This window comes from Ammospiza caudacuta, chromosome 18, assembly GCF_027887145.1.
Source record: "Ammospiza caudacuta isolate bAmmCau1 chromosome 18, bAmmCau1.pri, whole genome shotgun sequence".
Taxonomy (NCBI): Eukaryota; Metazoa; Chordata; class Aves; order Passeriformes; family Passerellidae; genus Ammospiza; species Ammospiza caudacuta.
The window spans coordinates 8,319,274-8,457,140 of record NC_080610.1 but is presented as its reverse complement, the minus strand read 5'-3'; the positions used below and the strand labels follow the sequence as shown (position 1 = coordinate 8,457,140).

The window sequence follows — 137,867 nt, the reverse complement described above, 5'->3', positions numbered from 1 at the left end:
CAATCATCTTGCCATGAAAAACATGCATATTACAAAGGCTTTGGCAACACTGCATCTGATTTCAGTCTTTAATCTTATATGTACCTTAAGAAAACATCATTCCAACTACTGACATTCTGTTTGGGACATGAATGGGATCCTATTTGCTGTGGGAAACAAAAGAAAATCATCTCATCTTTAATGGATATAATGGAACTCTTTGGCCATCACAGTGTAAACCACAGATCTAGGAAGAAAACAATTCTGATGAAGAAATTAGGCAGAATATCTCAGGTGAATAAGTAAAAACATGCACATTTATTTATTCATATTGCAATTGTAAAATATCTTGCTTCAGGCACTGTTGGACTGAGGAGTGTCTTTTTTTGGAACCCCTAGAATTTCTGTGCAAGGAATGCTGTTCACTGTAGTCCATTTCTTAGCATGGTACTGTGTGTGCCACTTTTTTTGTTATTCCTTATAGACAAGATCTAGCAGATCTAAAATCTTCTGGTCCTACAATGGAAAATTAACATCATTCCCTAAGAAGCTGGAATATAAACTAATAAGGCAGGTTTCCAGAATCTGATTGCATCAGTCATAAAGATATAGTCTGAAGACAAAAATGGATATTCCCTGGGGGGGAGTGTGAAATGAAGACCAGTCTTGTTTGAACAAGGTGCTGTGCATTGTTAGCTGGGTAGAGATATTGGCAGTTGCAGCCTGTCAGAACCAGCATCTCCAAGGAGGGGGTGGGTGAAAATTTTTCCAGGTAGAAGTCTCAGCAGTTTGTAATAGCATATGTCCAATATATTAATACATTTATTTAAGGAAAGCCTTTATACTCCATGAAAGATGAACTGTACCCCTACTGCACCTCCTGCCCTGCTTTCTTCCAGATCATACAAACACCAGAAAGACTGTTGGGGTTTTTCTGTCCTCCTTTCATTTACTTTAAAGCAATATGGGAATCTGGCTTTTATTCCTTGTTTCAGCATAAAGCCAAGGACCAGGATCCCTCTACTTATATCTTTCACAAGGAGACTCTTTTTCCCAAGGAATTACCTAGGTGGTAACATTACTCAAACGAATCTAAGCTATAGATACCTTTTCAGTCCTCGTCTATTAAAATATTATGTAGCTCCAGTATAATAAAATATCAAGGGAAAGAAAACAGTGAAAAAAGACAGGCTTTAGATTTTAAACAAAAATTGAGAAAATAAATAAATGTTCCCTTCTTTGTTGGCTCCCTGTGAGAAAAGGCCCAAATGCATTTTTTCCATGGTGTACTCCCAACAAAGCAGTTAAAATTGAAAGCTTGTTTTACTTTTATCTTTTTCTAATATGTGAATGAACTGTAATGCAGCCAACCAGTATTCTGTTCACACTGTGTCAGAGCAACAGGTTAGAAAGCAGCTTTAAGCTTTATGCAGGAGGTTGAGCTCAGCAATCTTTCTTTAAACACCTTTGTTCAATGGAGACAAAGGATTGAGCTTTGGCATTTTTATTTAATCTTGGTAATCTTCCTTTTTTCCCTCTCTCTCAAAGGATCAAGAGGAAATGCATTAATTTTCAACTTCACACGAAGGCAAGTTGTGCAAACACAGCTGAAAACATCAGGAAATGCAATCATTTTCCTTAGAGAAATGGAGTCAAGTAATGTCCTGCTGGCAGTGCACTCCTGGATAATTGGGAAGATGTTGTTAAGCACAGCAATTCAGGCAGCAGGGTGTGCACACTGATAGCACCGTTCAGTTTGGCTGTCCCAGGTGAATGACTCCTGTAATGTAGAAAGCAGAAATTATTAACCATATGACAGGAAGTAATTTAAAGTCTCTCTTTGGAGACTTAAGAAATGGCTCTTAGATTGTCAAAGGATATTTTTAAAATTCGTTTAATTTACATCAGACCGAGATATAATTAAATCATGGCAGCAACTTTTGATTTTTACCTCTTTACTTTTCACTGAGTTTATTTCTTAGACATATTTCAAACACAGGAGAATAAGGAGAGTTCTCTTGACACTTCAGACTTTGCTTGCATTTCTGTCCTTGTTCATTCTATGTATATCCAGAGTTTCTAAGAGTTTCAGGTCAGGATTTTGGTTCTCTTTCTTAATTAAGGATTTATTTGTTACCCTTGAATTTTTCTTGTTCCGCCTTTTTGCAAGAGGCTCATTCTCTTTTACTAAGCTACTTGTAGCTCTATTTAACTGTTAATAAGTGAAGTCCCTTTTGATGGGGTAAGAATCCAATGTGTTCATAAGAGAGCATTTTGGGATTTTCTGCTTGCATCGGCCTTTAACTCTCTTGTACTTTCCAAATCTGGAAAGGCCATAGCAATTCTAAAGAAGTCCTGTCCATAGCTGTGGTATTGTTCCCCTGGAAGAATGAGAGACCAACCATTTGTGAGGGTTTACAGCTGGACCTTCTGAAGGGCCTCATCTTTCCTTAATGACAAAATGCATCAGATTCAATATTCACAGCAGTGAATCAGATTCAATATTCACAGCAGTGCCTCAGGGTTCCCATGACAGTGGAAAAGTGGAACATCTGATGAAATTTGGTTGTGAATGCAAGGCTGCCTTTTTTGTCACTGAGGTTGCTGAGAGAGAACTCTGAGGTGTTGCAGTTTTCGCATTGAGTAGCAAATTCTCAAAATGCAAAAAGGTACCCTGCAGTGATGAGATTGTTCATGTGTGGGCTTAAACATCCTTGTGAGGCCACTTCATTGTCTTATGTCTAATTCTGGGAGTCCTGATATTTCCCAAGTTCACAAGTTGGGTGAACATTTGCTTTAAGCCATTGTGTTGATCCCTAGGAGCAGCAGAGGGGGGTGCCCCCTTGGATCTGCATTATTGATTGAAGCACTCTCCCTCACTGTACTTCAGTGAAGTGTAGCCAAGTACAACAAGATAAGAATTAATGTAAGTGACAAGGGAGTTCCTCAGACCCTGCCAGTGCACATTAGCCTGGCTGAAGAGAAAAAGAAGCTGATACTTGAGTCTTTTGAGTTGTGAAGGGTCTGGTCAGTCCTTGAAGGGGAAGCACATGAATGGCCCAGTTGTCATCGCATTTTATTTTTCCTCCAACTTTGACTAATGGTGCATTTCCTCTGGCCTCCCACGGGCCATCCGTGGCTGACTTGCTTTGTCACTCCTCACATCCAGTCACTGCCTTTACTGTCCACGCTGTTCCCATGGTGGGAACCCGGTGTCCTCTAAAGAAATGCACAGGCACAAACCATCTGTCATTCTTCCACTCCTCTTTCAAGCCACCACTTCCCATACTGTGTGGCCTTGCAGGCTGAAAGCAATCTGCCTCCCCCTGCATGCCTGCAGTACATGCCAGCTCTCACCCCACTCGATAAGGGACCTCCCAACACTCTGCCTGTAAAAATACTCATGGGCATCTCCCAGCTGATAACCAGCTCTGCCTTTTTATTGTGCTCATGGGATGATAAGTTGTCTGGATCAACAAGGAATTGTCCCCTTTTCAAGCAAAAGGTCAAATTAGTTGTGAGTTGTGAAGTTAATCATTGTGACCACAAATAATTTGTAGCGTGCTATGGACAAAGGAGAGAAAAAGAGAGACTAGAAGGGAAATTATTGTAGGGCACAAAGAAGCAAAGTGATTGGGAAGGAGGGAGGAGAGAATGGCTGCCAGTGCTGTACAGGATGTTGAGCTAGGCATGTAGGCTCTGCTGGATTTGGTCTCATGCACCTGTGGACTGTGCAATAATAGAACAAGGTTCTTTAATGTCATTTGAGAGTCTGAATTAATCCACACACAAGATGTCTTAGAGAGAGGAAGATACCTGACTTTGCACCAGAAACACTCTTTTTATGCATATGCAAGTTGATTATATTCCTTGCACATCTCCAGACAATCTGAATCATGTGAATCTAGTCTCTGCTGGAAATGAATAATGCATCATCTACTGAAAAGCCTCAGTTTTGTTTTCTGGGGTGAGAAGCCTGAGTTTTTTGCCGAAAATACAAATCCGAAGGTGTGCTGAATTTGCTTGGAAATGCTGCAAAGCTATTCTCATTTCCTGTAACTCTTGCAAGGTTGGCCCTTTTCCATGGCTAAGCCCCAATTCTTAGCCAGCCAGAATGAAGTGGCAGGGGAAATTCACTCTCTCTTTCATCTTCTAGTGTATCTAGGAAAGCAAGAACCAAGACTTTGAGCCATTAATTCCTGAGTCTGTGACTTGATTTGCTGCAGCAGAAACTGTGTTTTAAGGGTTTTGTCTTCTCTTACCAAAGCTAATTGTTAATTGCATCTTCTTTTATCCAGCCACTGCCACAAGGAATCAGCCTTCTGTGCTGATGACAGATCTGCCTCTCTGCTATCAGACTCTGTGCTTCTGCCATCTCAGTTTCCTAAGAATTGCCTCTGCCTGGGAGCCAGTGCAGCAGCCCTGTTGGGGGAAAAGCATTTCTCTGGGGAGGATGATGATGGATGACAGAGTGATACCCTTCCATGTGGCTAGGACATTGAGGCTGTGTTAATTTTTTATCCCCTCCCCAATAACCTCTTTTTCCTGCTCTGAATTCCTAAAACAAATCTTGGCTTTGCTGTATGGACAACACACAGATGCTATAGTGACTTGAAAGAACATATTTTATGGCACAAGATGCAATGCATCCCTTGGTGAAAATGGTAGAAAGAGATAATTGCTACAGGTGGCAGAGGCTGCTGGATGGCCATCAGAGGGTACACAAGGTATACATTTGAATGCTTCTGCCAAATTTTTAGTGTTTACACCAGTACAACGTCTTCTTTTTCTCTTACTACTGTCATGTATGTGATTTTGCTCCAGTTCTCAGACTGGCTTCCCTCCTGTGCTTAGGGAAGAAGCAGGTCTGGCATTGCTACTGCACTGAGGTTCTCTTGGGCCTTAGGGAATGGGTTTGTAATGATGTAGCTACACTGGCACAAAACCCTGGCCATGTACCAGCACAAAACAAAGCTTGTCTGGAAGCAACTTGCTCTGAAAAATATCTGCAAGCAGTACAGATGCCTTCATGGAGATGGGTTCTCAGGACTGGATCTCAGCCATGTTGAGAATCAGCTTTGTGTTGATGTACTTCCCTGAAATATTCTTTAATAGTTGAACAGCCTTGAGCAGAGATCATATTTCCAGTTTGGGATTCCCTTTATACATCTTTCATTAATACAGGGATTCTCTGCAATCAGAGACCAGCACCACAGAACAGCTGGATCCATTTTGGCTTGACAAGGGGCATGGGCATTTTTTATATATATTTATGGCTTTTGTGAACATTCAAAATGCTTTCTATAAATATTAAAAATAATCAAGGGTTCTGGAAAGAATTCATCCTGCATTACCATCATCTGCAGGAGTTCTTCCATCTTCCTCTAGAATATGTATTGCTAGCTGACACTGTGAACTAACTGGTCCAGTCTGGGAATTCCTAGCTACAGCTTGAGGAAAAGGGAGGCTGTGAAGGGAATTGGTATCTCTTGATCATCAGAGAGAGCAAATACAATGCAGGCGGCAGTCTGGCTGCCCCTGGAGCAAGTCAGAAGCAAGAAACTTGCAAGCAGGCACCTCAGAGAGCTCCCCAGAGCTTTGCTTTGCCTGCTGCACCCGCTGTGGTTACTTGGTAGGTTACTTGCCCTGCTTGTCTTGAGGTAGCTGCAGTTGAGGCATCTGTTTTCCATTTAGAGCTTGGAGAATGCCCAGGTCTGACTTGGCATGCAGTCTGCACTGGGCATCAGCAGTACAGATGTGGAAACCACAAACCCGATTAATATGAGCCTAGAGTAAAAACTCAAATAAGCTTATAAATAAAACCAGACTTGCAGATTATTTGTTTCCATATTAGTCTATAATAGACCCTACTCAATATGTTTGTTTTATTTGGTTTGGTGACCGACATAGGTATTTATATTTCCAATAAAAATTTAAATCAGAATACAACAGATGAAGTAAGCTTAAATTATTTCTGCAGAAGATGATTGCAACTGTCTGAAGCATGTAATTCCTTACATGAAATGTTAGCCTGCTTTGAACAGAGATGTGGCAGACTTCTCAGTATTTAATTTACCATTCCATCATAGCTCCATATCCTACATTTTTATATTAAAACAGACTCCTAAATGGACTCTAATCCTCAATGAATAATCCAGAGGTGTTGGATAGCTTGGTGGGTCTAATTCTTGGTATAAGCACCATCTGTGTGATCTTGGGTGAGTCACTAAATGAGCCCCATGTCCTAGTTTAAAGTGGTGACTGTCTTTTTATCCCTGCCAGGCTCCTGCTGAACTCTTGAGTTTGATGACCTCAGGTGCTCCTTCCCAGTGCAACTTCAGCTGCTCCACTGCAGGTAATGAAACCATTTAGAGAAGAGAGTTCCAAAGAACTATCTGAGAAGATTCTTCAGCATTGCTGACAGACATTTTACTCAGTGGAGCAGATCTCTTCCTGGGAACTGATGGCTCTTATTCCAATGGTGAGATTACCTTGATTCAGCTCCATTTAAACACAGCTGCACCAGAAAAATTCTGTGGTTCAGGAGCAGTAGGACATGTAGTTTATTCTGCCTGCGTTGTGACACTCATGATGGGACACCTGCATGCACAAAGCCTGACTAATCTCTGAGGTGAGGCCTTGTACACAACCTGTGCTGAGCAGTATCTCCAGGTGACCAGTGAGGGCTACCTGGCTTTCAGACCATACCATGTGACATAACAGGAATTATGCCTCACCCCCCCTAAACCTCCTAAATAGAGAACAGAGGGAACTAAGCACTTCCATGTGCTGGTTTGGATCTCACATGGGCTATAAAGGGAGCAGAAAATTCCCAGTGGGATGAACCTGAGCCTTGGGTAAGTACTGGCAACTGTCAAGTGACTTCTTTGTGCTCAGGGAGCTCTAAGGCAAATGAATAAACAAACAATGCTCTCTTCCCATCTCTGCCTTGCACAAACATAAGGAAAATAACTTTTATACCCTTTGTTAGGATGTCAGTGCCATAGTAAAGACACCAGCACTTTGTCCATTCAAATGTCCGGTTTTCATTTCCCATTGTTTCTCTGGAATCCCTTGTTTTCCCTTCTCTTCAGCTGGTTGAGCAATGGCCTGTTCTTATAAAACAAGTTGTCAGCTTTGTAACAGTCCTGACTTCTCATTGTTTGAAAGGCAAGAGGGTCACTCAAAGTAAACTCTCGTGTGCAAGATAGTGTTTTTCCACATGGAAATGTTGGAGGGCCACTCTGTGCTGTCAGCCCAGAAAGGCCAGAAGATGCCTTCAGACTCCCCAGGTGCCTCTGTGTTTGTTTTCTAATGTTATTGCACACACAATATCATTAATATTATGTCCAAAGCTTGTCTTTATAAACAGAGTCAACACATCTAACTTATTAGTCAGCCACTGGGAAAAAGGAAAGGATTAAGTCAACACTGTGAGGAATTAACCCTTTTCATTGCCCAGAGAAGAAATCAAAGGTGATACAATCTCTTGAAACTGCAAAAGAGACTTGATTATTTTCTCTCACAAATTAGTGGAAGTATTTCCTCTCACTTTGGCACTCAAATGTAAGAGGTGTCCTGCAGGACTCGGAAAAGACTGGTGAACTTTCAAGAGATTTTACAATATGATTTTCTTTCCCATGGCATATACCATTGAAGGGCAGGAAATTTTCCTCCTACCCACCTTCTTCTTTTTTCAGTCTCCATTTCCCTGCAGGCTGCCTCAGGTACTGGGCTAGGCTTGGCATGTAGACACAATTAGAAATAGAGGCGAGACTGCATGGAGCAAAGTGTCCAAGTGCTGAGTGAGCGCCCAATGGGCCGTAGCAAAATGCACAACCAAGTCAAAGAAAAATGGAAAATATTCCATAAAATTCATCTTTGCATCCCTTTTTCCTCTCTTGATATATGGCCCCTTATTCACAGCTGCCCGGGCCCCGGCCTGGTGTAAATATGTCAGTGCAGCAATGAGACGGAACACGGGCGCGGGAGCGCCGGCGGCTGCTCCCAGATAAAACACTGAGCTGAAGCCCAGCAGTTTATTGTAAATAAAGATCAAGGCAGAGCAGCAACATTTCTGTTCAGCTCCAGCCTGCCAAGGTTGCTAGTCCAGCTCCTTTCACAACTACCATATGTCCACCTGGATTTCCCCTTGCAGAAAGGGACATGTCCCTCTTGTCACAGCTCTGTGGCCTTTGCAAGTTCCCCAGTTCTTTCCCTGGGTGGCTTTACAGTGACCTGAAGCACTGATGGCAGATGGAACAAGGGCTGGGCATGGAGGTGAACTTCCAACTGTTCTGCTCCACAGTGCTGTACCTGAACAGTCTCTTTGTGGGCCTGGGACACGTTAATGCTTAGTTTGGCTCTCCTCAGCAGAGGGCACTGGATCCTGTAAATGGGAATTGATGCCGGGAAGCACAGGGGTCTGATCACTTTTGCAGATGGACTGATTTTCTGATTTTTTTCCTTCTGGATACTGGTGGTGTAGAAGAGAAGTCTGCAGCTCTGTCTGCTGCATGCTGATTGACTGAGAGACAGCCATGGCATGTGATAGCAGATGATAAACTTGTCCTTTACATATATTTTTTATTTCAATTAAGAGGTATCTACAAAAACCAATTATCTGGAAATCAGGTAGGCTAAAGTACCAGCCATCTGGCATCCTTCTGAAAAGTAGCACCAGCCAGCTGACACAATGGATGGAGATGCAAACACCCACAAACTAGAGCCTGAACAGCCAGGCTGGGGTGGAAACTGGTTGAATTGTTCAGGCTTGTTGCTGCAGCCCACAGAGAAAATATAGCAGTGGTCTGAGGAGAGCTGCCTGGATCAGGGAGTTTAGCCTTCTTTGTAGCCCTTGATCCAAAGTCCTCACAATTTCAATATAAAGTTATAATTTGTTCAGTGGGTTCATCTTGTTCTCAGCAATACCCACAAACAATGCACTGTCAATCCACTCCACTCTCCCTCTTTCATCACAGCCCTTTGCTGTGTGCTGGGATTTGAGTTTTCCTCACTCATGGCTCTGATGAGCTGTATGCTAGAGGTATTAACCAAAAAAATTAGAAATGCATTTTTTAAAAATTATTTTTTAAGTTTAGATGGATCTCATGCATGTATGTTGTAACATAACTCTTTTAATAATAGAAGTTTAAATGCTAATAAATAACATATATCTAAAAAACTTGCTAGGTCTTCATCTGACACTAATATGTTGAAGATTTGGCACAATTTATTCATGAAATCAAGAATAAGAATTCATTCTCCACACTGACAGCTACTGACCTAAGTTCTTGAGCTGACCTAGGATGCTTCTTCCTAGCTGACAGCTCCAAATGCAAGAGAACTGAATACTACCACAAATATGTGCTTTAGTTCTGCTGAAGAAAACTACAAGGCCATGCTGTCTCCCAAAAGCAGCCAGTAGTTAATAGGGTTTTATACTCCTATAGCAACACATCTCACCACACCCTAGCAATTGCCAGACCCAAACTAGAGGTTAAATGTGCTGGAAAATGTGGCACAAGCTTCCAGCATTAGCTGATTCCTGAGCTTATTAGGACTCAGGCATGCCTTGCAGAGCAGCAAGATCAGTTTCAGAGCTGCAAGAGAGGAGCAGCTTTTCTTTCACACACCCTCTCTCCACAAGTCTGAGCCTTTGCCTTGGCAATCCAACATATGGTTCAAGGGCTGCCCGTGGCCTGTGGTGCTGTGCCACCGTTCCCATTTACATCAGATAAAAGCCATTATTGCTAAGGGTTGTGGGTTTGATCTTTTTTATTAAATAGGTCAGCAGGCCCTCACAGCTGGCAGCCATCTCCAGTGCCAGAGCTGGGTGATGAAAGGCCATATCATGGCAGGCTCCAGAGTATCTTTTTATCTGTCCTGCCGGGTACAGCATGTTCCAGGTGGAGACTGGCAGGTGCTGGTGCTAAACCCTGCCCTGCTGCTGTTCCTGGTGACAACAGCACTATCCCAGCTCCCTCTGACTGCCATGGAAACTGTTGCTTTAAAACATTGCAACTTTCTGACCCAGGCATGTTATTTTAGGAAGGGAGAAGCTCCTTTGCAAACAGATGTGCTCTAGAAGTGCTTCCTGTAGTCTTCATTAAGCTAAACCAAGCCTACATTTTGCAACTTCACTTTCCATTGCAGAAGTCTGATCCTGTACCTTCATTTTTGGTACTGTACATCATTATTCCTTAACACCACTCAGTAGAGAAGTAGGTAAATTATAAACTTGGCTGTAAGTTTTGTTCAGTAGCAATTTCCCTTAGCAGTTTTCGAGTGTGATTTTTTTATCAGTTCCTTGACAGGTTAATGGGGTACATGGACAGGAGACTTCTGCTTTATCCCCTGCAGCCCTGATAATTTGGGGTGTTGCCTGGCTCAGCTCCTAGATGTCAGAGGAAGGAATAACTTGCATTTCTCCCCAGTGATTTGTTGATGCTACTGGTGGATTACAGATGTGATTCACTGCAGAAGGCACTGCTGAGTGCCCCCAGGTATCTGATCTGCCAAGCAAAGCTGGTAGCATCAGGTCCATGAGGAGAGGCCAGTGTCACCCTGGGACCTGACATGGAACAGTGCAGAGTTTTGTTAGAAGCCAACTGAAAACGTGGTGCTGTTATTATCTGACACCAGCTGAAACAAAAGCCAAACGTTGATGAATGTCTGATCCTAAAAGTAAACAGTTTGATTTTTTTTTTCCCCTTTGCAAGTCAGGGGCCCTCTAGGGTTTTATCTGATTTTGGCAATCTCCTGCACATTTTGGGGCCTGGAGCATGGTTTTAATTGTTACATCACAAAAGTTGCCAAATAATGTTGGATGCTTCTTAAAAACTCTCTCAATTTTATGGAACTTCTCAACGGCTTGACTAATACAATAATTACTGGAACTCGGCTATGTTGCCTAGTGGCAAATGGAATTTTTTCATAATGATCCTGTCTGTCGTTAATAGCAGGATTTGTTCTTTCTCTCAGTGGAAGAGAGGCCAGAAAGCCATGGTATCTGTCTTTTTTAATGACAGCCAACAGCAAACGGATAAAATAATCAATTATATCCACAGATAGGTAGATAAAGTATAATTTATCATGTCAAAAACAAAAATGTTTTTAATTGGGCTGTTAATCATTTTGTAATTTTAACTAAAGAAATGGGGACTCTGCTTTGTGCTCAGACATCACTAATATTTCATACAACATTTGCTGATCTTATTATAGCTTTAATAATAGTGTTTACCATTAACTGCCAAAAAAATAAAATACGATTTCTACTCTCATTAGCTGGAGCCTTTGCAGTTAGAAAAAGATGCCCTTCCCTTTTATTTTTCTTCCTCTAGAAAGATCTAGGAGATAAAAAAGGGGGACCAGTGTACTAATCAGCTGTAACAGTTTCTAAAATATGCTAATCTTTTAGTTTGATTAGAAGTGCCCATATTTCAACCAACAAACATGTTACAGAAATGTGTTGGGTATTTTGGTTTTTTTTTTTTTTTCCAGCAAAGCATACAAAAAGATTAGTATAACACAGCAAAAATTAGAAGCTTGGAGTTTTGATTTCTAGCCACACCTATGTTGTCTTGTGGGAAGCTGGGCAGATAATTTAATCCCTCCTAACTTGTTCTTCATGTCTATAATGTAGGTATTAGATAGCTGCATCATCTGTCTGCTGTACAGTATGTAGGTGTTGTAAGATACATGAAAATTTGTAATAAAGATGGCAAACATCTGGCTGGCTGCAACAGCAGTCTCTCTGATAGGAACCTCTTTGAGGAAGGAAATGGGAAGTTTATGGTTGGATCTAAATCTTCCCCATATTATAGCTGAAAATGTCATCTTAATGCTGCCTGATTTCAGGATCAGTGAAGAATCATCTAGCAGAAAAATCTCTCAGCACTGGGTACTTTGGCTGTCTACTCTTGTTATTACTCCTGTATGCTATGAGCAGATGCCCTGTGTGGGACAAGAGCTGTATTTTACCCATAAATTCCATATTAAAAAAATACTAGCCATCTAAGAAAAGAAATGTGACTCTTAATCATCCCTTTGCCTCAAATAGACTGAAATTACTTCACTGCTTCAGAAGTGTTTCACAGAAGAAAATTAATCTCCATTCCTGTAAACTTGGTTTCCTTCTGAACTTTCCTTAAATCCAGATCCAGCCTCTGGAGTACTTGCTTGGGGGCAGAACGTGCATTTTGGGTAGTTTGGCAAGAGCAGATTTCACTTCCAGTGTCATGGTGAATGTTTTTGGCTATGAGTTTAATTTTATGTTCATAGCATCTCCCAGAGATGTGTGTAACACAGAGTGGGGCAGAACTGCTCTGCTGTAACTGGATCTGTCTTGGGTGTGGGGCAAATTTAATGGATAGAGTGGGTTTTTTACAGGCCTAATGGCAGGATTGAGGCTGTATTTATACTGAGAAGCAACGAGGAGAAGCTCTGGTGCTGGCTTGCCCAAACATAAATAAATTGGAGGTACATGAACATTCAAAAAGTTCCCAGAGAGTCACATTCCACAACTTAAGGGGCCTGGTGCCTTCACCTGTGCCAATTTTATGTGACTCTTAACTCTGGTCTTAAGTAAAAATGAGACTTGCTCTAATGACATCAACAGCCTTCAGTGAAGAAAATATGCTGCTACTTTGATACAGATCCCCTCATAAGGAGGACACTGTAGACAGCCTAGGCTCTTTTTCCCATCTGGTGAGTGAATGTTACGATTCCCTGCTCAGAACTGTGGCCTCAACAACAATTCTCTGCTTTCAGCGTTACATTAGATGATTTTATTAAGAATATGGTTATCTGCTGCCCTTGCTTTTGCCACTTGATTTTACTGTCCCTCTCCATTACATGGAAAAGGGGGATGTGAGTTGACTGGGGGAGGGGAGACAATAGCATGAGCAGCGGGTTAAATGAACCAGCTGTTATGTGTGAAGTATCTGCTTTCTAATTGCTTCTGTTGGAATTCAGGGGGAAAAGGCACTGGCTTCAGTTAATTAATAAGGCAGGACTCACATAAACTCCAGCTGTGAGCACAGGACTGGTCTTTAAAGGATAAGCTCAGGAGGTGGAGCAGAGAGTTTGATTTCCTTGCACTAAATCCTATCACATGCTGCTGGTTCTGTGTGTGTCCACTTAAGCCTTTGGTTGGCCTGTCTGGACCAGACATGAGGGATCTGTTGCTGTCCACGTGCCTCACCCCAGGAAAAATGATCTCTCCTCAGAAATCAAAGGTATGAAGCTGTGTTTCAAGCTAGAGTGAAACTGCTGTGTTTTCACTTGAGTTTGGAAACCCTAAAAAGTGGGAATGTTTGGATCAAAGGTTTTTTTCAGACTTAACAGAAGCTTGGGCTTTTGCAGCTGGACATAGATACAGGTTTGCCATTTGGTTCTCTTTTCTGTCTCGTTCCAGAGGGTTAGGATTTGGCATCCTGTCAACATCTCTCTCATCTGAGCCCTGCCTCAGAAGCTTTGCTGGAAGGGTAGCACTGATGGGGAGGTTGTGCAGCTGATGCCTCCAGACCATGTCCAAAGGCCATTTTACAGTGATCTCTTTGAGGAGAACAATGCCCAGTTCATTTCCTTCTTTTTCTGAAAGAGGCTCAAAAATATCAGAATTTTTCTGAGTTATAGACAGTGCCCCTAAAACCCACATGAAAGTGCAAATGTCACAGTGTTTCCTCATTTGATCCTGCTCCAAGTCTTGCTGCCATAGGATGTCCCCCACCACCAGTGCAAGGTCCTTCTAGTCAGAGAACAGCTGGGGGGCTGTGCTGAGACAAAAGTCTTCTCCCACTTCCCATGGGATGACATTTCTGGATTTCAAAGCTTGTGTTGGAGTGTGTGATGTTAGGAAACAGTGGAATAAGAAAAAAAGGATGTTCCTATGTGTTAATAGCCTGCTTTTCCTCACTGACTGTGGAGGGAAATGAGCTTCCTGCTTAAGGTGAGATGTCATTTTCTGGATGGAAACCTTTGTGTCCCAGCTGGCCTGCTCCTTTTGGTGCCACTGCTCAGGGCAGGTCTCTTCCAGTGTGACCGCTCTCCCTTCCAGGCCCTCTCCTTTCCTGGCACCTTGCTCCTGCCTTCATCAGCCCTGATGCTGCTCAGATGAGTGCTGGGGTCAGCACAAGGGAGGGGACATCACCTTGTGGCTGCAAATTGGGAAAGGAGGAGAGCTCCTTGTCACAGAGAGCCCAGCTATTTGTTCTCACCATACCCTTCCACACACACCTCAAGGCTCAAGCATGCAAGAGGACTTTGATATTTCACTGCTGCAGGTTTCAGTGACAGCTCAGCCTGGTGCAGGACCAAACTCAGAGATACATCAATAGCCCCAGTCCCCTGGGCTGGCTGTGCTGAGCTGGACTTTCCACCAAAGAGAAACAATTCTCAGGTGTTACAGCACGTTCCCAAGCAAGCCAGGTGGGGCCTCACTTGGCAAAGATCTATAAACAGCAGCTCTTTGTCTCCTCAGTTCTCTTCACCCTGAACGTGTTGCTGTTTTCAGAGGTTGGTTTCAAAGTGCTCATTCACAGCCACCAGCCGTATTGTTTTATCTGAGGAGATTAGGGCTGAGAATGTTGTGGTTTTGTAGTGAAAAGACTCCATTGGAAATAGCAGCATATTTGACATGAGACTGTTATTTATGCTCAAATAACCATCTTGTTTAAAGATGAGGAGTCTTTTATTTTTTTCCTTTTCAAGTTTAGATCAATCATGTATGAAGACAAACTCCCACTCAGCCTCCCCTGGCCCCTAATACTTTCATTTCATTCTTCTTCTGCTCATTATTTTATGATTTTGTCCTTGACTGGAACATTTCTCTCTTGCTCTTCCTTACATGCACCATTAAAGAAGGAAAGAACTTACATTTAAAGCTCAAGACTTGTGTAGCTCTTAAGCCATAAATAATGTTTTCTACAGATTCTAAGATTATTAAATCCTTTTAGTTAGCCTCCCTCTTATTTTACAGCTCATCTGATTGGAGGAGACATACTCTTGTTAAACTTGATTTAACTGTTTCTGTTTTGCTTTTGCAAGCAGACATGAGAAAACAGGACCTGGCTGTATGCACTGCTGATCAGAACACTTGGAACATAGGAATGCAAAAAAAAGCTTGCAGCAAGAGAGCTCATTGTTGGTATGGCAGAAACCTGCAGAGAAGCCCTGCAATTCTTGAGATCTAGTTAACTTTCTAAATACAGGCAAGTCTACAAGTGAAGTTAAAATCTGTTTCTGGGCAGATAAATGCAGTCAAACTATCCTTTTCAAAAAAAGGGCTGGCAGGCACAAAATCTGTGAAGGGAATACTTTAGTGTGAGGAGATAGTTATGCTCAGATAAGGGCTGATTTAGGGCAGCTGTAGGAGCTGAACTACTGGGCACTGTGCTTTGCCTCCCCATCCCTGGCTTCTGTTGATGCCAGGCTCGGGCTTTGCGGAGCCAGGCATCAGCTTTTCCCTACAAATGCAGCCAAACCAGCTGCTGCAGCTTGCAGAGATCCTGCAGCAATGAGTTGCACTTCTGCTTGATGCAACCTGCTTAGCTCACACAGTACCCCAGGGGATGGCCAGGAGGTCAGGCCTTGCCTGTGTTACAAACTACAGAACTGAGCACATAGAGGAGAAATTGCCCTACCAGAGACAAAGGGAGTGAAAAGTGCTGAAAAGCCTCACAGTAGACAGCCTAAACAATGAAATTAATTCCTCCAGTTAGCCCACGGTCATCAGTGAGGCAAATGCCTCTGCCTCCTGGGCCAGACAGGCCAGTGTTTTAATGGTAGGCATAAATCTATTGCATTTTTCTCCTCGTGACCTAGCATATTCTGTCAGGCCAATGCATGCTCCAGAGGAGGAGTAGAATTTATGTGTACAATAAAACAATAGAGTTTCAGTGATATCAGCTGTTTGACAAACTTTAATATACATTTGCTATAAAACAGGCAGAAATTACCAGAATGTAATACCCAAATAAAATCCACGATCCATTTGCACGACAGATCTTCAATTTACTCGCATTCATGTGAAAGAGACACATAAAAATTATATCCATGCTTAAAATCACTTAAAAGCAGTCTGAAAGACCCCACAGTTGCAAGTGATACCTCAGTACTTAGCTAATACTCATGTTTCCATGGCTTTGCCTTCATGATTCTTCCAGTGGTTTCTTTATGTTTTCTGGTATTTTGCCAAACACCTGTGAATCAGTGCACAACAAATACTCCTGCCATTTAATTTAGCCTTGCACAGAAAGGCTATATTAGGCCTGATGCAGACCTAATCCCAAACCTCTAAAGAGGTTTAAGGCACTCTGGTTTCACCTAATCCCGAAACCTAAACCAGAATCATTGAAAACCTCCATAACACCACAGGAATGGGCAAATAGTGAGTTTCCACTATGAATTTATTAAAAGGACACAGCGTATCTTTTGGATTTGAGACCTAAAGCTTTGCCTAAGGAGCTTGGACTGTCCACAATAAAAGTGTTTATTTTGAAGTTAGGAGGTTGAAAGGTTTATTTGACTAGAGGGCTGATTTCACCCCTCCCACCCAAAAAACAAAGAGGGGTGATCACTCAGAAGACTGGAAAATAGGAAAAGGGATGAACAAGTAACAAGGGAAGGGCTGCCCAACAAAGCAGTCAAAGACGAAACCTAGGTTTCTCTTTAAGCTCAGTCCCTTGTGAGAAAGAGCAAGAGCACAGCCCCTTGTGCACAACTGGGCTCTTGGGACCTGAAGTTCCTCACAGCAAACCTGTAAGGAAAGAGTTATTTATGATATTTTAAACACATTGCTGCGGTTCAAAATAGAGGATTTGCTCTTTTGAGATCTCTTCTGATAGGAGATAACATGTAAAAACATGCTGTAATGGAACTTTCAATTACAAACTGCATCCAACTGTAGTAAATTTGATCTTGCATTAACTCATGTTAAATTAATTGGATTCTGTCATTCCTGAATTCTGGTAACCACCTTATCTTACAGTACAGCTCATTATCTTTGCATTGTTAAAGGGGTATTTCATTTTCAAGGCGACTGTAGGGAATAGTAACTGTGCCATAGTCTAGTAAACATTTAGCCCCTAACAAATTAAAGACCTGAAGTATACTGCACATGTGGTTCCATTATACATAACAATTTATAGCAATGATCTGCTGCTCTAAATCTCTTAATTCCAATAATTTCAGCAAAACATATTGGGAAATATGGGGCTGTATTTGTGCATTATACAGTACAGAATGTACTTATCTGTGCTCAGGACATTCCTCCTAATGAGAGGCATAACCTCCTCAGTGCACTGTGTTCTCATAACCACCAAATGCCATTTAAAGCCCTTTAGAGCAAGGATTTAGGAATCAGTGTTCCTACTGATGAGAAATTTGATATGGGTAGAAAAGCAAGCTCCAGATTTACCTTCCCAAACTCACAAGAAGTCTCCATGCCTTTGTTTGCATCAATAGAAGTGGAACAGAATAGAACAGCACTCATTTAACAGCACTAGATTTAATTTACTTTGAAAGACTCTGGCTCCATAGGCAAAAACGGTAGGAAAACTGAAAAGCATGTTTTATGAGCTACCAAGCTTTCTAGCTGGAACTAGAGCAGGACAGCTTCCTGAAAAACTACATAAATGATACAGCTTTTAACTCCTAGGCAGGTGACACAAACAAGTGATAGTTTATTTGCTTTCCTTGAGCAGGTCTCAGTGTGGCTGGAGAGTAACAGGGGCCTGTGAAAGGGGGACGAGTCCATCTCTCTGCAGTGCTGCCACTGCACACTCTGCACTGCGCTTCCCAACGTCCTGCTGGGGTGCATGGCTACAGGAGCCGGGTACAATTCCAACCCCACAGCAGTTCTGTTCCAACAGTACACACTGGTTATTTAACTGCTGCCTGATTCAGTTCAGTTGTGACACCTAACTAGTAACTTCCATTGGGAACCATTTCAGGAGGCAACTTTTTTTCTCCAAGGAAGCTCTCCTGCGGGACCTGGCAAACTTTGTATGGCTGTGTTGAACTGAAAGAACAGGGTTTTATCCCCCAACAAATCCAAGTTCACAGTGGCTCCTGGAGGACACAAATGACTTCAGGAACGCGCTAACCGCAAGCACGGCAGAGCACCTGATAAATGGATGCTGTGCCAGCAGAGAGCCCGAACCACAGCCACTGATCCGCCTTCCCAGCCAGCTGGGGGCAATCGCCCGAGCCACACACGGGCTGGTGGCAGCGACAGCCCGGCCCCACCGCGCGGGGTGGCCCTTCCCGGGCTCCACGGGGCAGTGACACGCTCGGGCTCCCGGTGAAGGCCGGGTCCTTCCGGTTACGGAGCGTGAGGAAGCGGGCAGGCGCCAGGCCCCTCGCAGGACCCTCGGAGCGGGGCAGGGCTGCGCTGCCGGCCGGTGCCGGCGCTGGGGGAGCCCCTGACCGAGCCTCCCGAGCTGAGCCGCGCTCGGTCCCGGCCCGCCGGGGCCAGCGGCCACCAGACCGACAGCGCGTGCGCGCCTCCCGCCGGCCCGTGACGTCACGCGCGGGGCTCGGCATTCCTCCGTATCCGCCTGGTTCCCGCGGGGATCGCCGAATAATCGCTACCACGCACCCGCCCCGCCGGGCGGAAGAGTTCTCGGTGAGCGAGGGAAGGGAGGATGGGGGAACCCCGCGCTCGGCCGCGGGGGTGGCGGTGGGGTCGGATCAGGCCAAGAGGGCTGCGCTGTCACCGGCGCGGCGCCGCCTCACGGGCCGGAGAAGGCGGCGGTGCTGTGCGCACGCGTGGGGCGTCGCCAGGGCAACGAGCTCCTGGAGGCTCGGCCGCCGCGTGCGGGGCGCGCGACGGAGACAACGTCACCGCCGCCCGCGGCGCGCGGCACCTGAGGGCTCCTCACAGCTCCGCACGGCCCCGCAGAGCCCCACACGGCCCCTCAGAGGCACTTGGGGCCCCGCACGGCCCCTCAGAGCCCCGCACGGCCCCTCATACCCACTCATGGCCTCTCAGAGCCGCTCACGGCCCCTCAGAGCCTTGCACGGCCCTGCTGAGCCTCACACAGCCCCGCTCCATCAGGGGTGGGAAGAGGCCAGCACGGTGAGGGAGGTGTTGTATCTGTGGCTGACGTGAGGCACCTGTTAGAAAAAAGTGATATTTGATTACGGCCTGCATCTCCTTGATGCTCCGCAGCAGTTTGCCTGGACAGGCCGCGCAGGAGCTCCTCTGGCAGCGGTGATACAGTGTGTGTGTGCCTTGAGGTCAGGATACACCCCATCAGACATCAATATCAGCGGCAATGGAGCTCACAGTTCTACTTTACTGAATTTTACAACTCCCTATAATAATTCCAGTATTTTTGTGACCGACAGAAATAGGTATTTTAGGTATTTAAGCGACACTACACTGCTTGAGCAGACGGAGGTAAGGCAGGAACAGCATTGGCTGAGTACTGAAGGCGGTTCTGTCGAAGGAAGGCTCAGCCTCAGGTGGGTCTCTCCCCACCATTTGCAAAAGAGTAGTGGCAGTCCTCCGTAACACCTAAAAGTGCTTTAGTACCTTTCAGTTGGAAGCATTTACAAGAGAAAACATACTGTTGTTAAGTACAGTATGGTAATGTGAAAAATAATGTTGTATTTATCAACTGGTCAGAGCTCTGGCTCTGATGGGCCGGGTCTGGGCTCGCTCCCTGGCTCCCTCTGGCGGCAGCGCGGGCCCGCGTTGGGCAGCGCCCGTCCCCGGCGGCCGCGGTGTGCCCAGCGCGTCCCGCAGCGCCCGAGGGACACTGCGGGGGACCGACCTCCGGCATGGGCTTCTTTTGCTGTGTTTCTCTCCTCAGTAGTGCTGGTTGTTTAAAATAGCGAAACTGCCTTCTACAACTCCTTTAAATGCCAGTTTAGAGTAGGAAACAATCCCGGTTCCAGATTCAGCGGCTTTATTTTGTAATGAAAAAGGTGAAAAGCAAGCATGGTGTGTACTCTGGAAAATACAGACCACACGGGATGGAAATATGTATGTAACTTTTTCCTCTGGGAATTGTTTTGAGGAGCATTTTGCCACAGTTTTTAGTACAGTCTCATCCTTCTGAAGCTCCTTCCAGAAACCCCCAATTTTAGCAGCATTTCTGTGAGGCTTTTAGAGAGGGCTCTGTGACTGGGAAATGTCATTAAAAATGTGTCCTGTCAGCCTAAGTGACAGGAAGTGTAAGGAATCCTTAAAAATTTATTTGTAACTAAATTACTAGATTTTTTAAAAGCTACTGGAGCAACTTCTTGTTTTTTAATGAAACCTATTAATGTTTCCATTGATTTACAGGTAAACTAGTTTTTTCTTGTTTTAAAAATATCCTGTGATCAGCAAGTCTAACTCTGTTTATTCTGGCTTGGATGTGTGATATCAGTTATAAAGATTCTGCAGATGGAAATTATGTTGGTGCATGCACTGGAATAGATGCCTGTTTCTAATATCAGATAGATTGTCTGATTTTGGTTAATTGGTGTGGAGACTTATTTTTAAGCACTGGAATTATGATGTTGGAATTGTAAGGTATTTAAGGAGCAGATGTGTTGACTAAGTACGTTTATGCCTTTTCTGAACATTTTAGAATACTGTGAGTTTCTTTTTGCAAAGAACTGCTGAATTACTGACCCGTATATGTTATTACATTCTAAAGAGACACAGTTTTTTGGCTCTCTACCACGAAGTACATCAGGCTGTATTATGCTTTGTGTTTGTATAGGTCTTATTTTTAATTTGAGTACTATTTCTCTACAAGCTCAGCCATAACAATGTACTGTTTCATTGGATCAGTAGTAACTGTAAACCAGACATTGCTAATTAGCTTAGATGGGAAATTTAACCCTGAAGATTCTGATTTTTTAAAATGATATTCTATGAAGCACTGTCTTCATTGGGAAAAAATAGCTACTATAACTGCTCTTCTGTAATAAATTGTCTTGTTGCAGCTGGATTATAGATGCATACTAGTGCTATTTCTGGCTTTATGGAGACAAACTTGATTAAAAAAAGATTGAACTTTGCTTTTTGGATACCCTTTTTGAGTTGTAGAGCTGATACTTCTGTACAAACTTGGAATCTCAACACAGTATTACGTTTGTTGTGTTTGTATGTTTTTATAAAGGAAAAAGGTGTCTAATGGCAATAATAGTGTTTTCCCTCCCAGAATGTCTGTGGGGATGCATTTATGCTCTTTGTTAGAATGCAGTTTGACTGCACTAAAATATACTTGGTGGTACAAATGAAGGATTTCAAATTAGTAATAGGTTGAAAACTCTTCAGCTACTGGAGTTTTAGTTTCCAGATTACTGGTCTCTGTGGAGCAGTGTAAGTGATCACAAAACCATGAGAATTGAACAAATCTTCAATAAAAACCTGCACAATTTTTTGCCTAAGCAAGCCAGCTTCTTTTGAGCTCTGTGCTGGCACAGTCATCTCATTAAAAGTGCATTTTTTTTTTAAATTTTCATAAGCAATAAATAATTTCACAACTGTAATGAATGCACTTCCTATGGTACATTTTAATTATATGCAGCTAATGCTCATAATTTCAAAAATTGTCTCAGTGGCATTTATGACTTGGTGTAAACGCTCATAGATCATGGGATTATTTGAAAGAACTGAAACTTTGAGATGTCGGGTTGGCCGTGCTGAGGAAAGTGACTCATGAAACAAGAGGTGCTGGTTAGCCCTGGGAGACTGCAGAACACATTTAGGCTACAAATACCAGAGTCAACAGATTTACTTCAAAAAGCCATGTTACTGGATGTCATTTGAAAAAGGGACATCTTAGCTTGAAAGTTGCCAGAGCTCTAAACTGGAGGATCCAGGCTATATCATGATTCAGGAGTGTTTGAAATAGGAATCATCTCTTCTGCATCTCAAAGCGAAAGCTGCAGAGGAAGTCACCTTTTCTGTGAATGGATTTACCAGCACACGTCTTTAGAACCGTAACATGATACTGGGAGCAAATTAAGAGTTTTAGGAGAAAAAAAAATCTTTTAGTCAGCAAATCTTCTTTCTCATGATTTATTTTTAAAGGTCATAAGGTGACCATTACAGTAAAAAAATAGTTGTTTGTACAGGATAACCTTCCCAGATGAGATGCAACCCTGTCCTAAACCTCTGGGTCTGCAGCCTGAGTTTCCCAGAGCCGCTGGGTGACAGCTGAGTGTAAGGTAAAGTGGAGCAAGAACTATTTGAAAAAGAAACTAATGTTTCAGACTAATGAAACAGACTAATGTTTAGCTTTTCTTTTTTTCTTTGTTTTAGTTATTCCATAGGTTTTCAGTAGATGCTAAATTTCTTTGATGTAGGGGAGGGAAGGATTTTGCTCTAAAACACCAGATAGGATTCTTAGGGCAGACTTTTCACACTCAAACAGCTGGAGCAGCTGTAGATTCCCCACTGAAATGAAAATGCAACAATTCAAGATTTAGGAAGGCAAAAAGTGTGACCAGAGCATTAAATAGAAGGGCCATATGATACCAAAATTAAGCTCTGTGTTTATTATAAAGAAAATCCTTGTTTTAGAAGGGAAAAAAATGAACTTGTTCCACCACTTTCTTTTTTCCTCAGGAGAAAACACAGAATATATCCTAGGTAATAAATCTGTTTTATGGCTCACATGAGAAAGGGTGGAGAAACTCCCATTATTTTCTTCCCAGAAATTGAAATACACATGAGCTAACATGGGAGACACTGGGATTTTCATCCAGCAAATGCACAGCTGGCTTCTGCTTTTATTATTTTTCTAAGCCTAATAATTTTTCATTTGATTAGCTGGTGGCTGACAAAACTATCACTTGCACAGTGTTTTGTATATTTAGTAGAGTAGGTGTGATGCGAAAAAGACACTGTCATGTGTGCCCAGAAGCAGAGCACAACGTGTTCACTTGATGAGAAATTTCTGCTTGCCTCTTGTTAAAATGCAAGTTTCTATCACTGACAGAGTTTGAATATCAAAAAAGGAACTTCTTGACCTCTAGAAAAATGAGAATTATCTAAGATTTGAGGATTATTTTTTTCTTAATTCACGTTGTAGAATTATATGATGCTGTGCACAGAAATAGAAATAAAGTATTAGGAGTCAGTTGGCAGTCCACAGTGCCAGTTTTGCTGTGAGAAAGCAGTGAGACTATTTAAGAGAAGAACTGTCCTAGTCAGTGTTAGAAGGTGGGAAAAATAGAGCTGCCAACAAGATTTATCAGGGACTTTAAGTGTACACAGTGTGAGCTGTGGAAAGACCCATGGACACACTTAATGTGAAAAAAACAACAGCAGCAAACCACAAACACACCCAGACAATGAGATAAAGTGAGCACAGACATAAAGGTGGGAGAACAGGAGCCATGCAGGAATGAGGTTCCTCAGAGCCATGTCTGAGCAGAGCTCTGTAAAGCCATGGATTCTCACTTTGAAATCAGGGGGAGAATGGCCTATCAGAACTCCTTCATGTGCCTTCTGCAGAATTAAGAAAACATGTTCAAGAGTCCAGATTCCTGTTTGGCATTGACCATTAATGCCAGGGACAAAGCAGGCTGGTTTCTCCTGTGTTGGCTCTCTGGTGTTTGAAGTGCTAAGCTGTGCTGCTGTCCGTGTGTTCTGGGCACAGCAATGATAACACCTTCCCTAAGTAAGCAGCAGGGGAAGAAGACTGCAGTTCTGTCCCAGATTGGTAGGTCTGTGTTGTCCAAGTGTTTAGTGTGTTTCTTGTTATTTTCAAAAATTCCAAAACAATTTGTGTTCTGGGGGCAGGAGAGAATGTTGTCTATCTGCTTCCACTTGAATATTGTGTGATGGCATCTCTGGTTTTGATTTGTAGTCATTTACAAGTGGTACATACCCAAACCACATAAGAAATTTCTAAGTGAAATCAGTTTGAAGCTACAGGTTCATTGCACACCCAAACCTCGACCTTTAATGTCCTTTCACACAGTGGCTGCTGGGGAAGGAATGCTTTGTAAGGACTGGTAGAATCACTGGATTGGGTGTCTGCGTTCTGACCTAGCTCCATTACACTCACTAAATAATTGTTGACAAGTTCAAGCTCTGTAACTAGAGGGTTCTGACTTTGCTAAATACCATGAGTCAATATATGTTCATGGACAAGGGAAATGACCTTAATGGAAAAATAGGAGACCACTGAAGTGGCAGTAGATCATTGTGGGAGCTCTCTTTCGGTTGTACCTCTCAGAGGCTTTATGCTGCCAGGGATCAGAATACTGTGTATGGGACTGTTTCTTTGGGCATGGAAGTGCATGAGCCTGTACTGGGGATGGCTGTTCCAAATGAGTGTTGCCCAGTGCAGAGGGCCAGGAAGGAATCTCTCCAAAGGATTTAAAGTCAGTGTGGCCAACTTCACTGTTGTCCACCTCCTTTTTGCTCAGTCTGCCTTGTTAGAATTTGCATCTCTGTCCTGCCAGTATTTAGCTCTTTGTTCTAATAAATCTGCTTTTCTGTAATGAGCCTCTTTCACCTTCTGAAGCTGTACCTGGAATTCTTGCTCTGGTTCTGAGCTGGGTGAACCACGCTCCTGTGGTGACTGGAGGGGACGTGTTCCTGAGATGCAGCTGGGGGTGCTGCTGGTTAGGGAAGGCCCTTGGAGCAGAAGTGTTGCCCTGGTGGCACCACCTTTCCTGCAGTGCAGCTCTGTAGCCTGGTTTTGCACTCTGATCCTTTGTTGCAGGGGCAGAGGGCTCCTCACCCAACTTGCAGTAGGTTGCAGAGAGGGAGAGAGTCCACGGTGCTGTGCCAAAAAACCAAGGTACAGCGTGAGCAGGGTCTCCAGCCTGCCCCAGCTCCACAGCATTTGTGCTCTTTTGCTCTTGGTAGCAGTCGGACCTTATCGACCCAGGCTCTCAAATCCGAGAGTAATTGGGAATATGTGACACACTGCAGAACTTTTTTAATTTAATTTTTTTCTAGTAGTGTGTTTAGGCCTCCCTGCTTTCACTTCAACAATTGAGGGTGTTGGTTGCTTCCTCATGTTTGTGTAAGAAAAGCTTTTTATAGTCCATTTTTCCAGCTGGCATGTGTACTTCCTCCACTGTAGTGTAACACATCATTCTTCCCACTCCTTCCCAGCCTCTGAAGCTAATGGAAGACCTTCAGGGTTGTTTTATTTGCAATAAAAATGGAACTGTGGGGTTGGGATTGCTTATTGTTCTTGCCTTAAAATGTGTTCTTCAAGTTCTGTTCTTGGTAAACAAGAAGGATGTAAGGAAGCAAGGAATAATTAGCTGTATTTAGTTTATAGGACATTTCGGTTGAACTGGAAATCTCTAACTCAGTATTTGCTTTAGCTGAAAATCTATCAAGAAAAGCAAAAGTTTGTCAGAAACATGAATGGAAGTGGGCTGCTTTTTTTTTTTTTTTTTTTTTTTTTTTTTGACAGAAGAATGCTCAGTGTAATACCAAATGTGAAGAATTTTTGAGTATCATCTATCCCAACTTCTGCAAGGTAACAGCTGGAGTGAAGGCAGTCTAGAAGCTCCACATCCATCCATTATTTTGCCCTGTAATGGTGAATCTGGCACATGACAGCACTTGAGTCTTGCAAATTTGGAGATGTGCTGGAGTTCTTTCCTTGATGTAACATCAGTTACACCAAAAAGAAAGGAAGGTGGCACAGCCCCTTTGATATCACTGACTGACCGAGTCCTGTCCCTGGTCAGGACAGCACAGCACCTGGTTTGCCACAGCTTCACTCCTGCTTGCTGGTTGTTTTTATCACCAATTATTCAGGAGTCTTACTTAGCCCCAGAACAGAATTAATAATATTTAATGTGGAAGCCTTTTTTCTGCTGTCTATGACAGGTAGATTATTTAGACTATCTACTGGGAATGCCCTTGATTTCTAGTGATTGAATGCTATTTCTCAAGAAACATTATGTTTTGGAACTATTTTTTTCAATTTTAAATATATTTTTAATATAATCTTCCAAGGTTTTCCAACACTAATGAACACAGCCTAGGTCCTTCAGTGGAGGGACATGTGCAGACATGGCTCCTGTGGATTGAACTGCCTCACTGCTTCAGATCTTCACTAATTTTAGCCACTATATATGCCTTTGTTTTTCCTAAGTGTCTAGTTCTAAGGTGATATGGTAAGTAACCCAGTCAGGGCAGGAATTCACTCTTTTCTCATGTACTAGCTTCATTGTAAGCTTGCACAGAAAAATGGATCTGAGAATCCTTGCAGCCTAAATCTTACTATGGGATGTCTAAGGTCCTAAAAGGTAATCTTTTAGCTACTTTTGTATTCTGCTTTTTGTCTATGAAAATAACATTTTAAAGGTATTTGCTTATTTTATTGCTCCACTGCTAAATAATTGAAATCAGCACTTAGCATTTAATTATAGTGATTTTTAATCATAAATATTGTATTGTGCCTGATGGTGTAATTGGGCATTTTTATAATAAGCCCCTACTTTTTAAAACAAGGGGGAAATCTCTGAAATTCATGCCTTCATGCTTGTGCCCATTAAATGTGGTTATCATTATCTAGTGACAACATATGTTCTTCCTAACTAGGATTCTCTTCTCTTCCATGCTGATGCTATCTCCATTGCTGGATTGTTCCTGTTTCTAGTAGCACCCCAGGGCAGCAGTGAGAAGTAAATGTGTCCCATATGGCCGCTTCAGACAGCAGCTTTGGGTGTGGGGAGATGGGACAGGAGAGACACTGGGATGAAGAGCCAGTGGGGTCTGTGTGCCCTGACTGTCCCAGCAGCAGGGCAGGCAGAGGGGAGCAGGGCCGTCTGTCTGTCTGTCTGTGCTGTCAGGCTGCTCCCGGTGGCAGCGCTGCGGTGGGACAGGCTGCAGTTGTTTGTGGTGCATGCGGAGGAAGGAGCCAGGGAGGAACTGCGCCTGAGTCACCCGTTCTTCCTGGAGCGCCTCCTGGGGTGCTGCTGCTACAGGCAGCCCAGTGCAAGACTGAGCCTGAAGGCTCCAGCGAGCTGATTGCAAATATTTTGCAGAAGTCTTATTTTCTGGTAATTACTTTAACATGATTCAGTGTTTTCTCTTTTGTCTGATCTTGTTATGAGCCTTCGTGCCTGATCCTTCGCCGGCTGTCGTGGGAGCAGGGCAAGTGTTCCCACAGCACGTTCCGTTCCTGCTGGCTTTGGCCTCAGCTTCGGTGGCTGGGAGTGGGTGCTGTTCACTACAACTGACCAGTGATGGGTCCTTTGGGAACAATGACTGATCCTGGACCTGTTCCTATGACACCATTGAAACTACTAAGCTGTTTCAGATAGTGGGGTTAGAGCAGTTTGTAGAATTGGGGTCTAGGTACTGTTTGCCAGTTCATGTTTCTAGTGATTTGTGAAATTAGAGCTCCTGTGGAAACCTGGAACCTTGCTTCTGAGGCAAATGTTGTGTGTGAACTGAGTCCAAAGCCCCCAGTCTTCAACAGATATATGAAGAATGGCTAGGATTTAGATTCCAGTGGGTCACCAACAGTGTTTCTTAGAGACTTATAATAACAGTGAACAGACTCTTCCATTCCCAGTTCTCTAGGGTTTTAGAAATCCAGCAGAACCAGCAAAATACCTAAAGCCCAGCCACTGAAACCCTGCCAAGTTTTGTAAAAATTACAGTGGTAACTTGAAATAAATATAAATTGTCCTTTTTAAATGTACAGTTTATTTAAAAACAGTTATTTTGCCAAACCATAAATGTCCCCAATAACTAAACCAAGAAATAACCAAGGTTAAGAAACCTAAGATTATATAGGAAAAACCTTTCTGATATATTTAGTGCTTTTGTTTAACCATGTGATTTGCATTTAATCCTAGTTAGACTAACTAATACATACATATCTTTATACCATACCAAACACTTCTCATAAGCAACTGACTGGTTTGTGTTATCACATTTGTTCAGTGAGGGTGGAGGGAGAGAGGTGTACAGTATAACTCACTTGCATAATGTTTTGCAACTAGTAGAAAAAATATGTCTCACAATATACCTACAAGAAATACATGGGTGCTCATAATTCATATTATCCCATAAAATTTAGAAGAGCATTCAGAGACTGCAAATGAAGGTAATTTATGTGTAAAACCTCATCCATGAAGAATTTATTGCCATAGTAGGTATAATATACTTTGGCACAGACTTCTTCCGTGAAACTAGTACTTGCAGATTTGAGAAAGGAACATACCAGAGCCTTTGCAGGTTAAACTGTAGCCTGGTTTTATACAAAACACATTCTAATGAAGACTTTTCTCTTCTGAGAGAGCTGAAGTCAGTTGGTGAGTTAATATGCCACAGCCATTGACGATGTGTTTGAACATCTTCACTGTGCGAGGAATCTCTTTAAAATCAGTGTTAGTTTAGTGTACTACCTTTGTGTAAATAGTGATGTTTGTAAGTATTTTGAACCTTAGAGGCAACTGAGGAAACTGCAGAAGTGCATTCCTATAAAACATTTTAATTTGCAGTATCTAAAAATGAGTATATGCTTTGCAGAAGTTGTTTGCTAAGCATGTCGTGAAGCCCAGACCTCGTTCTTCTTGTGAGGACCGCACTGGGACATGGGGCCTCATCTTTCTCTCTGCTCTTGAGCAAAACTGCCAGGAAAATGCCCTGGGATCCATCCAGCTCATTGCCAGTTTGACTTGGGCACGTGGTGGCCAAAGTGAGGCCGAGGCAGGGTTGTGGTTCTGTTGCAGTGGTGTCACACACAGTCTCAGGGACATGTCAGCACTGTTCTCCTCAGTGCTTGGGTGGCTCATGCAGCTGGAACAAAGATATATTTCCTTTTGTTCCTGCTGCTGGACTCTGATTTCTGTTTTCATTTGAGATTACATTGTGCACAAATGCACATATGCTTTTATAGTTGCTGCCTCTCTTTGAGCCAAACATTTCCATGGAAGTTAATGACATTAAATGAAAACCAATGCAACCCATTGCCACTTCAAGATTTCTGCTTAATACAAAGTAAACTTAGAATAGGGAAGGATTTGTTGTACTGTAGAATATACCATTTAAATGGATGTAGCTGAGAATGGAGAGAAGCAGCTCCTAGCATGATTGATAAGAGGGATTTTGGCCCACATCAGCAAGGGAAGCTACAGGGCATATAGGTATAAAAATGGACCAGAGTTCTCAAGCATTTATGTAGAGCAGATAAGACTTTTAAAATTCTTCCCTGAAAGGCACACAGTGGTGTTGGACAGCAGTCTGCTAGGCTTGGGTTGTCAGAGAACGTTATCAATTCCTCTGGGATTTTAACTGGTAATTCCAGGAAGTCTAGGTGTTTCAGGAAGTGCTATTCACATATTATGCTATTTCTTCCGGATGTAGCTCCTTGGACAGTACACTTACACTTAGCCTTTTCTCTGTTGGCTTGCTCTGCAGGAGAAATCCCAAACTATTGAGAACAAAGATAACTTCCTGTGCAGGTGTATTAGCTGGAATTACCTCTGTTGTACAAAGTAATAACTTTTCTTTTGAAAGTGACTTGGGATTTTTGACATGAGTCAAGATTTATCTCATCAAGGATGTCACTGTGCTACTAAGAAAAGCTCATTGGCCTCATATCAGAAGTACTGTGTTCAGTTCTCTGCTTTTCCAGATGGATTTACTGGTGTTACAGATGGTCCAGAAAATGGCAACTGAAACAATTTGGGGAACTGCAACTGTCATATGAGACATTGAGAAGTCTGGTATTCTTCAGTTTAGAGAAAGACAGATATTTATTGTTGAGATTTACAAAATCATGAAAGTGATGAGAAAGCCAGATGTGAAACTGCTGCCCTCCAAATTCTGCAATGTAAGAACTTGAGGGCACTCAGTGAAGGTAGGAGATCAGGTTTAAAACGAAGAAAAGAAGGCAGTCCTTCATTTTTTGGAACTCCAGGTAGTGAATTTTTTTGCCATGGTAGGTAGCAAAGGCAAGGATATCAGCAGGTTCAGAAGAGGTCAGATAATTTCGTAGATAAAACAGAACTGCAAATGGACAGTGAAGTTGTGTACCCTGTAACATCATTGTGGATGGGGGGTGTGGGGGGCAGGAGGAATGGACCCCTAAAGCATCCAGGCTTCTTCTTTTCCCTAAGCAGTACCTCTAAGTAGCATGGCACTGGTGGAAGTCAGGTACTAGGCCTGATGGGACCAGTCATCTGACCTTGCAGGGCATTTTTTTCTGCCATACAGTACCACACTATGTTCTGCTTTGAAAGAGTTTTATTGTTAGTGCATTGAATTCTCATAAGAATAATCAAGAAAAAAATGGTAGCATGTTAATTCTCCATTGTTGATACCCAAAATATTAATGTGTTTTTAAGTCTGATCCATTGATAGTCAAATGCCTGCCTGTTACTGTGCATGTCACTAACATGGCATTTGTTTGGAAAATGTACAACTTGGAGAATGAATTTTAAGTTTGTGTGTTTATTTTTGTTGGCAGTGAGTTTTGGTTGTCTCAGAAGGGAAAAGCTATCCAGGTGCAGTGAGGCTGTGTGGTGCCATGAGTGCTCTGGCAGGAAGGTTTGCAGGACAAGTATGCAGGGAGCTGCATCTGAGTAGTTTCTTCATGCTCCAGTACTGTGTGCTATTGAGATGGCTTTGTGCTAGTTCCAGGTAGGCCCAACTGAACCAATGAATCAACAGGGACTTGGGGACAACCACATCCACAGCTCAGGGACCCAGAATTTGGGTCATGGTCCCTGTTCCAGGCACTGGGCTTTAGTGACACTCAGAGCTGGTATGGCATCCCTGCCCTTTGGAGCATCCTCCCCAAGCACTCAGTTCTGTGCCTGCCCAACTCCCCCATGGGCTTCAGGCTACTGCTTCTTGCATAGCAGCTCACTCTTTTATTTCATCTGTAGCATTTGGAGGGGACCTGCAAAGTAAAAATCGGAAATCAGTATTTTACTTTAATATAGGACACAGAAAAGTTCTTTAACATGTGTTTGGGTGGAGGTTTTTTGTAAAAGATATCTGTAGAAAGTCTTCTGTATGCTTTTTTTTTCAGATAACATTAAGCATATTAACAAAAACATTCTTTGCTTTAATCAGACAATATGGGCTTTGTTCATAGGGAGACTTTTGAATATTATGTGTAGCTCCTGTACTCTGGGCACAAGCTTTTAGCAGGGATACTTGGATGAGCCATAAACTGAGTGCAGCTCAGGTCGGCTCATTGTGTCTGTGGAAACTGGTGGTACTCTGCTGTTGATGAGAAATCCACCATGAACAACTCCTCACTCCTGGTCTCAGGTGTGTAATTGGGAAACATGTTTGGCTTTTGATCAAAAGAAATGGAGTGTTTGGTTCTTAGGAATATCTTTTCTCTTGTTTCAATGAAGTAAATGTTAATGCAAATAAAGAGCTTAAAGTAGTCTGACTAAAGCCTCAGCTAATTGAGCTTTGGTTCTGTGAGAATTTGGATGTCATCATCCTTTTGTTTTCCACTTCTCTGGGGAAGTACTTCAGCTATATGGCAAAAATAAACAAAAGAAGCCTTTTAAATGTTCACACTTAAATACATTTATGAATATTTTTAGTTACTGTTTACTCCTTGCAAATTTATCTTGGTCTGAAAAAAAGTCTCAGATGCATTGTTTTCCTAACAAAGATTTGACCTTCATCTTTATACACGGTTTCACTATTCTTCCTATCAGCATTTAGTTCAAAGGAGCACTTCGAAGCACGCAGGCAAAAACCAGTTCCATTGTGTAAAACAGAAATGTGTGTTTTATATCACAGGAGTTTAGAGAACAATGCAAAGGTCAATTGTGTTGCTTGCTCTCCTGTCACATGATGTGGGTGTGTATATGAATGCATCCCTGGAATTCCACTGTGGGATCTGCATCTTTGAAGCTGATGCTAAAATTACTGCGGAGGCTCTTCCAAAGGCGGATACTGATAGAAGATTCAATGAAATCGAAGGTCGCCAGTCTGGGAGGCGTTGAAAGATACCTGGCTATGATACTATTTCTGATTTAATAATGCGAATGGGAGGCTAGCCCTTTGTAATAATTAGGACTAATTACTGAAGAGGTGTTGACAGATGGGCTAAGAGGAAACAAACTGCCTTTATCCAGTGGCTTAGAGTCAGATTACTAGTCTTGTGTTATCTGTTTCTCAGAAAGTAGAAGCTTCAATCATTCACTAAGTCTTCAAAGGGGAAAGGGATCCTAACAATATACAGGATTTGGGATGAAGCTATGAAATAAGTCTTTGACTCAAAATGGCTAAATTAATCTCCTTTCCGTAAATTATCATACTTTTAAAGTTTGAGTTACAGATGGAGAATCTGATTGTAGTACTGAAAAATATGCAAAATCAGTGTTGATGACTGTCCTGTCACTGCTTCTGCTCATGGATTAGTCTAAGATTGGTTCCTTGCTGTTAATTATATTAATATGAATTCCTTGATTCCTTCTTATGCCATGCTTGCTATCCAGCTGAAACTGGGACGAGGGAAAGTAGTAAGTACTCTTTCATTCAGTGTTTGGTTTATGCAGATGTCATATCTGATCAACAAGCAGAAAATACATCTGCTGAAGTTAATTACAGTTATTTACCTTTTTAGGAGACAAGATCATGCATATTCCAGGAAGAAAACAAAATATTACAATACAATTGCATTTACTGAGTATTATGGATTTTCTTAAAGAGGATTTCTCCTCTCCTTTTGAATGTAGTGTCCATCCAGCACATTTGCATGAAGTAGATAAAATTGTCCAATGTGAATGGAGTTAACAAAGACATTCAGGGATTAGTGCTTTATCACCAAATTGAGCATTCAGTGTGACTTTCTTTAGGCAAATGATTTAAAACTCTAGCCACCCTCCATCTTCTCAAATGACTTTTAAGTGCTTTTTTCCCCACTCTCCACCATATATAGAACCTGATTTCCTTAGAAATGTGATAAATGCGGTTGTATTCGATAGCACTTACAAGCAAAGGTAGCTTTCAATTATTTATTTACTTTTAACAAAAGGAGCCATTTAATTAATGTTTAAATATTTATAACAGTTTTATTGTGCTGTAAAATCGGTTATACTTTGATCTAGATTTTCTGGTTTGAGATAATAGGGTTGGTAAAAGTTTTCCTAATGAATTTGGTCAGAACATGACATAATCTGATTATCTGACGAAAGATTGACACTTCAGTTCCTGCCAGCATAAAAGCACGGTACAATGGGGGCTGTTCAGCACAAATTCAAAGGCTGGGAGTTCAAGTTCAGGTATGGCAGAATTGTTCAAAGTTTCAAACTAATGTGCTGAAACAGTGTTGCATTTTTCACTGTATTTTTGGTCAGGAGTAATTTATGGTGGATGAGAGGAGTGAAGCTTGAAGTTAAATGTGTAAACTGCAATTCCAGTCTGTAACTTTGGGTTAATTTCCCTCCGTTTGCTAAATAGTAGTTAGTGTTACTTGTTAGAACATAGAGAAACTAACTGGTGAGAACATCACAGACACAGGAAACAGTACCAGAAACTGGGAATTAAACATCATTAGTATTCAACCTGTTAAATGTGGAATCAGTTTTTTATCAATATCCCTCACATTTTAACAGTTGAACTGTTTAACATATGAGGAAATGCTCATATGCTTGGAGATGAGCATATTTAACTAATGCATCCTACACGCTTGTGGAAAACAGGTGTAGATTCATGTGATCAAACTGACATGAAAGAACAGTTATGTCTAAAGTGTAAGCTTAGTCTAAAATGTTAAAATAAACATTTTTTTTCATTTGATATTGAGATAATATTTGCTTTGTAAATGTTGTTCCTGTTTGCAGTGGAGTTATAGTGATCCCTACTAGAGTTCTTGGACTAAGTTGCTGTCCAGTAACTTGGCTTATCCAAATACTTAGGCTGTATGGAATAGGAACCCTAGTAGACAAATGATACATACTATTAGTATGTACATACTAATGATACATACTATTAGTAATTGAGCTTGAATTTTGGAGGACATTTCATAACATAAAAATAGTTAATGATCTTCTATTTTGAGTCATATATTTAAAAGTGGTGCACACCACACTAAGTCTTTTCTTTCTTTTCAGTGCTGAAGGGGTTCTTGGAGAAAGTAAAATGTTAACTACCAAATGTGATGATCTTTACCGAAATGCAGTTTGTTTCTAACCGTGAGAAGATTTTTTTCTGACCTGAATAAGGATTTAAAGCTTTAATCTAATGAATTGATACAGAATGTCCTCTTGCTTTTTCTTAAAATACCACATGGCACGTGAATCTCGGTGTCCCTGGGAAGGGACAGTCTGTGCCTGGAGTCAGTGAGTGGAGTTCCAATCCCAGTTCTAGGGACTGTTGGGAGGTCACTCACCATCCCTGCCACAGCTTCCCCATCTCCAGAGAAGGAAGAACACTGGTCTCGGAGACGTGCTGTAGTTTATACAGAAACAGAAAGCTCCCAAGGAGAAAATGCTTTATGGAATACTGGGATAATGAACAGGCCCTGCAAACAAACCGTCCCTTGTCTGAGCAGTCTCACCAATATCATCTGGTAGTTTGGACAGGCATAGATCAGATCCAAAATTTGGATTTCAAAATACAAGCTGGCCACAAATAGAAATTGGTTATTGGTTATTTAATATTTCTTCTGTATTTATTTCAATTTATCTTGTTTGCTATTTGCAGTTTAAAGTATATTTTTAAACTGTTGTGAAACAAATGACAATATAAACATTGAGTAGGAAATAGGTAAAATCTGATATAAATGCATCTCCTACCATATGCTGATGAAGTACGTAGCCCGTTCAGCTCATTGCAGTCTTTTTTTTCCTTTAATGAATATGTATTTTGTGAATGTATTTTGTACTTGTATTTTTAATTCTATGAAATGTAAACTGTGTCATTAAAGTAAAAGAAATATTTTGGGAAGCACTGTCAGAGCTCAGCTTGCAGTGCAGTTTAATTTCATTGCCCACCTCTGCCCAGCATCTCTGCCATGGTGAGGTGACAGCACGGGCGGATTTCACAAGCAGAGGGAAGCGTGCAGCCAGGAACACAAGCTGAAGTTTTAAAAGTAGAAAAGCAGATTGCTTCATTGTGTCTTCATAAAGTGTCACTTCTCACTGTCTCCTCCCAGCAAATGAGTGAGAACTGGCAACTTCAGGAATGTTCATATTAAAAAAAAAAATGCAGACTTTTGACTGTAAACAACAGTCACTTTTACCTGACGTATGGCCAAAGCAAAATAAAATACAACACAACTAATTCAATGTGTAATACAATACTTGTATATATTTATTTTATTGCAGCTTAATGCAAAAGAATTTATATACTTTTAGTTAAATCAAAGGTGACTTGATGCAAAATTAAAATGCAGTGGCTTTTAAACTTAGGAAGATACTGAATTAATTTAATTTTAGGATTGGTATGAAAATGGGATTTGGTCACTTTTTCCCTTTTTGTTGAGTGTATCAAGCCAGATCCCAAGCAGACCTTAATGTTCATGGAAGCAACTCCATTTCTAGCAGCTCTGGACATAGTCCTGTACATCAGAAATCAGTTAATAAGTCATTAATAAGAGGCATATTTTAAAAGTATAAATTCATTTACGTTTGGTTGTATTTTATTATGTAATATCATGTCACATATACTTTTCCTTAATTCTGAAAATTCTTGTTATATTTCACACTTCTAAGAAGAAAGTATAGAAGACAAAATGTCATCTGATCTGTGCTGTGTTTCATGTTCCTATGCCCTGTGGGAGGAAAGGAAAAGTAATAGAACAGACAAATAAATAAACGTGGTGTTGAAACTGGCATGACAGTTTCTGCTCTTGCACAAAGGAACTGCAATCAATTTATTGTCTTCATTGGTCAAATGCCAGAATAACAGTATAATATTATACAAGAGTAGATTAATTAAAGTGTAATTAGAATGGAATAAATTAAACAATCATAAAAGTTTGTCATGGGAAAAATATGTGTTTAGAATTAATTAGTTTTCAAATAAAGTGATATTTTAATTGCTCAGAGTTACAGAATCCTTAATTGCAGACATATAATTCTGGCCTAAATAACCTCAGTTGCTGTAACAACTTGATATATTTCTTCTCTGTCAATTCTTTTTAATAGTTTGTTACAAAACAAGATTATTGCCGGAATGTCTGCAAAAATGTCTGGAAGAGGTTTAATTAAGCCCATGCTATCTGAGGACATTATTAGCTCTTGGAACCAAAAGATTTGTGGCTGATGCTGCACGATGCAGCACCCCTAATTAAGGAGGATGGGCAGACAGAGCCCCGTGGCTGACAGATTGCTATGCATGGCTGAACTGGAGGCCACTCAAAACAGTCTTTTGATGGTCCTTGGCTCATCAATTTTCTGCTAGATTTCAATGATTTATCACATGTACAAACTTAAATTCATTCTAGGGCTGATGTTATGGTCAAGAGAGACTTATATAAATCCTTTGTAAAAAACTTCTTTGGTGTGTATATAAATGCTTATTCATATTCCTCAAGTTTTCAAAGTGATTAATCATTTATTATCTTTTGTGTCCCCAGTAATTTTACGCAGGGTGTGTTGTAGAGCTGAACTCCTGTGGGCTTTTATGCTTTCTTTCTCCAAACAAGGCTGGCTGTAGTTACATCATTGCACTTTTCCAAGCAATTAATGGTTTCAGAAAGTAAAACAGATGGGTGTCTTTTCCCTCATCTGCAAATTGAACCTGTTTATGAAACACTAGAATTTCATCTGTTTCAGCTGTATTTCATGCTGCATTTTAGGCTCCTTATTAAAAGCTAGTGCAATAACATGAGAGGCAGGGGCTGTCACGTTTTCAGATCCCATATTTTTGGCATGAATGTGTCCATGACATTTGTCTGTCTCCATAATGTTTACTTCAGTAAGATTTGCAATGCCCAAAATGTTTAATTGTGTTAAAAAAGGTCAAACAGCTGATAGCTGAAGGCACATATGTCAGAATGAAAAACTGAAAAAAAATTATCAATCTGACACAGGGGGAGTATTAGAATGATTAATGTTTATGTTAATTTATGGCTTTTACATATTGATTAATAGCTTTTTGTTCCAGTGACCAAAATGTGTAAGTGGCAATGAGATCCATATGCTAACTCAGTGTCTTTCAAATGATTATAATCATTCTTAGTTTTGTTCCCATGCTGAAGCTGTGTTTTCATATAGAAACTAATTGTTGTACAGTGACTTTTTTAAAAATTGCAGATGGAAATATTTGAAATTGAACCTCAAGACACAAGCTTGGGTTTCAGTATTCTTGAAGGTTACACACTGACCTTTATATACATTTTTCTTGCAAACTTCATTACTTAAAATCTTAATATATTGTGGTTTAGCTTTTTTCAGGTAAGGAATGCTTACAGACAGAAAGGGTGCTAATGCTGGGAGGAGCCATTATCTGAGCTGAAATCATTAAAAATGCGTTGCGGTGCATGATGGTTATTAGTCATTTTCTTCCCTGCTCCCTTAAGATTTCTTGGCATATCACCAGTTGCTGATAAGCAGTTTTGTTTGCTATCTGTCCATTGACTAATACAATTAAAATGTGGAAACCTCCATCATTCATTGTCTAAATATCAAGAGAGAAGGTAATTTTGGGGATCTCCTGAGAAAGGATGAACTCCTAACTTTCCTAGGAGTCAGTGGGAAATGGAGGTTCTCAGCACTTCTCAAACAGAGACTTTTGAAGTGTTTTTCTGAGCAGGCAGTGGTTGTTACTCATTAGAAATGATTTGGTGGCTATTTAGAATGAAAGCTCTGACAGTATTTGGTGTTCCCAACCTGTAAGAGGAAGGACTCTTGTCAGCTGTAATGTTGGCTGTGTGGCAACAGCTTTATATCAGCAAATGAAGGATTCTGTAACTGGGTCGTATAAATCACTGCGTTCCCTTTGACATTGATGTGGCGCTAACTAGCAAGTTTTGCAAGCAAGATAGAAATCTGTCTACACTATCTGGATATGGTATTTTCTAGTGCAAGCACAAAGTAATGAATGTTCTCAGTCCACTGTTGTGGGTTTTTTTAATTAAATGTTGTTATTTATCATAATTAATTTGGTTTTGAAGTCACAAATATACATCACTGCGCTTAATCACTAGTTTAGCAGAATAAGTAAATAGTAATATGAAAAAGAAGCAATTCAAAAGAAAGCATTTTGTTATCTTACCTCTGAAGATTAAGAGTGCTTTATTAGTACATTTACTGGTTAAATCAAAAATGTCCACTAATTCTCATTTCTGCTTGACATCAATTTATTGGTTTAAAAATTTTTACTGTTTTCTAATTTCCACTTGAAGTAAATTATTATTTAAATTTGGTTTAAAGAAACCCTAGAAGTATAATACAGTTTCTATCTGAATTTGGCACTGAAGATAGAGAGTTTTAAACTGAAAGCTGCATTGTTGTGTGACTGACAAATGAATTTTCATATCTTCTGGGGCTCTGACCTTTACAACTGTTTGTGTAGCACTCCCTCATCTCTTGATCAAGCTTCTGCTGCTTTTATTTTTGCCAGTGCACATTTCTGTCTTTTCACACAACAGACATATCCTGTGTTTTGGGCAGCTGGGGTAAGAATTGGAAAAGCAGGGTTGCCTGGGTTTTAGTTTGGGATTTTCACTGTTCTCCAAGTGTTTTGTGTGTGTTGCCTTGCTGCAGGACCCAGGAAGGCATTTCTTTGTATCGCTGAGTTACTTTTCACCTCGGGTGCAAAGAGGTTTCTTCAGTTTCACAACATCTCTTTGTATTGCTGACTTTCCTGTTTCAGTGTGTTCTGATATTTTTTGGTTTGTACATGCAAAATGAAAACCTGGGCTTGAAAATCTGTCACAACATGTCTGAAGCATTGTTTACCAAACCATATACCTTCTCTCAGACAATTTGTAGTCAATAACCTATAAAAATTTCACTTTTGCAGTCAGATGAGGTGAACTTCAGCTCGTTCAACTTGCATGGATTTGTCTGGCATCTCTTTCACTGATGTATGAAAATGTTACTGATCAAATGGGTTCTTGTAGTGCTAAATTCCCATTCTCTGCTTCTGAGAAGTGCCATAGAACCAGGCAGCATTTAGTGACAGCCAGGGCTGTGTCAGGTATTTCGAGGTGCTGCTGTGTTCTAGCACAATTCAGTGAAATCCAGTGAGGGGAACTGAGGGCTTAGGGACCCTTAGGGTGAGGCTGTTGAGCCCCAAGGAAAGGCCACAGCACTCCCAGAGCCCTGGCATGGGGCATTGCTTGGGCTGAGAGTGGTTTGTGCTTTCAGCACTGAAAACCTCGTTGTGTGCAGTGGTTGGAGGCTGGAAACGTGGGAACATTGCTTTTGGAAAGCTCATACTGCAAGGGCTGCCCTCTGGATTTTAATGGTGGAGATTGCAAATGTAATGGAACAAACAGAACTGTTTGCATTGCACCGTTAACTTCAAGCAGTGTTATTTGCACTGGCTGCCTCTGCAGCTGCAGCTCAGGACCAATTCCTAAACACTCTTGCACCAGAGCACAGGCTGCTGTGACACAGGGCAGGGTTTGTCAGGGGCTGCAGGTAGGCACGGAACTGCAGGCTAAAAAAGAGCTTTTGTATGAATGAAAAAGCCTGGAAAGGGGGAAGAACAATTTATTCAAATCTTTCTCAACTCATTCTTTGCTCTGATTTTTCCTTTGGGAGGGTGGCACCTGGTTGAGTGGGAATTGTCAAAAAATAACAGGGATTTCATGTATCTGTTTGTGAGCACACCTGGATGTGTTGGATATTTTGCAGTAGTAATTATGTCTGCACACCTGCTGGTTTCAGTCCCAAATCAGTTTGCCAGACATGCCTAGGGAGATTTATTTCTCCTATACCTGAAAAAGCTCTTTTACCACTGAGGTTTTACTACTCTAAATAAGCCTAAAGAAAAATAGAAGAGGATTTTTTCCTGTCTTTGCTTGAGCTGTTGGTATCTCAAAGTGAACTGTGGGGTTTGTTAGGGGGAGGAGGGTGTTTGGATGATATTTTAATAGCAATTTGTTTTTGCTTCAATGTGTGATAGAAATATAAGTGACAGGAGTGGGAACAAGAGAATTGCTGAATTCTGCTGGAATTTTTCCTGTGGGAATCTGTTAATGTTTTTAATTCTCTGGGAGATTTTTCTAAGGTAATCCTTTTGACATTTACATATTTTAAAGTACTCTCATTAAATAAAAGCTTAACTTTTTTATATCAAATGCTGAAGTGATGATACTGAAATACCACTGCATAGAAATTCAAATGGTTTGAGGATTATTCTAATTGCAACCTAAGCAAAGTAAGATTTGTGAGGGATATTAATAGTGAATTGTTCTTTAAAATAATGTAATTTTGAAGGAAATTTAATTGTTCAGGCATTTAGCAGATGCATTTTCTTAGACAAAACCCTTTTTGGTACCTCATGTGCAGTGCACTCAGCCATTCTCTAATTGAAACTCTGATTTGAGCAGCTGGGTTTCCACTCCCCACTTGTGTAGCAGCCCAAGGGTTTGCAGTGCACTCTGTGAAAAATCCTTCTCATTGTCTGTGCCATGTCAGTGCAGCTCAGCTCCTGAAGGACCATGCTGTTACCAGTGCAGGGAAGGCTGGAGAAATAAGTGGAACATCTTTTTTAAAAAGTCCAAAGAGCCTGATGGTGAGGTGTTGCCTCTTACAGGTGATGCTGTATTGCAAGCAAATACTGCCATGAGCAAAATGATTCATGTATTCATGTTTTTTCACTCCTTCCACAGGAGGCAAGAGGATAACAACTCAGGGATAAACATACAGTGCAGCCCAGAAATGCCTTTAAATGAACTTTATTCTGTAGGCTGCATTTTGTTTGTTCAAGCCCTTGAGCCAGAATTTGCTCTCAGACCAGACTAAATACCAAGCAAATTCATTTAATTAAATTTGTTGCAGATATCCCCAGTTAACAAGAACAGATTGGTCTCCCTGAGGCTAGATAGAGTTAACAAGAAAATAAATGTTGTGCTAATTAGAGAACTCATTTTTAGGCACCTGGGGTGAAACTTTAAAAAGTCCTAGAGATGTAGGATTGAAAATTCATTTGGAAATGAGTCTTAGGCTTCAAAATCACTTAGGTACTTTTGAAAAATTTCCCCAGAGGCTTTAACCATCTTACAATCATCAAATTTAGCAAGTTTGTAGCTGTCTGCTTAGCACAGCACTGTAGAACTATTATCTGTTTGAATCAGTACACCACAATGTACTTCATTATCCCTGTAAGGAGAGACACTGAGCTACCTGGTGAGTTGAAGGTAGGCTAAGTGTCATTTTTTTGAGCATGCTTGTATGTCAACAGGAACAGATTGATGCTTTCTTGGAAGTATTAAACTGCCTGTACCCCAAATTTCCATCTCCTTGCAACCTCATGGGACTTTCTGTAGGTACCTAACAACTTTTTATTAAATCTTGTCTTAAGTGACTTGTCCAAGCTCATGGATAAAAAAAGGCAGCAAAGATGAAATTTTATAGTTCAGCACCTGCTGGAAGAAAAATGAGACACTAAATACTGTCATACTGCCATTCACCTGCCAAATCACGATAGGAAGTAAGAAGGACTCAATAAACATTAGATTCAATATTAAGCCAAATTTCCAGATTCACATATAGGATTAGCAGAAAAGCAAGGAAAGAACCAGACTCTGAGGAGCAAAAAGTGCCTTCAATAGCTTGCAGCTCAGAAGTATGGTTTCAGTAGGTTGTTTTTTTCCTGTAACTGGTGTGAGGATTTTTCTGAAATATCATCCTTGTAAAGACATGCATTAGTAGTGTCTGTTCCATGCCAGGTAAAACCCTTCCCACAGCCACGCACACACTTGCTGTCTGTCAGCAAAAACCTCTGTGTCAGTAATTAGAAAAATGCCATTAAAAACCTGCCTTGTAATCCCAGGTAGCCTCTGGCTTGCCTCAGTTCTATTTCCTCGCTCAGTGCAGTGAGCCAGAATTGCTTCACTGTGAAGTGGGACCCTCTGACAAGCTCTTAGGTACTCTTTTATTTATCAGGTTCTACAAAGTGTTGTTTTGAGGGCACCAGCACTCAGCTGTAGTGCCCCGAAGAGGTTTCACTTGGTGACAAAGTCCTTGCTCTGACAAGTTTATAACTCAGGTGGAGCGTGTTGCAGATGGGCACTTGGGAGCTGCATCTCACCATGGGGGCCAGTGTGCCCATCATGTACATCTGAACATGTGCTCCAGCCTGCCTTGAGTCTGGATCATCCAACAGCTTCATAAAAGCGATGAGTCAGGGCCCTAAAACAGAGGGTATCCACTGAGCTCATTATTTTCATACCTAATTACACAGTGCTATTGAGAGAGAACTGCACATTACACTGAAGAATCCTGTTTCATCACTAGCCCTAAAAGATAATTGCATTTAATTAAAACCTATAGATACCTTGGTGATAACTGATCTATACACACTCAATGTAGACCTGCAAATGAGGTGCATTAGCAAGTGCATCCCTTAAGCACAGTTTGAAAGTTGGTACTGAGGTGAGATGGCAATGAAAAGTTGGGCTGTTTTGCCATGGAACGTGTAGGTCTTGCACTCCATTCTGATTCTGTGCAGTTCCCTGCTGTGAGCCAGTAGGCAAACACCTGCTGATCATCCCTTACTGAATTTTGAACACCTTTTGTTTAATCTGGGGTAATATACACATGAGTGGGAAAAAGTGATGGCAGGTGGCACTTGCAGTGGCAGAAGCTGCCCTTTTCTTTGTGAGGTTAGGTCAGGAAGCAGCAGATACACAAGTGCGGCTAGTAATGCCACAGAACAGGGAGGAAACACTTCTTATGGTGAAAATATTTATTGTAATGGACATTGTAATGCATTTTCCAATTGACTGCAAATTATATTTCCAGTTGAATTAGCTGCTGGTTGCCTTGTCTCAGCACAGGTCTGGAGGGTCATTTGCAACAAGAACAGAAAATTTGTCCTCATCCTTCTCCAGTGTTTGTGCACAGCTGCCTGCAAAGCTGTTAATGAAGGGAAGTACCTGGTGAGGGGCCAGAGCAGTGAGTGCCTGTGGGGATCACACAGGCTGTCCCTGTGAGCTCATCAGGAATTGTCCTCTGCCAGGCAGACTGTGCCCAGGCAGAAAGGGACCTGGGGGTACTGGTCAACAACAGACTTAGCATGAGCCAGCAAAGTGCCCTGGTAGCCAAGAAGGCCAATGGGCCTGGCCTGGATCAGGAAAGGTGTGGCCAGCAGGAGCAGGGAGGTCATTCTGCCCCTGTACTCGGCACTGGTGAGGCCACACCTCAAGTGCTGTGTCCAGTTCTGGCCCCTCAGTTTAGGAAGGACATTGAGATGCTGGAGTGCACACAGAGAAGGGCAACAAGGCTGGTGAGGGGCTTGGAACACAAACCCTGTGAGGAACGACTGAGGGAGCTGAGCCTGTTTAGCCTGGAGAAAAGGAGATTCAGAGGTGACCTTATCACTCTCTACAACTTCCTGAAAGGTGCCTGTACTCAGGTGGGGTTGGTCTCTTTCTCCTGGCAGCAGCTGACAGAGCAAGAGGACACAGTCTTAAGCTGAGCCAAGGCAAATACAGGCTGGATGTTGCAGGGGCAATGATTCTGACTACCTGGAGTTCTCTGCATCGGCCTCTGGTCACCCTTCCAGTGTCTCATGCTTGTGGCCACCAATGGCAGCCTCCTGGTCAAGTACTTCACCCACTTCATCAAAGAGGGATTTTCCTCCCTGATCATCTTCATTTATGACGCTTTCAGGAAGGTGATCAAGCTGGCAGATCATTATCCCATCAACTCCCAGTTCAAGGTGGACTATATTACAAATTACTCTTGTGCCCATAAACCACTAGATCCAGGTAAGGGAGTGTTCATTACCTCTCCAGTCTGTAGGTAGGAGGTGGGTGGCCTTTGCTCTCCTTTTCCCTTGTGCTGCAGCCCAGATAATAGGTAGATTACTCCTTCTTTATTGGTGCCTTCAGATATCCTATTTTAGTCTCAGGTGTTGCAGCAGAGCTCTCATTACGGGTAGAGATGAGCCAACACACAGATTCTCATTTAACAACATGAAAATGGTCCTGGTTTATTCTTTACAGCTTAGCCACCCTGACTCTGACTACAGCAAGTTCCTACTGTTGGCTTCTCTGACAGACTGACTGCTGGCTGTTTCCTACTGGAATAGGACCACAAGTACTTCCTTGCTGCCTCTTACCACAGGTTTTTTACCCAGCTCAACTATGACTGCAGGTTCCAACAAGAGGCTCTAACTCTGTCAGACCCAGACTGACGTCACAGCAGATCTTTTGCAGCAGCAAGTCTCTTCCTTGTTTCATTCTTCCGTGTGTCTCTCTGAATCGTTCCTTCTTCCTCAGGGCTCCTTTACCTCCTCAAGGTGATCTTTCTTCCTCCAAGGCTCTCCCTGACCAGCCAACCCACCCCTTTTATCACACATATCTTTATTAGTCAATAGCTATGACCCATTAATGACAAGACTGTTCTTCTTTGGTAATTAGTACAACTGTGACTTATCAGGGGCAAGGTCATTTGTAATCCCTTCTTCTACACCTACAGTTTGGATATTAGGACAAATTTTTTTACAGAAAGAGTGATAAACTATTGGAATGGTCTGCCCAAGGAGGTGGTGGAGTCACCATCCCTGCATGTGTTTAAGAAAGACTGGATGTGGCACTGGGTGCCATTGTTTAGTTGAGGTGTGAGGGCATGGGCTGGACTCAGTGATCTTGAAGGTCTCTTCCAACATAGTGATTCTGTGCTTCTGTGATCTGAAATTCTTTTCAGTTGATATGTTCACTGCAATGCTTTTCTGAAAAAACACAAAAGTAGTATTTTTGTGGAGAGGAAGGGGAGAGACTTAGCCAGGGGGCTAAAGCAGAGTGATGAATTGCTTGCCCACTCAAATTATGGGTGTCAGGTTTCTTGTATTTATCTCCCTTGAGCACAGGGGGAGCAGCTGACCGATTTGGGATTTACAAGTGCGAGAGGTGCCTGCGCGTGGCCAGCTCAGCACCTTGCTGAGAGAGGAATGCAGCAAAGAGCAGGTTGGACACCTGCTCCGTCAGCCCATGCTAGGAGCAAATACTTCACCCTCAGCTGGCTGGCAAATAGAAAGAACATTCAACAAAGAAAATTCAGAGAGGAAAGAGCAGTAGCAAGTGTTCTGCTCAGAATATATTTAAAGGCTGCTTTACCCTCTGTGATATCTGTGTCTGCTTCTCACCCCCCAGTTCACTGCTCCGATGGCTCTGCCACCTCCGGATCCACAGTTTGTGCTCAGAGGTACCGGTGCTGCAATCCACACTCTGCATTTTTCCTGTGGAGGCCCAGAACCTGATATCCCCCTTCTTTTCTCTGGGTAAATACACCAGGATTCCTGGCTCTGCTGAATGTCATATGGTTGTTTCTTTTTTAATTGAAGTGTATTATTTTGACAAAGTGCTTCTGGGGAAAACAGCAGCATTTATGTTTTTGCATGATGGGTGTGTAACTTGTGCATACAGCTTCAGTTTTGGAAACAAAACAAACAAACAAACAAAATGAAAATCATCAGACTGATCACCTCCATGCAGTGCTCACACTAAAAGCATCTCTTCCTACTGCCAGGTCTGAGAATGGGTTTATCCATGTCTGGAACCTGAAAACACGCAGAGTGGACACAGCATTGGATGGCCACGGAAGAAAATCTGTCTGCTGTGTGAAGACAATGGGTGGTAAAGACAGGCTTCTCAGGTTAGCAAAGCAGTCAAAAACCTGTGAATTTTTCTTGTCTCTTGTCTGTGATTGAAGAGGAAAAAAGAGGGGCAGGGACACAAAGGATTCTCTTAATTCTGGAGTCAGTTAAAGTTTCTCCAACACATATGGAAATGTACTGAAGTAAAAAAAGACAGAAAAACTCTAGAATAAAAAGTGTGGGGGTTGGAGGGGGAATGATGCAATTAATTTATTTATGATGTGTGTTATGATACCATAATAACTTGGGACTTGTAGTGTCTTTGCTAAGAACAGGTGAGGTCTTTGGGTCAAGGAAATATACTTGGATTTGAAGTTGATTTGAAGTGGTTCCTGGGGAAGATTGAAAAAAAGAATTTATAAATAGAAGGGAGATGGAGAAAAGGGAAGGAAGAAAGAGAAGAATCAGTGATGGAGAGTGGAAGACTGAAAATGAGCAAGAATGCTGAGTTTCATGCTTTTGCTTTGTTGCAAAATACTTTCTGTTCTTGTTTAGCAAAGGAAGGTCAGGAAGATTTGTGTACTTTGGATTAGACAGGTGATCTAGAGTAGATGCCAAAGTGTCTGTATGATTAGGAGGTGTTCTGACATGTTTATCTAGAGAAGACATCTCATAATATACAGTGGAACTCATTAGCATTTATATTTCTTATCTGCTTAAGTACAATTATCAACTCTCCCCCATAAAATCATACTGAATGAGCATTGTTTGTGTAATTACAGAGTTTTTCTGTACCTCTGTTTTTACTGAATAGTTCTAACACTTCACATAGCAGTGCAGTTTTAGGACAGCATTTATCTGTACTTTAATTTTTCTCTTGTAAAGCTAAATCACAACAATTTCTTGCAGTATCACACTGTTTGTATCCACAGTGCTATAAATGTTGTGTCAGTTTGTCACTCAGCTGAACAGCACTGATGCTGAAGAAGTCCCAACAGCCTGTAGATTTACATCTCCTTTGTTTTGGTTTCATGCTTCTTCGGGTGATACTGCTAATTAAAGTAAGACATGGGTAAGGGATTTTTGATGACCAGGTGATAACATGAGGACATATATCCTGTGCTAAGGTAGTTTATGGATTGGAAGCTTCTGCACAGTGCTACTTTGTTCCAGAGCCAGTGGGATCCCAGAAATCTGCAACAATTCCTGCTGTGCCCTTTGTGTGGCCTCCTTGCTCTGCCTGCCTGGGAGCAGCACAGGCCTCTGGGACGGGGCTGTGCTGAGCAGTCCCCGGGCTCCTACCTCGGATGCAGCTGCTGCTCTCTGGCCCTGGGTGTTGCAGCCCTTGGGCAATCCCTGCCAGTCTCTCACCATCCTAGGAGCCCTCTGTGCCCTGCCTGTGGCTGTGGGAAGTCGACCACTGAATAACTGTCACTTTTTATTTACCTCTGATGAGGTCTTGTCTTGCTGTTTGTCTTTCAGCTGTCGACACATGACTTTTCCATTTCATTGCTAGTGTGAATGAGTGTTACGTGTGTAAATCTTGGAATACTTTTGTTTCCTTTTAAATTAGATCTAATAAATTATAAAATGTAGGTATTTTTTTACTGTGTATATATTCAACTCATGAGACTTTATAAGTGTATTCTCACATATAAATAGCACAACTCATCCTGATCAAGTCTCTCTGCACAAGGAAACAGAAACTGGGAATGCAGTGTATCTGACTGGCTCCCAAGGCTCCCCCCTTGCAGGGACAGTTGAACCTCTTGGCCAGTTCCACAGCTGGCAGAAGGGTGGTGGTCTCAGGGACACTGAACTCCCCCACATTTCATGAAACACCCAATTAACGCCCCCACAGAAGCTGTTCAAAGCTTGGTCCTCTACTGTCTGTTGAAGACCCAGTTCAGTTTACTGGCCTGCAGGCAGCCAGGCTTCCTCAGACTGCAGCTCATGGATAACTTGTTTTACTGTAACAGTCAGGGGCGCGACCAGAGGATCTGCTTGTGGGATTTAGCAGAGGGACGGACTTCAGTGACGGATTCTGTCTTCACGGAGCATGTGGGATTCTGCAGATGCTCTCTGTTACAGGTGGCACAGGGACGCTGGCTAATGGCCATGGCAGCCAGAAGCCTGGAGGAGGTAGGAAGTGTCTCTTTCTCTGTGCTTGAGAAGTTGCTTTTGGTACTGAAATGACATCGTTCAGAAGGGGAAATATCTGTGCCATTGAATTCTCTGCTCAGGAGCAAGCAGCACAATAAACCTTTGGGGGTGTTAATCGTTAATTTTACTGCCACAAGGATGACTGAATTATGTAACTCATGCTTTAATAACAAGGATACCACCCCAAGATTTGTCTGGCATTTAAGTATTTGCAGCTGCTGCTGATGTTTACATGCAGGAGTTTTGAAAACCCTTCTGGTGCTGCTGAATATTGGGAACAAGAATCCTTCTGGGGAAGTAATGGTCAGCAGGTCTGTCCTCAGATGGAGGAGCTTGTATTGCATCTGAAGCTGAATCGGGTTTGGTGAGAAGAGGGGAGGTGCAGGGGATTTGCAGTGCAATACGTGGTCTTTCACCCCAGGCTAATTCCTTACCTGGAACTGGGAAATAGTTGAATTACTGTTACTGGCCAGAGGTTTGCTCTGTGTGAGACAATTGCAGGGTCCATTTCAGTTCCTGCTGGGTAAGTCCACATCTAATGCCACTATCACAGCACTCACTGACTGACAGCTTTGCTGGCAATGTCCACTTCTGCTTTGTAGAAATTACAGTTTTGTTTTCTACAATGGACTGTTTGAGGACATCACACAAAAATAGTACCAAATACTTAACATCAAAATACCAAAATTATGAAAGAAGAAAAAAGTGGCAGAAATATGAAATGGAATATAGTAGCTAAATGCAAATTGCTGATAAGCATAAAAGTTCACTTGCTTTTCTGGACTATAGGTTGTGTATCTTGAAACTGAAATTTGCCTATTTTATACATGAAGTAATAAGTGCCTGTATTGCAAGAAAATGTGATCTTTTTATTATACACAAATTAAGCACATATTTAAGTACTTTGTTGACTCACAGCCAGAACGTTCACCCTTTTACAGAACTAGATATTCCTGCAGACACAGACAGTGCATCAGTAAATACAACCATTCTAAGTCCCATACCTTGTTCTGATCAAAGAACTCCCTCCATTTTAAAGCAGTGCTCAATAATACTTAAGTTAAACAAAATTGACAAGTGCATTCTGGTGTCAGCCAGAGAAGTCCCACTAATGAAGAATTAAATAATCAACTGACCAAATAGAAGACATTTACCCCGGTGTCGCTTACAACTCATCTCTGTTTTATTCTCAATTGTTTGCTTGGACCCTGCAAGAGGAGAATGATTTGCAATCTCCTGAGGTAGAAGAGTTCCACTCTGTGTGTGAACCTTTGCATTAGAACTGTGTCGTTTCAATAAATTCACATAAGCTCCCATAATATATAGTGCTTCCAAACAGGCAGCACTGTGTGAGACACAGTACATTTGCAGCTTATGATTAAAATTAAGACTTAATAAGTGTTTATGCTTGGCTGGTGTCCAAAAAAAGACTAATTTTGTCTTGAAGGAGGTTCAGTCCATAAATAATGAGATCTGAACAGGCATTTATTTGTTCATGATTGCATTTAAATCACCAATTATGAGTTACATGCACTTTTCTTGCAAATTTGCCAGAAACATGTTAAAAGCTTTATTAATGTGAAAAAGAGAAAGGGTGTGTTTCCTTGTGGCCAGTTTTAGCCACCCAGGAACACTATTAACCTCAGGCAAAGGCAAATCTTTCTCCTATTAAGCAAAACCAGTATAAACACGGAACTTCAAGTTTTAGGTTACAGTTGTCAAAATATGTGAAATAGTATTTATTTCTAAGGCTCAGTTGCCTTTAACACAGACAGTCTCTGGAACTGTCAATCCAGCTCAGGCAGCAGGTCATGCCTGCCTGCCTTCTGCACAAAGCTTTTCCCATTGTTTGTCTTTGGTCTTTGCAAGCCCAACTGTAGCCCTTGTACCAGTTCATCTGTTTTTAGTCAAGGTAAAGCAAAGAAGGTTTGTTTTTTTCTTTTAACCTGCAGAAGTGAATTTATCACAGCACACTTACCCTTCTTTATTACATAAAAGTTGTAGTTTTGGTCTTGCCTAAGAGACAATGCCCTTTGGAGAGACAGTGATGAAAGAGGCAAGATGAGGGCAGGTCATCTCCATATTTATAGCCTGTTTCCTGCCACAGCTAACTTGGTCATTATGTTGATAGCAAGAAAGTTGACAAGAGAAAAGCATTTTTTGTTAAGAGTGAAGCTCCAAAGAACCAGAATTCCCAGATGATCAGACTTTGGTCTGTTCCCAGGTTTGGTCTGCAGACTCGATGGCTCTTGGCTGTAGTCACTGTTCCTCAAATCTGGAAAACAGTTTCCTGCTCTATTGCTCAGTGGCTTTTGAAAGTGTTCTGTTTGTTATGTGCAATACACTCTGCTCACAGCCTTAGAGTGCAGCTGCTTTTGGCAGGCTGGCTGACGGCCTCTAGAATAGGAAGATGTTCTGGCAAGCTTTGAACTAAAGGTATGGGATTAGAAAGCCGTCGCAGCTGCCGTGGCCTTGATGGATGGTTCCCAGAGGAGCCATATTTGTGCAATACCTCATCTCAGATGCTTAAGGAAATTCACACAACTGGGGCTGTCCAACAGCGCTGTTGGGTTCTTGCACATTCTGGAAGAGCCTAGAGTGGCTGGTCATGCTGGATTTATCAAATGTTTCAAGTAGTTTAATTTTACCACATAATGCAGACCATTGTTTATTTAATTAGAAGAAAAGATCACCTTGTTGATTAAGTATGAATGTGAGAAACAGCAACGTTCCTGGCAGCAGGTTTTTGGTACCCAAGAGCTTCTGTTTCTCCAGAGTTCCAGGCTGGACAAGCAGCCCAGAGCTGAGGCACTGCTGTGTCAATCAAGAGTCTCCAAATCTTCCAGTACCAAACTAAAAAGTCAAACTCCCCTGATCTTGCCTGCCATCATCCTGAGGTGGAAATGAGCTACTTCCTTGGCAGAGAAACAACTTGCCCAAAGTTCAGAAAAAAATAAAATAAAAATCAAAACCACACAAACCAGGTCCATGATTCATTTCCATTGGAGCAAGCAACAATGGAAGCTGCTCTGTAGAGAGGGCAGGTGTTTAACAGAGCATTTTCTGACCCTGCTTTAGACAATGCTGTGTTAGGAATACCTGTGTGCAGAGGCTGCTGCAGCTGCCTTAGCTGGTAATTGTGGGGTTACGATTTGTTAGTGCAGTCAGCAGTAAATAAAAAATCCCCTTTGCATGTACACACTGTCTGTATTTCCATGCAAGCTCTGTGTTACCACAGCAGCACAGAGGAGAGAATGCAAGTGTTCACAGGTGAATGCAGCCAAAAAATTAGCAACAGAGCTGGAAAAAGGTGAAAGAAAGCAGGGGGGGTGGGTTCAGATAAAGCAGTCCGCAGCATTATCTGCTGTGTGTACAATGTCATCCACTGTTTGAAAAGAAGGCTGTAATTAAACACAAGAGTGGAAGAAGAGGATGTGTTCACTCTAGGAGTTTTGTCTGGTCTTTCCTAAAACAATGCACTTCTTTAGCTAGCTGTAGATTCCCCTTACAGTTCCAACTTAGCATGCATTCCTCCATTTCCTCCAGACAGTTTTTACTGGAAGAGCTTATACTAACCTTAATCACCTTAAAAGACTTGTGTTTTTAACAGCAGAATTTTGACCTGGAGCCTGACCAACTCCTCTTGTTTTCCTGATGTCAGGTTCAGATTTTGGAGCTGCCATCCAAGACGTCAGTCTGTACCTTGAAACCAGAGGTGGGTGCCAAGCTGGGCATGCCCATGTGTCTGAAGTTATGGCAGGTAAGGCAAGAGCGCCTGCTAATTGTGAAATGTTTTCCCTGTGATTCATTTTATATGAAGCACATGAATCTTTCTTCACTTGGATTTTGATTTATAATCAAACCAATCAAGTAATTATACTATTAAAGGGGGGAAAGATTTGTGAACATCCTTAATGTAACTTTCAGAGCTTTCCAAGCTTTAATGGAAGATTTGCAAATGCTCAAGGAAAGCTTTGTATCCTTAGGATAGATACAGTTTTTGCATCAATCAAGAGGAAAATGAGTGACTTACCAAAGCCAGTTGTTTGATATGGTTTCTCACTGCATTAAGACTGATGAGAAATGTTTGGGTTGCTTAAAACCAGTGGTTTTAATGGCAGATTCTATTCACTTCAGTGCCCTCGGGATGAGGAAACACTCTATGAACATTTCTATTCCAGACATACAATAGGAATAAAATATTTATGGTGGTACTGACTACAGACAAAAAGGTAAATAATAGTAGTTAGTGAAAAAAACATACATTTGCAAAATATTTAGCAAATAATGTTTATGGGCTGCCAACAGTGAACAGAAGTAATACAAAAAGGTGGCAGTAGAGCAAGAAAGGAGTTCAGGTGATTGACTTGAAATCTCCAGAGAATTAGTGGCAAAGCTGATTCCCATGTGACTCCCTGACTGCTACAGGTCTACAGGACCAACTGAGCAAATGCCAGGGGTGTAATTCCTGCAGGCTCATTGGAACATTTGTGTTGGTTTTGGTTGAAAATATTATCAATCAGAGTGAGGCCTCAGTGTCTTCACCCAAGATCCTGAACTGACTGAAATCTAGATAAATTCAGTTACTGACATCAGACAAAAGCCAAGAGAGGCCACAGTTGAAGTTCCATGCTGTAATTAAAAACTAGGGAAAAAAATAAGAGGAAATTAAATAGACTGATTAGGCTTTTGTTAAACAAAGTTCCTCCTAAAAATGCAATCAGCTTTCAGTGCCTGACTAAATGAATGGGTCTCTCTGTCTCCTCGACGTTTTTTAATAAGATGGTGATAACTCTGGAAATGTTCAGTGTTGAAAATTTTTCTTGCCTGTATAAGAAGTCCTCTGTCTTGCCATATTTTCTACATGCATTAATATTGATATTCCTCTAGGAAGCAGAGCAGGTGCAGAGTCTTAATTTTATATAGTTTTTTATTTTGTTTGCCAGTGGGGATAAAGCAGAGGACTGGGAACTGGGAGAGCTAAATTATTCCATTCAAATTCTGACTTTGAGAACTCACCATAACTTCCTAGACTGCACCAGGCAAGTATAGATAATCTCTTAGAGTCTCACAGCTGTATTTGCTCTTTTACAAATATGCACAACTTGGTTTAAAGGCACGAGGAAGAGAATACCCTTAGGGAAATAATTGCATGTGGTGCACCAAAGTGATGCTCTGCATTCTGTTCTGTGGTTGCCCTGGAAGTGGCTCTGTGAGTAACCCTGTAACCATAAACCAGGAGAGCACGAGCTCACCCAGCTGCAGCCCTTCCTGAACAGAGCCCTGCAGGATCTCTGTGCACAGGCCCTGTTGGGCAATGCAGACATACCCAGGAGATGAGCACTCCCAGCCCAGCACTCAGGGGTTGCCTAAGAGACTTTTTGATGTTGCTTATGGCACAGTAAATTAACAAGTTGGAACAGAAGCTGACAAGGAGAGCCCCATAAAGGTCTGAAGGAAGAGTGCTTGGGGTGGTTGGCCAATGAGAGTTTGGGGGCTGCAGCCAGGTACCATCAGATTTTTCTGCAATTCAGTAAACAACAAACCTTCCCAGCAGCAGTGTGAAAGAGAAACTTTACTACAGAGCAGAAGGCAACTGAGGTTAGGCTTAAAGATTAAGCCTCATTGGCTTCTCCTAAGCAGTCAAAAAGCTTGCAGTTATTTATTTTGTTCGTTTGAGCACTTTCCCCCCCTTATTTTTCTAGGTTTGTCCTTAAAGATATTAGTTCTTTCACTTTCTTTTGAAGATTCATGTTCTTGAATATACTGTCCCTTTGGTTTCACACCTTCCTGCTATTACTAATTGGGTGGAGTAGGATTTGTAAGAGTAAGGAGAGTCTTCCCTTAAAGTTTTTGCACTCCTTGGGGAAGGCATCATATTGCATAATGGTGCAAACAAAATAATTCAACAAGAATAATACATGTCGAAACTGGAAATGCCAAGTTATTACTTTATATAAACTATTGCAATTATTCCTGTTGAGCTGACAGCAGATCACCTTTTCTTCCTTCCTTGACAATTATCCAAATGCAACAACAAAATGTTCTGCTTAGGAAGAGCAATGATTTATCATTTAATTTTTCTACTGAAACAGAACATGAATGGTGAGACTTCTCTCCAGCAGTGTCTGTGATTGGGAATTGAAATAAATAGGCCCTTGTGAAGCACTGCTTGGTGAGCCCAGGCTCAGAGCAAGAGCTCTGCTGATCTTTCAATAACTTTTATTGTTTTAGTTCATGTACCCATTGAAATATTACACTTCATATGGCTAGGAAAGTACGAAGAAGTAGTGTGGGAGACCTACATTTCATAGGAAACAGGACTTGGGTTTTAAAACACACCAAATGTAGATCTCACTTGCAAATTACTGTTTTTCACATCTAAAGTGCAATCCCCACAGCACAAGAAAAGAAAGGGTTTTGCTTGGCATTCCCGAAATGCTGAGCACTCACCTGTCTCTGCCATGTGCACGAGGGTGAGGAGCTCCTATGGGAGCAGGGACAGGAGCTGCTGTGTTCACTGCCTGATGACAGCCACGACTTGTGACAGCCCAGCTCTGAGGGAGTCTTGTGCTCACAGAAGAGCAGCACAAATAATTGCGGGGGATTTTTATGCTTAAACTGGGGGCTTTTCTTTAAACTTAAAAGTACCTATTAAATACTTTGTTTTGATTTGAAGATTTTACCCTTTTTTAAATACAAATAAAATCTGGAATGCTCATTCAGATTTTTTAAAAACATTTTTGCTGTCTGGTATCCAAAACCAGATATTCTTCATCCAAAATACCTGATGAGTTAACATTAATTCACATGTATCTGATGCAATGTATGAATCAAGGTATTCATTGCTCTGATGTTACATTATTTCAGCAAATCAAAATTTTGACAGAAAAATTGTTCATAATTCTGGGCACTGTGAGAAACCTGCCTTATGGCCTTTCTAGCCAGAGCATGCTCCCTGCCTTTTCAAAGGAAAAAGGATCTCAAAGGAAGGAAGGAGGCTCCTCCAAGATCCCAGGTGTGGACAGACCCGTTCAGAAGGGAGATATAGGGGATTTCCTAAATTTACAAGGATTTCCCCTTGGTTTCCTTCTTTTAAGGAACAATGTTGTTCCCTGCTCATTGAGCTCTATTCTTCAAACACTTTTCTAGGCTGAGTAAGGCCCAGGAAGCACATGAGGCTGGTTCTCAGAAGTTGTGTTACTCAGGCCACCCATCTCTTGTTAGTTTAACTTTCCCCAGAGCACAGAATAACCAGTGGGAGAACAGTCTGCACCATTGTAGAGGCAGTGAGCCTTTGGCCACTACAGGTTTGTATCACTGACAGCCAGTGAGTTTGACCTCATTCAATAATGTGATACTGGTAAAAATTAATTCTTAATGCCCTTTATCTTAATTGAATACTGAGCAAACAAATCCTGTAGGAGCAGACAATGTTTGGAAATATCTGAATATCCTGCTGGATACATTTCTTAGATGTGCCTACATGAGGTGGTAATAATCCCAATGTCTATTCTGATATTTCTTCTCCTATTAAAGAAACAACTGGCATTAACAGATTGTTGTTTTAGTTGCTTTCCATTGGGGATTTGCATCTTCACTCTCATACAGGTACTGCTTACAGATCATTAGTCTTTGGGCTGGAGCAATGATGAATATTTTTCTTAAGTGTGACATGTAATCCAGTAATGTTCCCTTCTTTGAGTTATTTCAGAGGCTTAAATAAATTAGGTGTCTGCCCAGGGTGCCCTGCCCTTTGGCCTGTGACATCATTAATCAAAATAGCTTTCAGTTGGTTACAGTGGGACTCGGGCGCCATTAACCCCTTGGTGACTGACCCAGCGGTTCCTGCTGGGGGGTTCAGTGTTTGCCCTCAAGCACTGTGGGGTGTTTGGGCAGGCAATCCCTCTGGGCAGCCCTGCACTGGCAGTGTGGAACTGGGATCCCTGGGCATGGCACTTCTCAATGCCCACACAGGCTTGTATTGCTTGGGACTACTCAGCTGCTCTGTGGAACTTTTTCTATGAAGTGCAAACAAAGTTCAGACCTTGAAGTAAAGCTCCTGAAAATTTCATTCAGGCTCTTTTCAGTTGTTATAGAGGGCAATAATTTGGATTTTCAGAGAGAAATTTTCTCCCCCTATATGTATATATATGTATATGTATGTTAAATATGTATAATATCTATAACATTTAGAATTTGATATGTAGATATAAAACATGTAAGTGCATATTACCTAGTAATGCTTTCTGTAAATGGATGGAATATCAAAATTTTATATTCAGATATCTAAACTTCTTTTCACTTCTACATCAGTCAGCATTTTAATTTATTCTCTTGGCGCTTGGACTAAAACCTACACAGGGATGGTAACTTCCTTAACAGACTGTTTACTTCTCAAACAATTTTATTTTTCCTTAATCAGCCCAGCTGTGGTTCACAACCTATGCTTCTGGCTGGCTATGAAGATGGATCAGTTGTCCTCTGGAATGTGTCAATGGGAAAAGCGTTGAGCCGACTCCTTTGCCACCAGGAGCCAGTGATGAGCCTTGACTTTGACTCGGAGAAGGCCAAGGGGATCTCAGGCTCATCTGAAAAGGTGCTTAGCATCTGGAGCCTCAATGAGCAACAGAACCTCCAGGTCAGGATCACTGGCCCTCTAGTGTCATTTATCCCACTTTGCACTAACAGTTTGATAGACTAAAAAAATATTTAGTCATGAAGAGGAGTTGTTGCAGATCTCTAGCTAATTAATCACAGACTGGTTAGAATGTCTGTGCTATGTGACCAGACTTAGCAAAAGATGGTGAGGATTTAAAAAAAAGGAAAAAACCCTCTCTCACATGTTTCTGGTTTTACCAAAGTTGCAACAGTCACACAGGCCCAGCATTACTCAAGCCATTGCCTCTGTATCTTCATTTATCACATTGGTAGTATCCAGCTCTCGTAATGTCCTAAACATTATAAATGAGTTATAAAAATGAGAAACAAAGGATTGCTTTTCCAAAGGTTCTGCTTGAATGGCTATAATGAGCTTTCCACTGTGGGAAAGACAGAAGTATTCCATTAAATACTTCTCAACCAGAAGAGTAGGAGTAGCCCAGCTAGCACCAAGAGGGCATGAGGTTTAGGCACCCAGCTTTGTTTGGCACCTACAGGGCCCAGCCAGAGACACAAAATCAGGCAGTTGGCTGCCCCAGTTCATGTCTGAGCTGTAGCACTGTGAATGGCTGGGTTAGAAGGAGGTTGTGTAATCCCCAGCTCAGGCTGTGCTAGGGAATGGCCATAAATACTGCTTTCATCTAGACAACTTTAGCAAGTGTTCCAACAGTGCCAAGGCATTAAGCACGATCTGGAAGTGTAGGTGTGGAAATAAAGTGCAAAAAGGCTCATGAAAATTAAAACGGCCCATGCACAGCTTCTCCACTGCTGGGTGCTTTGACCTTTTAAAAAGTGGCAGCTGTCCCATGAACAATGGAGAGGGCCTGAATCAGCCCGTGTGCCCATGTCATCCTGGAGAAGAATCTCCTGGATGCACCAGTTCAAGGGAGAACAATAATTGCTGTTCCACCTTGCAGCTTTTATGGAGTTTTGTTTAAGTAGTACAGCCAGTCGATGCTGTTTTCTGAATGGTGCTAAGGAAGAAAAGCACAGGCTGGGGCATCCTGTGCTAACTCATCACCTGGGGGGCACTAAAGGTGTGGAATCTGTGAGGCATCACCACAGCACCTGCATTTCTGGGGTGACAGTGCAAACACATCCAATCCCAGTGAAGTCTGGAGGACATGGCAGTCACTGAGGAGGCAGCTGAACCTTAATACACAATACAACACAACATGAAAGAGGCACTCTGCACTCTGATTGAGTAGTGAAGGTGTCTGATACACAACTGTCTTGGTTTGGGTTTGCTGTTTTTTGGTCCTGTTTGCCCTGCCCTTGCCCGGCCTCCACCTCTGCACCAGGTGTCCTTAACTCAGACAAGAGGAGGGAAGGGGAGGGAAGGTGAGCAATCCCAGTAAGAAACGTGGTACTGAGATTCATTCTCTAAGGTAAAGTGACAGAAATCTTACATCATGATAGGCTTCTTAAATTTTCAAATACTCTGGTGGTGGAGAGAAAGCTGTCCTTTCATATTAATTATAGCAAAACTTTTTTCCTAAAATAAAAGAAAATACTGTTCTTTACAGCACATTTCACTTAGGAGTTAATAGTATGCAGGGCTACAGGTACAACTCACAGGAGAAACAGTTGTTCACCTGAAATATTGCAAGTATTGTTTTTCACAAGGTATTCCCATTCCCAGGGGATGTAAGATTAGCTACACCTTCAGCACCTCACACTGAGAGATAGGAGATGCCTCAGAAGAAATTTAAAATCCAAGTATTATAAGCTACAAGCAATGTTCCTGTGCTTCATGGGAGGATGAACGCCCTAAAAAAATGCATCTTTCATATGAGCACTAGAGATTGTCAAAGACATAGATTAAGTTTTTTTCCACTATTGCATTAATAATATAAACCAGATGGGGATTTTTTTTTCCCTGACATTCCAGGTACCTGAGGTAATGGTAGATGTTGGAAAGCCACTCAGTGGCACATTATTTTTATTCTAAAAGGTTTTAATAAGTAACTGTGGTGCACAGATATCTGCCGTTGGAGAGGGAATGATGCAATGATGGTACTGAGCTCTGTTTTAAGTGGCAGAGTTCCAGTGTGGCAATGAATAGATGATGAAGGGAACTGCAGAGTTTATTGCTATGAGGAAAGTTTGTATTGTCTCCTACAGGAAAGTTGCTGAATTCATCACTGTCAGCAAATGATAGGATTGGTTACGAGCCTTCTGATTTGGATGAGATAGTGTAATTATGTGACGATGTTTGTGGTAGAATGTAGGAGGTAAACAGCTTCTGCAGGTGAATAAACAAAGCAGGACTAAGAAATCTGATAACCACAGAATCTTCTATATGACAAGAGAAAAAGTCCTGTAAGCTGTACTGTAAGTTTTGTTGGTTTGGTTGCTGAGGCTTTTCCCCCAAATGCTGAAACTTAGTCTGCTGCTATTTTGGTTATTTTCCTAATAAGCAGAGGGCTTAAAGACAGGCTTTGGCTGTAGATGCAAGTGTCCTTGATTGTGACTGGCTGAAAGCAGCTCACCTGTTTTTACCTCTTTGTTTTCTTAATTACAAGCTGGTTTTCTGGTTAGGAAATTGTGTTGGTATTGGACTGGTGTAGTTAGTGACTTAGTGTAGCAGGTCCTGGGATGGCACAAATCCTGGCAGTAGGATTACACCTGACTGCATATACCTTGAGCAAGTTTTCTCCTTTGTTTTTTCTGTCTCACTCTTGTATTTGCACATCATGCACAAATGCCCACTGTTCCCTCATGTTCCATAGCCAACAGGCATCCCCATGACAGGCTTCCTTTTCAAGTTGGAGCTTGCTGAGGACATGCCATTTCTCCAGCTGCCCTGATTGTGCTGTATGGATCTTGCCCACATGATTGACATTAATGATGGGAGCACCACGCCTGGCATTGGTTACAGCCATCAGCCAATAGTCTAATGGGGAGTAAGAGCCATCCTCCATGTGCCAGGCTGGTGATGTAAGGAATAAATCTTTCCCTTGCCAGGACATTTACACCAACAAAAATTCCACTGAGGCCATGCTGCATTAGGCCTACCCTGGGGAGTTTGGAGCACATGGACTAACAAAAAGCACAGCCCCACCAAGAGGCCCCCATACAGCCTGCTATTTCTCATTAGGCTTGAGCAGAACTTGCTGTCCTCTGCTCTGAATTCGCTGCAGACACATTCTTCAGGTCGTCTTTGAAAAAGGAATGTACAGAGCATGTTAAAAGCATGTCAAGTTTCATTCAGCCTTTTGTCTTACTGAAATGCACAGCTCTTGCTATTTGAGTAGGTAGCTGGGTACTTCTTATATAGTTGAAAAATAATTGCTTATGGCTTTGTGCCTGTAAGGTTCCAAGATGTGTTCAGCTGCATCTGAAACCAACTCTAACCAACATTTCTGGAGTTTTCCACGTCCAGTATAAAGGTTAAAATTATCTGCAATAATATGTCTTTATAACCCTGTACTAGATATGCATCATGGAATGTTCTTCAAGGAGGAAACCTCCTCAGGTGTGATGTACTTGCCAGTCCCTTCCTGCCTCAGACAAACAGTAAACACCACACAGTGAAATAAACAGGCACAGGACGATATTGAGCTTTGGTACAGGATAGCTACAGACTCAGGCTTAAGGAGAGTGGCATTAACGGGTTGTTTCCAATGGTAGTTATAAATAACAGCAGTTCAGGGCCAGCTTTTTAAGCTAAAGGTGTTTTTGCCATTTTGACAGAAGTTGAGCTGTTCCAGTACACACACACACTCTCTTGTGTGCATATTTCACAGCTGTTTCAGAGCAGATTGCTCACTCAGACAAGTTACTTGAGGTGAGAACAGCAAAGGTTACTTTGAGCTTTGTGCCTCAAGAAACTCGTGTCAGTGAAGCAAAAGCTTTTCTTTCCAGGGGCTAAGTCCTGTGCAGCCCCAGTGCCTTCTGAAGGAAGCCAAGTGCCTCCCAATTGAATTGTGCCCCTCTGTGCCCCAGTAGTCTCCAAACAGTAACAAAAGGCTTCCAAGACTGAAATCAATAACTTGGCCATAATCCTCTCCTTGGATTTGGTGTAAATAGAAGTCTCTTGGGAAGGAGTACTAGAAATACAGATTTCCTGACACTGTAACCCAATTCCTGGAAGCATTCCTTTCTCAAGACTGAGGTAAATGCTACAACAGCTTATGGGGGGTTTTGTGAGGGGCCACAGTAGTAGAAATGAGTAGCAGGTTGCTTAAGCATCAGCTCAGAAGGCTCTCAGCCTGGGAATTCTGCAAAAAGCAGGGAAAATATATGGCCTTAGCTCTGAACATTGGAGCTCATACAAGAATAGCTGGAAGGGCAAAGCTGTACTCAAAATCTCAATTCAGAGCTTCACTTGTGACAGAATATATATAGCTTTAAATGCAAAATAAACTAAAAGCATACAAGAGTTTGGTTTATTTTATGAAAATTGCTGTGGAAATGGGAGGCTCACGTTAAGGTGTTTTCTGTCTCTGTCTATTGTTGGTCTCACCAAGCACCATCCACCACATGTGAAAAGCTCCACGCTCCCTGTGTGACACTGGTGTGTTGGGTGGCCACAACACCTGCTGAAGTACTGAAAGATTCTTTTTTCTTCTGTTTTGAACAACTTGAGCTCATTTGTAACTTTTTCCCAAAGGTTTACAAAACACACGAACTCATCAACGCCGGCATATCTGATATCACCATCCGGCCAGACAAGAAGATTTTGGCAACAGCAGGGTGGGACCATCGCATCAGGATCTTTGGGTGGAAGAAGCTGAAGCCCTTGGCAGTGCTGGACTATCACACAGCAACCGCCCACTGCGTGTCCTTCTCTGAGCACAGCAGCCCCCAGGACAGGCTGCTGGCAGCCGGCTCCAGAGATCAGCGCATCAGCGTCTGGTCCATCTATGCCCAGACATGACACATCCCGCACTGCCATGCACTAGGGAAACACGACTGCTGAAGCAACTCCAGCACTGTAATTCAAACATGCCTGTGGGGAAGTGGTAGAATCTGTCTCCAGGCTGAAGTGAGAGTCCTAGGTTAATTCTTATGCTGCTTGTTTAAGCTATAAAATTTTTCTTCCATAGAAGAAAGTGGATTTTTAAAATTCATAACAAGCAGAACAAGGCCAGTCACAAAGACCAAAGTTGCTTTGGGTTCTGCTACAGGTTTTGCAACACCTTTCCTTTGGCAGGTTGCTGACATAACTTGTGCCAATATCTTTTGTAAAAATGGACTAGAATCCCTCAAACTGCAGTGGGGGCAGAATATGTCTGTTTGTAAGTCATTTATGTATCCAAGAATCTGAATCGGTGTAAAACATCACTCTTCCTTGGAAATTTATACCCATTAAACCACCTCCAGTGGTTTCTCATTGTCAGTTACTTTTTCTTCCCCCAAACTGAAAGGCTATCAGAACACCCTTGATTTGTTCACACTTCTGTCAGTTTCTAACTTAAACCAACAGCCAGGAATGTGACTAGGGATGGCCTTCGGCATTTATGAATTTCATTATGTCTCCTGTCACCTCAAGCCTCACAATTAATCACAAGAAAGAAAGGAAAAAAATCTTCCCCAACATTGCACTGCAAAGCTGTGTAAAGCCTTTTACAGAGCCAGTGCTAAATCCTTTCCATAGACTGATGAGCTGAAGGATTTAAACTCGACAATCCAATTAGCGCCCTGCTCCTTGGAGAGTCAGGGCTGAGTTTCAGCGTGGAAAGTGGGGGATTCAGCTGCACAGCTCCCATGAACATGTAGGGGAATCACATGGGTAAATCCTTACCCACACAGTGCAAATGGTTCCATTAACTTGTCATCTCTACAGTCATGGAAACTGAAATTCATTCATGAAAGTTTTGTTGTTTGCCTCACAAAGCAGCATTTGCATTCCTGTAAAGCGTATTAGACACACACCAGTGTGCTGAGAGCCAGGCTACTGCTGGATTCTGTCACAAAGCTGCAGTGACAACTGTGTCCAGGCTGTACACTGTCGATACTTGATTGGAAATAGAGAGGTGGAAATCAAAGAAAAAGTGACCAAAAGTGAACAGCAACATCAAAGACTTTGAAAATTATTTCAGGAAAAACACACATGCAAATTAAGGTTTGGGTCTGTTATCCAGCTGTGCCTTGCAGACAGAGAATATTGCTGGACTGAAGGCCTTAAGCACCCAGCCTGATGTTCTTTACATTAAAACACAGAACCAGGATACTGTTAGCAGGCTTTTCTAAGTAAAATGTGGCCTTACACATTTTAGAGTGTGGTGACACTTTAAATAATGCATTTCTTTGATTATTTCTTTACTATTCAGTAGCTGCATGGAGGATCACATTGCAGTTGACAGTTAAAGCCTAATTTTGAGTGATCCCGAGTCAAGGGGAGGTGATGGTGTTCATTACAGCTACCAGACAGAGTTGCACTTCTCCACCATCATCCACCTCCCACACAGAAGAGGAGCTGCCCCCACTGCACAAGCAGCTCCAGCCTCAGCCTTGTGGAACGAGATGCAGTCACCCTCCACAAACCTGCTGCTGGAAGAAACCTTCTCTTTTGCTTTTTCCCCTTTCTCAAAGGAGGTCAGAATTGACACAAAGAAACAATGCAATAAACAAATGGAGAATGTGTTGCTGCATGTGGTTTGGGGGCCTGTCCAGGGAGTGTGCACAGAGATTTCCTTTTGCCTGTGCTGTGTGGTACGACACACATGGCCCAGAGGGTGCCAGCATTCCTCCTCCATGGCAGCAAAAGCAGCCTGCACTGCTGGGCACTTTCCACAGAAGTGAGCTGTCGGTTTAATGCTCATCCAGCAGGGAAAGAAATCCAGGGCCCACCCATCTTGGGCAAATGCTTGATATAAGAAACAATTTTTGATGCAAATATTCTGGCATTGGCACGGTGGCACCCCTCTGGAAAGAAGGATTCATACCCCTTGCCTTACTGAGAGCATTATTAGATCAGAGGCTGAAAGTTAGGAGTTATTGAGTATATTTTCTCTGAAAATTGCCCTTTACTGTCAACATCTGTATCTAAAGTAATTAGGGAGACCAATAATTACTTTAGTTTTAGATTTGCAAGTATCTTTTGGAAGATACTTTAAAGATTACTGGGTGCTTTAAATTACTACCTTTTGCTGAGAGTTAAATATTTATGTTTGTCTGATTAGGTAGATTTAAAAACAAACTTAGTCATGCAAGTACAAATTGAAAATGAGGACATGAACTGCATCTCAGACACACAAGTGAGAATTTTATCAGCTTCAGGAGGAAGGACACAGGTTGCAGGGCTGCTTGCAGGAACAGACCCATCCTTTACTTCCCATTACCAAGGCACTGTCCATGTCATGCCTTTTCACAATACAATTAATTCACTAACACTTTATATCACTACTGATTTTATCTAAACACCCAGAAAACAGATTTTTCTTTCACATTATAGTTTCCTTGAAATGAGCAACCAGACTACACTGATTTGATTTAGAGTTGAGCCTAAATGCCATAGTTTGTGAATTACAGTCTTCTAACAGTTTATTTGCCTAAGGAATTAACCTGGACTTCCCCAAAGAAGAATGGTTTCCAACAGGAAAGACAGTATGTGTCAATATAGGCTGTAAAACACAATTGTCTGATAATAACTATAACTGTAAAATACAGATGTCTGATTGCAGCTAAGAAATTAACTTTTTTTAATTAAAAAAAATTACAAGTGTGCCATGAACATGGTTGGCACTCAAGATTTCCACTGACTTGCTAGCAGAAGGTTGTGAGCAAGGAGCCACCTTAAGGTGCTGGAGTTAGCTCTGAAATCTCACCTGCCAGAAAGGAACAGGGCTAGCCTGTACCTGGCCTGGAGGATTCAGGAGTGAAGGTGATGACAGCTGAATTGTTACTAAAGGCTTCCTCCCAAGAATCACTGTCTTTGGCACCATGAGAGGGAAGAAAGCAACCAGCATTCATAAAGTAATACAAATAAATCCCAAACACCAGCACTTGTGCAGCAATTACATGGAATATTTATCACCACTTGAATGAATGGGATCTCTGACCCTCTTAAGACTATTTGCAAATGAATCCATTTGTTACAACTCCTTTCTCTTATCAGTACATGAGCCATAAAGCACTGCAGTCCTTATGTAGATGAGCAAGGAAAGATGAGATTGTGTTTGCAGTAATGAGTGAAAAAGGAAGTAAGCTGGGGATGTGTAATGAGACAGGTGTTAAATTTAGTCCTTTAGAATGCAATTGCTACAGCAAGCCAAAAAATTACTCTGCAGCTTGACTTGAACTGTTGCAAAGGTTTGAGTTTAAAAGAGCAGATTTTTATAGTTAAGCCAATACTGGCTTCTGGACTGCTTTTCTTTTTAGCATATTTAAGATGCATCTACAAAGCCAACTTGCAAATTAATAAATCTTTCCTTTAATTCAGTCTGCCAAGAACAAAGATAGAATACTGACTACTGCAGGAGCCATGTTAGTGATGTAAACCAAAGGACTGGGGATTAAACGAGGATTACTGAGTGCTAAATCAATGTGTTTCCTTTTCTGGCTGTGTGTCTGTGGTGTGAAAGTGTGGATCATTACATAAAACATGGCACATGACTGCCTGGATTAATGCCAGGCAATGTTACAGCAGCGTTGAGACACAAAGTTTGATGTTTGAGCACGACCATTGTGCTACCAGGAAAGTGACAGCCATGACTAAGGGGAAAGGCAGGGGGGTTCTGCTAATGCACAATATTCTGAAATTCCAGCCTGGGTCTCCTGCTATAGCTTTTTCAAGTAAACTTGGCTGTGTTTGTCTATGTCCTACTCTGCTGGGGCATCCTGGAGGTTTCTTTTATAATGTGAAGGAAGCTATCCAGAATTGAGATCATACTGGAGGAGAGATGGCAATTCATGTAAAGATCTCACAGTATCAAATTAAATGAAAATATAATCTCTGAGTTGGGAAAGTTTTGCTCACCTGATTAGTGCTCTGAACCACAGCTGTACATCCTGTAAGCAGTGCTGTGTACTGCTTTATTCTGACCTCAGAGGAATTTGATTTGCAGTTTGGTTTGTAAGAGGAAAAGAAAGAAGAAGTGAGGGGTTAAATCAAAACAAAGGAGAAACTTGTCCCTCTGAGTTAGGCGAGAGGAAGACTGAAGGTATAGAAGGTATGGAGGGCCTTGGAGCAAACCACCAGCAGTGGCCAGATTGTCCCTGGAAGAGGGACAAGGAAGGCAGCAAGAGTACCTGGTGGAACCATACAGTGATGGGTCTGGCCTCTCAAACTCATACACCAATTTATCTTTGTCTCAGATTTGCTTTTACTTCCCCAGCATCCTTTTTTAAAGGTGTCAGTACACTAGGAAATCCTGTAGACCACAATCTACACCTCTAAATAAGCTGTGTTCAACCAGAGGAGAGTGGATTTATTTCTGTGCTCTGAAGAGTCATAAAACCAGAAGCTGCAGTGCCACAGGGGATGGCAGTGGAAAGGACTGAGGACCTGAAGCAGCCACGTGTACTGCAGGAGAACCACCCTGCAGTATTAAAAATCTCCTCACAGGAGAGTGACATGGAAGTGAAAAATAAATTAATTCTCATAATTATCTATTACAATTTGAAGTTCTAATTATTTAAAAAAAAAGGGAATAAAAAAGGCTGTTAAATTTACTTGAGATTATTATTGCTGTTTCCTTCTAGCTTTTATTCTCAGTATACATAAACTAGGGCAGCAAAAAACCATTGAAATCCTCAGATGCTTTCTGGACAGCAATGGTCTCTCTTTCCAACCAGTGGCAGGATTGATTGAGCCTGATTATGTGCAGATCAGGAAATGTAGTGAGGATGTTCAGTGCTGAGCCATTACTCTCCTCCATAGCTCTGGCATCTCACACATACAAAAGAACATTTTCCAAGCCCCCATGGCACTGCTTGCTACAAACATGTTCTGACAGGTAAGAGGGCAGTGGGTGTGCTGGGCCTATGGAATAATTTTTAACATGACAGAGAATGTGGCTGTGGCATTTGTCCTGATGGCAATTTTAAAAATTGCTGCTACTCAGTGATTTGTGGATGCATTGTTTGTGTTCATGGAAAAGCATCTAGGCTGCTCTTAACACTTTGAGCAAGTATTGTCTGTTCAAATTTTTTTTCCTCAGATATTTTGATGGCATGCAGACTTGGCATCCTGCTAAATAAAGACATTGAGTCTTTATAGTTTTATCTCTTGAGCCCATCTGGTTTGAAGTAGTTGACAACAAGCAGGAAAGGGAATAGAATGAAAGACTCACTTCATGTTTGCTGAAATAAAAGAAATGTGCAAGGCAGTGCTCAAACAGAACCAGCCTGGGAGAAGGGCTGCCTCTTGCCACCCCTCCTCTGCCCTTTCCAGATGATGGCTTTGCCTGCAGCCCCTCCACTCTCATGCTGGTTCTTGCTGCCCAGGTAGGAGCTCCCACCCAGACAAAGGGCAGCTGAAGCAGCCAGGCCAGAGCACCACAAGAAGGGGAACCATTGCCCCCTGGAACAAGGAACAGTGGGAGCACAAAGCAAGTGGAGTGAAACACAAATGTCCATCATCCAAGCTAAAACCAGTGACAAAAGCAATTGTGCTAACACCTCACACCAAGGGGCCTCTGCAAGTTTTACATGTTGTCTATTCCATTTTTCACTTCTTTTTTGCAATTTAAAAGTCTGACTCCCTGCACCAGTGCAGTCACTCCTGTGAAGGCAGGCACTGAGCACAGCCAGGGGCACCTGAGGTGTCCTGCCCTGCCCACTGCAGGAACACATTCCCTTTCCCTCTCCATCTCCCAGAGACCACCAAGAGCTGTTCACAGCAGTGCAGAACCCAGGCTGGAGTGGATGTCACAGTCACTCCTTCTCAGTCTCCCTCTCAACTGTCCCCTGGCAGCTCCAGTTGCACTGGGAGCAGGAGATGGAAGCTGCTCTACAGCCTGGCAGGATGGCACAACATGGGGCAGAGAGCCTTGAAAATGTGTAGGGCTTCTTCTACCTATGCTGCTCCATCTCCTGATAGAAATAGGTGCTAAATGAGACTTTTCTGGCTCTTGTTCTTAATACTTTGTTAGTAGTTCAAATTTATAATTTTAACCTAAATAGAATTGAGTGATTTATTGTAATTATTTTGTATAGGCTGCTCTTAATAAACTTTTTTTTTTTTTTTAATCTGGAAAAACATTTAATTTCCCATATGGAAAGAACACATTTATCATACTTTACTTGGATATACTTGGCCAACTATTGCACATATATGCAAAACATATGTGACAAATTCAAGGCTGAATTTCATAAAACAGAAATGCTGTGAAATGTGATATAATAAATATATTACACAGACATATGTGGCCAATTTATAAAACTATGGTATCTTTGGTAAATTTATAATAGGTCATTTCTATTAATGGGAGGAATGAGGGTGTGTTTTCTGGCATATGCAACACCCATAATACTTTGCACAGCCCTCCTGAAGGACAGTGGGCCTCTGGAGAGCAGACTTGTACATGTACATACACTGTGTATGTGGGACATGTCTGTGTTTTTCAAAATTAATGTGTGTCTTCAAAACCAGCTCTACCTTTTTGCATTGATTGTGTGTGCACATACTAGGCAGGAAAAAAAAAGTATTAAATACTATTCTTTGAGATTTCCAGCCTTTGATACACTATCTAGATTCCCACCAACAACGGGTGTCCCACTGTAACATTTTATGGGCACATGCTGAGCTCATGATAATGGCAGTAACAGAAATCTTTGGGTACAATCACTTTCACCTAGTTTTGTCAAACACCTGTGTAAATTATATATCTTAGTAATCAATTGAATTGGAATAATTAAACGAAGAATAAAAGGCTTATGTTCAGAAAGACGTTGCATCCATACACATGTACATCCTCTACACACGCAGAGTGGGTTCAATAACACCAGCTTAAAGCGACAGCTGAGCCATTGATGGCTGAGTATCCTCAAATTGCCACTCACAGGAGACCGCCCCTTCTTATTTATGCCAGAGTGTTTCAAAGGTGAAATCTTTCCTTTAACCCCCTAATCTACATTTTCCTCTTATCGCGGATTTCCCAGCTCCGGAGGATGAAGCCCCTCTGGTTTTCCGTGCGTGCCGAATCCACCGCGTGCCATGCCCGGCTCTTCCCTCTGGAGGGAGCCGGCTCTTCAGGCAGGGCCGGCCGGGCTGCGCGCAGCATCTTCCTTCCCTTCCTCCTCCTCCGCCGCGGCCACCGGGCAGCGGTACCTGCGGGGACCGTCCGAGGTGCCCCTCGGGACACACCGGGGGTGTCCCTGCTCACACCGGCAGTTCCACACAAACCGCGGGTCAGCCAAAGCACCCGCGGCCTCAACGCGCTGCAGAATTTTGTTTCAATCAGGAAACCGAACAGAAGGCAAAGCACAAAAACCAACACGTGTATGTGCACACAAACGCTCTTCTCCCACCTTCCAGCCCAGCCGTGTTCCACAGGCTCTCGGCAGCTTTCTGAGCTCTTTGGGCAATGATGCTGAAACCTGCTTTGCAGGCACTCCTGTGTGTGCTCTTCCAGCCCTCTCCCGGCAGCAGGGCTCAGCTTCTGCCCCCAGTCCAAACCTGTGGGTGCCTGACTTGTTTCCAGCAGCCACAGGGATCCCTTTACACAGGCGGAACATTATACAACCTGCTTTTCTTACTCCACACAGATCGAGGTACAACTGCTGTTTGGTGAGGGATCCAGCATCACAGGCTGAAATCCACTCACTGGAGAGAAGGAGGAGTGCTGCCAGGAAAGGACAGTGCCCCAGCTGAGGTGGCCCTGACCCATGTAGCCCCACTGGCCATGGCTCTGTGTGGAGATGCACTAGAAGCCCAAAGCTCATGGGAGACCCACACTGTCCCCAGCAGCCTGCTGCACACAGAGCAGCTTTCTATACCTGCTACAACCCTCGGGTTATTCTCCACCCTGCCAGCCACTGTTACACACACTGCAGCAGGAAGCCAAAGCAGCTGCTCCCCTGGCCATGGGTACATGTGCCTGATATTGACTGAAGAGATGCCAACAGCCCAGGATGCTGAGAGGCAGCTGCTGGGGACTGCCTGCACAATTCTTGCCTGAGAGTTATAGGGTCTCCCTGAAGAGAAGGAAAGACTGAAGAGAACATCTATGAAATGTGTAAAGAGTGTGCATGAATACTGCAAACACACAGGAGTCTCATCCTGATGTTCCTATCCTACATTGAATTTAATCAATTTCACTAGCAAGGACAGAATAAAATCAACTGCAAAAAGCCATTTCTGAAAGCTGGAGCTATCCCCAGTGTTTGGGTTAAATGATTAAGCAAAGGCCACCCTTGTTCCACCTGCGTGGAAAAATGAACTAATCCTGGGTTTATCCACTGAGCTGAGTGATGTGGTTTGCAGACCTCAGAAGCAATCACTGAACTCAGCCTGCACCTCTTGAAAATGAGCTAGATGGCTAATTTGTTCTCTAACCCTATTTGGAAAATACAAAGGATGCTTGTAACCTCCACACTTGGGCCTGTTTCACAGCAGCTTTTACAGACCCTTCATGTGTAAGTGCTTTGTGTGACCTGAGGCACCCACAAGTGGAAGTTTTGCCTGGAAATGTGGCTGCCTTCTGTGTGTGCCATGGCCCTTGGTGACAGCGTGGGCTCAGTGAAGTTTAACCAGACACGAAACCACATCATACAAAGTCATTCCCCAAATCAATCTGCAATACACAGACAGACAATGCATGGCCTATACATGATATGTCCTAACTAACATGCTGACAGGTTATATGACATTAAAGTGTTACAAATTTTCTGTGATTTTCACAACTGGTCAATCTGCAGCATTATGGGGTTTTATTTATTTGAAGTGGATTTTTTCTGGATAGAAAAATGACCCTTTTTCTTTCCCATATCTGTAACACTCCCATCCAGTGAGAGAGACATTGTTATGGAAGGAGGGACACCAGTCAAAGCCCTGAAGAATCCTGATTTAAGGATTAAAACACAACATGAACAGGACTGCTAATGTGCTTCAATGTGAACATGTGTAAGCACCTTGCATGCTGATGGACTAAATGCATGGTTAGAAATACCATTTTCATAGCTCAGACTGTGGGCTTGACACAGCTGCATGTTCTCCTTCCCATTCAGCCTCAGGACCTCTGCAGTGGTTCTTTAGCACAGAACACAGATGGTGATCCTGAGGGCCCTCTACCCACAGCCATAGCTTGAAGCTGTGATTTTCTCTTCTAACAAATATAAAATTGAAATTCCTACAGTCAAGGAAAGAAGCCTTGAGCCATTTTCATTAAAGGCACATTTAGTGCTGGCACCTTGGGTCATTCTGTGTGTGCTTAAAGAGAACAGGTGCTTACCAATCCAAACAGATCTGTTTTCACCTGGGAACCCCAAGCTTGCACACTGCTGTACTGTGATAGATTAGCACAACCATGGGCACCTGCAGCAACCAGGGACAGAAGGGAAGGAACAATCACCTATGGAGAGCCACTGTTTGCTCAGACTAAGAACTCTCCTTATTTAAATAACTGCATTTTGTAGGGGAGGCTTAGACCTCAGGGCAGACAAACTGACAAATATACACAAATAATCAAACAAGAAATGAAGGAAAGAAAGAAGAGAAAAAATATTTATAAATGTCACTGTCCAATGTCTTTTCAATTGAAATGAAATAAGATTATCTACATATATCTACAAATATCTACATGTATCTACACTTTGCAGATATGATTCTTTGGTTGTCTTCACTTTTTTTTTACTTACACTGCAACTATCAAGAAAAAAAAAAAAAGGGTTTGTATAATCTTTGAAGGAAATAATAAATATAACAACTTCATTAAACATTTGACCAAAGCTTTGGCACTAATCAGTTTACAGATAACAAATCATACTGAAACCTCTGAAATAACAGCGGCAAAGCAATAGCAACAGAGCACATCCGAGAGCCATTTCCCACTGACTAATAATAAGCACAAGGCTATTTTACATCAACCTTTCTGAGAACATTATGCTTTAGTCAGACATTAAGCATCTCACAATTCACTGCAAATGTCAAATAAAATACATATTTCTTGCACAAGTTTTTTTTATGGATCCAGATATATTTTTTAACAGAAAAAAAATACATAAAATATTCATGGTAGTCTGTATCCCTTCTTAAACCTTTCCAAAAAGGTTTTGGAAGCCCTAAGCCCACTGCCAGAGACAAAATAAACATTGCTATTAACACTGCCACCTGCACAAGGGAAAGAGCATGTTTTAAAGAGTTTATAATGAAAATGCACAAACATGGATGAATAGATGACTTTAAAAGAAACAGCCCCCATCTTTTAATGGAGTCATGTGGAAGAATCAGGAAAGTGTTCATAATACTGTATACCAACACAGCTGAGGAGCTGCTCAATACCTTCTCTGAACACAAAGGGACTGCCTTCGGTGAGCATCTGACAAAAACACAAGCCAACTATTCAAAACACATCACTGCAGAACTCTGATGAGCAGGGCCATCTTTGTAGCAGTAAGGAACAACTACTGAATGAAGATACTAAAGGAAAAAGAAAAAGTACTTACCAGCATTAAGAGGGAAGATGCAGCAAGCAGGTAATGCAGAATAGATGCTTTAGAACTACTGCAGTTTGGGTCAGCCAAATATAAGGGACGAACTAGTCAAAAAAAAAAACTGAAGTCCCTTTAAAAGGCACCTCCATGAGAGAGTATTCAAGAGCTCAGGAAAGGATGCAGGAAGGCATAATTGTGTGAGGCTGCCTGGGAAGCAGGTGGGAAACACAGCCTGAAATCTGCAGATATCCCCCCACCCCCAGGCTGGTTTTTAAACCTTTGCAGGTATTGTTGGGAAAACAAGATACAAACACAGCTGCACGTGTCTGTGCTCTTGGCCATAGGCCCTTCTCAACAGCTCCAGAAAATGCTGCTTTGCTTAAGGCATCCCAGTGAACCCCAAAACTTACAAATGGGTCAGGGCCGGAGGAGAAGTGGGCAATTTGTTCTGGCAGTGAGGATTCAAAGCACTCCCTTAAACTAAACTCTGCTTCCCCAGGAATCTCCTCAAAGAACCACCTGAGCCACCTGTGAACCAGCCCCCGGTGTGCCCCGGGTTGGGACAGACTGACACCGACAAGTGCAGGACGACACACGGCCCTGGGCCGGCCCACAGCCCCCGCTCGGTGCTCACGTACAGGCCCGGGGGCACCGCCAACACCAAACCTCCAGCAGAAGGCCCGGCGGGCGAGTGAGAGAGGATAAGTCACTTCACCGCTGCCGCCTCACCGTCCTCCCACCGCATCCCAGCCGCCCGACGGTCCTCGGTGCCCGGCACGAAGGGAGGCGCGGGGGAACAGAGAGATAAGGACATATGGCTTCATTTATCAAAGTGCAGCCGCGGGTCACACCGCGATGGAGCTCCCGGCACCGCCGCCCTCACAGCCCCCGCAGGGCGGGGCGCGGGGCGGGGCGCGGCTGCCGGTGATTGGGCTGTCTGGCTGTCGATCAGGTCACGCTGGCCAATCAGCTCACTCGTAAGGCGGCGGTGGGGGAAAGGCGGGAAGGGGGAGGGCGGTGTCTCTCGTGCCGCCGGTGCCCCGTTACCGGGGCCCGTAGTCGTAGCCGGCGGGTGCCCCGGCCGGCGAGTACATGTTGGCGGCCGCCGCCGCCGCAGCCGCCGCGTTCATGTGGTGGTGATGATGGTGGTGGTAGCTGTGCCCGCGGATGCTGGGGAGGGGGTAGGGGGCGGGCCGGCTCTTCGCCCCCAGGTAGTGGTCGTAGGCGGCGGCCGCCGCCGGCGGGTACTTGTAGGGATGGTGGTGCAGCGGCTCGGACGCGGCGGGCTCCAGGCGCAGTTCGTGGTGCGGCGGGCTGGGCCGGCCGCCGCCCGCCCCGGCCAGCGGCACCAGCCCGCCGCCTCCGCCCGGCAGCGCCGGGCTGAGCACGCGGGACATGAGCTGCTGGTGCGCGGCCTCGGCCTGGTGCAGCGCCGTCCCGCCGGCCTCCCGCTCGAACTCCCGCCGGCTCTCGGCTGCATCTGCGGGGGCAACAGAGTCAGAGCGGCCGCGCCCGCGGGAGCGCATCCGAACACAGCGGGAAGAGGCCGCGAAGGGAAGAGCGGGGCGTGCGGCAGCGGCATGCGGCAGGAACGGGGCTGGCGGGACGGGACCTTCTGACTGCGATAAATGGAGTTGAGTTGACTGACAAGCTGGTACACGCCTGACATTTTTGCAATTGTGTAACACTAAACAAATACAGACTTCCCTTTATTTTGCAGGCCCGGTGTGCGTTGGAAGAAAGGCCTTCGGTTGTCTTTGCAGTTGTTTGCTCTGGGTAATGGAAAAGCAGTCAATGGGCAGAGGTGCTGTTCGACCTGACTGCAGCTCCTGAATGGAGTGGGTTGGCCCTACACGCACTGCCGAGGCGCATTAAAAGGGCAATGCGAGCAGGAACCTGTGGCCAGCACTGCATCTCTGCCTGAAAAGCTGAGTTCGTTGCTAAAAAGTCGAAAATGGGACACTAAAGGCAAGGGGCAGTGTTTTTTAAAGCAGCAAATTTTCTTAAGCACACAACAGCAAATGTTGTCGTCCAAGGAAGAATAAGTTAGGCTATAAAGGCAGGTATTTTTCTTTTAAAAATAAGCGATAGCACAAAGCTCATTAGCAATGGGGCTGAGCACCAGCTCGGTGAGCAGGGCTGGCCCCAAGCATGCATGCACGGGCTGTGCAGGCCAACAGGGCCTGGGAGATGGGCTGGCCTGGCCACTGAGGGCTCTCACCTTTCTCTGTCCCGTTCTGGTGGGCTGGGGAAGAGACTGGATTCCGGGATCTGGCAAAAGCGCTCATGAGAGGAAGAGGCCCTGGCCTGTGGTTCCTGGGCCTGGAAGAGGAAGGGGAGAAGTGATACAGAGCTGATGGTCCAACAGAATGAACAATTTGAGTATCGTGTCTTTGAGCTGCAGCTGGCAAATGGGGCCCAATATGGTGTCCCCCTCCATGAAATCCTTGTGCAAATGTAAGCTGGGCAGATACATGTGAAATAGGGTGAGTGGGGTATTGCTGTAACCAATAAAAGCATAGCCTTACCAGTCCTCAGGGTCACAGTCTCTGAATCCCTTGGCAAAAGGGTTGCTTGCAATCTTCAACTGCGTGATCTGTAAGAAGAAGTGGGAAAATGTCTCAAAGCAGCACACAGGGCTCCCTGGCCAAACAGTGAGTGTGTCCCTGGGCAGGCTTTGGGACTAAGCAGTGCTTGGTGTAACAGAGGGGATCCAGGTGGCTGGTGGAGCCAGGGTGTTCTCTGCCACAGAGCACAAACATGTGCTTTCCCTCTGCTAGAAAATGCGGGCTAACATGCTACCTAATATGAGTTCAAGGTGAAGGGAGAGGCAGTCTGAGTCGGCTGCAAAATCTGACTAAATGCACTTGTAAGAAAATGCCACATTATATGGGTCACCACTGGAGCAGTTAAGACAAATCACTGGATAAATCATACTTATGTATTTATTTAATTCGCCAGGGAGAAGGCAGGACATTTTCTATATTTAAGCAAATCCACGGATAAAGTATGTGATTGTGAGTTTCCGGAATGGGTTGAAAAACAAACTTTAAGCCCCTCAGTGACAGTTCCAGCCTTAGAGGTCAAACTGATAGAAAGCAGGAGAGAAAGAGCAGCTGTCCGGAGCCATCAGGCAAATGCCAGCCGGGGAGGGACTCCAGAGCCCCTTAAAGGCACAGCCTTTCTGTGGCCTCGCCGCCTCCACCGGGGCGAGGTGCGGCCCGACCGCAGCATCCCGGAGAGAGCTCGGGTCAATTAGCTCGGAGCCACTGCAGAGGGTGACACTTGCGCCGGTGCTCAGGGACAGCCCCGGGACACAGCCCCGGCCTGTGCGGCATCGCCGCGGAGCGGGGCCGTTCGGAGCAGCGCTGAAAAGCCCTCGCTATGAAATCGTATTTCCACTCGCTGCTGGGATTCCTGCTCTTTATATTACACTGATGCGATTTGAAGGAGCAATTGGATTAACTGCTGCCTAGAGATCTGCATTAGATTGGGGTGGGGGAGTTGTTTTTCGTTTTGTTTCGTTTTTAACGTATTCTGAGGAGAGACAGACCGCTACGAACTTAAAGCAGTAAAATCGCAGATTTATCCAAACAAATTGTGAGTGACATTTCGCAGCGGGAAGCCTGTAGTTTCCCCACTAGCCCCGGTCTCGGCTTTACATAGGTAATGAGGTCCCCCGGGCGGGGGGAAGCTGGCGATGGGGCTAGAGCCCACGTCGCTTCCTCGGCGTACACCGAAGCAGTTCCGCGCAGCTCCCCGGCTATCGGGTTCCTAGAGCTGCCCGGAATGGGTTTAGCAGATGGGGAGAAGGCGGGAATACCCCCCAGCCATCCCCGCCGCCGCCGGACACCCGCAGCTCGGCCTCCAGCCCCGGAGCCGGACGAAGGGGCTGAGCCAGCACCGGATGCATCCGCACCCGTGGTACCTCCGGGGCGACCCCAACCCCGCTTTCTGCTGCCCCGAGCTCCGCTGCTGCCTCACCCGGTGGTTCTGGTAGGCGGTCACTGCCGTGAAGCGCGTCTCCTCGAAGACGAAAGTTTTGAAGTTCTCCTCCGCGTACTTCTCACTGTCTTTCCGGGGGTCCACGTAGACCACGTGAAAACGCGGCTGGTATCTGTGCATGGAGTTCAAAATGATCTGAATGATAAAACGAGCAAGGAGACAATAACTGATCCAGACGGAGCATGGAGAGAGGAGGGCGCAGCCCCGGCCCTGCCGGCTCCACTGCCCGGGACAGCCGCGGGGCTGGGGCAGAGCCCCCGGGGAGGGCGCGGGCAGGGTCACCCCACGGGAATCACAGCGCGGGGAGTTCCCACCCCGTGCAGCCCCGTGTTGGACATTTTTACCCGGGAACACTTACATGCCCGTTGTCATCCAGCAAATTGTTGGTCAGCTTGAGCTTATCGAAGGAAACGATCTGCTTCATCCACTGCGCCCCTTTGGCCGGGGAGTCCGGGTGGTAATGGACTCTCCCGGGGGTGGCGGGGTCGGCTTTGCCAGCCACCAGCCAGGAGGAGCTGTGGAAGGCGTACCTGCGGGAGGGGAAGGCACCCTCAGCCGCGGCCCGGGGGGCTCCCGCCCGCGTCCATGCAGTACCCGCGCCCCGCAGAACCCGGCCCGGCCCGGTCCCCCCGGCCCACCGAGGGGGAAGCGCCGCCTCTCCATCACTCCCGCTTCCCACGAGAGGAACGAACTCTTTTCCGCAGCCAGAATTGCTGCGGAGGGGATATACTATTTTATCAAGTCAGCGATGGAACTGTCGTGAGAGAAATCTGCAGGATGGAGGAAATTTATAGCTACCCGTGTAGATTTGGGAGAGAAGCCACAAAAGTCTCCCCGTTCCTCTAAAAAAAAAGGTGGAAAAAACCCCTCTATACAGTAATATTCTCGCTTTAGGTGAAGAGTGGAAAGTTGTGTGTAGATTAATAGCAGGTTCAGAATTTAGCAGTCTCGTTTCATTCTTTCAAAGTACATATTCAACAGTAACATTTAAAACAGAGAAACCAATCTTCTATACACGTGTTTACTTTAAAAGCCAGTGTTTGCACAGGGGGAATTAGACACCATTGGACTTGAGCAGAAACATTACTTTTTAAAGATATACTCAATTGGATGTTATATATCCTACTTCCCTTGACAAGCAAACATTTCTAGGACGCCCTGAGAATTTGGATATCTGTCTAAATATTTATATATTGGACCCTGCAATTCCTATGCGGGCTGCCTGCTCGGCGTCTTGATCTGAAGCTAAATACATAATGCGCTTTTCACTGTCTTAAAATTAAAGGGGTCCTAAACCAGACCGCATCACTGCCTTGTAAGTCGACAGTTTCCAAGGCCTTCCTACACTGCCGCTGGAAACAAGGGCAGGGTTTTGTGGCTTGGCTGGCTGGTGCCTTTCCAGAGCACAAAACCCACTCTCTTCACCCAAGCGCCCAGGGAGCTCCCCAGCAGGCACGGCACGGCTTCGGGACATGCGCTGAGGGGCTACAGCATTCAAGGAGCACCGAGGGGATTTTTGTTAAGTGGCAAAGGGTGTTTGCCGGTGGAGACATGTAGCAGTATGACAAGGAGAGCTTTTCTGGGCAGGACAAGGCAGCTCCTGCCCTGTGCCCTGTGGAAACCTGCCCTTCTGCCCATGCTGGTCTGGCCCCGGCCGCCTGTGAGGCTGGTGTGGAGGCTGAGGGGGCCCTGCGGTCCCGGGCAGCCGCTCCTGGCCCCAGACTCGTTGCAAGGGTGTGAAAGAGACCCCAGGTCAGTCGCATCCCCTGTCCCCTCCCTGTCTCACACCAACAGGTGTCATGCTCAGGGGCACATCCCTGAACCCCCAGAGGACAGGAGCAGAGGGCGGGCAGTGACCCACCAGCCCCTATGGCTCCAAGAACTGCAAGACAGGCCAGGGATTTGTTACTTGCCGGTAGCGCTTGTCATCCACCGGGACGAAATCCATGAGGAGCATGTAGTCAGCCATAGGGTCCATCCCAAATATCTTCACCTGGAAGGTGGGGAACATGCGCCTGGCACAGAGAGGAGAGAGAAGTGCTACATTGAGGAGCAGCAGGGAGCCCCGAGGGGCCGGCACGGGTCTCTTCCCCCTCCAGCTGCTCCAATACCCTCCCAGCTGTGATGATAAGTCCCCTCGCAGAAACCGCTGGCCGGAGGAAGAGGCAGATACACCCAAGCTGCCTGGGGAGACGAGCTGCCGTGTTCCCCAGCCCTCGGCAGCATCCCGAAAGGCGAGCTAGGGGGTCCTGCCTCTCCCCGTGGCTCCGGGAACATTCATGTCAGACACACGAAATGCACCACTGAGGTGGAACGGAGAGGACAGGGGAAACAAGAGCATCCTCGGCCTTTGCTATGGAGAGATCAAATGAAAATAATTTCTTCCCCGTGGTTTCCCCATCATTTTAGCTGACCTGACTGGAGGCAAATGCAAGGCATTACCCTGTCTGTGGACCCGCACTCAAGCTCGGGAGTCTCAGGCAGCCCGTGGGGATCAAATCTAAAAACTCTGGCAAACGACACGAGCTGATCGAGTTCCCACCTGTGCAGCTTCTGTACCCACCAAACTGCGCCCGTTTGAAAGCAGTGGTTACAGCAACAGCCCCGAGGGCCAGCGGGAGACCTCTCCCAGGCCGGAGGGACAAACGCTCCATCTCGGCGGGCAAGGGCTGGAGGGCAATGGGGATGTCCCAGAAAGCCCCGTCCCTGATCTGCTTCATTGCAAGAGCCCGGTCGGGCTCCCGCTGCCCGCACCTTTGTGGAACGAAAGGGGGAGCGGAAAGGAGCCCAGGGCTCCGGAGCTGGGCAGGCCAGGCCCCGCGGCTGCTCCCCCGGTTTTTCCCCGCGCAGACCCCCGGGGACCCAAAGCTAAGGCGAAACGTGGATCCCACGCTCAGGGAGGGCACGATTCCTTCAGGGGGCTGCAGTACAAAAGCGATCGGCGGTGGGCTAAGGGAAGGGGCCGGGACGGTCCACCCGTCCCTCCCTCCTGCATCTGCACACACGGGGACCAGGGCCTCGCCCGCAGCTCCCCGGCGGGACACGCCGAAGAAGTGCCCTGGCGTCGGGGCTCGTTATGGCTTCGTTTTGTTTTATAGAATAGTAAACCAAGCGAGCGACTGTAGGCAATATTTCGGGAAGAGTGTTTGCAGCCGTTGAAAAACCAAAGCCCCAACCGCCCCCTGAACAAACAGCCCGATCAAACCCGGACACAGAGAGCCCCCCCCCCGGCTCGTTCTCGGGGCACACGGCCGGACCTGTTGTTCTGTGCCCCTTCCCCCCTCCGAGGGGCGATGGGTCAGGGCGCCTCTGGCTCCGCAGCTCTTCCACAGCTGCATCGGCATCGGGCAGCTACGGCTCCCTCTCCGTAAGGCTTCAGCTAACTCTGGAGGACGTTTTCAGTCCCTCCCTCTGTTATTATTATTTTTAAACATGTAAAAGCCCCCATTAGCTCTAATTCCGGTGTTTCTTGTTCTAAAACTTAGTTTTAAAACAAACAACCTGAGATGATAAGACCCATCTAGACAAACAGCAGGGCCAGCCCAGAGGTGCTGGAAGAGAATAGGCTTTGCAGCGCCTTCCCCGAGCCTTTTCCTGCTGGTTGTACCTCGTTTTCTCCTGTTTTTACTCGCTTGTCTGGACTTTCGACTGTGTCATATAAAGTAAACGAAGAAAAGGGTGGGAGAAAAGCCCTCGATTCGATTCGAATTGGTTAATTTCTGAAGCCTTTAGAAATGGGATATTTGCAATCTTTTCGCTCTTGGAGAGCTAAGAAAGCCAGATCGAAGAACTCCTGTTTGCAGAGAGCCTCCGCCTGGAGCCTGAACGACCTTTTCCGCTAAGGAAAGCAACGCCGAGCCCGGCGCCGGGCTCAGGGGCCGGGGCCGGAGACAGCGGGGCTGTGCGACCCGGCGCCGGGGCAGGCACCGTCTGCGGGAAATTCCGCCCGGTCCCGCAACGCAGCGCCGGCTGCTTCTGCACCGGGCACCACGGTGATTACTTCATTTTAGGAAATTGCTAATATTAAAAAAAAAAAACAAAAAAAAAAACAAAAAACAACACAACAAAAAACCAAAACACCAAACTTAAAACTTAAAAGGCCACTGCGTACATGTAAGTATGGGGTTTTTTTCGGTTGCTTTGGTTTTGTTTTTTTTTTTTTACTTTCGGGACCCTTAAAATCGCTGACGGGAGAGCGGGAGCGCACGGCCGCGGTCACAGCTCTTGCCAGACCGTTCGGAGCGGAGTCCGACCCTCTCCCCCGGCCGGCCATCCCGCCGCAGTCAGCCCCGGGGCGAACTCAGAGCAAGCAACGGGGGATTCCTTAATTTGTTTGGTTTTCTTTTCTCCCCCCCGCCGAATCGCTTTAAACCAAGGGAAGACTCAGAACCTGGACAATTCGCGGCTCTGCCGGAGCCTGGCGGGGAAAGCCTCGTAGCTCTGCCCGAGCCGCCGCGGCGCTTCCCGGGGATCTCCATTAAATGCAGTAACTAACAACTATAATTGGGACTCCTCTTCCCCCCATATGTTTTGCTCGTTCCTAACGCGATCGCATCAGCCGCTTTCTTTGTTCCCTGCCCAGGAGCGCGGTCCCGGCCCCGGAACCGCGCCGCGGCGGCCGGAGCAGAGCCGAGAGGAGCCGCGTTCAGCCGGGCTCGTTACTCGATAATCGGGAAATGCAACAGCCCTGGAACGCGTTTCAAGGTGCAGAATTAGGGTCTGTTCGCGTCTCCGCCGGAAGGAAAACATCTGCCCGTGCTAAGAATGTATTTAGCAGGTTTTGCACGGTTTGCGTGTTGTTTTTTTCCTTCCCCCGTATCGTTGCTGTCCGCCCCGGGAACACACACCGTCCTCCGGGAACGCGGATCAAAGTCCCGTATGGGGTCACAGGCGAAGGCGCCCGGAGGAGCACAGCGCCCTTTTAAGCGGGAGTGAAACCCAGTGCCCTGCTTGCCGTCCTCCGCACGCCTTCGCCGTCCGCCCGCAGCAGCAGCCGCGCGTTCTTCCGCAGCACCGAGGCCTTCGGGCCGCAAGAGCTCGCAGATTTCGCCCCAGGAGAAGCGCAAGGATCAAATGACGGCGACCGCCGGGCCGGGCCGGGCCGCTCCGCGAGTCGCCCTTGGGCAACAGCTTCAATCTCCCCCCAAACTGCGAATTCAACCACTCGCACCGGATTCTCCCGCCCCGACTGGCCTGGGTGCCCGGGTCCGGAGGGAGCAGCTGGAGAGCCGGGGCCGCTTGGGAGCTCCGCACTGACCTGCCTGCCTTGGTGACGATCATCTCGGTGCCCAGCTGGTTGAACTCGTCCCACAACGCCTTCATCTCTAGTTGGACGCTCACGTTGGCCACTTTCGGGTTCTTCTTCACCGGCGCCTTGGCCGCGGCGGCCGCCCCCGCAGAGCAGCCCGAGACTGCGGCCGGCCCCGCAGCGGCTCCACCGGCGCCCTCGGGCTGCTCGGGGCCTGGGGCCGGCGGGTTGGTCCCGGCCGCCGCCGCCGCCGCCCCGCCGAAAGGGTAGCCGTGCTGGGGCTGGGGCGGCGGGTGTGGGTGCTGCTGAGCCGTGCAGGGCTCGTAGTGCGGCGGCTCATGCTGTCCGTACGGGTCCCCCGGGGAGGGGGAGAGGTGGTACCCCCCGGAGGCGTTCAGGCTGCTCAGGCTGTTGGCCGTGAAAGCTGCAACATCGCAAAAATGGGACAGCTGGGTGAGCCAGGGGCTGGAGATAGCTGAAATCATTCCAAAAACAAGCGGTCAGGGCTCCGCTCCGGCTCCCGCTTTCCCCCCAGCTCCGCGCCGCTCCGCGCGGCCCCCGCCTCCGCACCGGCTCCGCGGGGTGCCCTCCGCCTCCTCTCCTGCCCCGCGCCCAGCCCAGCGGGGCGCCTCCCCCTTTCCGCTTTGCTTGGCCCCAGCCCCGCTCCCCCCGGGGCAGGCGGGGAGCTCGCTGCTCCCGCTGCCTGCCTGCCTAGGCTTCTTTTTTTTTTTTTTCCTTTTTTTTCTTCTTTTTTTTTTTTTTTTTTTTTTTTTTTTTTTCTTTTGCAAACCCGAGAGGTCTGCCAAGAGCCTCGGCGGTGCAAAGCCCGTGCTATCTATCTCTGCAGGCCTCCCTCGCCACACACAACTCGGGACAAAGCAAACTCCCTCCTTTCACCCCCTCTCCAAAAAAAGGAGAGAAAAAAAAAATAGAGGAGTGGGGAAACTCAGAGAAAGAAATCGGCTCTTATTTCCGTGTAGCTACGCCGCTGCAGGTAACGTCCTTCACTCTGGAGCCGCGGGGCTGCGGCTGACAGAGGAACTCGGATCTGGTTTGGCAATGCCCCATTCCTTCCATCCCTTGACGAGAAAGAGGAAGAGGCCGGCACCAGAGCAAAGCTCCGGGTTCGCGCCGAGGAGCACCGGGACGAACCCGGTTCTGCAGCCCTCGGCCGCCGGCCCGAGAGGGCCCTGCGGCACATGACAGGCCGCCCGGCGGAGCGGCCGCTCCTTCGGATCCCCTCCGATGCTGAAAGTCTCCTCGAGGTCCCGGGGGTCTCTTGCGTTATTTCTGACGCAGCCCTCCAGGCCGGACAGGGCTGCAGAGCCGGTGGGAGCCGAGCCCCGGCCTGCCGGTGCCTCAGGCACGGCCGGCGCTGTCGGAGGATGCTTTCAGCACCTCCGAGAAGACGCGAGTCCCAGCGGCGGAGCCGTCGAAAGCTGCTACCGGCCCACGGGCAATGCCTTTCTCTAAAGGAGGGCTACAGGGGCCCAGGCGTGCCGGGAGAAACGGCAAAGCCTCCCCCGACCGGCTCCGCGGGCAGGCCGCGTTCTGTGCGCTGCCCCTGGCCCGGCCGCCGGCACGGGCCGAGTGAAAGCCCGCGGGTACGCGGTGCCCGGCGGTCCCGTCCCCGCAGCCCTGCGGGGCCGAGCGCGGCACTCACCTTCCATGTCCCTGGTGACGGTGCTGAAGTGCATCTTCTGAGGGCGGCAGCCGGGGCGGGCGGGCGCGCTGCGGCCGCCGCGGCGCTCCTCCAGCTCTCCTTTCCCTGCTTGCTCGGCGGCGGCGACTGAAATCAGAGAGGCGATACTGAAAGCATTTGCCTTGGGAGACAGAGGGCTGTTTTCGTCCATAGGGGAGACACCAATGCAGGAGCAGCAGGCGCGGCAGCCTCCCACCACGAGCCCCCCCCTCCCACCCCCTAACTCCCCTCCTTTCTACCGCACCATCCAGGGAGGTGCGAACGAGACCCCCTCCTTCCAGATGGGGGGGGGGAGGGGTGGGGAAGGGAAACTTAAAAAAAAATAAATGCAACAGAAAACAACCTAAACCCTCGCCCCCCCGGGAAGGGCGTTGGGGAGCAAGAAACTTCCCCGGGACCCTTCGTAGCTAGCGCCGAGCACCGCAACGGCGGACCGAGCTCTGTCAGCGAGACGGGACCGGGGGGCAACAAATAAATAATGCCACGAATTTCTTTCCCGGGGTGTCCATTTCTCACCATCCCCCGCCTTCCCCAATTCGTTCCCTGCGATTTATTAATTCGTTTTCTGTCTTCCCTTCCCCTCAACCGCCACCTCCTGCTTCTGCCCCCCTCGTCCCCTCCTTTTCTCCTGCACGAAGGGAAAGTGTCTCCCTTATAGGCGCTTTCCCCATTCAGTGGCTGGGAGGCGTCACATGGAAGCCGGGGGTGTTTGCCTGCAGAAGTGGCGGCGACGGCGGCGAAAGCGAAGTGAAACTCCTGCCGAGACGGTGTCAAAGGGCTGGGGAGGCCCTTCCCCGCCTCCCGGGCACGGCGAGCGGCCGCCGGGGAGGGATGGGATGTGCTGCGGGGCGGGCGGAGGGGCCGCCGGTGTCAATCACGGCGCCGGGAGCCGGCCGACGGGAAGGGAAGAGCCGAGCCGAGCCGAGCCGAGCCCGGCGTCACGCTGCGGATGTCCGGCACCGAGAGAAGGGATAGCTCTTTTCCTCCAGCTCGCATGCACTGCGGGGCTTGGGGCGACCCTCGGGGCTCGGTGGCCGCGGGGACCCGCGGTCTGAGCCGCCGCAACAGGCGGGGTCTGGGCACGTCAGGGTGAGCAGCGGGTGCAGGTACTGCCGGCCGCTTCGCTCGGATGGGACACCCCCTAGCCCTGGGCCACCAAACTCCCAAAGCGCCCGCCAGCATTCCAGCATTTCCTTCGCCAATTAAAAAAAAAAATTAAAAAAGCGGAGAAAACGGAAAGCAACGAAGGAGGCGGCAGGCGAGCCCAGCTTGACAGCCCGCTTCGTCGGCAGCACCTGCGCGGCCCGTCTGGGCCGGGAGCCGCGCCCGGTTCCCGTCCCTGCCCCGGCGAGGACGAGGCGCTACTCACCGCCCGCTCCCGGCCCCTCGCAGAGCCGCGGCGTTCCCCGGGCCCTTCTTTCGCATCGGCGCGGGGCAAGGCGATGCGCCCGCCCCGCCGGCTCCGGCCCAGCCCGGGTACCAGTACTAGTCTCGGTCCGCGCCCCGGTGCCGGTTCCTCCGGGCGGAGAGCTGCACCGAGGTCCCGGGGAATTGCCCCGACGGGGCGGGCGGAGCTGTGGGGCGCGCCGGTGGCTACCGTCGCGGTGGGGGTTGCATAACCCGAGCGATGCGCGGAGAGCCGGAGTGAGCAAACGGGTTATATATAGCTGCCCTGTCTGTAGCCTGCGGGGCTTGATTCTTCTGTTGAAATATTATCTTTGGATGTGGTAAAAATATTTGCAGAGAAAAATCTAGACTACTCTTACATATTTGAGCATATGTTCCTGCAGCTAACGGCATAAGGGCAGAGCGCGACATGATCCGTGTTTTGTTTCTTTGCTGCTGCTGCTGTTGGCAGCGCGGTTTCTGGCCGGGGCAGCTTCTGTCGCGGGCTCGGGGACACGGCACGGAGAAGACAGTCCCGGTACTGACCCGCGCTGCTCACCTGGCGGCAATACAAGAAGGAGGGGAAGGGATTTCGTTTGGGCACCCCGGGGCAATATCGGAGGAAAGCGAGGAGCCGCGGGTGCGAACTCCAAGCCGCCTCCGGGAACTCAAGGGCTGATGCGAGCGGGACGCTGATGCCCCTTCCCCGCGGTATGCTTGGCTTTGGACAGCCTCTGCTCCAGGAAGAAAGGAAATATTCCCCCTGGAAATTATGAAAAAACCCGAAACCAACGCCCCAGCAGAGTTTGGGGTTGCAGTCCCTGCCTTAGTTGTCCACACCGTTTCCCAGGTTTATTCCTTTCTCCTTTCCTGCTCCTTACATAAAACCCCAGCTGTAAGCGACGCCACGCCGGGGACAGCCCGGGCGCGGACCGGTCCCTCGGCCTGTCCACCCGGCCGGCGGAGTCGGGGCTGAGCGGTGTCTACCAGGAACAGAGGACCCGCCGGGAATCGCTGTCACCTGGGCGGCAGCGGAGCGGGTCCTCGCCAAATGGCGGGGCTGAAGCCTCGAAACCCCAAATCCCCGAGAGCAGACCACGCCGCCCCGCTCCCACATCCCTGCCTGGCCTCGCAGACACGCGGGGTTCCCACACGCGTGAACGGCGCTGGGCGGAGCTGAGACAATGGAGGGGGAAACCAACCCTGTCTGCCCTGCGACAGGGACCCCGCAGGGACAGAACCCACCCGAGGGAGAGAGTGGCACGGCACGGTGCAGCAAGCGGAGTCGACCCCTTTCCTGCACCCCGAAAAGGGCCCAGAGGTCGCATTTGACAGAAATCCCGAGGACGCACGTCCCCGTTCCTCGACCTCTCCGCATCGGCGGAGCGCTGCAAAGCGCATCCAAGTCTCGACGCGGGGTTGCTAGCCCCGCCGTTAGCCATCACTGCTGTGCCCTGGCTCTGCATTCGTCCAGAGCACGGGTGTGTTTGTCAGGATCGAGCCCAGAGGTTCTGCTCCCCGCAGCTCACACTTCGCCCGAGCAGGTGGGAGGACAGGTCGAGGTTGTCCCGCCGCCTCTCCGCCGGAACGGCTCTGCGGTGAGAAAACGCCAAGAGCTCGATGCGGAAGAAGGGTTGGGACACCTCTCCCCCTTTTTCCTCATCCTCCGTGGACACACATCTGCTTCGTCCCGAAAAGATGTAGCCCGATGGCTCAGAAGCCTGTGGTGGCACGGAGGAATGCAAAGCGTGGCAATGACTCGCGCATTCCCCACGACGGCAACCCCCAAGTCCCGGGGCGGCCCCGAAGCCGAGCATCGCCGTGTCCCTGCCGCTCCACCACCTTTCCCGACCCCCCGCAATAAACATCAGCTGGAACCCCGTCCCCTGTTTGGGCCCCGCACCCCATCATCCCCCAGACCTTTCAGGCGAGGCGGACACCCCTGGCTCCTGCCTTCGTCCTCCCTCGCAGGGGACTCCCTGCCGGCACCGTTCCCCACGGGCCGGGCTATGTGTCCCTGGTCACGGACACACACCGAGCCATGGCCCTGCTGCTGCAGAGGTGCCCGGGTCCCCCAAGCCGGGTTCCTCCGCGCATCCCGAGCCCAGGCTGTGATACCCGAGCGTCGCGGCCCCGATGGGCTGTCCCCGCGTCCCTGGGGCCTGGCTGGGACACAGCCCCACTGTGCCGCCTTCCCTCCGTCCGCCCTCCGCACTCACCCCTCCGCCAGCATCTCTCCACTCGTCCCTCCCGCGATCCCTCCTTTCTGCCCGCTCCCCCGGCCCCTGCCCGGCCCCGCCGTCCCTCCCGCCCCCAAGCCCTGCACCCCGGCTGTCCCCTGGCGAGCCCGGGCTTTCGGAAAGGGGGGGGGGGGGCGCAGACTCTGCAGGGGAGCTGGGGGCGGCCTCGCACGGCCCTGCTCGGCTCGGCCTTGGCACGGCAGCCCCGGCTCTCCGCTGAGCCGTGGGGCAGTAAATAACTATCGGGAGGACAAGGGCAAGGAGCCGGGGCCGGGACCCCGCGGGGCTGGAGGCGGCCCCGGAGCCGCAGCGCACACGCGGAGCCTCCGCACACTCCGCACCCTCAGCCCAGCGGCGAGCGAGAACCCCGCGGCCCCGCCGCAGCAGCACCGCCCGCGCAGCACGGGAAAGGCGGACGCTGCCTCGCTGCTGCTGATTGTGCTGGAGAAAAAACAAGATTCGTAGGGGTTCAACTAACGGGAACCGCGGACGTTTATGGATTCGTTGTAAGGGTGGAAATAAAGAGGATACCTGGGACATTTCGGCAGGTGAAAAAAGCCTGAAGTTCCCGAGGGTCCTGGGAAAAACGGGGATTTTCTGGCGTTTAATTTGAGATCGTTATCGATGAGTACTTTTCTTATATTTACAGCAATCCTCGTTATTACTCCGACTACGGCGACTATTAGCATGATTTTGCAACTGACGTTTGTACTGAAATAAACGAATCTCTTTTAAAAAAAATCAAACGCGTGAACTTCGTCTCACCAAAAAAGACAGACAGTGAAACAGAAAATAGGGCAAAACAGACGAACGAAAGATAGAAAGATAGAAAGAAAGAAAGTAAGAAAGACAGAAAGAAACAAATAGAAAAAATTGAAAGAAAGCAACAAAAAGTAAGAAGATAAAAAAGAGGAGAGGAAAGGAAAGGAAAGGAAAGGAAAGGAAAGGAAAGGAAAGGAAAGGAAAGGAAAGAGAAGAGAAGAGAAGAGAAGAGAAGAGAAGAGAAGAGAAGAGAAGAGAAGAGAAGAGAAGAGAAGAGAAGAGAAGAGACAACGGAAAGACAGCCAAACCGATAAAGACGAACGAACGAAAAGCCAGGCAGGGAGAGCCCGAGCTCCTCGGCAGCCGCTTTGCGCACCGGAGCGGTTTGGGCTGGGGGCATTGGCACCCACGGCCCGGCGCCAGTCGCCGTCCCTGCGCGGGGCCCCGCGGGGTTCACTCAGTGCCCCTCTGCAGCTCCCTGGTTTCTCCGGGCCGCCGGGTCCCGGGCAGGATTGCACCCGGCTGGCCCGTCCCGCGGCAGGTGCGCGGCCCCGCACAGCGCGGCTCGGCCCGGCGGCGGCAGCGGCGGCGGCAGCGGCACCTGAGAGCGCACGGCAGCGGCGTCTGCACAGAACCGGGCTGTGCTCCGCCGGTGGGCGGCTGAGAGAGGGGAAGAGAAGAGAGAAAAGAGAAAAGAGAAAAAAGAGAAAAAAGAACAATGACAAAGATGAAAAAAGAAAAGAAAAGAAAAGAAAAGAAAAGAAAAGAAAAGAAAAGAAAAGAAAAGAAAAGAAAAGAAAAGAAAAGAAAAGAAAAGAAAAGAAAAGAAAAGAGATCCAAATGGAATAATTGTTTTATAACCAGCTCAATCCTCATGAACAACAGTGGTTTTCATGCTAATAGACAGTGATGTGTCAGTGAAAACTGGGACTTGTGGGACCCCATGGGCTGCCTGACTGATGAGCATGGTGGGGAGTCAGTGGGGCTCCATAGAGTCCAGGGGAATGGGACTGGGCTCCCATATCTCTCACTCTCCCCACACCTCCCACTGGCTCCTGCTTGCCAGCCTTGGCTCCATGTTATTTGCCATGGGGATTTCAGGCTGCTTTTACAGGGTCGCTTGCCTGCAGATCCCAATGTAGAGATCACGCACGGGGAAATTCTCAGAAATAAAACTGTCAGCCACTCTCTCCCAGCACACAGCCGGTGCAGTTTCTCCCTTTCCCCTCTTTTTTCTTTTACTTCTTCCCGCCCCAGCCCCAGGCTCCCACCCTGACAACTGCTCATGCTTCTCCAGTGAGATACCCACGCTCTCCTGCAGTGCAGCTGCCCTGTGTGGTCCACGGTTTGGGGCTATAAAGTTTTTGGGACCCTCGCCCAGCCCCAGAATTCAGAGCTCCCTCGAGAACTCCTGGGGTGGCCAGGACAAGGGGACCTGACAGATGGGGTCATTGCCTGGAGCTCTGCCAGGAGCAACCCTTGCTTATCTGGTTTTGAGTGCACCAGGAGCTACCTCTAAAACCAGTCACTCTGTCACTCCTGTCCTCATTATTGTTCATGAATGCTGTCAAAAAGCTCTGTACGGGGATGCTACTCTGCTGCCTGGGGCTGACACACACATCTGCCGCTAATAGGTGTGAGAGAATCAGTGCCCATCCCCTCCTGCCTGGGGAAGCTCTTGCCCAACCGGGTGCAGGGAAATGGGGCTGCAGACACAGGGATATAAGGTGCGAGGTGCTATTAGTTTGAAAGAAGGATTCCCCCCACATCCTGGAGGATTGAGGTGCCAAAAATGGCTTAGTTGAAATGTATTCATTATTTTAGCACAAATTTGGGGAAGAGGGGGTGAGAAGTCCCAAAAAGAAGAGAAGGACACCGTTGATATCTGCATCCAAAGGGAAAGTAGCTGCCTCACTGCTTCTTGCTAGATGCCTTCTGAGGGGCCTGAGTCAATTTCAAGCCATCCATTGCAGCCCTGTCGTTAGACGGAAGGTCAGGCATTAATCCACAACTCGCCTGTGGTTGTTACATTGAAGGTTTATATCCACTCAGTGCCACTGCAGCATCCTGTGCAGACATTTATTTTGGCTAAAGGGAGCCTGGTTCTCACTTGGATGCAGTTGCTGAGTCCTGACCCACACAGGCACCGTGCACCAGCGGAGCTGCTGTAGCCGAGCAGGTTGTCTGTGTGTGCCTTCATTTCCACACGGGGGGCCCAGATGGTTCCATCCCACAAGAGGCTTCAGTTAGATGAGCACTGTCCTTGCATGGAGCTCCCTGTCTGCAGTTGCTGGAGACTGTCCTGTAAAGATTTTTTATCTGGAAAGAACTTTTTTCCTTTTCTGTTAGGCCAGTAAAATAGCCCGGACATTCCTTGTTGTTCCACCTTGTCTCCTGGCACAGCAAAGAACAGATTGACATCTCTTGGTCTGGAGCTCAGATGTTTTCACGGGGTTTGGTGTGGCAGATGATGATATATATTAATCACTAACATAACACAGTATGTTAGCATAAACAAATGAACACAAACAACAAACCACAAGGCTCAGCATGCTAATGGGAGGCTGCATAATCCACAGGAGATCCCACTGGGATAAATCTTCTCTCTGCATTGCTGGATGTTACATCAGACCTGTTGCAAACTTTACCCAAAGGCCATAAGGAATGGATGCTTCAGCCAATGTCAGCTGCTTCTTCAAATCCAATCCAGCATAAAAACTGGCTACATCATGGAGATTTTTCTTCTTGCGTCAGTGCTGGAGCTGAACCCTCTGGATCACATCCAGCTGAGAGGCAGCAGGCTCTGCACTGCCACTGAGGGCAGATCACACATGTTAAAGTCATAGGGGAGAGTGCAGTCTGTGAGAGCAGAGACCAGACCTGAAGATGAGCCCAGCACCCTTCCTGGAGCCCATATTTGTCTGAAAAAAGCAGAGGTGCTTCTACCAACCTGGTCCTTTCTCCTTCGCCTCCTTGTCACTTTACTCACTTGTGGATGCGCCTGTTCCTAAGGGATTTTGTGATCTGTCTATGGTTCTCAGCCCCACTTGCTATTTCCTTATGCCCTGTGGGAGACCTTGTCCCTTTTGAGAGTTCTGTGGTGGGGCAGGTGAGACAGGAGTGGTGGTCCCTTCTGCCTGCCTGCAAAGCTCCACCAGTATTACTGACAGCACATTCCTCTCCCCAAGCAGAAGGATTTTGAGGATTTCAGACCATTGCTCTGACTCCTGCTTCCACCACCCCACCACCCAGGCAGATGCCCTGCTGAGGGTGCTGAGGACAGGCAGGTTGTCTCTGCTGGAGCCCAAGGCTGATGCAAAAGGCAGGCACTGCAGGCAGAGCCTGCCTGGCACAGAGATCAGCTGGATGGGTGAACCAGCCGTGCCTGAAATGTGATGTACCCTGCACCCTCTGTGCTCCTGCCTGCAGAGCCCTGCACAGAGACCCCTTAACAGCATTCTCAGGGAAAGGAAGGGGCAGGGACTTCAGCAGCCCTTAAGGAAAACTCCTGCAATACACTTTGTAATCCCTGCACAAGCCCTGAGAAGGGCAATGGTGTGTCACTGAATAGTGAAGCAGAGCAGAGCAAGCCTCAGAGCTCCCAATCCTGCCATTGTGATGTCTCAAACAAGTTGAACACGGGGTGTCCAGGACTGCTTGGCACATCTAAATCCCTTTGCTGTTTAAATCCCAGTGTCCTTCTGTGCAAACAACAGTGATGATGTTTAGTCACCTTCAGAGAGCTGTTTGGCATTGAAAGGGATCTAGGATAATCTTGGCTTAGGTTTTGTATAATTTATTTATTGTATTTTTAGGTTTTATTGTACAAAGCAACACAGCACCATTTCTAGCTCTTCTCTCATGACATCTTGTCACAGAGAATCATCTCTTCTTCTTCCTACTCATTAATTCCATTCCTTCTTTTTAGATGAAATTCCAGACTGAAGCCATTCAGGAATGCACATTGATGAGGATTTTTTACAATTCTTGTGATTTTCTCATATAAAATTTTTAATGTAGAAGGCTGTTCAAATCTAACCAGTTCTCTCACAAGTGGCTGCTGCATAAGGAACATCCTCCTTCTTGTCCTACTGGGCTCAGAGACAGGGTTTGGAAAAGACATTTGAAGATGCACTACCAGGCTCCCCAGAGGTGAGAAGCAGCAGAGCTGTTTCCTTCCTCATGGCTTTTGCTGGGGAAAACCTGGCCCTGGTGAAGCCAGCAGTGGGATCCCCATGACCTGAGAAAGGCACATGTGTAAGGGGACCCATAACACAGCCGGGGCTGTGCTGGCAGCTGTCCCTGTGGAGTCACTGGCCCTGGAGGCGAGGGCTCTCCACCTCCCCCTCGCTGCGGTCCCCGGGAGCTTCCCTGGGAAATGCCACCATCCCTGCAAATAGCACCAAGGGACTGGCACTGAGGGCTGGTGCAGCTTCAGGAACTGCCAATGCTCACGCCTTCCTCTGCAGAATTAGCACAAGGACAGATTAAAGAAAGCCAATTTCCTTTCTCATCAAATCAATTCCTTCTGGGGCAAACAAAGCCACGAGCACAGCGCTCTTGTCCTCCCGTGATCTTGTGGTTTGCTCTGGTTGGAAGAGGCAGCTTTGGGAAACCCAAGCCCATTTCCTGCTCTGCGTGCTGCGGTGTATATCCTCGCCTCAGCCCTGGAAATGCTTTGATGGATATTATTAGGCCCGGAAAGCATTTGGAGCTCCTTTCTTCCGTACGAGCTGAACAAACTGCTATGGGATGAAAGAGGGGCAAATTGGAATGGGCTGTGGATGCTGCAGGCAGGCTGCCTCGCTAAGGGAGCCCACGTTGTGCTGCTGCCTGTGACAGGGACAAAGCAGCCTTGGGGCCAGGGTTGCTGCCAGCCCCTGGGGATTGGGGACATCTCTTTCATACTCTCCTGCCAAAAGGCAGAGCTGTAGTGGGCCACCACCAAACTGACAGTAGTAAAGCCTGACCTCTCCTAACTGCACGCAGCTGTACTCAAGACTTTGGCCTCTTCTTAAATCCATATACCAGGTCCAACAAATCCCAGTGCCTACCCCAACAAGCCCTCATCAAATCCTACAAGCAAAGGGAACCAGCTTTTCTCCCCTCTCACAGTGACCATTGCCCACCCCAGGACAGACTTGCTCATTCTCTTTCAGCCTTCCAGACACTGGGAGCAGGAGTCTTTCACTGCTGTGAAAGGGAAAGTGCATGAAAAGCAAAGCCAAGCCAAACCTTTGCTTTCTGAGGGACCAGAACTCTGAGTGGTGTTTTGCCACTAACACAGTCAAGAAATGACAGTGAGGAAATCTTGGGGAGTGAACAGCACTTGTGGTTATTGGTGAAATCCCATATTAGTAGAAAGGTCTGGTAAATGGAAGCAGGAGTCGCTCTGACTACAGCATCTGTTGGATGTGGAGAGTGGTTATGACTCTCTCCAAATACAATGCACATGTACTGGGGAAAATGACTGCTACAATAACAGGAATAAATCTTAATAGAGACTTGGGTGATAACAGACACCATAGGGGAGTTATCACAATGAAAAACATATGGCAGCATCTCTGCCAGACCTGCATGGAAACCCCTTGGAAGGGCTAAGCAGAGCTTGTACCTGAAAGCAAAAAAAGAGCAGAAGACACAGTGACAGGGGAACAGGGCTGAGGGAACCACATAAATTCTGTCATGCTCTCCTCAGAAGAGTAATGGGGGTTTGCTGGACAAGTCCAGGTTTAAAAGCAGCCTGTGCTGACAAATTCGTTCCCACTTCTCTCAGGTTTGGCAAGGCAAAAGGCTGCAAGTCAGGCTGGACAGGAGCCATTTTTGATTGTGTTCAAACAAGACCTTGACCTGCATTGCTTATTAGCATTAGATCTCATTTTTTTGGCTTTTGGCAGCAAGTAAGGGCGAGGATGGCAGAAAAGGAATAGTGAAGGAGCAAACTCAGGGCCCTGTAAAGTTCAGGCACAGCCCGGCTGCAAGGGCAGGATGGATTTGTTTTCCTGCAGTTATAGGAGCTCAAACTGAGCCCAGACTTCATGGTATGGCAAAGAACAAGCAAACGGGAAGCTCGGCTGGAACTGACAGTTTCTTGGCAGGAAGCAGCAAGAGACAGGACACAGCAACATTAAATGAAATCGCACCTTCTCCCCAGCACTTCAATGTTTTCAGCAGAGATGAAACCACAGATTAGCCAGAGTACAAAAACCCAGCTTCATTTTGCTCTCCTCAGGAGCAGCCTGGCAGGTGATGGATAAACAAAAGCACAGCAGATACAGAGCAGGTTGATGTGAGATGTGGGTACTGTTTGTCTCTTTGGTCTGCAAGGAGGGAGCAGGAGGCATTCCCAAGATCCCTAGAGCAAGGGGAGGTGTCCAGCTCCTGCTGATCCCATGCTTTGGGGTCAGGAGCAGGATATGAGGATTAGTTCCTGGGTACCAGGCACAGCTCCTTGGTCCTGTTAAAAGGTTGGTCCCACACCAAACCCTGACTGCACTGACTCCTGTGGCCATTCAGTACTAAGGCAGAACCCAGGGGCAGAGGGAGAGCCTTCAGCAGGGACCCTCACATCCTCTTCTCTCTCAGAGGTGACTGTGTAGGCTCCCATCATCCCATCCAGTGCCAACTTGACAACTGGAGATTAAATAGTGGAAAATTCAAAAGACAGCTGACGATGGGGCTTATATTAGTCAAGACACTTGGGCAGCTAGCTTTAGATGACCAGGGTCACCAGCAGTAAATAGAGATATTGTTATGGTAATGAAAACAAGATGGAGGGCAGGAGGACCAGGAGCAGACCCTAAGTGCTAAATGCCTCTAAGCTGTCAGGGACTTTGCCCCTGGCTGTCATTATTTTAATTGCATCCTAAATCTGCAGCCGCTGGTCAGAGCAGGTGTCTGAGGACAGGGGATGGGTCTACTTTGGTGTCTGCCACAGCCAAGACTGAGCTGAAAAGAGAGCTGGATGTGACATTTGTTACACCAAGCATCCACATTTATATAATCCAGGGTTAGTAACCCTGAATGACTTGCTTGCTTACAATAAAAAATTTTTCCCGCCCAGGGGATGAGCACAGAGGAGCCTGAAGCTCTGAGTGGTCTATTCCAGCATCAGAGGGGCAGATCCTGCCCATTTCCCCAGGCTGGGACTCATGCCCATGGCTGGTATAGTCACTGGGACAAGACCCAGGGAAAGGCAGAGACTGTCTGACCCCAGGCAGGCTGCAGATGCCCTGTTTTGGCTCAAGCAAATGTACATCAGGCAAATCAATTTGGAGATCAAACAGCGTCCTAATGCTAGTCCTGAGCAGAAGGGTTGTTTTATTCCATGCTTAGTCACAATAAACAAAACAATAAAGTAGTAATAAATGGTCACCAAAAATTATTTCAGAGTCCATAAAACAAAAACAGAATTTAACAAGGACAAATGAATTGTTAACACTCCTCGCTTCCCTGTCCCATAAAACATGTCAGGTTTTACAGGCGATGGGGTGAATGCCAAGCTCCCCTGGCCTTGTGAGACCGGCAGTGTGATCATTGCTGCCTTTTGCTGTGAGCAAGGTGACAACCCCGAAATCCCATCGCCACCACAGCCCCAATTCCCACTTCTGCTGCTGGCTGGGGACCCTGCACAATGCTCTGGGCTGCCCGTGGCTGTGGGATACTGCCCACACCCCATATTTCCCCTCCATTGAGGCAGAGAGTGCTGTGGTGCTGTCAGGAGCCTGACACTAAAACCACGGGATGCTGTGCTGAGCCCTTGCACTGAGCAAACAAGGCTTGCTAAAGGTTTAGAGGACCACCTTCACGTGCAGAATGACCCCCCATGTTTAAACCAAACAATCTTGACCTCTCTACGAGTCTTAGCCACATAAAAGCTCACCTCTTGGACTCTCCATTAGGTTTTATGATGTGCTTCCATATTTAAATGGACATGACTCACACCAGGGTTTCTGCCGTGCATGAGAAGGAAAGAGAAGATGAATGCCAGATGTTACGTGTGAGTTACTTCAGGGCAAAAAAAAAAAAAAAACCAAAAAGAGAAAAGGAAATGTTGGGCTGAGCTTTCCCAGCTTCTCCTGCTCAGGTGAGCATCAGATTAGATTGACTTTTCTTTAAAAATGCAGCCTCCTCAGCCTGGCCACGCTCCTGGCTGCTCTGCAAGCACACAGCCCCCCCAGTTCGCCCTCCTCACAGCAGGGGCTTCAATTTTCTGTCAAAAGTCTTCTGGCCAAACCTGGCAGCTGTCAGCACCTCCCTGTTTATTTGTGGAGCAGGAGGGGGCAGGAGGAGGAGTGGAGAAGGGGTGGAGGGCAGCCCCTCTTTGGGGTGACACATTCCTTCACCCAGAAAGCTCTGGGCAAGGCAGGCAGGACAGCCGGGGGATGCAGGGGAGCAGCACAGGTGGGTGGTGTGGGTGATGAGGGGAGAGTTGTGCCCACTGCAACTGGAAAAGCACCTGACAAGCTGTCCAAGCTGCCTGCCATCCCCAGGGCCTAATGGCTGCCTTCCAGTGGCATGGGTAGGTAGGAAGGGCTGAGCAGCAGATTTCCTTTACAGCCTTGCTCCTGCCTCTCTGAAAGGACTTTCTGTCCCCACACAGACCCCCTGCTTGTCATTGCCTTGTCCACTCTGCTCTCAGTGGGCTCATCTGGCACATTCTCCCATTCCCACCTCCGAGGGACAATGGCAGAGCCTCCAGCCAGGCAAACATGGGACAGGCAGGTTTGTGCCACAGGCCAGCCCTTCCCTGCCCTTGGTGCTGTACACACACAGAGCATGAAGCACAGCCATGGCCACACTGAAGTCATGGCCAACAGGTCCTGCTCTCACTCTCAGCACCACCCATGGTGAAAGAAGGAGAACTCCACCCATTGCACCTATTCCAGAATAGGGAGACACAACCTTAAAAACCTGACCAGCCCTTCTCAGGAGCTCCTCCTGGGGGGCCTGATGCTCCATGTGGCCTCTTCTCCCCACAGCAGCAGGCTGGGGGACTGACACACTGACATGAAAGGGGTCCTGCTGCTCCCAGCCAGGGCAGGCTGTCCCACTGCAGACAGATGAGGCTGAAACTCCACACTAAGTATACGTAAGGACATTAAGCTGTTGGAACTAAAGGATAATTTGAAAAGTATTTTTCTGAATACTGGCATTAGGTTTCCCCAGCTTTGCAGTTGGTAAACAGAAAAAGAATGTCCTTACTAAGGAAAAGCAAGTGAAAGCTGAACCAGAGGGGAATTAGGGGATGGTGGATGCTTGAAGGTGGGTCCCCTTGCTTAGCTCAGGGCGCTGATCATGCTTGGTGCAAGAACATCTGCTCCCACCCCAGAAACAACCTGGGGGTCACTGGCTTTCCCTCACTGTCAAACTACAACATGGCAAGAGGGAACTGACATGGTCACACTGTCCTGGGAGCAAGAGCATCCCCGATGCATCCTGCCTGCACCAAAGGTACAGCTGCACTCCCACTGAGGCCCTGCAAATATTCAGGTTAAGCAAAACATCTGTTTTTTCAGAAGTGATGAACTGAGAGAGTTTTCATCTTTATATCACACAGAAAGTCCCCTTGGGTACCTGCTGAACTCTGCAACTTCTTTATATGGCTGCCGAGTGACTCAGTCATGAATAGAGAACACAGATCTCTACAACCTTTACTTCCCATTTTAGGTGTCTGCCTTTAGCTGGGTAGATTAGTGCAGAGTTTATGAAAACAGGAGATCTGCAGCTACAGCAGCTGCAAGTGGTGTCTGGTGAGTTATGGCAGTTCTCAGCACTATCCTGTTCCCTAGCCCTGCAGGGATGGCAGCCCTTCCTCATGCTCTGGGCCTGGTGAGGCACAGCATTATGGTGCAGACTCTCTGCATTCCCACCTCTGCCCCTGCAAAGGTCCCAGGGCTGCAGGCTCTGCTTTTGCTTCTGCTTCCTCTCCCTGCCTCTGCCACCACAGGCCAGCACAGCAGGTGGGAAGTGGGGCCCAGTGCTGCATCCCGAGCTCCTGAGGGCAGGAAACTGGGAAGCTGGCAGCTCAGGGACCACGGGGAGGCATCAGAAGAGCCCATGTCCCCCACAGAGGAATTCCTGTGCCCTTGCAAAATGCCCGTGTGAACGGAGGCAGGAAAATTAGCTGCAATATGGCTTTTTGTGATCACAGAGATATTGCAAAAGGAAGGAAAATTAAAAAAGGTTCCGTTTTCCTCTCATTCCCCTTCCCCACCTCACTGGAAAGACTCAGGAAGTACCCAGCCATCAGGAACAATGTGAAAAAAGCCCGGTACCATTTTCCCTGGTGAACCTGGCAGGAGCCCAAGCAGGGACCATAACAGCCAGCGGGAGTGAGGCTCCCTCATGCCTCTCCCGGAGAAACAAGTGTTGGGCTCCTTCACTTCACTTTCCTCCTCCTCCTTTGTGGAGCCCTGCTGCCATGTCCCCAGCATGATGAGGAGGGATGTCTCCCTCTGCCTGGACATTCAAAGTGCATGTGCAGCGGCCAGGGCTGGCAGGGGGTCCCCAATGAGCTCCCTCCCTCTGGCCTGAGGGAGGAGCTGTGGCTGCCTGAAGGACACATGCTGGTCACTCCATCAGCCTCTTTAATTTCCCCCTCTTCCCCAAAATGCCTTTTAATTGAGCATCAAGGCTGCCCAAAAGTTTTCTCATCCCAAACCACTAGTGTAGATGCAGCCTGTGACAAAGGCCAGGGCACGTCCCTGGGAACATTAATCAAATTTTGCAAGAGCTGCAACCACAAGAGTGTCTGGGCAGAACCGAATTTACCACAAGCCACGTTCCTTCCCTTCCTGCCCTGCCCACGTGGCACAGCTGGGGGAGAGCACAGGCAGAGCTGGATGCCCAGGGTCACAGCTCTTGTACATCCCAAACAATGGGGTGAGGGAGAGGTCTGTGGCCCAACACATCCCCATGTTGGGTGTGGGGAAAGCCCAGGATACTGAGGAGCATCTCTGCTTCCAGAGAGCACATTCCTAGGAGAAGACACCATGGCCTGTCCTCCTCCAGGGCCTCATGCATCCCCTGGGCTTGTGTGCAAATGCTGTGTTTCCCCAAATAGCCACTTTTCTGGGAATGTCCATGGCCCCGAGGAGGCTCGGCTGGTTGGCATCAGATGACCAAAGGCGTTGCGTGCTCCCATTGTTCCCCAAGGCAGTTATTAATAGAGCACTGTAATAATAGGGGATATTTATAAAACACCTCTGTGCCTGGGAATCCAGAACAATCTGCAACCTGTGCAGGTCTGTGTGCCAGCCCTGAGCCCCTCTGGTGATTGTTACAAAGAGAAAATAAACCCTAAACCCCGCTGAATTGTATGAGAAATGCATGGGCTGGAGGGAACACTGCAAAGGTCTGGTGTAAGGCATAAGCACCAGCACTGTGATCCTGCAAGGGTGCAGGGGACAGCTCAGGCACAGCCACCTCCCTGGCAGCAGAGCAAAGCAGGGGAGGAACAGGAGTCATAGATGCTCTTTCTCTGGTCCCAGCTTGTGGGGAAGAGAGATGCCACTGAAGAAATTAAAGCTGATACAGCCCATGCCCAAGCTCCCCAGGAGTACCCAGGGGGTAAGGGTGCAGCTGGCAAGGGGACTGGTGTAATTGCCTTTTATGCTGAGTTTGATTTGTTGCCCTTCCTGACATCTGGGCTGCAGAGATCAAGACCAAACTCTGGTGACATGGCTGAGGATCTGTCTGTACTTTAACAGTGGAGTTTCACACTTGCAGAAACCTCTGCAAACCTACCAGGCCCTCTACAGGAGAATGCACACTTTTGATTAGCTTTATAGATGGAAAAATCAAAATGAAGTGCAGATTCAGCTAGAGCAAGGCCAGGCATCATGGGCTGGGGCAAGGTGCAAAGCCTCATACAGGGGCTCCACACACAGCCAGGATGGAGACCAGAGGCAGAGGAATGCAGATAGCCTTGCTGTTGGGCTGCTCCATCAGGATCATAAACAAAAAAAATCCAGTCCTCCCCCCAGCCTTGCTTGAGGAATTAGAGAAATGAGGCCATTTATGTCTTCACACGGGCGACTGAGCCTGGCAATGACCTCTGGTCACTTCGAAGCAGGGCTGGATTTGAAATGTGAACCAGAGACCAGGAGGTGAAAACCTCCATATCCCATTACAAACCACTGGGGATGCCGAAGGCTTGTCAAGCCACAGTGCTTTGTGACTATTTATGACTATTTGTCTGTGATTGTAGCCACTGCCAGGGCTGGCCCTACTGCTTGGGCAGTGGTCAGCTGCTGAGTGGCCTCCAGGGCCAGCCTGTTCCCCAGCAAAGCCAGGGGCTGGGACCCTGGGGCTGGAGTGGTCAAGGTGTCACTCCTTGCTGTTGGAAAAACACATTGGTCCTTCTGTGGCACAAGCATCACAGTGGGTGACACAGTCCCCCCAGCTGGTGACAGCCATGAGGAGGTGAATTCACCCTTTAAGGTAATGAAGTATACAGCCCTACACAGTAAGGGATCCAGGTAAAAAAAAATCCTGAGTCATAATGTAGTGAAATTAATTGTATATATTGCATATTCAGTCTTGTAAACTGGCTTATTCACAACCAGAAAACACTTGCTGTTTGATTATTAGTGCTCTAAGATAGGAAAATCCTCTGTCTGGCTTGAGCTTGTCCTCTGAAACAACTGCACAAGATCTGCTTTATTCACAAGTGGTTTAAGTGACTTAAGTTTTATTTTATCCAAACAGATCTTTAACCCATCGAGTAACCATGGCTTCATGAGAAAAGCAAGTTGGAGACAGCGTGCATTTCTTAAAAAAATATCCTATCTGTTTATAAACAGAGAATTTCCTTCCATCTCTTTTAAGCCTGCTTCACCTACTCCTCTCCACTAATCATCTTATTTCTACTTTTGTGGTCTAAGAGGTATCAGATAATTTTGCAGATCAGAAGCTGAGGCAGGCCCCTGGGTGGTCAGAGAGAGCCTCCCCAGAATGGCTTTGCTGGCTCTGCCCTCCAGACAAAAGGGCAGGTTCCCACAGCTCAACAATGGGATTTGAAGAAGATGTTTCATAGAAGAAGTTTTAGCACCCCTGTGTGGTATCACTCTGCTATGTGAGAGCTGAGCAGTAAAGGGAAATTCTGCCTGAAGCTTCGATGAGTCCACAGCAGCCTGGGTCTGCTGATGGAAATGTGACTGTCAGGAGGCCAAGCCCAAGCAATTCCCCAGTTACTGGTTCAGCCTCCAGGGAAAGCCACAAACCCACCCCAAGGCAGGGATGGGCACCACAGGGCTCTCAGGTGGAGTTCCTTAGAAGTACAGAAACAGGAGAGAGAGCAGTGTGTAGAGCACATGCAGTGATAAACTCCATAGATCCACGTGTCTGGCTGTGACATTAAATGCTTTACAGCAGAAGTGATGATAATTAATTTGCTTATGATGTGGGACAGCTGATGGATGTGCTGATGCTGCCAGGATTCAGTGAAGCTGCACTGATTTTCATGCAGACTCAGGGGCTCTGTTTAGGAGACATGATGGGTTCCTTGCCAACAGGACCACGGTGATTTAGGAGGTGGAGCCCCATTTTAAAAGGTGAGAAAGTATTCAGTGTGTGTTTGCTGAGTACCCACACGTTTGCCATCTGAAGGTATCCAGACACTGGCTGGTGATGGAGAGAGAGACAACAAAGACCAGTGAAAATGAATAAATCAGGACAATAGTGGTCCTGACCTGCTGACTGGTTTACTAGTTTCACCAGGCACTATCTGCATTTTATAGAAATGCTTACACACTTCTGCAGATGTGATGCAGGCTGCCAAAATGCTTGCACTCTCTTGAAAATGCACCAAGAGTGCATTTCTCCTGAATTTTGGTGGGATTTATGCTGTTAAGTCTGTTCTGGAAGCACCAGCCAAGAAGCTGCATTTGTCCAGTGTCCAGCTGAAGTGCATTAACTCCAGGTGCAGGTAAAGTGTGAAAAGCAGCTCAGCTGATGGCAGGGAAGGTGTGTGTGGATGGTGCCAGATTTCATGTCCATTCTCAGCCCTTTGCTAAGGGGAAGCTCCTTTCCCCTCAAGGCTGTCCTGCTTGGTGCTGCAGCATGTGCTGGGACAGTCCTGTCACTCTGAGCAGCTCTCCCAGTCCCTGGTGCCAGCAGAAAGGACGTGTGGGGGTGAAACAGTGCCAAGTGCCTGCTGCTCAATAGAGGAAATGCATTCTGAGGGTTATTCATCAAGAATAAAACTACAGAAAGAGAAATACAGGATTGTAAGGGAGTGCAGTGCAGGTCTAGAGCTGAATAATGGAAATTTCCAAGAATGGGGCTTGCTGGTGGCTCTTCACACACAAAGTTAATCCAAGAAAGTGAATTGTCCTGTGCAACTTTTCCAGTACAGCAGCCTTTCCTTCAGCAATAGGATTAACTTTGAGCTCAACCAATGTATGCAATGCTGAATTATTCTGCCTTGGTGCACTATCAGAGTCTGAATTTCCTCTTTTCCATTTGCTTTCTTTAGCAGAGCATTTTGTGGCCAGCCTGAGATGACAACCTTAGGAACACACAACAAAAAGTTTTAGGTTCCACTGAAACACAAGTTAGTCAAGTAGAAATAATGTGTATGCTGTTTATGGTCCTAAAACTTAGATTGGCTTCTAGTTAAAATTACATGTGTTCCTAATGTTTGTTTTTGTTACTTGTGTCAGGACCAGAATCCAAAATACCTAGGACTACATAACAGCTTTGGGAATATCACATTTTCAATCCAATGGCTGGGTTTTGCTGTAGTGATTTTAGGCTTCTTGAAAACATGGGCAAAGAATAAATTGGCTAAGTAAAAAAAAAATTAAATGTAAAATGTCTTTGAAACAATACAGTGGTTGCAAAATAATCCACAGAAACTTCTCTTCTTGGTGTTCCTGTGCTGAGAGCATTTCTTTTTCAATGCCAGGTTTAGAAATTTCCACCTTATTTCATGCTATGATGAATCTACAAGAGTTTTGTCTGCTCTGGGGTGAAGCACTGTGCTGTGCCAGAAGAGGCAAGAGCTCTACAGCTGAGTAGAGGCAGGAAAACATGCTCAGCTCTTACTGCAGTTCTCTCTTGTTGCAAAGAGGAGATCATGCCATGTGACAGGTTTCCTCTATGGTTACTCTGAGTCCAAAGGCTTGTCCAGACCTTTCCTCTGGCATGGCACCTGAATCAGCTTTGGGCTCCTTTACTGAAAATCCTTGCAAAATCTTTTGTCCAAGACCCAAAGTTGCTGCAAAGCACCTCTGGGTCCCTGTGGCAGCCTGGGCATCAGCCTGACTCGCCCACTTTGTGGAGAGAGTGGAGCTTTTGCAGGTGGCCAAACTGATGCTATCAAATCTAAGTGTCAGATTCCAGGGGGAGCAGCCTGCCCTGGCAAGGGCAGCTGGCTGGGCCGGGTGCTGCTGTCACTGAGAGCAGGTTTTTGGCTTAGCAAGTTCAGCAGGCATCCAGCAGGTATTCACAGAGTCTGTGGGGGGCTGACCCAGACAAATTTGACCTCCAGCATACAGAGAGCATCAGGGAAGGGTTCTGGCTTTACTGTCACATCCAGTAGGAAAAGCTCAGTAGTTTTGGGGAGTGATGCACTGTGTCCCTGTGGACACGGTTTGGTAGGGAGGGCACGGCAAAGAGCTGCTCAGTTGTCCCCAGCTTTACCTAGAGAGATTTTTAATTTAAAGAAATCCAAGGGGACAATAAAAGCAATAAAAAAGCAATGCTGGCTGTGGCTGAAGAAAACAAGACTTTGTGGGAGTAATCTGAGGCCCCAAATAAGGGGTCTTATGCTGGTTTTATGTGGGGTGTAACTGTCCCAGGGCAGGTTCCATCACAGCCCCCACAATGTTTTCCCCACAAGACCCTCCCTGCAGATGACAGGAGAATAGGTACAATGTGGGACAATGACAGATTTTCAATGTATTTCTGAAAATCTTGGTTTAACTTCTGCCTGGTATTGTCAGGGCATCATTGGACATGTGACTCTTCATCTCAAGTGCTTGCACTGCCTCCAACAGGCACGGTGAGTGCTCACCACAGAGACATCAGATTCCATTTGAAGGCCAAATTGAAGTGTGGGTAATTACATTTCCCCATTTAAACTGCTGGCCAGTCTCAGCTGGATAAAATGTTCCCTTCCTAGCTGGAACTGTTGCCATGTCCTGGGAAACAGCTGCTGTGACAAAGTGAGGGGGCAGCTGCTGCGGGAACAGGACTGACGTATCTGTGGCACACGGCCGCCCAAGCCAGGTACCCTGGGCAGGAGCCACTGCTGCACACTGGGAGCCCAAGAGCCTTTCTGGTTTTGGAACAGCTTGAACCAGTGCCTGGCTGCTGAGAGAGCAGAGGGATAGAGAAAGGCTCAAAGCCAAGTGCAAGTGGGATTTGTGAGGCTGGGTAAGGAGCTGCTGTTGCCTGAAGCACTGCCTGCAGTGCTGGATTTGTGACAGTGACACCAGTCAGGGTGCCCACGCTGTTCAGAGCACGCTGCCCCCACGACCCGATTCTGACATGGCTAAGTCTGCAAATGAGAGCAAGTCCAACAACATCTGAGCCAAAGACAAGCTGAGTCAATGGCCCAGCTTAGGAAAAGCTGGTGAAATACAGACTTGGCCCTTTTCCTTCCCTGCAGCACTGGTGAAGTGCACCGTCTCTCAAGTAGGTCTTTAGAGCCGATCAAAGTGTCTGTGTGGCTTTTGAGGGGGTTGAGCTTCCACTCACAACCCAAGGTTCAGTTTAATAATGTAGCTTGTTAAATAAACAAGTGGATATGCAGAGCCCCAGCACTGTGACGATGGAGAAGATCCGGTGTTCTCTTCCCACTCCAGAGCCAGCTGTTGATGGACATCTGTCTGTAAAACATTGGGCCTTTTATTGTTTTTAATGCAAGAAATGCCTTTTCCTGGAGACCACCACTGAATACTGCTTTGCTAGAAAGGCTCCTTCACAATCCAAACAGAGAGCAAGTGAGCATAGAGGATCCATTACCCAAAAACTCAACAAAATCTTCCTCACCCATGAAAAGTGTATGCACAGCGGAGGACGATCTCGGGGATGGAGCTGGGAAGAGGGGGGAGCTGTTCCTGGAGGGCGGCGTTCTGGGACCCACCAGAGGAAAATACTTCCATTTTTCTATCCGATAACTCTACTGCCTGCCTAACAAAAATAATCCCTTATTAAAGATAACAGGAATCTGGCTTGTATAATGCATTCATTGAGATTGATGTGCTTCCAGTTTTCAGAGTTTCTATACCTTCAGAAAGACTAAAAGCCACAATATGAGCATGATGGTGGGGACAAGTTTTTTTGCAGACACAGCTTGGGTTTACGATTTTGTATGTGCTTTTGAATTGCAGACTTAAATTTGATCTCAGCCATCAAAATAGAGTTGTCAAGGTCTTAACAGGCCCAAACAGGTTACCCATTCAGCCTTGCATTGCAGTCAAGGGGTGCCTATGTGTAATCACCTCTTTTTACCAGGGGCATGGAGCCATCTATCTGCATTCTCATCCTTTTATTAGACCAGAGATTTGTTTTATTAAGAAAATATGGAAAATGCAAATGCCAGTAATATATTCCTTTAACTGAGCCAAATTCTACATTCTCTTATGCTCTCAGATACCTTTACCAGCAGCAGTATATTGTCTAGTGTGCAAAAAGCACAGTGGGCTCTTGGAGAAAGAAAGCTCAGCTGAGCCACTGTTACTGTTCCCCAGGGGGCTGCCCTGGAGCCCCTTGCTGTAGGACAGAGGCAGCCAGAGGGTTACAAAAGCACTGATTCTGCCACAAGTCACCCAGAGTCCCCTCCACACTGGCACATAGCCCTCACATCTGTTTTGTGTGGGAAGAAGTGATTTCAGCCTGACAGGTAAAATCAGGTGCTCTTACAGATCAGTCCTGGAGGAGACATCCATGGCAAGATGGATCTTAAGTTCTGATGAGAAATGGTCCACCAGAACTGGCAAAGGCCCCAGCTCTGAGGTGGTAAATAACCCCAGCATTTTTCTGGCAGTAAAGCAAAAATCTGCTTTTGTGCACTGGTCAGCAGAGGAGAACTCAACCAGAGCAACCTGGGCTAAGCAGAGGGCTCCCAGGGAGAAGGTTAATGTAGGGGCTGTTTTACAGACTCACAGGATTCTGATCCATTTTTGTGCCTAGAAAAAGTCTACTTCAGTATAGGAAAGTTCCACCGATCTTAGAATAGCTTTGGTTTTCCGAACACAATTTGATGTCATCAAAGATGATTTCACCCTTTGTCTCTTCATGGGTGAAATTGCAGCTGAGTGACATTCTCACATTATGCAGGGACAAGTGCTGCAGAAATTCCTCCAACTGAGGAGCACTTAATTACAGGGTCACCTTGTCAGTGTGGTGAGGAGATCCCCTTTTGGCTCCCACCAAAGGCAGGTTTGAGAAAGGCCTCAACTCAAGTGGTTCCTTCCCAGGACTTGGCTCTTCCCACTGAGCTTCCTGCAAACAGCAGGACCATGAAAGCACAGAACCCGGATGTCCATCTCCCAGCTCCTTTCATTCCTGTTTTCCATAGATGAAAAGCTTGGTTTCATCCTGCTAACACCCAGGAGCTGGCACGTTTCAGCCTGGAGTTATTTCTTTTTTTTTCTCTAAAGAGCAGTGATAAAAATAACCCCTGTGAAAAAAAAAAAAATCAACCCTTGAAGGCCTGACGCAACCTTCACCCACAGGAGCACAGGACTGACAATACCATCATAAAGATCTGAGGTATCACCAAGAAAAATAGGAAGCAGCCAAAGAAAAAAAGGTCACCACAAGCTCACTGTAAACACCCTTGCTTTGCACATATCTTGGCTATGCTGATGGGATTGCTAGCAGGCCAGTGTGATGCTGCATTTTCACTGCTACAGGTATTTATTTTACACTCTGGCTCTGAATCCGAGCCTCTGAATGTAAAAACAATCAGAAGGCTGAAGTGTAAATTCTCCCTGCTGATTTATTTACTGTTGTGTTTTTATAGCACCACATGGTTCTAAGTTTGCACTGGGTCCATTCAACCAAAACCCATGTCATACACTTCCAGAGAAATGAATGACTTTATAAATTCTCTACAATAATAATCCCACGTACAGGAATGCATGCAGAGAACACCCAGACGGGGCTGGAATGTTTTAAGAATATAATATTGTGCTTTTTTGGTCAGGGAAACACATTTCTCTCAGGAATATGTGGTGTGGCCCAGGCTCCAGCCCTGTCTGCCTACCACCTGTAATAAGCCCTTTGGGAGATTTTAGTTCAGGCCACCCAAACTGTGAGCTGGGCAAAGAGACATCAGCACTACGAAGTTAACAGCCTTAATGAAGCCCGGCCCAGAGGAGACTCAAAACATCCACAGTAGGGGAAAAAAAAGGAAAGAAAGAAAAGGCTTTGATAGGAAAAACATCTGATCCATGTTCTCTAATCTTTGCTTTGTTAGCTAAGGCATCTTTAAAGGGCTTAATATCCCTGGAACAGGGATCTCTTTCTCTCCCCTTCAGAAATACCAATTAGAAGAGCAGGAAACTGCTTCCAGAATGGGGGGAACCTAAAAGAAATTAACTTCAGCTTGAGTGAGCTGATTGCCTTTTTTTCACAAGCATTTTTCCCATTTTTCCCCCTGTTGTGTGGGTGAGCAAGTTTTCTCCAGGGAGAGAAACCAGCTCCACGTGCCAGCGCTGCTGATGGAAAGGGAAAGCAGTGAGGCAAGGAGAGGGGAAAATGTATCCAAGGGACGAAAACAAGAAGGTTTACGTTTTAAATATAACAGGAATGACACCCTTCTGGTGTGGCAGCCTGAGGAGTGAGTGTGCTGTACACTGGCAAGAGGGAAGCAGCAGGCTGGGTACCAGCACCCAGTCACCAGCTGTGGGCAGGATCAGGGCACGGCCCCTCCAGCCCTGGCAGTGGAGGCAGGGAGGGATCAGCTGGGCCGAGGTGCTGATGGCAGCAGATTGCATTGTCTTTGCACTGCTCCAGTCTCCTGGGGAAGGGAAAACCCTCCCCAGAGTCTGGGTGTGGCGAGCACATAGACAGGCACAGCCCCTGTCTGTGCAGCACAGCTGATGGCCAGGGGCGGCCTTGGTGCAGCTCAGTAGGGCCAGCCCAGTTTAGCTGCCAGCAAACCTGGTCACAGAGCTCCTGGTGACACGCTGGGGACTTGGGCCACACTTGCTCCTGCCCCAGGGTTTGGGTGGGAGCAGAGATGCCTCTGCAGCCTGTGGGGCTTGGCCAAGGAGCAATCACTGGGGGACAGTGTGGCTGCTGTTGCCGTGGCAGTCCGTGCAGCCAGGCTGGAGCTGCCATGGCCATGGCTGCCCTCCCTGCTGGCCGCCCTCCCTCAGGGCAGCCCTCCCTGCTGGGCCATCCTGCAGCCCCACTCCAGTCACAGCTGTTACAAATGATAAACCCTCTCATCTCCACAGACCCAGCTAACCCAGAGCCTAGAAAGGAAACATCTGAATAAGCCCCTGGCTCTGTTCATGAAATTCCTGGACATAGTCCATGCTAAGATCTTTTTCTCTGTAGCTGAGTATTTTCTTTTGCACCTCAGGGATGTTACAACAGCTGTTTGTAAACAGTTTGCATCCAAAGTTAGCAGAAGGGTGAGTAGGGGAATCATGTATCAACTTTGTCCTCTTGAACATCTAAAAACTATTGCAGCTACATTGGCAGTGCCATGGCAGATTTAAGAACTCAGCTGGAAAGGCCAGTGGCCATTAGGGAACCACCCATGGCTGCCCACACACAACCAGGCTGGAGCAGGACTGTGGGATGCAGCCCTGTGGGATGCAGCCCTGTGGGATGCAGCCCTGTGGGAAGTGCCTGCCTGCTGGAGGCACAGGCTGCCTCTGCCTGGGATGAAGTTCATCTCAGAGTGGTCAGCTAGAATCCAGGAGAAGGAGGTTTTCTGGGGAAGGAAGGAGCCAGAGGCTGGTAGGAACTGCTGGAGCCAAGAAGCTGCAGGGAAAGTGTGTGCTGAGTGTTGAGCACTTTGGAAAACGTGGGGTTCCTCTGCAAAACGCTAAGGTGGTTGTGGGGTGGCATAAAGCTGGGCTTGAACCTAAACCCTGACACCACTGTCCATGCTCCCTAGTCCCTCACAGTGTCCAGCCTTGGAGATAAGATAGTCCTTCCCTGTTCTCATTTCCACCAGGAGTCCCTGCCCTGATCCAGCTGAGTTTCGTACCGAAAAGAGAAAACTTGCAAAAAAAACCAAAAAACCAACCAACCAACCAACCAAACAAACAAACAATCATAAACACCCTGCATCATAATTGGGGAAGGATAACATCTTGTCATTACTGCATACAGAGTATCTGGGTTTCTGGAAGGTTTTTGCCTTCCTATACAGCCTGAAATGGGCTGGCCCCTGTGAAAGCACAGTCCTTTTGCAGGAAGCTGCTGCCACAGTGATCCCTGGAGACCTCAGCTGGTGCAAAAGGGGGCTCTGCAGCTCTGCAAGTCTCAGTAGCTTGATGCAAGACCTTGGATTTAGGACAGCTGAGTTTGTCACCCTCAGGAAGAGCCACAGGGGCCACAGCACTGGGCACAAGAGGGCTGGGGGGCATCTGCCGGCCATCTGTGTTGGCAAAGCTTTTTCTCTCTCTTTTTCTTCTCAGATTGTGTTACCTGTCATCATTTCTGGGAACAAGTGTATTTTAAGAGGCATCTTTAGAGCTGTCCAGCGACAGGCTCCCATTCGTACATCGCTCAGAGTGCACTGGAATAAATCGAACCTCGGCTTTTTCCAGGGCTGTGTTTGCTCCCTCAGGCTTTTCTCTCTGGAGATGCCTCAGCTGTCTGACTTGTGCTGTTGTTTCAGGTGGCACAATGCCTCTGTGCTTATCCCTGCCAGCCCTGACTGACTGGTACTGTGTGCTGGCACAGCCCAGCTGTCCTGAAAGGTCCTTGAGTGTTTTTCTGGATGGGATGGATTGGCACAGGCCATCAGCAGAACCCAGAATTTTTCTTTCCATCCTTTACTGGCAGTCTTTCAGCTGATGTTGGGAGTACCTTATTTGCTTTCTTCTTCAACTAACACTTTCCCTTGGCATTAAATGATCAGAAATGGCACTGACACTGGCAACAATTCGAGTATTTTTTCCAGCTCCAGTAAAAAGTGAGTTATGACTCATTGTGCTCAGTCTAACACCAAATAATTCTGGGTGTAGATGTGTGTAGGATATGAAAATGTTTTTTGTGTGTGGCTGCTGAGGCTTCTGCTCATTTTCTGATGCTATTGAAGGCAGCCTGAAGTGAAACAGAAAGATGAAGTACATGACCTCTGCAGACCTCTGGCATACAACCAGCAGCAGGAGCTACCTGAGATGGGGAAGAGGCTTTGTGGATTACTGCCCTGGTGTCAGGTTAGTGCCAGGCATTTGCTGTGGAGGGTCACTGCAGTTTTTTCGAGTGCCAGATGCTTACTTAAGGAACAAGCCCACATGGTCCCAGGTACAGCTCTGCATGCTGGGGCTAGGTTAGGACATCAGCATGGGCAGAGATGCTTATGGATGTCACACCCTGGGGCAAACTGAACAAAATGTACATTGCAAATAATTGCTCAATAAGAGAGGAGAAGTAGAGGGTGGGATGAGCCCTTGGGCTTTCCCACAGCACAAGGCAGAGGTAGGGAATTATTTTTACTTGCAGCTGACCATGTCCAGCTCTTGTTTCCTCCTCTCCCAGCCAGAGACTCTGCTCGGTACCAGATGCACCCTCTCCACTTGATGCTGCCTTGCTTTTGCAGCCTGACCCGTCAAACTGAAACAATACAGGACATGTTTTACAAGGTACTTCTGCAGTAGGGAGGGAGAATTTGTAATTTTATGGAGCTTGTAAATTGAACTTGTAAAGTCCTTTAAAGCCCATAGCTTGGGCATTTCATCCTACTGATGTTTAGGGATAAAGGCCAGCAAGGGCAGAGGTGAAAGGGGCCCGATTCATTGCTGAGATGACTGCAGGCATTGGAGCTTACAGAGGGAAGGAGTTTGGTGTAGTTTAACCACTAGCTTTACAAAATTAGCCTAGACCGTCTCCCTTGCAGCTCTTGGGAATCTTTCTGAGCTAGTTACAGCCTTGTGTGAATATGTGAGTACAAAAGACTCCAAATCAGTGTAGCTGAGTCAGGATCCAAATGAAGTGCTTTTGGCTTGCACTTCACCACATACAGCAGCATCTGGGGAGACAACTTACACCTCTGGCAAATTTGATTTGTGTGCCTCAAAGGTTGGGGTGAGCATCCCTGGCCTGCAGTACCACAGGAGTATAAGGTACCTGCTGAAACAGCCCCAAAAAGGAATAAACAGCCATCTACTGCAAAACACCAAGCATGAATGTAATTGAAGGCAAATGATAATAACTGTGAGTATAACAGCAGGGCTTCTAATAAAGCCTGTTCTGTGTCCTGAGCCAAGGGCTTTACCTGCCACTGTGGCTCTGCAAGGTAATTATTCCATGGGCAGCCGAGATGATTGATGGAGATATTCATTAAACACAAACCTGACACTTTGCTCTCTAAGCCCAAATAATCCAACAGGCTGTCCCTGACCAGGGCACCCTCCCCTTGGCACGTTTTTCATGGGGGGTTTCAAAGGAAAATCAGCAGTCAAGTACCAGAGCCCAGACCCAACGGGGGGATCCTGGCTTGCTCCTGAGGGCCGAGGGCAGGTGCTCAGGCTGGAGCCAGCTGTGCACACACGGACCCTAAGCAGAGAGCATTAGGCTGTGACAGCTGCAGCTGGCTCTGAAATAAGCACCAAGCATGAAGAGATTATGATAGATTTTACTTGTATTATGAAACTGATTTTACATCGCATATGAGGCAAAAAATGTCTGTCTCTCAAAGGGATGGAAATCCTTTTGCAGGGCCAGAACCATCAACAGAGCAAAGCTCAGGGCTGCTGGTGGGGGTCAGGCTAATGGAGCATCTTCTCTGCACAGTGACTGGTCCTTAGTGTATGGCACAGAAAAAAAATCTGTATCTGGTAGTCTGACTTCAGTTTGGGGGGAAATAGACTTCTATTCTTTCTCTCTTCTCTCCCCAAAAACAGTTTTCAATTTTTTTGCTCTTTTTGACCAAGAACCAGGCTGCTTTGGTCCAGCTGTTTTTGTCTGCACCATAAGTAAGGGACAAGCTAGGGAGGAAGGACTCGTCTCTCCCTTCATTGTCACCAACAAGAGTCATAATTCCCATCTGAGACAACACTGTTGTGTTTGATACATTTCTAGGATGAAGTGCACATCACATCCTTCCACATCCTTCTGGGCTGCTGGAAGGACCTGCCCATCTATTTTAAACAGGCTTGCACAGAAATGGCCTCAGAGCTGAGGGCAGGCAGTGATGGGTCCCCAGGGCAGCCCAGCCCAGGGCCCTTTCTGTCACTCCTCTACAAGTGGGGATGTTTGGCTGCAGTCAGCAATTCCTTGTGCCATACAAATGTAAGTGCTAATTCATAAAGAGATCAATCTTACAGTGTTGAATAATACTAATGGCACAACTAGCAGCACCTCCTTAGTTCCTCCAGTACCTGCCCCCCAGGACAACAGCCTGTAGGAGAATAAAAAACCCAGCTTTAAAAAACAACTCTCTAACTCTTTTGCTACTATCTCTGCAGCTATTAACATGTTAAAGCTGCTAGTAAGGGCCTCTGTTACTGGTGAGAGGCTGTACAGCTGGTTGGGAACTTTTATGAATGTACTGAACTATGTAATTTGGAAACAAAAGAATTATGTGCTCATTTCTGAAGCAGATCATTTTTGTGTGACTGAAATAGCACCTAATTCCGCTTCAGTTAATGCCACAAAACAACTTCCATGTCAAAACTAAAGGAAAGCATTAGCATATGATTAAAGCAACAATTATAACTTCAGACCTTTTAAAACTTTGGTTCATATGTCTTAACAAAGCTTCCAATCTTGGACACCAAAAAGTCCCTGCAAAAATGCTACCAATGTCTGCTACCTTGGTTTTTAAATTGGTTTTTAAAAAAATTCCTCTGCTGAGAACTGGCACGTCTCAGGCAGTGACCAGGAGCAGGAACCAGGACAGTTTTGCATCAGCTCTCTAAGCAGGCTGAGGCCTGCCAGGAGCAGGTGAAGGGATTGTTACGGGCACTTGGGGAAGGAAACTGTGGGATCTCAGTTGAGCAAACTGGCAGGTTTGTCTAAGGATGGATGGTGCACCAGCACTGAGTGACTGCTGGAGGCAAGGGAGGGAAGGCTTTGGCAGAGCTGTGGTTGGACTCAGTGCTGTTCCCCTGCACTATACCAAGGCCCTGACTAGCAAGGGCAGTGGGTAGTAACCAGGGTCTCCAGACCATTTTGAAGGCAAATACTCCCAAAAGTAGATGTTTTTACTCTTTCAAAGGCAATGAAAGGCTTGGGGTTCCCAGGGCACATCTGACCCCCCTGGGATGGTCCCTCATTTCCTGCAAACCAGGTGTCAGCATGGGGAAGCAGGATGCACCACAGCTTCAGGCTCTCCTCACGGCACTATTTAGTCACTGGGGTTATGGGAAATAGCCTGAACCATCCAGGAACTGACAGTGGACCCCATCCTGTTATCATGCTCTATGATGGCCTATCAGGAAATGACATAAATACCCTCATTACTCTCTATTTTATTTTTCATCATTGTGAAGCATCTTTTTTGTTTTGTTTCAGCTGGCAGTAGGGGACCAATCACAGTGCCCTGGCTCCCCACATCCTGCTGGGCAAGCTCTGCCTCTGTCCCTCTGAGAATTGGGCAAAGGATGTGTCTGTTTGCTGGTGTTTTCTCTTGCTGCCCCAGTGATGTTGCCTAGGCCAGGAAATAAACCTTTAGGGAAGGGGCAGGAAGGGAGGCTGTTATTATCAGACAGGCTGGATGTCCACAGCGAGATGGGCACCGTGCGTCAGCTGGGCCCAGTGCTGTGAGAATGAGTTCATGCAGGTCTGGCTGTTTTGGTCCAGAGTGACTCCAGGTCACTGACCCTTTCCCTCTTGGAAACCTGCATCTGTCTGGAGTGACATTTACAGCAACATTTTCAATTTAACTTTTGCACTCTGCATCCTGCCTATGCTAAGAGGGGAAGGTCTCTTTCCAAAGAAAGCTTTCCATCCTTGGAAATACATTAAATAGTACTGCCAGTGAATTGCCTTCTGAGAGTTACACACTGAACTGCTAACCAGGGGAGAGCCAGTGAATGCAGGGAGCCATTCACCAGCTCAGTGCCATTGTCCTTCCCTGCTGTGGTCACAAGCTCTTTGAGGACAGCAATATGCACATCATGGATACCATGGGTCCAACCAGCGTCTGGCACTGAGCAGGCACCAGCCTGATACCCAGGAGGAACCTCTTACTCTTGTCTGCTTTCCCTGCTCTGAACTGCCCAACAAACAGCCAGGGAGACCTGTCACAGGGTGATTTTCTGATTTACAATGGGACTGTGGTCAAGTATTTCTAGCTCAGTTAACAGCTGTTTTGTTAACTCCTAATTTCTCCCATAATCTGTATATTTTTGTCGCAGCTAGGGCATGGTCTGTGATATATGATGGAGAGCTTTGCCATTAATCATGTGCAAGTGAAAGTATAAACTAGTTTTATTAGTTTTTGGTGTGCCACATCACATAAATTAACTGGAGCATGTGTTTAATGTGTCCTGAGCAGTGTCTCCTACCTTTCCTGGTAAGTCAATATGTCACCCAGGAACTTCCTCTATCTGTACCAGCAGCAGGACCACAAACACTCTTGTGCTACCCTTGGGGTGACTTTTGCCTATACTGCATCTAGGGCCTGCCTATCCCTGTGGAAGGGGTTTTTACTGTGGCTGAAGTTTATAGATGGGGGAGCAAAGGCAAAGTGAGGTGACACAGTGGGTGTGCTGCCAGTGTGTGCAGCAGCAGCAGACCAGCCTGTGTGTCTTGAGTGAGAGTCACGGGGCAGAAGTGTGAGGCCAATGAAAACTCCCTGAAACTATTTCATTCCAGCCCAGAATGCTCCTACATCTAAAACTCACCTGCTTAGGACAAAGCTATGACAAAACCAGTGACTCAGCTCTTTATGGCTCCAGTGCACTTGCATTTCCTATGGTGCACTGTCAGTATCACCCCAAGGGTTTGGGTTTTCTTGGAAGGAAAGGGTGTAACCAATTCATTAGCTGACCCTGGCATCCTGATTTGCATAGGATGCTTCTGCTGACTCTAGAATAATAGTGGTGATTATAAACACATGATGGAGAGGGGTGAGGGTGGTGAAAGCCATTGTAGTCACACATGGAGCAGCGTGCTGATGGACGGGCTGTGGTTCAGGATCCCGGGCTCTGGGCAGCCTGCTGAGCTCCCACACAGTGCAGGAAATCCCCCAGAGCAGCTCAGCAGCTTTCCTGCAGGAATTCAGCTGTCCCCACCAGGGCCCTCCCGACATCGAGCTGCTGCCACTGAGCAGCACAGAAAATTTAATATTGCCTCTATGAAATGCTGTCATCCAACCCCCGGATCAGAGCCTGTGATCCTGCACGTGCAGTCTAGACAGCTTGTGTCTGTCCCACAGCTCAGAGCCCCTGGACTGGCAAAGCCAGGGCAGCTGGAGCACAAAGTGCCTGCACTGTTTTTGTGTACTCCTGGCCCTCAAAGGATGCTGAGACTGATCAGGTTCTCACACAGACTCATTTGGGTTGATCTGATCCAGGGCTACAAAGTCCCTGAGCTTGATCTGGTATCATAGGTGGGCTCACACGCTCTCCTAACCTTAAATATCCTCTCTTGATCTTATTTGGATCCTCAAGTTTTGCTCAAAATACCTTCCATTCTTCCTAGGGCTATCAGAAGAACCTTGGCATGTGAATCAAATGTGGTACCTGCTCTCCTGGCACCCATTCACTTACACAGACTATTAGTGTGCAGGAGTCTGTTATAAATTATTTGATATGTATGTAAATCCAGAGTGAGCCAGAGTGTAGTTTTTGGCACCTCTTCCACAAGCTGATGTGCAAACTCTTTTACTTGAAGACTAAAAATGATTTGTTGGGTCTCACACTTTCCACATGAACTTGGGGGGCTCTGTGTGAAAGAGATGGACAACACCAGGCTAACCTGCCCCTTGTTTTGGGGAGCTGTCAGATCTTTCTCCTCCTTTGTTCCACATGAATACAATTTTTTGGCTTGATCCCATCACTCTGATCTTTCCAAAACAGCTGCAGATAGGAGTCCAGTGACTTGGCTGTCATGCTTTTTTGAGGAGTTTTTACCATGATTTTTTATTATTCCCTCATTTTGTTTTGGTTTTGTCTTCTGATTTTACTTGCTCAGAGAAGCAAATTGAGAGGGCATATATAGCTTTGAGGGAAGAGAGAATGGTCCTAAACTCTAGACTCCTCAGTGCATTTGGACTTTTCCCTTTTAAATTACAAACACAAAAATACTTTACATTTAGGTTACTAATGCTCAATGCATTATTAAGAAAAAGTCTCAGAATCTGAATATACTTACAAAGCCAGCACTTATTTACACAGGATGAATTAGACCACTTACTTTCTAATTGAAAGTTTTTACTTTCTAACTTTATTTCTGATGCAGACTAGGATCTTCCAAGACAGAAGCAAGACTCCTCTTATGGGTCTAAAAAATAAAGACCTGAATAGTTCATATAGAAAGGAAGATGTCTTTCCTGACACTGGCAATTAGCAGTTAACTTTGAGGCACCAGAGTTCCATCAATCCGTACATGGTACATCCTGTCTAGTGGTCTCCGCCCTAACTCAATAAGCACCCTTCTCATAGATAACAATTTTTGTGTTCTTGATAAAAAAATGACCATTTACTATCCTATGGAAGTCTGGTTTCCAGTGTGTCTTTCAGAAATTATTCCTGTGATCAAACTGTCTCAAAGAAAAAAGAAAGATTTCTTCTTACCATGTCCTTCTTCCTTTTGCCAATAGAAATAACAAACCTCTCATGTCCTTAAAAGGTCTCATGTAGGCCTTTGGTAACTGGTTTGGGAATTATTCTTGCAATTTCCTAGCTAGCTACTGACTTGGCACTGCTGGATATTTTCTTGCTGCAGAAAATAAGGGGGGGATGGGGTGCCCTTTTCAGCAGGTAGAAGGGACTGAAGGGATGCTTGAATAGTTACGTGGCACTTGCTCCAGTGCTTAAAAACACCCATGTTTCCCAACTGGGCCCTATTTTTCTCCTAAAAACATTCCCTGATTTGTGACCTATCTGCAGGTGCCTGGGTTTTTGTTGGCTGTGTGTCCACATCCAGAAGTGACATTGACTATTTGAGGATTTGTTTCTTACCTTGCAAAAACATTTGGATTTCCAGAGCCACAGTCCCTGTGACCACGGGCTGGTGATTTGGTTTGTTTTCACACACAGGGAGGGGATGCTGCAGAATGACTCTTGCTGGACGCTCACCCAGCTCTGGCAGGTGCCTGAGTTGAGATCATGCTGGGAACTTGAATTGTTGCCAAGTTGGTGTGAGACAGGATCATCTCATTTGTCCTTTTTCCACCCAGCTGTTCTCTGTCAGGTGTTTGTCCCATCAGCTCACACACAGCTCTGAGCACTGCAGCCATCTCCCAGATTTGTCCTTCCCATGCTGGAGGCTCATATTTTCACTTTAATAAGCTGCTGTGTATACTGGGACTTTTCTCAAGTTTTAAGTCTATTCATGACTGAGCAAGACCATGCTATAAGCTTAAAAATACCTCAAGGCTCTCTCAGGACTTTGTGTCTATCATGGTCTTCATGGTCTGGGTATGGGGTGACTTTGTGCCAGCTCTCACCTAGTGATTTCCTGGCTGTCACTCTACCATTTTATCTATGGAGGGAAGTTTGCAGCAGTAATGTCTGTTAACTTCTCTTTTTCCCTTCATAAATCTGCAAGGAGACATAGTCAGCAAAGGACAGCCTCTCACCATTTGCACCAGGCTTTAGATGAGCTGCACACTCCTCAGTCATGGGGAACCTAGGGCCCACCCAGACATGTTTAGGTTCAAAAATTAGGGTTGAATTCCTTCTGTTCAGTGTTGTGTCAATCCACCCAAATTCCCTCTAAAAGCCAGGCCAGAAACACTCATATGTCTAAATAATTAATGTCAAAATTTTCCCCAAACCTGGAAACCCAAATGAGACAGAGGCTCCCTCTAGGAATGATGTTAACACGTGAAAGTTTGACACACAATGAAAATGAGATTACTGGAAAAAGAGTTCTGTTATCTTATTGCTTTGCAATAAATATGGATTATGTGTTTAACAGATTTGTATTCTACTGTCCTATAACTCCTTCCAACAGGAAGACTGGTTTTAACCAAATGGATCACACTTTTATTTGTTTTTCTAAGAGCAAACCATCTGTGCACCGGGAAAGTTTTTATGGCCTATGAAAGAGTACTTATAGGTGCAAAATATCAACATTCCTGTAAAATTAAATTAATTACCTGTTTGGGAACAAGGATTCCTTTCTCCCTCCTTTAACTGGAATTCCCAGGTCTGCCCTCCAGTTCCCTTCAAAACTGGGAACTCAATCAGATTAATCAAGGCAGAGGCATTTCCGCTCGCTATTCAAAACATTGCAGCTCCCCTTTGTCCTTATCATGAAGCTGCTCAATCACTCACTGCCATAGAGGAATGGATTGGTTGGGGACAGGGACAATGCCTGTGCTTCCTTTGACTCAGATCTACCTTCCTTCCCTTTAGAGTCACTGTAGCACCTTCTACTGCTTGGAGCCCAAAAGTAAAAGCTGCTCCAGTGGGATGCAGTGAGATGGTCTGAGTAAATTTACTTGCTGAGGTGAAGTAGATTAAAATTTCACTGGCTCATCTTTCCTGTGTAAGAGGTCTGTGCTTCATTTTTTGCTTTTTTCTCTCTGAGAATGATTACATGACTCTGTTATCCTTCCTTTACATTTCATGTGGTATCAGCTATGCCACATAGTTTGCCATCACATCCTTTTCTTTTGTTTGAAAAGAGTGTATAATCCATCCCAGCAAATAGCTACACTTTGGAAGGAATGTGCTTCAGTGATGAAGCATAAAGGGTAATGGATAGCATGATGTGGAAGGAAGAGATGCAAAACAGACATAGCTCTGCAGGAAGCTGCATAAAGTTAAGAAGCTACTTTAATATAGACCTGAGGAGAACTTTCTTTACAAAAATCAAGTGATTCCTCAAAAAATAAACTCTCCCACTTCTGAAAGCAATACACTCCCAAATGCCCAGCTGGCATTTACCCTTCTGAAAACCATTTTAAAGTCAGAGGAATTTCAGAAGCAGCCCATCTGTCAATTGTCAATTATTTTAATCCTTTAGCTATAAATATGGAGAAATCATAACTACAATGGTGGAATCCCTAGCAAAAGCCTTCCTAACTGCTAAAACAGTTTAGAGATCTGGAAGCAAAAATTTCTCCAGTTTAGCATATGTAGGGCCCTTCTGGTTACAGCCTTCACAAGTGTCTCTAGAAAACCTGCATGTGAGAATATCAACTGCAAAGATGGGCTGACCACAGATATGTCCCATGTCCTGGGACAACACGCTCCTCCACACTGTAGCTTTAGTCACTGGAGAAAACTCTCCATGCTCCTTGCAGAAATTAGGATTTAAAACCATTAGAAACAGGCAGAGGCACAACAGATAGAGCTAGGAGTTATGAATTTTTACTTTCTTACAGTTGGCTCTGGAGACTTTATGTAGTTGATTCAGGAAAACACCTGTATTAGAGATGGAGAAGATTCCTTGTGTACCCCAGAACCCTTCCTTACAATCCTGTGTGCCACTGATTGTGGGCCAGCAGAGTTTTTAATGTCTTGGACAATGGATTTCTTTCTCCCATTTCTCTTGGAAGATGATTGTCCAAGAGAATGGACATCAGCTGAATGTCCTTTAGTTTTAGGTCATCATTTAGCTTGAGCATACTCATGGTGTTTGGTATCAGTACAAGTCCACAGGCAGATGTACACATGGATGTGAGCTGGCTCAGCAGGAATTCCCTGCTGGAATGGTCTGACAGGGAGAGGACAGGGTATGCTGGCCTGTGGCTCACAGGAACTCGGCACCTTTAAGACAATTCTGTGGCTGTGGTCATGCTGGAGGAGGAGTTTCCCCCTTTCTTTTTGTCCATGTGACACACATTGAAGGATGCCTGAAATATTAAAATAAACAGAAAGCTTGACTTGCAGAACCTGTCTGCTAAGCCAGGAATCACATTTCTTGCTGCAGTTTCAAACTGCCATCCAGAGACTTGTAAAACATTGACAAAACCCCTTTGCCCCCAGAGCTTTCAACAAAAACAACAGTCAGTACTTGCACCCATCCCTGAAAGAGCAAATATATTAAAGCCAGTTTCTGCTTCAGTCTCCTTGCTTTCAACCCCTCAAAAGGAGAATCTCTCAGCATATTCTCCTTTGTAATTTCAATTTCTTTTCCATTCCTGCTATTATAGCTGATTTAAGGATTAGAAGGCCCCAACATGCCAGATGTGAGGGAAGCAGGCTTAGTGGATGTAGTAAAAGAAATGTGAGGAAACCCCCTGATCTAAAGGCCCATTTCCTGCTCACTCTCATCACTGCCTGCTTTCACTGGGGAATGAGTAATCCTGTGTTCCACAGAGCAGTGCCAGCTTGTAAGTGGGACTGCTCTGAGGCTGCCTTACTACTGCAGGGTGTAGTAAAGCACAGGGTCCCCATGAGATAGAGACCTCTAAAGCAGATTGTTGATGGATCTAAGCAGATGTTACAGAGATGCTGGCTCTGTAAGCTCCACTCCTCAGAGACACATTGGACTCAACAGTACCACATATACACACACCAGGACAGGGCAGGGTTAGTTTGTGACTCACCCAGGAAGTCTGTGGCACTGCCAGGAACTGCACACCAGTCTGAAGGATGAGTGTTTATATTCTGCATGGTAGATCTGCCTGTTTTTCCAGCTACATTTTAATAAAATGCTTGTTGCCGTCTCTAGTGTGAAGAGAGGGACTTCCCTAAGTGACTTTGTTTGAAAAAAAATCTCAGTGAATAGAAATAATGAAGAATATTCATGGATGAGGTTGGAGTTTCATAATAAGTGAACAATTTTTTATCCCCTGACACTTCTTGGTACTAAATACATACTCAGAAGGATGCTGGGAATTTGACTGAGATGCTTGTGAACTTATGTAGAGTTTTCAGGTGATGATGTTTTATGGAATATATCCCAGAGCCCTTTGTCCTTGTGCTTGGACAGAAGGTTCAGCTTATATGCCACCCACAGGATGCACCAACTCTTCAGCTGACAAAAAAAAATGGAGGCATTGCCAAAAATGCTTGGTGTTCTTGCCTATCCTTTACCCCTCTACAATCATAGTGGGATTTGAGAAGATATATGAAGTGAAAAAGCAATTTAATTCTACATCCAAGCAAGTCTACTAACACTATCCCACTCTTAGGATCAACATATCTCATAGTAGCTGCTGGCAGAGTATTCCAGGTTAGGTGTTCAGTACTCCCAGTAATCCACAGTCAGCAGCCAGTTTTGTACTGGGGTTTTTTGGTGAATACCAATCCCACAGACAGATGGGCCTTTTCCTCCTCTGGTTTTCTTAGGAAATACTCTTTCAGCTGTTTGGACACACAGATCTTGCTCACCTCAGAGTAAGAACAGCAGGAATAGAGAGCATCCTCCTCTCACCTATCCACCCAGCTGGACTCAGCTGGGGCTGCTGAGCAGAAGCAGTGACCAAAATAAGATCCCTCCATCCTGTCAGCCAAGGTCAAGTTTGAGAGCAAAGCTGGAAAGTTTTATACATGCAGAGGAGACCTCCAGTCCTTCTGGTGAGAGAAAAGACAGAAAGGTGCCAGACAAGGAATAAAGCCTTTCCAAAGCAGCAGAGAGGAAAGGGGAAGCTGTCTGGGCTGCTGTTCTCTAGGTGATGGGAGACAAAACCATCCAAAACACCATCCCACAGATGAATAGGAAACCTTGTTTTGCCTTGGGGATGTTCACATTCAGTTTAAGACAGAGGTTTGCTCATATAAGCCCCAAGGACCAAAGAAGCCAGCAAAGCACAGACTTAACATCTCAACAACTCACAGAGGAGGTGACAGAGAGATGGTGCAACAGAGGAAAGCATAAAATTGCAAGCTTTTATTAGGTGCGGATGATAACAAACGAGCTAAGCAACCACTGTGTGTTTGGCATCCCAGAACTCTGACTCCAGAGCTGGTATCTAGGGAAATGAGCTCTCCAAACTGTAAAGCTCAAGAGCTTTGCTGAAAATGTGTGTCAGCTCTTCCTTTATCAAATGCTGCAGGAGATCAAGTGAGAGAATTTGTTTCACCTGAATCTGCAAATCATTGCTAAGTCATTGGGCTCATCTACACACACAGCAGGAGCACCTGGCTGGCTGGGCTCCCTAAGTGCTGCCTGAGCTTTGCAGCTCTTCAGCCACAAGTGCTGGGAGCAAGGTGTGAGGTGCTGAAGTGAAATCGCCAGCTGACAACTTCCAGGGGAGCTGGGGAAGCTCCCTGCAGCCTGTTCCCTCTCACACTCTCTGACTTCCATGACCTCTCCACAGATGTGAAAATGGCACCTGAGAGGCCTGTGTGCAGAGCTAGTAATTTGTCCTCACCCAGTCTATTCCAGTATGCAGAAACATGCATGGTGTGAGAAATGTGTCCATGGCATAAAGCCAGAGCCAAAACAGACAAAGAAATAATGTTTACCCCCAGGGCCTTTCTGACAAACAATAAAAAAGCAATAGAGTCAAGATAGATTACGCGTCAGCTAAAATATTACCTCTTCCTGCCAATTCTTATAAAAGGAGGCAAAGCTGCTCTGCATGCTGAACTAAAACTTCTGTTAAAATACTCAAGGAAAACAATCATTTAGACAGCATCTTTCTTTCCAGCCAATGACAATAATATTCCTGTTAAATCTTTACTGTGACAGTCTGCTTTACGGGATGCAGCAGGCAGTTTGCTTTGACTATAGAGCCACACAAAGGACTAGAGAACCCAGAGCCTGAGATGAACACTGGTGACAACATCTTTGCAAGCAGAGAAATGAACTATTTCCACCTTCATCACATACAGAAAGCAGCTTTAGCTGGTTGTTGGCTACTTTCTGCCCTGTGCAAAACCCACTTCCAAAGGCACCAAGGACACGATTGGCACTTGGCTCAGAGGGAATGACAGGCAGGAATGGCAGCCTGCCTCACCTGGGCCAGCAAACAGCAGCCAGCTCCTGACTGGATGCCTGTGCTCACCTGAATGGCTCTGAACAACATGGAGATGAATAGGCACCTTGTGAATATTTTATTCACTAAACTTGGCTCTGCTCTTGTGTGGTAGGTGAGGCATGTGATTTATTACTTACAAGAATCTGGACAGCCCCTGGCTTAATGTGAAAACACTGGCAAGTGTCAGGAAATTAATGAACTTTACACACATGATTATCGATGACTTGTATTAGCAAACAATTCTGGATATCCTCCCTTTTGCAACAATGCCAGTGGCCAAGCAGAGCAAAACCCCTCTGTGGGCCTAAGGTGGTAAATGACACACCATCATCTGCAAATGACCCACAGCCAGAGATTTGTCTGTGTGACATCAGCAAGAGGCAAAGCTCTGCTTAGGGACAGATTAAGAAAGAAGAGTTTACCCACTTCTGCAAAGCCTGGGCAAGTTTCCAACAGGCACCACCTGTAGCAGTGCACAAGCCATAGGAAGCCATACCTCTCTCCATTAAATCTGATGGCACTGCTCAGAGTCTCTGTGGATATTTATGCCATAACATGAGCTGATAAAGGAGACCCACGCCTTTTTCAGTGAAAGATATGATCAGACAGATGAGATAAGCTTCAGACAGCTTTCTTGGCTTGGCAAAACTAAAACTTCCTGTTACAGAAAACTACTCTCTGCACTCAACAGAAACAAATTTTGAATACTGGGCTTCCATGTTGGTTATTGGATGAAAGTACATGTTTCTGTGAGTCAGACAGATCCTACTCACACCTACCCATACTTGTCTAAACCCACAAACCTGGCAGTGGGACAAGTTGTTTATGCACAAGCACCTACACCTGAAATGAAGAGTGCAAAGTGGCATATATAAAGTACTTCATTTATAAAGTAAGATCTGTTTCAATGAAGGTAATTGAAGCATGCAGCACAGGGGAGATCAGGTAATACTACATCATGCTATGCACAGACACTCAATATGAAGCTCTTCAGAAAGGACTTGTTCTGCTGTGAAAATTCACCACTTGTCCCACTTTGGAGTTAAGAGATTGTTCAGATTTTAATTAAGTACTTAAACATATGCTTAATAAAACCTATTCAAGGACAAGCTGTAATGGAAACCAAGCCCCTCCAGTATAATAGTGCTTAAGAGTAAAGTTAACTGGGATTATTAAAATAACCACTCTTACCTGGGTGAAAGGGAAACTAAGAATGGCCTTTCAAGAAAGAATAGCAAACAAACTACAAAACATATCCAGAAGTAATGAACCCCATTATAGCCAAGAAGGATGAGTCCCTCAGTCAGGAAGCACTCATAAATACCTATTTCTGTTCTGATGTTTTTTTAAAAAGAAGGCATCTTTCTATCTTTCAGTGTGATAATGGCATACTCTCTGGTCCATCAGAAACCAGGGGAAACTTTCAATAGGAAGCAGCCAGCAGCTTTAAAATCAGCAGAAGTGGACCTGTATGACCTGCTATTGTTAGATTTAAGGAATGTTTGGAATTTGAGAGAAATTCCACAAGACTGAAGAGAATTGCAAAAAGTTCCAACATTTGAACAGGGGTAGATGGAAAATCCCAGGTGGTATTAACTCAGTGAAACAGATGTTTATTCTGGGCTCAATTGTGAAAAGACTGATACTGGATACAAGCATTGAAGAATTTAAAGGCAGCATATTTTGTTCCAGTCAGCACAATGGTATGGAAAACAGGTTTTGCCAAACTAACTCTTTTTGATGAGATTACAAGCTTCATTAATAAAAATGCCTCTGATATAATATAGAGATTTTTCTACAAGGAGTAAAGGTTTATTTGCACAACACTGACAAAAAGACCGAGCACTCTACAAAGCAGTGTAACATTTCTTAAATTGAATACAATTAGGGAACTGACAGAACAGAAAATATTTGTAATTAGAAACTGTGATGAAAGGGGGCTGTTTCTGATAGCATCCTACCCTTGACCAATCAGTATTCAATTTCTTTCTCAAGGATATCAAACAAAATGCAGATTTAAGTAAGGGTAACACTGGAAATGGTTCAATAAGGGAATGTGGTACCAAGAATGAAGCTCTGGCTTGTTTCATTAATATGCACTCAGAGTTGACCAAATGAAAAACCAAACAGCCAATGTGAAGACTGGAGGTCCCATTTCCAAGATGGGAAGTTCTATAAACATTAGAAGAGCACTGGGGAACACAAAATAATCAGTGCAAAACTGTGGCTAAGGGTATTCAAACTCCAAAAGAACATACTATCACGGGAGATGAAAATTGTATTATCTTTGCCTGAGGAATTAGTGAGACCACTTCTAGAGTATCTGTCCTGCCTTAGATCTACTCTTCAAAAGGATGTGGAAAAATTTGGGATACACTCAAAAATTTCTATCTAAATGAGACAAGATTTGGAAACTATGCCAGAAAACAAAGGGCTTGTAGAACATAATCTATATAATTTATTGAGGAGAAACCTAGAAGAGACTTTGAGGAAGGCTGCAACTTTTTCTGTGTTCATTTCTGCTTGAAGGGAAACCAAATTTTAAAACCTGACATCTTTCATGGAATGGACCTCCTGGTCTCTGAGCTGTTCTCATCCCAATGATCCTAAACTCTAACAAATCTTATGCCAAGGGTAACACAAAGCTGAATTTTAACTGGAGTTTGGTTACATTTCTTTCTAGACAAATCATCTGCTGGTGTGTGCAGCTCCAAAATTACACACCCCGATGGCATGAACAAGTTTTTCTTGCACCCAGTGAGACCACATGGCTGAGAAATGGTAGTGAAGGCAAGGACTGAACTGTGAGCATCCTGGGCTCTAATCCCACCTAAGCCCCTGCCTGATATTTTGAACCTGAGCAAGCATTTCACCCCCTCAGCCTCCAGTCCAGCTGTAGAACTGGGGAAAAATCAAGATCTTGCTGAAAACCAGATGTTGCATCTCAGCTAAGATTTATCTCCAAAAAGTAGCTCAGTGAAAAGACCTGCTGGGGAATGCAGGCAAGGGGATGGATGGAGTTGCAAATACTGTAAATTCACACTACTCACATGGACACTTAGGAGTAAATGGGAAGAGGCCTTTCCCTGATGATCAGTTTATAGGAGTAGCATTTCCAGCTCAAATTCACAGTGATAGCACATGCAGTGCTGCCAGCAGGCAGCTTTGAATTCTGTGGATTGACAGCCTGGAAAGCCCCACTGCTTCAAGCAGAGGTGCTGGGTTGTAGGCATTTTCTTGCTCCCATGGTTTGGAGGACGCCAGTGAACCCTGCCACTGGAAAGGCCTCACTTTCAGTTCATATTTATTCATGTGCTCGTTTTTCTCGTTTGGTGAATGTTGGATGTCAATATTTAGTCACTGCTGTGGAAACAGCAACACACATGCAAAGGGAGAGGGGAGAAAAAGGAAGGAAAGAATAGAAAACAGTGTTTTAAGGCACAACCAATTTGGCTGGTTTTGCCCTCTTGTCTCAAGAATATGAGTTTGTGTTGCCCATGCCTGCAAAGGGAAACAGGAATTGGAAAGGGAAGTGTATCAAACTGTTTACTTGAAACTGTGGGCAAGAGTGGGAGCCAGAAGGTCTGGGAATCCCATCAGGCATCCTCTGTGCGTGCACAGCTCCCTGGAATTGCTGCCTGGGGCCAGTGATGCAACAGAGCTGCTGTGTTTTCAACCACCTCCTCTTCTCACCAAACCTTGTGGGGGTACCCTGAGCTCCTCTTGCTGCAGTTTTTTTTCTGATCCTGGGGCATTGGGCAGGCTGGATCAGAGCTGAAGGTGGGCAAGAAGGACCAGAGAGAGAGCATCCATCCCACATCAGCTAAGGGGCAATGGAGCTCTGGGGCTCCTTCCTTCCTCCTCATATGCAACTTGCATTGAAAAAGCAGCAACAACAAAAGGATAATACTCAAAGCACTTTTGTTGATAAGACATATGAAACACTGAATACAAATAGTTTTACCAAATAATATTACAAATTGCTCAGCATTTTAAAAACTACATTTTAATTGCTGCTGATAATAGATATTTGCTGTGTAGTAAAACCAAAATGACATGGGAAAATTCTGGATTTTAATTAGAAGAAAGAACAAAGTCCTTAGGTTATATATCACAGTTACATTCAGTTTGAAAGCAAAAAAAAGAAAATGTGGTGACTGTGATCTCCAGAGAATATTATTTTCTCCATATTTACCCACAAATTAAGGGAAACCTTCTTTGTTTCTGTAGTTGGAAGTGGAAGAAGGATATCTAGTTTTGATTTGGAGGAAGTGCCATCAATACAGTGAAAAGTAGTTATTATATGTTGCACTTGGCAATGGGAACATCCTGAATAAAGACACAGGGATGTGCATGCAGAAACCTGAGGAAAAGCCTCACCTGGAAGGAAGGTCATCTGGTGCTGCCAGTTAGGGCTGCAGGGTTTGTTCTGCTCAGGCTCTAGTCTTTCACTATGACATTGCCTGTTGTCAAAAAATGGCAATTCTCAGTGAAACCCTGCAGAAAGGGGAGACTGGAACACCCCCCAGGCTTTGGCAATTGTCATAGAAAATTTGTGTGTGTGTTTAGATCCTTGATTGCAAAAGAAAAATGGCATTAAGTTGGCACCAGCAGGAAATTTTATACCTGTCAGTTTTTGCACAGGTCTGTAAATGGCAGAAACTTTCAACTTCTGCCAGGAAAGCATCAGGGTTCCCACATTCAAAGCCAAAGAAATGATATATCTATACCAAATACAAGAAATTTATTTTGATTTCAATACAGTCACTCTGATATAAGAGTTGAATAGGTTTGTAGAGGCTTGATTTAACCTAAAATGGAAATAGTTCTTGGTGTGGAGAGTCACATCTCCCATTTCTGCAGTCAGACCAGCACCAACATACATCTCCTTAGGAGATGTATCTAAAAGCTACATTAACTTACAATAAAAGTCTAATTAGACCTCTCAGGAGCTGGAATGTTGGAATTGCAGATCAAGTGTCATTAAGTACAAAGCAAAAGTTGATCTGCAGTTTTGTCCCCCTATGCCAGTGCTCTCCAGACTCATACAATGATATTTGTGTGTTTTCTGCCCTCTCACAGGGCAGGGACTGGTGTTCCTGTTTGGGCCAAGTGAGGAAGAGACCCTCAGCTCTTGGCTCCATCTCTGCAGTGCATGGGGCCTCTGATGCCAGGTCCTGGAGTGGCCCAGTGCCAAAGAGAAAGACACAAAACTGCCCTGCAGCAGATGTGGGGTGGGATGCCCTTTACATGGACTTCATTGGGAATCTCATTCTAATAACTCAGGGTTGGTCCAAACCTTTGTGTCCTTCCACAATTCAACACTTATAAACAAAGATAATCTTTACACAGGTGCCAAGCAGCTTACAAGTCTTTCTAGGTTTAAAATTAGTGTTGCTGGGTCCCAGGTGCAAGGTGATGTGTGGGTCAGGCTCCAGACAGGTAGCTATGGTTGCTGGTCCCTTGTCTGCTTTCCCCTGTGGCTTTCCAATTTTCATGAAGAAAGTGCAGAAGCAGCTTTTTGGCTGCCTTGCCGTGTTCCCATCCAGACCAACAGTATCCTTTCTTGAAGAGGGTGTGTATCTTGTGCCAGGTCCACACCATGAATGTTGAGTACATGCAGTCCCTTCTGAATCACAGGAAGTATGTCGGCTTTGGAGATTATCAGCCCATTATTAACATTTCAGAAAAATATAAAGTGGTTTCCGCTTTATCTGTTTACTCTGTGGCTGATAAAGTATTAACATTTTTCAACCTCCACTGAATAATCCCTGGTCCCCAAATTCCCAGACAATATGGTGTGTGGCTTAAATGGATCACCCCAAATGAAGCTGTTTCTCTTGGCTACTGTCATACAGGAAGCTGGTGAGAAAAAGGTTGTTTGCACAGGATTTAAGCATTTAAAAAAAATTTATGAAAAAGTGATGCTGAGGAAAACATCAGGCAAGTAGTAAAAGTGCTTTGCATGTGTGCAGCTGTTTCCTGGACATTTCTTTCTATTGCAGAGGCACTTGGTTCACAGGAAATTCCAGCTCACATACAATGCCAGTCTCCCCAGAAAATGGGCTCTAGGCTCAGCCATATTGATCTGCTTTGTGCAACTGGTGGTGCTGCCAATTAACACCATGTGCACACCCACAGACAGAAGAGACTGTTTTGCATTGATTCTAAATGGTTTTTAGGAAATAATAGTAAATTTGCCTCCATCTGTTTTATAGTAGGGCTGTTTTTTCTCATAGTTAGTTTTGGACCTGCCCAGATTAGATATTGGAACAGATATTCCTCACCACCTAAGCTCTGTGGGGAAGCAGCTGGCTCTGGGCTTGTGCTGAGCACCACGTGGAGTTGTGCCTTTTGGTGACAGGTCCAGCAGAAAGAAGCAGAACTGCAAATCCACAGACTAAGGGGCTCACATCAGCCTTCTCTATACATCTAGAATTTGTACCAAGTTTAGAGGTCCTGAGAAATTATCTGTTTCTACCAGCTACTCTTTCTAGACTGTTTTTCCAAGTTTAGAATAGTGACAACACAAGATGGGTACAGACTCCAGCAAGCCCAGATAAACTCTACATGTTTAGCATTTTCTGTTGGATAGAAAGCTCAATATGTTGCAAGCACTGGTATGGCTCATCTCATGGCAGACCCAGCAATGTTCAGTTCTCATCCGGAGGTGCTGGGAGCAAGACAAGTGTGAGCAGGGTTAGCTGGAGTTCCCATTCTGCTGAGTTGGCAGAAAGCCTCGTGGCAGCAGATGCAGGGGACCTGAGATGATAAATGGACTTTGGAAAGCAACCCAAACATGTACATACAAATTAGTATTTAACATACAGTTGCTATTTGCAAATTATGCCCTTGTGATTTAGCTCTTGAATGAAAGCAACTGTGTTAGCTGAACAAACAGTAGCAGAGGAGGCTGCAAAAGTCCAACTCCACTCCCACCCACAGCTGTACCCTGGTGAGCCCCTAGGCCAACCTGCCCATGCATTCACATGAGGCACACACACCCCTTCCCAAACAAGCTGTTAGAGCCACCCAGGCTTGGCTCTTCTCCCACTCTACCAGGCACTTGGAGCCATGTAAGCCACCCTTAGCCCTGAGAAAGGACCTGAGACTGTGAGGAAGGGGCTGGTGGCAGCCTGCACTGTGAGCAGGCAGGTGGCTGGTGAAGGGGAGACAGGAGCTGGGCCATTTGCCAGGTGCTTTGGTGGAAGAGGAGCTGGGTCACTATCCCATGTTTTTAACGGGAAGTGATGTTATGGCAACACATGAATCACAAATAGTTTGACACCAAGAGGAACAAGGCACGGTGGCCCAACACCTGAGCACCCGCCCCGGCATCCGGAGTGACACAGTGGGCCTGACACAACAGGCCAAGCTCTGACGTGTGCTGTGAAAGCTCCAAACCCCAGAATTGCTCCAAAGCTCAACAATCCAAACCAAACCAGACCTTCCCAGTGTGAGAGTCCCAGGGCTGAGAGCCTGCTCTACTCCTGGGCTTCTTGGAAGGTCCCAGGGCAGAGGGGAGAAAACCAAGGCTGGGGAGCATAGAACATCCTTGGGGTGCAGCCAGCTAGTCAGTCTGCAAGGTGTTGGGACAGCACATCCCAGCTAAGGAGACTGCTTGCCTCCAGCAAATATGAGGAGCTGGTGGGCAGCTGCCTCCTGCCATTGTTCCTGGCACAGCAAGCTCAGGGCTGGCAGCCTGAGTGCCTGCCCTGATGAGCTGTGCACCAAGTGTGCTCTGCAGGACCTACCAGGAGCAGCACAATGCACCATCCTCCCCCTGACCCCACAGCAGGGCTGGACTTTGGAGGTACCAAAAAGGTGGTGTTACTCAGTGGCCTACATTTTGCAGGTCAGGTCTTTCCCAGCCAAAAAAAGAGGAAAAGGATTACATTTCAAAATAGTTTCCCTTCCCTTTGGAGGGAGAAGTCAGAGGTAGAGCCAAACAGCTGCTACTATGCATGATTTAAGGAGATAAGAAGCAGCAGCAAGAGGGAAAGACTGGGATTTATAGTATCAACCCTAAAAATAGTTGTTAAGAGAAAGCCTAAGCCTGGCAAAGCCTCACTGGGAGTTGCCCCATACACAATTGCTAAGCTCAGCAGATGGCATCCCAGCGGGGAAGATTTGCCTTTGAAGAGTTTGTCTCTACCATCACCACTTTCACCCAAGATACTCCTTCACACTTGAGGTCCAAGTAGCTCAACCCCTTGTGTGGGTGTCCCTGGGAGACAGGTCACACTGAAATAGGCTGAAACAGAGCTGTCAACACAGCAGCTCACACAGGCTTATAAAAATAAAGTACAGCTGAAGCCAATACAACTTCCTCTTCAAGCATCTCTGAGCAAGGAAATAACTTGCCCCAGCAGGTTGGTGGCAGACACTGATGTGGAGAGGGAATCTCCAGGCTGCATTCGAGCCGAACTCCAATGACATGCCCAAGTTGGCAAGCAGACCTGGAAAGATCGTCTGCGTGTCGAGTCTAGCCCTCTGCAATCGCAGACAACCGTGTCATATAAAACCACTTCACTTTGTAACTATGCTGCTCATCCCTCCAAACCTACCAGGAGCATTTTCAGACCCTCTCTTGTCTAAAGGAGTCGTCATTGCTTTCCTTGCTAAAGTCCCTAAGGCAGTGGGACCAATAAATACACATTCCACACTCAATGGGGAAAGCCCATCTGCCCCCAGAAAAGAAATAAACATAAAGACAAACCCTAGTGAGGCTGAAATCAGTAAGTATGAAAGCTGTCAGCTCTTCTAGTGGAAATGAGCTTTCTACTTGCATTTGCACTGAATGTCACCCACACACACAAAAATACACTGGTGCTGTGGCACCGGTTTGTATTATGTATTCTACACTTTGAGGGAAAAAGTGGCTGTTTAAAGTATCTGGTTTTGGAAGTTGTTGGGAGTTTGATTTGCTGCCCAAGAAAAGATATTTTAGTTTTTTAGTTTAGTTTTTTTAAAAAATCTAATTTAATTTATTTTTAGTGATGGGAGAGGAGCTGATACTTTTTAAAGGAAAGGTTAAAATAAAAAGATGCTGTCTCTGTGGACTTCCAGCTAGATGCAAAAAATTCTTTTTTTCATTAAAAGGTAAAATGTTTGATCAATTCTTGTTTGGTTGTCTCTCCCTCTGCACTCACTCAGGATGCTGAGCACCATGTCAGCCCAGTCTGTGCCCTGGCCTGGCTCTGCAGAGCCTGTGACAGTGTGCCTGACACGGCTGCACACCTTGTCCTCCCTGGCAGAGACACAACACTGGTTTTGCTCAGAATGCCCACATGCTGTTTCTAATAAAACCTGATCTCCTTCCTTTTGATGCAGATGACAGGAACTGGTCCTGGTTTAAGTCACCCAGCCAGAGAGCACACACCACAACTGGCCCATGATAACTCTGGAAGTGGAGAGAGGGACTCAGGAAGCAATAAATCAACCCTGCTGAGTTATGACATCGGTGACAAAGAATGGTTTCTCCTCCAGCAAGCCCTGCTGAAGGTCCTTGGTCTCTGAAGTCACTGTAGGGGCTGGGCTGGCAGGCCCCACAGTGAAGCAGACAGTGTTTATTTGTCCTATATGCACTCTAGAAACAACCAGGGCTGATGTGGATGGTTCACATACAAGGCTAACAAACAGCATCAATAACACTGAAAAATTATTACTTTTGAGGCCCCACTGAAAGTTTGTATGTCACTACACTAGGAATATATAGCTTCCTAATAGGAACTGGTTCACTCCTAAACGGGGAAGGTCGATGAAGAGTAATGGAGGCAGCCAGGGCAGAGAATGGTAGAAAGATGTCCAAGGTCACACAGCTGCTTGTTGGTTCACCAGTCCTGGTTCAGTGTGACTAATCCCTCTATCATTATTCACACTACAAAAGTATCTCTGAAGCCTCTAAAATACTATTTGACCATTAAATCACGTGATGGAGCAAAGGCAGGACCAGTGGGACTCAGGGAACCCAGGACCTGTGTCTCCAAAAGCTACATCTGGTAGAAGCAGCCCCTCTTGCAAAAGTGTTCCCAGAGGAGGTGCAAGCCTGGTGCTGGCTGGGAAACATCTGAACTTCTAATACACTTTGAGCAACCACATCCAACAAATATAATTTTTCACTACAGCCCCATATTACTCCCAGGAAGGAAGCACTGTGACAGCAGTGGCTCATCACCCATTCAGTGGGCAGGGAAAGGAGTTGGACTCCAGGTTGCCAGGCATGTTTTCTACTTGAATTGCCTTCCTACCCTGATCAAGTAACAAGAAGCCCATACAGCGCTGTGTGGCATCAGAGGCTTAACCACACAGGGGGTTTGCAACCAGAATGAGGAATCTGACTGGGTGGAAACACTACAGAAGGGGGCCTGCACACAAGCACAGAGCTGAGTGACTTCTAGAACTCAGGGTGATCCCCTCTGCACTCACCTCACTGAAAACCTGAAGGGTCTGGGCCAGTGTAACACACCCTGGCCAAGCTGTGCAGAACATGGCTCCCTCCAGGGGCAAAGGCAAACAGACCATTTGTTCAACTTTGTCTGGATTGTCTACAGACTCCAAAGCAAATAGCTAAGCATGCATCTTGTAAAAATGTCATGTCCCCCTGTTTACAAGAGATTTCTCTGTGATATTTGCTCAGACCAAAGGTAAAGTCACACCAGTGAAACAAACAAGAAAGGAGAAGGAAGTCACACAAAGCAGTGAAGATTAAGATCCCAATCTGCACTGGCAAGTGGAGGCTGTTGGATATGGTCATATCACCTCCCTCCCTCTCTTCATGCATCAAGTTATTTGTGGCTGAGCAAAGGGACCATTTTAACAAAGAGCCTCCCAGGGAAGCCTGGTCCCAGCCTGCAGTGTGTCATGTGAGCTCTTGGCCACACAGGATTCTTGTGGAGCAAGGAGGTCAGGATGTGTCTTGTCTGCTCTGGAAGAGGCTATGGTGTGCAAATCCATGCACAGCACACCAGAGCTGGGAGCCCCTCCAACGTCCTGAACACCTTTCAGAGGGGGGATGGATGGTGCTGATCTCCTGGGAAAGGTGGCAGCACCTGCAAGGGGGAGCTGACCAAAGTCTCTGCAGGTCAGGACTGCTTTCCATTCCTGCTGCTCCCATTACAGACATTCTTCTGTCACTGGGAAGTGAGTTGTGGACTTTCCCCTTCAATCCTGTGTGCTCCACAGACAGTACAGGATAAATTAAAGATATTTGACACCATAGAGAAATTTCCAAGGTGCCATAAACCCCAGCATGGGTTATGTGTTGGGTGAATGTTGGTGAGAAAAGAGGTGTAAGGGGAAAGCACTGTGATATTGCAAATGGCAGATACACAATGTGCAACTGACCCCAGACAGAAGCAGTTCCATCAGATCAGAAACTTGTTTATAAATAATTTTAAAAGCAAACACATGGGCAGATAGAGATGTAGAAGAGGCACCTCTATCCCTCAGGAACTGCTGGCTCCTGTCCATGGGATTTTCACAGAGCACTTCTATCTCATTAAAATCGTTTCTTCATGGGCCATGAAATGATTTTCCATGCATGGAAAAGGTTCATAATGCTCTCAGCTCTGAGCAAAGGAACACACTGAGGATGGATGGCTTGGAGAAGCTGACATTACACCTGGCCCCAAACAGAAAAATGGGAGCAAGATCAAAGCCATCAACTCTGTGGTACCCTGAAGGGAGATGCTGAAAAAAACCAACCTCAGTGGCAGCATTTGGGATCACCAGGCAGGCATCACTTATCCAGCTCTGGCTGACACAGTCCAGAGAGCAGCTGCAGCTTCTTGCCCACAACAGAAGCCCCTCCCTTGTCTCACCCTTTACCAGCATTTTAGGGAGAGCCCTCCCCAAGGAGGGAGCACACCCAGCTGCCCCAGCAGGGTGACAGCTTTCCTTCCCCTTGGGGTGCACCTGGCTCTGAGCCCCCTGTGTCCCATGGGCTGGGGACTGGCAGTGCTGGACACAGCCTGGGGCAAAGGGAGGGAGCTGCTCCACACTCAGAGCCCTCTCCAGCCCTTTCAGCCACCTCCACTGCAGAGCCAAAGGCTGCTCTGCAGTGCCCTGGGGCTGCAAAGCTCTTGGGGCCAGAGCCTGGGCCTGTCTTCAGCCATCTGGAAAAAGGAGTCTAAATGCTGCTTATTTGGAGAAGGCACAGGCTGGAGGAGTGTCTCTTCCTCACCCCCTACACAAAAGGAGGATGCTGATGCTCACTCCCTTGTGCTGCTTACCAACCCCTTCCAGCTCTTTGCTCCTCCTTCTGTCTTTTCCTTTTTGAGAGGGTTGGATCAAGAAACACAAACACTTCTGATCAGCTTGTAGTAAAAGAAGCACAGTATTTTAGCTTCAAGAAACTTTGGAGAGGCTCACACAAGGCTACAATTTGGCTTGCATTCCAAAAGCCAGGCTACAGAAAACCCTCCTTGAGATAGTTTTACTGATACCTGGGTTACTTCTTCCCCCACTTTGGCAACAGGCTGCAGCACCAGAAAGTGTCAATTTACTCTCTCTGTTGGGCCAAGAACATCCCTGGTACAAATTTATTGCTCTTAATAGGGCTGGGCCTTTAATTCCTAGCACATACTTGTGAAGAATTTTGGCTTGTCACTGAGGGATAGGAATTATTTTCCTCTCTACAGGTACAGGCAAGTCCTCTTTTTGCTGAGGGCTCTGCACATCCCAAGAAGAGCATTACTGCAGCGCTCCTATAAAGGGAATAAGAAAACCCCATAAGCACCTGCTTGTGCTGAAAGCCAGCAGCAGAATGGCTGCTGTTCAGTACATGGGAATTTTTCTTCTTTGCTTCCCCCTTTTTACTGCTCTTCTGCTAGTTGAAGGGCTACTGTGGGATCAATCTGCTCCCAGTCCCTTAGGGAATTAGACAATGGAGTAAAAGGTTCCTATAATGAAGGCAGGGCACTTTTGCCATTAAAGTCACTAGCAGCTGAAGATCGACAAGCTCCTGAAAGGTGGGTGTAGTCAGGTGAGGATTGGTCACTTTCTCCAGGCAGCAGCTGACAGAAGGAGAGGACAGAGTCTCAAGCTGAGCCAAGGGAAATACAGATTGGCTATTAGGAAAAAGTTTTTTATGGAAAGGGTGATAAGTGACAAAGTAATTGAATGATCTGCCATTCCAGGCAGGTCATGCAGTCACCATCCCTGGATGTGTTTAAAAAAAGATTGGATGTGGCACTTGGTGCCATGGCTAAGTTGAGGTGTTAGAGCGTGGGTTGGACTTGATGACCTAGTGATTCTGTGATTCTGTGTGATTCTGTAAACTTCATCCCAGTTTGCAGCAGATTCCCCTTTTGACACCTTTCTCAATAATACTGGTAACTTTCTCATTGTCACTCTTAAATCAGCACCATGAGCATACAGTGGCTTGCAAAGCCAGGTGAAAGAGGTGATATTGTTTCAGTCCCTCACATTTCTGAAATGTGAACAGGAGATACAGATTGCTTTTCTTCTGCAAGGAATAAAACCCAGATCCATGATGAAAATCCCTCTTTGGATTGCAGCTAATGAGTGCCTCAGCTTCATCAGAGCTACAAAGGAGGATTTGTGATGGTTGGAAAAGCCCAAGTAAGAACATATGGAAGAATGAAAAATTATGAAAATTTAAATGTCTGCCTTTACCCTCCTATAAAACTCTTCTGTACTTGACCATTATGGATCACTTGTGGGTAAGTATAATAAAAAAGGTCACTATTCTTACAAAAGAAAATTATTCTTACTGGAGGTCCCCAGTACCCAGATCTGGGGGCTTGGCAGATCTGTCCCTTTCTCTAAAAACTCATTTCTGCTTTTTGTGACTCTGCATGCCTAATGATGTTTTGTGTACATCTGAGAGTCTGCACAGACACTCAACAAACCATTTGCCCGAGGTCTTCATTTCATGGGTACTGTGTGAACTGGTCTCCAGATAGATGAGGTTGCAGAGGTTAAATAGCTAGTTACAGTACATAAAGTTTATAGCCACTGTGACTAGATGAAGCTTTTCCCTTCTTTTAAGTGCCTTTCTCTTTATGGAAAAGACAAAGATGACTGTAGCCACATCCCAGCTTTACAGCATAATCCTATTTTAATGGTAATAACATACAAAATCCTTCCTACATTACATCCAAACACCTGCACTGCTCTTCTGCAGCAGTGAGAGATGCTGCTCTGCACACAAGGGAGACTTGGTGCCTGCAGCTTGGCAATCTGTCTGACCTAACACCCCTAACAGTCTTCTATTTCAGACTGCTAGTGAGATGAGCAAGACTAAATGCAGTGGAGAACCAGAACCTGGCTCAAGAAATTGAGTTCTGCAGGTAATTTTTCCATTCTTTTATCAATTGTGTACAGCAACAATGTCCTTCCTGCTGTGACTTAGTTTTCTACCAAATTTCATAGAGAAGGTATTTGGAAGATGGTTGATTGCATATTTCATTTCATAAAGTTAAGAATACTTCATCAAATAAAGGAAATACCATTACCACATGCTCCATGCGGGCCCTAATGGAACTAAATAGTCCCAGGCAGGTAATGCCATAATTTCTTTCTCCATCATGCCAGGAAATGCTGTCTCTAGTGGAAGTTGGGTACATCCCAGGAGGGATAATTCCTCCAGGGGCTCACTAGTTTGGTGACCTATTCCTACCCACCATCTTGCCCTTATTTGCTCTAGGTCAGAAAGTGAGGAATTTTTAAATGGCTCATGAGGAAGTCAAATCTAATTTCAACTTTGATGTAGTCTGGAATTCCTACTAACCATCTTCAGCCATCTCCTCCATGAAAAGTTGGGTTTTTTGATCATGATCCCTCTGTGCTCTGCCACAGGCACCTCCCAAAGCAGTGGCTGTGCCCTGGACCATCACATGCTCTCCTCTGTAAATAGATGTGAGGAAGCAAAGAATTGTGAGGCAGGAAATGGCCACTTGGGCCAATGAGCCTGGCCCTTTAAGTTTATCTCAAATGCACCTCCTTGCTTTGTCTTTGCATCTGCAAATCTCCTTTCTCCTCATAAAAATGTCCAGCTGTCTCTTAAACCCATTCAAGCTATTTGCTTAAGTGACCTAACTTGGCAGCAACTCTACAGCATTTGGGCAGGCCTGAGTGACATAATGCTGCCAGAATCCCCTGTTTATTTTTCATGTTGCCTGCAATCCTGCCATACTGGGCTAGGCTGCAGCAGATAAACAAGTCCTGTACAGCCCACAGGAACCATACATGGAAAACTCAAAGCTACTACAAGTGGCAATGCTGACTCAGCATCCAAAATGCTTCCCGTGAAATAACTCAGGAGTTATTCTCTTTGGAGCTTGTGCTCATGGAAGAGCCATCTCTGGGTGGAG

General features: G+C 45.9%; 2 protein-coding genes across 3 annotated transcripts; one reads left to right on the top strand and one right to left on the bottom strand.

Annotated features, from left to right (window-relative positions):
• Positions 1 to 18,525: 18,525 nt before the first annotated feature.
• On the top strand, positions 18,526 to 62,938 carry GNB1L (G protein subunit beta 1 like). The gene is made up of 7 exons (XM_058816841.1): positions 18,526 to 18,607; positions 45,180 to 45,307; positions 45,556 to 45,681; positions 47,602 to 47,764; positions 51,447 to 51,545; positions 56,211 to 56,426; positions 61,062 to 62,938. Exons 2-7 carry the CDS (start codon positions 45,192 to 45,194, stop codon positions 61,326 to 61,328), a joined length of 987 nt encoding a protein of 328 aa, XP_058672824.1. The 5' UTR covers positions 18,526 to 18,607; positions 45,180 to 45,191; the 3' UTR covers positions 61,329 to 62,938.
• Positions 62,939 to 71,033: 8,095 nt separating this feature from the next.
• Positions 71,034 to 83,095, bottom strand: TBX1 (T-box transcription factor 1). 2 transcript variants are annotated; one of them, XM_058816777.1, is made up of 8 exons: positions 82,906 to 83,095; positions 81,252 to 81,717; positions 77,908 to 78,009; positions 76,353 to 76,524; positions 75,974 to 76,129; positions 74,518 to 74,585; positions 74,211 to 74,311; positions 71,034 to 73,469 (listed from the first exon to the last, which is right to left on the bottom strand). In XM_058816777.1, the coding sequence occupies exons 1-8, from the start codon at positions 83,093 to 83,095 to the stop codon at positions 73,033 to 73,035; spliced, it is 1,692 nt and encodes a 563-aa protein (XP_058672760.1). In that variant the 3' UTR covers positions 71,034 to 73,032. The 2 variants fall into 2 exon arrangements, with proteins under 2 accessions (XP_058672760.1, XP_058672762.1); XM_058816779.1 differs by having other exon boundaries at positions 81,252 to 81,666; positions 82,906 to 82,939.
• Between the last annotated feature and the right edge of the window lie 54,772 nt (positions 83,096 to 137,867).

What these genes read in the sequence shown, in the direction of transcription:
- GNB1L (XM_058816841.1), top strand. Translation starts at nt 45,192, where the DNA reads ATGGCTCTGCCACCTCCGGATCCACAGTTTGTGCTCAGAGGTACCGGT. An exon ending in ATCCCCCTTCTTTTCTCTGG is followed by an intron (nt 45,308 to 45,555) that starts GTAAATACACCA and finishes TCCTACTGCCAG; the next exon opens with GTCTGAGAATGGGTTTATCC. An exon ending in CAGCCAGAAGCCTGGAGGAG is followed by an intron (nt 47,765 to 51,446) that starts GTAGGAAGTGTC and finishes TCCTGATGTCAG; the next exon opens with GTTCAGATTTTGGAGCTGCC.
- TBX1 (XM_058816777.1), bottom strand. Translation starts at nt 83,095, where the DNA reads ATGGACGAAAACAGCCCTCTGTCTCCCAAGGCAAATGCTTTCAGTATC. An exon ending in TGCTGGATGACAACGGGCAT is followed by an intron (nt 76,130 to 76,352) that starts GTAAGTGTTCCC and finishes TTTATCATTCAG; the next exon opens with ATCATTTTGAACTCCATGCA. An exon ending in CCAGAACGGGACAGAGAAAG is followed by an intron (nt 73,470 to 74,210) that starts GTGAGAGCCCTC and finishes TTGCCCCCGCAG; the next exon opens with ATGCAGCCGAGAGCCGGCGG.